We start from the raw sequence: 144,179 nt of genomic DNA, 5'->3' as shown, positions 1-144,179 counted from the left end.
GTACTACTTAGCCTCCAGGTGCCAGGGATGCTCCTAAACCTTCTATAACTCCTAGAAAAGCCTCCCTCCTCTTCCCCCATAACAAAGAATTATTGAGTCCATACGCTAAGGCTCACAAACCTTGTGGATAGACCACAGTGAAGTGTTACATTGGTCTTAGGCAACATATGTGATATCAGAAATGTTTAATGTTTATGCACAATGCTTCAATACAGATTGAAAAGTGAGACAATATGAGACAATATGTACTTTTGAAATTGATTTGGTAACTTTATTCCTGGACTTTTATTTTTTAAGTTCAATAAATGTTTTTATAAACTACTGCCTCAATTATTACCTGAATACCTATCCTTCAGTGACTCTATCACATATTCCTTTAAATTATCCATATAATGGGATACTATTTTCTATTTCTTTCCTAAGAAGGAATTAGTTTGGTTATTTTATTCACTGAGCTGTAATTGAACAAGTATGAAAAACTTCCAATTTATATTTAATGCTATAGAGTAGTATTTTCGATATATATTCTCTCACTGTTAATCACTCAGTATTTTGAAAGGATAGCTAAGTTTTAATAATTTAAGTTATTTTTGATGTTTAACAACGTAGAATGATTTTTTTTTCATGTAGTTTAATGGGTAAAGTATGGAAATTGGGTATTGGGATCTGAACAATATATGAATATGTAGGAGAATGGGCATTGCTATCAGACAAAACTGATTCATAGCTGTATCTACCACTATTGGTCTGACTTTGGTTACTTTATACAGCTTTTCTGAGCATTAGTTTCTCATCTACTAAATGGCAGTAGAAATAGTATCCATTACCTAGTTTTTCCGAGAAGGCAATGGCACCCCACTCCAGTACTCTAAATAACTAATGAACATAAAACATGAGGCTTCCCAGGTGGCGCTAGTGGTAAAGAACATGCCTGCTAATGCAGGACACGTAGAAGCAGGTTCAATCCTTGGGTCTGGAAGACCCCTGGAGGAGGAAAGGGCAACCCCTTCCAGTATTCTTGCTGGAGCATCCCATGAACAGAGGAGCTTGGCTGGCTACAGTCCATAGGGGGCAAAGAGTCTGACACAACTAAGTGACTTTGCACACATGCATGCCCACATATAGAGTACTGCATTGTCTAGCACTTAATAAACTCTCAAAAATGTCATTATCTCTGTCAAACCAGCTTAATGATGTTGAAAATACCTCTAAATTCTTCAGGTCCAAATCTTTATCTGTAAAATAGAGGAGGAATATACAATTAGCCTTAAAAATTTTCAAGGTCTAAAATAGAAATTTAGCCAATGATAGACTATATATACATACACACACATACATTGTGTGTGTATGTATATATACACATTTCTGCTTTAAATTATCAATATAATAAAATGTTATTTTCTCCTTTTTTTTTTTATAAAAAGGAGCTAGTTTATTGGTTTGCTTCCCTGAACCGTGCTCTGATAGTCATTTGTTCCTTGACTACTAAATTACTAAAGATTAGTATCCTCTTCATAGAAGGCAATGACACTCCACTCCAGTACTCTCGCCTGGAGAATCCCATGGATGGAGGAGCCTGGTAGGCTGCCGTCCATGGGGTCGCTGAGAGTTGGATACAACTCAGTGACTTCTCTTTCACTTTTCACTTTCATGCATTGGAGAAGGAAATGGCAACCCACTCCAGTGTTCTTGCCTGGAGAATCCCAGGGACGGAGGAGCCTGGTGGGCTGCTGTCTATGGGGTCGCACAGAGTCAGACATGACTAAAGCGACTTAGCAGCAGCAGTATCTTCTTTTTGTCTTAAGTTTAATATCTGTTCTGTTTTTCCAGAAAACCTTAATCAAAGCATCTGCACCTATTTTTTTTTTCCATCAGATAGTGCAGTTGTTCAAAAAGCATTAGCTACCTCTATAGAACTGACTGAGGTTGGAGCTTATCCACCATTAATATTATACTTTCTATACCCACCATTAATATTATACTGTCTATTATTCAGTCATGAAACTTGGGAGTCTTACAAACCCATCTCAACTGACTAAGATCACTCTAGCCAGCCACAAGCATGGGCTAAGTATTCTAATGAATATCCTTTTCCTTATTTTACTTCAAGGTGATTAAATCTGAAAGCCATATTTTAGCAGCAAAGCAGCAACAATCCATTAAAAGGCAAACCTTTCCCCCCCAGAAAGTCATCTTAATATAGCCGTATTTCCTGATCTGTCCAAAGACTGAAGCAAAACAATGCACACAAAAGCTGTTGTAATCTGCAAAGTTCTATCCAGTTGCAAGACAGTGGTGTAATGACACAAGGGCTCATCTGGTATGCAAATATAGTTAATTGTTTTTCTAGATGTTGGAAACTCATGCTCATACTCATGCCTCATACTGAGGCATGTTATTTTTTCTTTCTTTCTTTCTTTTTTCTTGTGGATATAAAGGCTACCTATAGAACAGGTTTAGGAATTTTCTCAAAAGTGAAAACTGAAGGAACGTGATTTCTGATTAAATTCCAACTCAGCATTGTGTGATAAAGGGTTTAGAAACTCAATTTTTATTCTTTGCTACCCTTTTTGATCTACTTAGTGACTGCTGCTGCTAAGTCACTTCAGTCATGTCTGACTCTGTGCGACCCCATAGACGGCAGCCCACCAGGCTCCCCCTTCCCTGGGATTCTCCAGGCAAGAACACTGGAGTGGGTTGCCGTTTCCTTCCCCAGTGCATGCAAGTGAAAAGTGAAAGTGAAGTCGCTCAGTCTTTCTTAGAGACCCCATGGACTGCAGCCTACCAGGCTCCTCCATCCATGGGATTTACCAGGCAAGAGTACTGGAGTGGGGTGCCATTGCCTTCTCTGTTAGTGACTGCAGAGCAATTCAAATAGACAGTAAAAATGTAGCTGTATTTAGATAAATACTTCACTAACGAAACACTTAGGGAAGCAAAATAATTTGAACCTTTCTTATGTAATTTTGCTATTGGTGGCAGAATGATATGCCCCCACACCCAAAATTGTTCACATCTTCACCTATGAACCTCCTAATATGTTATGCCATGGCAAAGGAGAATTAATGTTGCAGGTATGGCACTTGGGTTGCTAATCAACTGACCTTAAAGTTCCTGGATTTGATCTAGGTGGACCCAGGGTAATCACAAGCATCCTTTAAATATGGAAGAGGGAGATGTGTCAGTAATAGAAGGAGGTAATGTGAGAAATACTCAATCAGCCATTCCTGTGTTTGCAGTAGGAAGGGGGCCACAAACCAAGAAATTAAAATAGTCCCTAGCAACTGGAAAAGGCAAGGAAATGGATTCTTTTCTAGAGCCTCCAGAAGTTCTGCCACCATCTTGATTTTAGCCCTTTGAGTATAATTTTTTTTTTAAATTTATGACTTCCAGAAATGTAAGATAACAAATTTGTGTTCTTTTAAATCACTGTTTGTGGTATTTTCTCATTAGAGCAATAGGAAGTTAATACCCTTGCCTGAGACTTTAACTTCTAACTAAACAACCTAAGTTATTTATACCTGAAACCCTGATTAAATTCATTTTCAGAGTCATTGTGGCTGATAGTTTTGTTTTTCACACCAATATAAAACACTTGCTTGTATTACAGAAAATTCTGCCCTCTACCCCGTTGGGCTTCCCTGGTGGCTCAGGGGTTAAAGCGTCTGCCCGGAATGCAGGAGGCCCGGGTTCGATCCGCTGGAGAAGGAAATGGCAACCCACTCCAGTACTCTTGCCTGGAGAATCCCATGGAGGGAGGAGTCTGGTAGGCTACAGTCCAGGGGGTCGCAAAGAGTCGGATATGACTGAGTGACTTCACTTTCTGCCCCATTAATCTTTTAAAATGAAAAGTGTATTTTGTTTTCTTCTCAATTCCTTTGAAATTTTGCAGCTGGTACTCAGGAGTTCTTATATGTTTTTCCCCTTCAGCTTTGAACAGAAAGTCTTGTGTTTGGATTGCTCTTTATTCCATCTCCTCTTTATTCTCCCATTTCTACTTAGTAAAGCTTGCACCATATTAATGAAATCCAACTAAAATATACTGCCTCCTTTAAAACTGTGATAAAATACACATAAAATTTACCATCTAACCTATTTTTAAGTGTTAACACACTTAAAACGTAGTTCATAGTGTTAACTACGTCTACATTGTTGAGAAGCTAATCTCCAGAACTGTTTCCATCTTTCGAAACTGAAATTATACCCATTTAACAACTCTCCCTTCCCTTCCCCCAACCACTGGCAGCCACCATTCTATTTTCTGTCTCTAGAGTACTGCTTCATTTTTGAAATAGTCCCTGATTATTCGATTACTCCATTTAGAAGAGACTTCTTCCTGGTGTGCAATTCCATCAGTGTGCTTAATTTCACCAGGGCCCCTATATTGCCACACAGTGGTATTTTGATATACCTTGTATTATTTTTCTACTGTTCTGTGCACCAGAGACCCTCTCCCCTCTCCACCCTTCTCTTCACACTAGGCAGCTGTCTTCTGTCTATGGGCTCCTTTGCTCCCTGGCCTCAACTGGGAGCTTGAGTAGGAGATTAGAAGAAGGGAAAATGAACGAGGTGTTGGCTTGGGAGAACCCTTGCTCAGCCACAGTGGGCTGGCTGCTTGTCTCCACCACAGCTCCTGTTGGGCAGCCTGGCACACACTGTCTTCTCTGCTCACTCTTTAGGACTGAGGTCAGTGATAACAGCTTTCTGGTGTTATCATCCCTGGAGGTACTACACCATATGTTCTGATTTCCCTATACCCTGTACCAACTTTTGTAAATAGTCCTTTATTACTCGGCTGTGGTGAGCTGTCTGTCTTTTGCTGGAATCAGGACTTTTTAAGCTTTCAGAGGACGTCTTTATGATACTTGTTTCGTTCTATCACTGCTCCTGTCCTTGGTCTACTGCCCCCATTTTGAGTTAGGAAGACTTGCCCATAAAGAAAAGAGAGTATGGAAAGAGACCAAAAAATAGATTCTTTCCTTGGGTATAATACCAAATTAGAAAGATAAACAGCTCGTAAAGAGGATTAAGTCATAGGTAATGACGCTTACTCCTTGGAAGAAAAGTTATGACCAACCTAGATAGCATATTTAAAAGCAGAGACATTACTTTGCCGACTACGGTCTGTCTAGTCAAGGCTATGGTTTTCCCTGTGGTCATGTATGGATGTGAGAATTGGACTGTGAAGAAGGCTGAGCGCTGAAGAATTGATGCTTTTAAACTGTGGTGTTGGAGAAGACTCTTGAGAGTCCCTTGGACTGCAAGGAGATCCAACCAGTCCATTCTGAAGGAGATCAACCCTGGGATTTCTTTGGAAGGAATGATGCTAAAGCTGAAACTCCAGTACTTTGGCCACCTCATGCGAAGAGTTGACTCATTGAAAAAGACTCTGATGCTGGGAGGGATTGGGGGCAAGAGAAGGGGACGACAGAGGATGAGATGGCTGGATGGCATCATGGACTCAATGGACGAAAGTCTGAGTGAACTCTGGGAGACGGTGATGGACAGGGAGGCCTGGCATGCTGAGATTCATGGGGTTGCTCAGACGCGACTGAGCGACTGAACTGAACTGAACTGAATGACATTTTGGCCCTCAAAGTCTTTAAAAGACTTTATCTATATATACAAAAAAAAATCCAAATCCTTACTTTCCCTCTTTTAAAATGACCTGTCATTATGGATCACATTTTTTGATAAAATGTATTTTCTGTTTTTTAGCCTTTTTGTCAATAGAATTTTCACATATATTTCTTCAAGTTTGCTTTTCAGAAAGGAGATTACTGCTTACATTTTTCTTTGTAAGGTGCTATAATTCTCAGAACAATGAGATTCTTAAAAATTGCACATCCATGAAATTTGGTAATACAATTTTACTTAATTAAGCATGTATTTTGGCCTTGTAAATATCCTCATTTAAAGTCTCTGTTCAAATCTTCCCATTTTAATAGAGTTGTTGCCCTAATAATTTTTATTGCATCCTTGTCTTTTTAATCTTATTAATATGAAAGAAGTATATATGTATTTTAGAAACTACCACATTTTGCTTATTTTATATAGTCTCCTTCCAGTTTCCGGCTTCTTTTTTTTAGCAGTTATTCCAGCATTGGATATTTACTTATTGGACTTGGCAGTACCAAGTCTGTGGAACAATGGATTTCCATAAAGGTTTGAGTATGTCTCTGGATTCTCAGCTGTCTTTTCCAATTAAGACAAGGCTGTCTTAATTACTAAAGCTTTATTATTAGTCTCAATGTCTAGGAAGAAAATTCATGCTATTTTTGGTCCCTTGCTCTTCCATATAAATTTTAGAATTTGTTTGTCAAGATCTAAAAAATAATAGGAATTTTAATTGGAGTTGTATTGATTCTAATAATCATTTTAGAGAAAAATAGATATTTTTATAGTTTTCTGTCTCTCAGCAATGAATTTATTTTTTCTCTATTTATTTAGGACTCCTTTAATGTCTTTCAATAAAGTTTCATAATTTTCTTCATTAAGTTATGAAGAAACAAGTTAAACATCTTCAACTATATTTATTTTCATTTTTGTATTTTTGTTACTTCTGTTAATAGGAGTCATATTTATTACATGTTAAATTTTGTAGTTTGATTTTTCATGCCTTAGGTAAAATTAGAGTAAAAATTTTTGCCATCAAATTTATTAAAAATTAGCATATTAATTAAAGTTAAGCAGTTAATGGAAACTTCCTATATGTAACATTTTCTTAAACTAAAATATCAGTAAAATAAATATTAATAACACTAAAAAGTCTTATAAAAGGATTTCTCATGATTTCATTTACAGACTTAATAAAGAAAGTATGAATTAACACAAGGAAGATTTTTGTACAATTTTTTTTCTTTAGTATGTTAAGTGTCAGAGGATGTTGGAGGTTTCAGAACTATTTAAAAGTAATTTTTTCCTACATACTCCTTTCATTCTTCTTCATACTCTTTTATGGAAATCCATATCCTTTAAAAGGTACCCAGAGAAGTTAGAATTAGCGCTTTAATCTGTGGACTAATTATTGGTTCCATTGTTTAAAATTTTTTTTCATTTACAATCAATTTCAATAACACACAGCACATTTGACAGAGTTGATTTTTTTTTTTTTGAGTTCTATATTTAGCATATTGTTAAAGCTCCGGGTTGCTATATTTCATCTTGATGTTGCCTCAGAAATCTTATCAGATATCAGTATCACTTTGCTTCTTGATTGATTCCTAACATTGTGTTTCCAGATAACTACTTAATGCATTAGTTTGCTCAAATGTTATTTTAAGCTTTCTACACTAAAATCATAGCTGTAGCCACCCTACATCTTCCTTACCTAAACCTAACTGGTTCCTAGAGATAGATAACTATTTTTTTCTGGGTGACTTCAGTCATTCCACAAGTGCTCTACAAGGCATTCATGTTTTGCTGGTTGGAAAATGCTTATCTTCTTATCTGTTATGGTTTAGGTCTTGTCTGTCACAGGAATACTATACTTTGATTATTTGATTACAATTGGGATTTTATGAAAAACTCAATACAGAATTATTTCTAAAGCCCATGCTTTTTTAGTGTTATTTATTATTAGCTCTTCCTATTACTTTCTGGTACTACACACTAGAAATGATATTAGAATTTTTTATTAAAGAGAGAAAAATCAGAAATTGCATTCTAAGTTTCTGATAATGGAATAGATATTTGTGAACACAATGAGCAAAACCAAATATTTAGGCTTTTGTATATTAAGAATTTAATAATAAAATATTTTCACTGAAGAAATTGAAGCATTCTATTTTTCTGCATAATTTAATGTGCTATCAAAATTTTCTCTGATTAGTAAATAATATTTTTAATGAGGACAGTGATATAGTTAGAAAGTGTCATGTTAAATGTTCAATGACAAAAATCAAAATAAAATATGCTGGAATGGACATTGCTCTAGAATGCAAAATATTATCAAGTTATAATATATTCTACATAGCTAGTCAAAGATAAAATAAGATGAAATAAAATTTTTATTTGTATACAAAGCTCTTTATTAGAACACATTTTGAATTTTCAAAAATACCTAAAACCTCAGGATATTAGCAAGTTTCCTAATGTTAAATTAATTTATAGCTAATATAGATAACAAGAGAGCTGTCTCTAATTAGTGCTCAGTGGTTTAGCAAAAATTGTTAGTAGGATATCCTGGAAAAGAGAATCATTTATATTTTCAGTTGGCTATAGACTAGTCTTTCACAAAAGCAGTAAAGTTTTAGTTATAAAACATTAGGCTCAGTTATAAGGATTTTGCCTATCTCATTTTATCTTACTAACCAAAGAGAAATAGAAATTGTTTACAGCTATTTGACAAATTTTTATCAACCCATGGTGTACTGGAGTCATCTTATAATGAGAGTTCATGGTGCTCATCTCTGTAATTCTGTGTTCAGTGGCATTATATTGGTAATTTGAGATCAACCATGGTGGGGGGATTTATACCCCAGAAATGGGCAAATGCTACAAATCCTGTTTTTTTTTTTTTTAAATCAACTAGAATGCTGTTTGTCAAACGTTATTAGCATACCTCTGATAATAATCCACATTTTATTAATTTAATCTTCATAATAAACTAACTTGTTATCACCATTTTATTAAAGAGAAAATTGACAGAGACTAATTTTCTGAGGATTTTATGCACAGTAGAGTCAGGATTCAAATCCAAGTGTCTCAGATCCCATGGATAGTTAATGTGTAAATATAATTATTTATTAATGAAATGAATAAATCAATTAAAAATTGCCCTATTTCCTTGTTGAGATGGATGTTTAGGTCATATTTTAATATTACTCAAGGCCTAACTTGAAGTAGTAGTAGTAGGAATAGGAGTTGTTGTTTAGTGGCTAAGTTGTGTCTGACTCTTTGCAACCCCATGGAGTTCTCCAGGCTCCTCTGTCTATGGGATTCTCTGTCCAGGCAAGAATACTGGAGTGGGTTGCCATTATTTGCAGGATGGCTTGAAGAAAAGAGGAAACTAGAAGAAGAATACAGTATGAGGTTTATTTTGGTAAATCTATATGCAGAAAAAGATGAGTGAAGAGCTGACAGAGAAAGCATAGATCATATCTCTTGATTGTTTGGAATATCCTTCTCGTTACTCTCAGCACTGGATGAATGATTTAGCAATCCAATGTAAAATAAATCAATATTAATATTGAATTATGACTAACATAAGTATCAATATTAATGCTAACATCACTATCATTGCTATTACTATGTCTACCATGTTTTGAGTGCTTACTGTGGCCCAGGCTTGTGCGAAATGTTGTTTTTTGGGGGTTTGTATTTTGGATTTTGTTTTATTTATTGAGGCAAAATTGACAGATAGCAGTGTATTGATTTCAGGTATGCTGCTGCTGCTGCTGCTAAATCGCTTCAATCGTGTCAGACTCTGTGTAACCCTATAGACGGCAGCCCACCAGGCTCCCCCGTCCCTGAGATTCTCCAGGCAAGAACACTGGAGTGGGTTGCCATTTCCTTCTCCAATGCATGAAAGTGAAAAGTGAAAGTGAAGTCGCTCAGTCGTGTCCGACTCTTCGAGACCCTCTGGACTGCAGCCTACCAGGCTCCTCCGTCAATAGGATTTTCCAGGCAAGAGTACAGGAGTGGGTTGCTATTGCCTTCTCCGGATTTCAGGTATACCACATGGTAATTCCATATTTGTATACACTGCAAAATGATCACCACAATAAGTCTACTTATCACCCATGACCTGTGGCCAAAAAAATGTTTTTCTTGTGATGAGAACTTTTAAGATCTACCCTCATAGAGCTTTCAAATGTACAATTATTATTTTTTTAATTAAAATTTTTTTCTTTTAATTGGAGGCTAATTACTTTATAATATTGTGGTGGTTTTTGCCATACATTCACATGAATCAGCCATGGGTGTACATGTGTTCCCCATCCTGAACCTCCCCCCCACCACTCTCCCCATCCCATCCCTCAGGGTCATCCCAGTGGACCAGCCCTGAACGCACTGTCTCATGCATCAAACCTGGAATAGCAATGTCTTATTTGAATCAACCATGTATTTAGCACCTGCTCTGTGTAAAGCATTGTTAAAGTCTCAAAACTTCATGAAGAGGTGTTAGGGACTGAATGTTTATATCGCCCCTACATTCTCTAAGAAAGTGAAGTCACTCAGTCATGTCCAACTCTTTGTGACCCCATGGACTGTAGCCCACCAGGCTCCTCTGTCCATGGGATTCTCCAGGCAAGAATACTGGAGTGGGTTGCCATTTCCTTCTTGAGGGGATCTTCCGGGCCCAGGGATTGAACCCAGGTCTCCTGCATTGCAGGCAGATGATTTAACCTCTGAGCCTAAGTCCAAATCCTGAGATGGTAACCCCGCAATGTGATGATATTGGGAGACGGGGCCTTTGGAAGGTGTTTAGGTCATAAGGGTTGAGCCTCATGAATGGAATTAGTGCCCCTTCAAAACTGACCAGAGCAGTCTCTCTCCCTTTCTAACAGGTGAGGACACAGTCAGGATGGCTGTCTATGAGTCAGGAACTGTGAGAAACAAATATTTGTTGTTAAGCTACCTAGTTTATGGTATTTTTGTTATAAGAGTCCTAAATGACTAAAACAGCATGTATTATTGTACTGTTGTAAAATGGGACTCTAGTTTGTAAGTGAGAAAAACAAGCTTTAGAGAAGCTTCCCAATTTGTTTACTATTGAATGGTCTAGACTCTCTCTCTCTCTCTTTTTTTTGTGTGTGTTATAATTACTTTTTTTTACATTTATTATATATATATATTTAAATTTATTTATTTTAATTGGAGGCTAATTACTTTATAATATTGTAGTGGTTTTTGCCATACATTGACATGAATCAGCCATGGGTATACATGTGTTCCCCATCTTGAATCTTCCCTCCCACCTCCCTCCCCATCCCATCCCTCTAGACTCTCTCTTAACCTTATCTTGATAATGTGTGATTTACTAAACTGCTAGAATTCCCTTGCAGTTTTCTCTAAGACAATGCAATTGTGCATGACTAATACGACATATTGACCCGATAAGTCTTGAAATGATACGGGGAGTACCATCCTGCCCACTTAACTTCTGAGAGGAGGATTTATAAATCTATACCAAAGGGTTACATATTATAATGCAAAACCTTCTCCTTTGGCTATATGAAGCCAAGATGTAAATAAAAATTCACCTTGACAAAATCCATAGCTTTTTACTCTCTGTTTCTACAAAGAATGAAAGGGATCACAAGGAGAAGATGACAAGGGGTTCAACACACAGGAAACGATTTAACAGCTACTGAACAGTTCTAATTGTTCTAAGAGCTGCAGTGGAAATCAATATTTAAAACACTAAGAAGTACAGTAGGCATTTTCATTTCTAATTTTGATGGGATTCTGAATTGGAGTTTTGACTTCAATCCTTAAATTTTCTTTGTCTGGCCCTATAGAAAATGCATTTCATTCAATGAAATTACACAAGATATAAGATTTTTATTATTTTTCTTTTGGTTTCTCATAATAAAAATGTCATATTTATTTCAAAACATGTGTTACTTCAGCCAATACATACTAAATGTAAGGTTTTTGAGCAATATGGTGATGAGAAACCAGGCAATTTAGTGGTCTCATGATTCAGACTTGAAGCAGCCCAGAGTGAATGCTACATAACACCACATCCTCAAACTATGGAAGACCATGATTAAATTGTCAATTCTAGGTTGATTTTCTTTCTCTCGGTATATGTCTCAAAATATAATTGCAGTTTTGACTTTCAGAGGAGTTTTGATTGCTCTGTATCTATTGGAAAGCATGCAATTCTTCATCGTTTCACAGCTCCATTAGAGATAAAGGGGAGAATGCAAGGCAATGATTTGAGAACAACATACAAGATTGGGATGGAGCTGGTGGCGTGATGTACTTACGCTTTATAATACAAAAGGCATTGCAGAGATCATTGTCCTTCTTTTGAAGCTCTGCATAATACTTATAAAATAACTTCAAAAACAAGCTAGAATAAACTAAAAGAAAACCAGAAAATGATTATTTTAAAGTTTCCTTTTTTGTTATTAATCAAAAATATTAGGGCACATAAAACCAAAAATATGTCTTGAGTGCTTTTGAGTTTTAAAGTGTTATTTCTATTAATCGTTAGTTATGACAATTAGTATGTGTTAAATCATCATTACTTGTCAGATGCTGTTTTAAGTAGTCTATGTAGATTTTCTTGCTTGAAATTTCTGTTGTTATTAGCAGAAGCTTCCATACTTATTTCTGTAAGAATATTATCATGAAACAGATAACATCTGAACTGTCTCACAAAATAGATATTTTTTCAACAAATGTTTAGTGAATGTTAGCTATATAGGATATCCTATTTAAATTCTAGGTAATAAGAGAGACTAAACTTCTGTCCTTATGTACCATATATTCTAGAAAGTAAGACAGAAAATAAATAAGTACATAATATTATAAATCAGTTCAGTTCAGTTCAGTTGCTCAGTCGTGTACCACTCTTTGCGACCCCATTAATCGCAGCACGCCAGGCCTCCCTGTCCATCACCATCTCCCGGAGTAGCAAGACATAAATAAAATAGAATGGAGTGATGGGATAGTGAGTGATATGGTTGCTATTTCAGGTAAATTAATGAGGGACTTTTTCCCCTGAGGGGGTTCCTTTTGAGTAGAGGTGTACATGAATATTTAGGGTGAGAGTAAATAGGTGCAGCAAGTCCGAAGACTCAAGAAATTTGAATGGACAATGAAGCTGGATGGCTGGAAGGGAATGGGCAGGGAGAAAGTGGGAGGAAATTAGGTCAGAGAGGCAGCCAGGAGTCAGTTGATCAAACACTTTGCAGGTCAGGATCACACAGACACATGCACTTTTAACTGCCTGGTCTCTCTTTTGTTTCTTTGTAATTGTTTGGAAACATCACATTCTAATTAAATAAAAATGTCTGTATACTCTAAGACTGAATTATTTGAGCTGAAATTTGGAGAAAAACAAAAAAACATTATTCTGACTGATCTCATTTTCAATCCATGGTCCCCAGCTACAGGTGAATGGGATCAGAATTCTGACATGAACTTGTTAACTATGAGATGCTTACTATAAATTCAGGTGAAGGTGCAGAATTGGATAAGAAGTAAGGAGTGTAGGGTGGGAAATGTGCAGTGATGGTAAAAATTTGAGTTATTTAATGTAAATGGCAGGTGAGGGGATTAAACACGGCTAGAAAATAGTCCAAAGACTGAGTCCTCAGGGACACCAAAATTTAGAATGTAAATAGAAAATGTGCTTCCCTGGTGGTTCAGTAGTAAAGAATCCACCTGCCAATGTAGGAGACGTGGGTTCGATCCCCAGATAGGAAAGATTCCTGGAGAAAGAAATGCCTGGGAGATCCCATGGACAGAAGAGCCTGGCGGGCTACAGTCCATGGGGTGACAGAAGAGTCAGACGTGACTTAGCCTCTAAACAACAAACAGAAGACGCAGAAAGGAGGCTAACAGGGTGATGAGTTGGGTAGGAAATAACTCAGAGGTTTGTGGCATCCTCGATGCCAAGTGAAGACAGTGTTCTGAGTAAAATGAAGTGATCAACTATGTCATATACTGCGGGATAGTTGAATAAAAAGGGATTGATCATCAGAATTGGCAACATGGATGTCTCTACAGGGGCCAGTCCAATGGAAACAGGTTTGAGAGGATATGCAAAGTGGTGAAGTAGTTTGCAATTTGGGCAACACTGAAGGAATATTGTTAGAAAGGGGATTGAAAACAGAGTGGCAGCTGGAACAGCATAGAGAATTCAGGAAGGATGTTTTTTAATGGGAAATATTATAGCATATTTGTGTGATAATTGTAATAAATCAGTTCAGTTCAGTTCAGTTCAGTTGCTCAGTCATGTCCGACTCTTTGCAACCCCATGGACTGCAGCACGCCAGGCTTCCTTGTCCATCACCAACTCCCGGAGCTTGCTCAAATTCATGTCCATCAGATCAGTGATGCTATCCAATCATCTCAACCTCTGTCATCCCCTTCTCCTCCCACCTTCAGTCTTGCCCAGTGCCAGGATCTTTTCCAAGGAGTCAGTTCTTTGCATCAGATGGCCAAAGTATTGGAGTTTCAGCTTCAACATCAGTCCTTCCAATGAACATTCAGGACACATTTCCTTTAGGATGGACTGGCTGGATCTCCTTGCAGTCCAAGGGACTCTCAAAAGTCCTCTCCAAAACCACAGTTCAAAAGCATCAGTTCTCTTGCATCAACTGATTTCTAAAGCAAGCATCAGCTCTCTTGCTTTTTCAATGATCCAATAGATGTTGGCAATTTGATCTCTGGTTCCTCTGTCTTTTCTAAATAAGTCAATTCAGTTCAGTTCAGTTCAGTCCAGTCGCTCAGTCACGTCCAGCTCTTTGCGACCCCATGAATCGCAGCATGCCAGGCCTCCCTGTCCATCACCAACTCCCGGAGTTTACCCAAACTCATGTCCATTGAGTCGGTGATGCCATCCAGCCATCTTGCCCTCTGTTGCCACCTTCTCCTCCTTGCCCAATCCCTCCCAGCATCAGGGTCTTTTCCAATGAGTCAACTCTTTACACGAGGTGGCCAAAGTACTGGAGTTTCAGCTTCAGCATCAGTCCTTCCAATGAACACCCAGGACTGATCTCATTTAGAATGGACTGGTTGGATCTCCTTGCAGTCCAAGGGACTCTCAAGAGTCTTCTCCAACACCACAGTTCTAAAGCATCAATTTTTTGACGCTCAGCTTTCTTCACAGTCCAACTCTCACATCCATACATGACCACTGGAATAACCATAGCCTTGACTAGATGGACCTTTGTTGGCAAAGTAATGTCTCTGCTTTTTAATATGCTATCTAGGTTGGTCATAACTTTTCTTCCAAGGAGTAAGCATCTTTCAATTTCATGGCTGCAGTCACCATCTGCAGTGATTTTGGAGCCCAGGAAAATAAAGTCTGACACCATTTCCACTGTTTCCCCATCTATTTCCCATGAAGTGATGGGACCAGATGCCATGATCTTGGTTTTCTGAATGTTGAGCTTTAAGCCAACTTTTTCACTCTCCTCTTTCACTTTCATCAGAAGCTTTTTAGTTCCTCTTCACTTTCTGCCATAAGGGTGGTGTCATCTGCATATCTGAGGTTATTGCTATTTCTCCTGGCAATCTTGATTCCAGCTTGTGCTTCCTCCAGCCCAGCATTTCTCATGATGTACTCTGCATATAAGTTAAACAAGCAAGGTGACAATATACAGCCCTGACATACTCCTTTTCCTATTTGGAACCAGTCTGTTGTTCCATGTCCAGTTCTAACTGTTGCTTCCTGACCTGCATACAGATTTCTCAAGAGGCAGGTCAGGTGGTCTGGTATTCCCATCTCTCTCAGAATTTTCCACAGTTTATTGTGATCCACACAGTCAAAGGCTTTGGCATAGTCAACAAAGCAGAAATAGATGTTTTTCTGGAACTCTCTTGCTTTTTCGATGATCCAGTGGATGTTGGCAATTTGATCTCTGGTTCCTCTGCCCTTTCTAAAACCAGCTATAAAGAGTGTGAAAAAAGTGATGATGAGAGAGAAGGTATAATCTTAGAAGCAAGTTCTTTGAGTAGGTGAGAAGAGGTGGGATCCAGTGCCCAAGGGGAGAAGTTGGCCTTATACAGAATCCCAGAGTTTGCCTTTGTAATTGGACATTCATGATAAAGAGAATAGTGTGATCAAAGACCTTGTGTAATGGGAATGAACATGATCTGTTTGAGAAACTGAGAGGAGTTGTGTAGTAGGAAAACAGAGAGAAAGGGAGCAAATCATTGGTGCTGAACTTGGACTGGCAGGTGTGGAACAGGTTATACAGGGTCCAGGTGTCTAGGGTGAGTTTTTTGGTCTTCATTCTAATATTGGTGAAAATCACCAAAGGGGATTAACCATGCCAGCAGTCTGTGTGATGTAATTGGACTTGGCTGTTTTGTAAACAGATTGAAGGCAGAGGAGTGAATGAATGCAATGAGAAACAGTGGAGTGCTGTTGTGGTGGTTTAGGTGAGAGATTATGGTAACCTGGGAGTGTGGTCAGACTGGAGATGGTGAGAAGTGGAATACTCCAGCTGTATTTAGGAGGTAAAAATCAAGACCTATTGATGAACTGGATTTGGAAAATGTCAGAGAAGAAGGAAAATTCCTTCTTCCTTATAGATCAAATTGCTTCTTACCTATTAAAACTCAGTTCAAATATCTCCATTCATATTAGCATTTTCTGACTATCCCAGTAGCATTAAAAACAGGCTCATGTCCTTTAAGTTCTTTTGGGACAATATTTACTCTTTATGGCACATAAAGTGATTTCTCTGCTGAAGTAACTGTATCTTCAGTCAATAGCGAGCTGTGTGGGGGAAGTACAGGGTAAGATGGATTGAGACAGTAGCGTTGACTTATATAGCATGTTTAAAATGACAGCTGGTGGGAAGCTGCTCTACACCACAGAGAGCCCAGCCTGGCGCTCTGTTACAGCCTAGAGGGGTGGGATGGGAGAGGGAAGGGAGGCTCAAAAGGGAGGGGTTATATAAAGAATTATGGCTGAATCATGTTGTTGTATGGCAGAAACCAACATAACATTGTAAAACAACTATCCAATTAAAAAATAAAAATATAGGATAGGATTGGGAACATGTGTACACCTGTGGTGGATTCACGTTGATGTATGGCAAAACCAATATTGTAAAGCAAAGAAAAAATAGTAATAATAAATAAATGATAAATGGTTTACACTGCATAAAAAATAATAATAAAATTAATAGTGACAACTTAAAAAGTGACTTCTTAAAAGCAGTGACCACACTGCTTTCTTTGTATTCCAACATGTGACATCATATCTTTCAAATAATACATGTTTATTGAAATTTCTATTGACTAGATGATAGAATAAATTAAAATGTCATAGATAAATAAAGCTGAAATTCATTAAGTAAGCACATATATATTTAATAACAAATAAAGATTTTTTTTTGTAGACATATCTACAAAGATGGCTTAATCCACTAAAGGAAGATCTTTAAATCTGAATTCTTAGAAAAAAAATTTAGTAGTGTACATTTGCTATAATTATAGAAGACAGAAAATTCATAATTTTCAGTTTTCATTCATTATCCTATATCTTTTCCAGTTCATTTCAAATAATTTTTTTGGTTAACTGCACAAACAGTTTATTAATAGATATACTAAGGCAATTGTTTTAGAAATATATTAATAGTATTTATTCCACTGAAAAGTGATGTATTTAAAAATTTTAGTAGAAATATATCTTGAAAATGCTTTGGGAATTCTATTAAAACTATGAAAAATGAAATATATGAATGGATATTTTTGTAATGATACTTAATTTTTCCAATATTCATATTCCACTTAATTGTTTTTCATGTAAATTAATTGTATCTCCTTTAAATATTAATTTTTTATACTCATAATTTTGTGAGAAATTATTATGTAATTTTATCTAGCTTTCCATGTTGTGTAAAATACAAGTTATTGGATATATTATGCTAGATATTTTCTTATTATTTGATATTTATTAGTTTGAATTTTATTCCCCCAAATTTATTGAGTGCTTGTTGTGTACAAGGTACTATTTAGGTGCTGCTGCTGCTGCTGCTGCGTCGCTTCAGTTGTGTCTAACTCTGTGCGACCCCATAGATGGCAGCCCACCAGGCTCCTTTGTCCCTGGGATCCTCCAGGCAAGAACATTGGAGTGGGTTGCCATTTCCTTCTCCAATGCATGAAAGTGAAAAGTGAAAGTGAAGTTGCTCAGTCGTGTCCGACTCTTTGAGACCCCATGGAATGCGGCCCACCAGGATCCTCTGTCCATGGGACTTTCCAGGCAAGAGTACTGGAGTGGGCTGCCATTGCCTTCTCCGATTTAGGTGCTAGAAGTTCCAAAGCTTGGAGTCTCCAGGGCCAGGAAAGAGAGCCTCCCCAGTCACAGGTCAGATGTTAGAGCAAAGCATAAAGGAAGTGCTGTAGGAACACATGGGAGGGGCTGGCTGACTTGTTCTCGCTAGAGAAACCAGAGCAGCTGTCTCAAAGAGGTAGCTCTTGAAATGTCATGAAGGAAGAGAGGTCTAGGAAGGAACACATACAGAAGCCGCAGCATGGTCAAAGGCCTGGGTCACGAACTGTGTGTGCTCAAGTACTTAGGAAATGCTAAGTATGACAAGAACAAAATGTTCATTTGGCTTAGTGTCAGACAGTGAGGCTGGGTATTCTTTTGGGCTTCCCAATAAAATCAGCAACGCACAAAAATATTCATTGTTTATGAAATGGGATTTGTCCTTATCATTCAAAGAATTAATAGTAACAACAGAGATCGTCTCAACTCCAAATCATTGACCATCTGCTGAACGCTGTGAAAATAATTAAGATGTTATAGATAGAATATGCCAACATCATTAAATATGCACTCATTTTTAGAATTAGTGAATATGGATCTATATGAAAGGAGACACTAAAGAGGATTCATAACTTCTTAGATCCCAAGTATGGTGATGTCTCTAAGAGGAAGTGCTTCAGTTCTGAAAGATTTCTTTAATACTTCTTTTCCTAGTTTGGATCAACAAGATCTAAAGCATAAAAAGGGCTCTGAAAACCTGGTAATGTCTCTAAAGAGACTTAGCTCTACACCACAGAAACCACAACAACATTGCTGGGGATGTAAAAGGGAGGGACCATGTCCCCAGCACACCATTGGTGTCATCTTTAACAGAGCCTGCACTGAAGGAAGATAAGCAGCATCACGACATTGAATGTGAGGAGACTGTCATGTGAGGAACTTCCCTGAAGCTGACCCCCTAAATTCTGAAAGTCAAGGTAAGTTCTACTCCCAGGAAGAAGATGAAAGAAGTGTGGCAGTACTAGGTCATTCCTGACTGCAGAACTACAGAAGAGAAATGCAGCTGTGAACCTTTCCAGGCAACAATTCACCCTTCCTGCCTAATCCCACATTTGTGCTGCTGCTGCTAAGTCACTTCAGTCGTGTCCGACTCTGTGCAACCCCAAAGACGGCAGCCCACCAGGCTCCCCCATCCCTGGGATTCTCCAGGCAAGAACACTGGAGTGGGTTGCCATTGCCTTCTCCAATGCGTGAAAGTGAAGTCGCTCAGTCGTGTCCAACTCTTAGCGACCCCATGGACTGCAGCCTACCAGGCTCCTCTGCCCATGGGATTTTCCAGGCAAGAGGACTGGAGTAGGGTACCATTGCCTTCTCCAAATCCCACATTTGTAGAAATGGGCAAACAGATGTCTAGATGGAACAGGCCTTATTCAAAGAAAAAAAGATGAAAAATAGGATTGCATGTACACCCGTGGTGGATTCATGTCAATGTATGGCAAAACCAATATAGTACTGTAAAGTAAAATAAAGTAAAAATAAAAATTAAAAAAAAAAGAAAGAAAAGTACTCCCATAGAATCTATAAAAGTAAAAGAGAAAGTAAAATGAAGGTACATAAGCAGAAGGAACATTGAAATTTAAAGGTAATGATTTTGTTGTCTAGGTTTTAAAAAGTGATAATACTATAAGCAGATCTCATTAACAGTGTTTGAGTATTAAGATTAGACTTTAGGGTAGGGTACAATTTTTGCTACTTGTTCTCAGCTATTAAATATAGTCCATTTTTATATATTAAAACAAGTCCTATCTAAATTGAAACCTCAGTCTCCCATTTCAAACCCCTACTGTGCCCCCAACTCAGCTCAGGCCAGACTGTGTAGTCTAGCAGAGAAAGAGGATGTGGTCTGGCCATTCCCCTTTTCACCTGTTCTCCCTCATCACTGCTGCTTTCACCTCCAGCATTGGGACAGGGAGGGGCCCAAGAGGAAATGGTACTGTCGTTGTTTGTCTTTAGACCTGTCTGCCAGATGCACTAAAGTTAGCCTTCTGTGGGTTCTTGGAGAACTCTATCCACCCAGCTTGGACCTCTCATACTCTACTTTCTGGTGCAGTGACTTCTACCAGCTTCTCGTTGCTCTAGCTCAACAGCTGTTGGGTGGCATAAGCTATGCCGCTTCCTTCTGCAGGTTGTTATCCACAGCAGATTATTACCCTAGAAGGGCATCCTTTGAAAACCAATCAAGCCTGGCTAAATTCTAGAGTATCTGTTTTGATTTGTGGAAGTTATTCATTTTTCATGCTCCTCTACCAAGCCCTGGAAGTTCAAGCCTCTTCTCTATGTAAGAGAATGTTTGTTGCAGAGGATATTATTAGGTTTGGGACTTTCTATTATATTTTCATAATTATGCCCTTTTTTATGATTTGAGAAACATTTTCTCTGGGTTTGTGAGAGGTACGATTAGCCCACACAAAGCATCCACTGCAGAAAGTAAATAACGTCAGATGAGGCCAATACTAAGAAACAGTCTTTTTTTCACACGCTTGGGAGAAGAGAATGCAATTTGGGAAGTCTGCAATTCTTATTAAAACTAAGTTTCAATATGTACTAAACTGCAGAGCAGAGGATATAAAAAGCAGAGTAGGAAAACATTTTCTGTCAATGTATTTAGCAAAATTTAAGGAGAAAGAGCTTGGTGAACAAAGAAGAAAATTTATTGCTCTATAGGAGTGTCTATTGGGTCACATGTATTAATTATCAAACCAACAGATATGTAAATAAGTGGCAGTTCCCAATTTATGATCAACTTAGGAGCAATTAATGATAAAAAGAGAGAATTAATTGAACTACTATTTCTGTAATTACAGACAATTCACTGTTGTGTAAGTGCTTGCACCAGGCTTTGCATATTTTGGCAGGCAACTGAAGGGTGTCAGAAAGACATCTCCAAATATCTCTACCACCCAGATCATATATTGCCAGGAATTTCACTATGTGTAGTTTCTTCTTTTGGACTGAAGTCTAGCTTTCTCCAGGGAGAGAATAGAACTCTTCACTTTGCTGACTTCTTTCACTGGAAATAAGAATAGCCAATGATACTGTGAATTCACAAGGGAAAAACTCTGCAAGGGGAGATAACATAACAAGAAAAGTTGGAAATTACTAAGAACTCCGCCTTTTTTCTTATAAGTGGGAGGGACATGCCCTGCTCTCCTAGCCATTCAAATTTTCTCATCATGCAAGACTGACAGCCATGAAGACTCCAAAGAGTATAGAATCTAACAGTCTCCATGTTCTTTCTTAAAGCTATAAAACTCCTGGAATATGGGGCATTGTACTGGACTGAAGAGTATATCCAAATACTGGCTGAAACAAATAGGAAATAAGACTAGAGGTGGAGAATTTATAACATGACATTTTCCCGCTATTTTAAGTATGAATGCATGTAGACCAGGATAAGACCATAATATGGAAAAAGAAAGATATTAAGATAAAGCCAATAATTTTACTTTTCAAAAACAGTGTTTTTAAACAATAAAGCAAGTAAAAATATCCGAGGGATGCATAAGAAAAACTGAAATTCTCAAAAAACTCAGTTTCAGAGCAAAAAACCATCCATATTGAATTCAGTTGTATAAAGCAAAAGGCAGAAGGTCAATTAAAAACTTCTCAATAAAATTTGATTCTTATTTTTTCTGAACTATAAGAGCATAAATATGAAAAATAAAAAAGACTGTTTCACTGTATTCATGATTTATTATAGAAACCACTTAGAAGAATAAATATTTTGTACTATCTGCTGCTGGAGTTCAGTTTCAGTTTGTCGTAGTGAGCATCTTTTCATATGTATGTTTGTTGTGCATGTATCTTCTTTGCTGAGGTGTCTGCTCAGATCTTTTGCCTATTTTTAAATGTGGGTGTTTCTGTATTGTTGAGTTTTAAGAGTTTATTTTTTTATTTTGGGTACAAGAGTTCTTTTCAACTTTGGGTATAAGTCCTTTATTAGATATGTGTTTCGCAACATTTCCTCTCAGCCTGTGACTTATATTCGTATTCTCTTCACAGTGTCTTTGCAGGGCAGACTTTTATTTATTTATTCAATACAAGTAAATACATGAATAATTGACTGTGCTATGTCTTTATCGTGGTGAACAAGCTCTTCATTGCGGGGCACAGGCTCTCTAATTGTGGTGTGTGGGCTGCTCTAGTTGAAGCGGGTGGGTTTCGTTGTTTTGTAGCATGTGGGATCTTAGTTCCTCGACCAGGGATCAAACCGGCATCCCCTGCATTGGAAGATGAATTCTTAACCACTGGACTGCCAGGAAAGTCCCCAGACTTTTAAACTTGATAAAATCTAATGTCGATTTCTTCTTTCATGGATTATATTTTTGGTAGTTGCAAAACTCATCACCAAACTCAGGGTCATGTAGATATTCTTCAATGTTTTCTTCTAGAAATTTTATAATTGCGCACTGAACATTTAAATCTAAGATTGACTTGAGGTTAACTTTTGCATACAGTGTAAACTCGTAAGTTTTTTACTTGAGCAACTAAGTATATAATGGTAGGATTTACTAAGATGGGAAGACTGAGAGAAAAGTCGGTTTGGGAGTTGGAGATCAGAATCAAGAAGTTCAGGTAGCAGTTCAGTTTAGTTCAGTTCAGTCGCTCAGTCGTGTCTGACTCTTTGTGACCCCATGAATCACAGCCTGCCAGGCCTCCCTGTCCATCACCAGCTCCCGGAGTTCACTCAGACTCACTTCCATCGGGTCAGTGATGCCATCCAGCCATTTCATCCTCTGTCATCCCCTTCTCCTCCTGCCCCCAATCCCTCCCAGCATCAGAGTCTTTTCCAATGAGTCAACTCTTTGCATGAGGTGGCCAAAGTACTGGAGTTTCAGCTTTAGCATCATTCCTGCCAAAGAAATCCCAGGGTTGATCTCCTTCAGAATGGATTGGTTGGATCTCCTTGCAGTCCAAGGGACTCTCAAGAGTCTTTTCCAACATCACAGTTCAAAAGCATCAATTCTTTGGCACTCAGCCTTCTTCACAGTCCAACTCTCACATCCATACATGACCACAGGAAAAACCATAGCCTTGACTAGACGGACCTTAGTCGGCAAAGTAATGTCTCTGCTTTTGAATATGCTATCTAGGTTGGTCATAACTTTTCTTCCAAGGAGTAAGCCTCTTTTAATTTCATGGCTGCAATCACCATCTGCAGTGATTTTGGAGCCCCCCAAAATAAAGTCTGACACTGTTTCCACTGTTTCCCCATCTTTTTCCCATGAAGTGACAGGACCGGATGCCATGATCTTCATTTTCTGAATGTTGAGCTTTAAGCCAACTTTTTCATTCTCCACTTTCACTTTCCTCAAGAGGCTTTTTAGCTCCTCTTCACTTTCTGCCATAAGGGTGATGTCATCTATCACCCTGTTTGACAAACATGCAATTATGTCAAGTAGGAAGTTGAACAGAGAAGAGTCTAATTCTCAGATGCCCATCCTTAATATTAGGAAGTTCAAAAATCTGGTTTATACCTTAACCAGGACCTTGAACTCCATTCCTTCCCATCTCTTCTCCTTCCTGAAGTATATTGAGACAAAGTACCAACATTCTTCTTTCAAACATTTTGTTGCTTATATGAAGTATGAAATAGGGCTCCCATCCAAGCCCTATTTTGGTGCTTAGTATGTGATAGCATGCTTACCTGCCTCCTGCAAAACTTGTATGCAGGTTAAGAAACAACATGGAACAATGGACTGGTTCCAAATTGGGAAAGGAGTACATCAAGGCTGTATATTGTCACCTGTTTATTTAACTTATATGCAGAGTACATCATGCAAAATACCAAGCTGGATGAATCACAAGCTGGAATGAAGATTTCTGGGACAAATATCAATAACCTCAGATATGCAGATGACACCACCCTTATGGCAGAAAGTGAAGAGGAACTAAAGAGCCTCTTGATGAAAGTGAAAGAGAAGAGTGAAAAAGTTGGCTTAAAACTCAACATTCAGAAAACTAAGATCATGGCATCTGGTCCCATCACTTCATGGCAATTAGATGAGGAGACAGTGGAAACAGTGTCAGACTATTTTGGGGGGCTCCAAAATCATTTCAGATGGTGACTGCAGCCATGAAATTAAAAGAAGGTTGCTCTTTCCAAGAAAAGTTACGACAAACCTAGACAGCATATTAAAAGGCAGAGACATTACTTTGCCAACAAAGGTCTGTCTAGTCAAAGCTATGATTTTTCCTGTGGTCATGTATGCATGTGAGATTTGGATGATAAAGAAAGCTGAGCACCAAAGAATTGATACTTTTTAACTGTGGTGTTGGAGAGGACTCTTGAGAGACCCTTGGACTGCAAGGAGATCCAACCAGTCAATCCTAAAGGAAACCAGTCCTGAATATTCATTGGGAGGACTAATGCTGAAGCTGAAACTCCAATACTTTGGCCACTTGATGCGAAGAACTGACTCACTGGAAAAGACTCTGATGCTGGGAAAGATTGAAGGTAGGAGGAGAAGGTAACAACAGAGGATGAGATGGTTGGATGGCATCACTGACTCAATGGACTTGAATTTGAGTAAACTCTGGGAGTTGACGATGGACAGGGAGGCCTGGTGTGCTGCAGTCCATGGGGTCACAAAAGGCAGACGTGACTGAGTGACTGAACTGAGCTGAACTGTATGGAAATCAATCCTGAATATGCACTGAAGGGAGTGATGCTGAGGCTGAAGCTCCAATACTTTGGTCACCTGATGGGAAGTGCCGACTCATTGGAAAAGACCCTGTTGCTGGGAAAGGTTGAAGGCAAGAGGAGAAGGGGTGGTTGACCCAGAGACGAGATGGTTGAATGGTATCACTGATTCAATGGACATGAGTTTGAGCAAGCTCTGGGAGATTGTGGAGGACAGGGAATCCTGGCGTGTTGCAGTCCATGTGGTTGCCGAGTCAGACATGACTGAGCAACTGCACAACATGTGATAGGGAAGCACTGGCTCATTGGTGAAATTTTACCTTGGTGAGATCTATTCAAACTATGGGACAAGAGGAAAACTTTCAGATACTGGAACATATTTAACCCAGAGGCATACATCTTTGAAATTTTGCTGTTATACCTGCTGGCAAAGGGAGAAAAGTAGAGGGATACCGAGTCAAATGGGCTTTTGAATTGCAATTCCTTCAACCTTTGAAAAGGGGTAGGGGTGAAAAACCCACCTGCCAACACGGGAGACACAAGAGATGTGGGTTCAATACTTGGGTTGGGAAAATCCCCTGGAAGAGGGCACGGCAACCTACTCCAGTATTCTTGCTTGGAGGATCCAATGGGCAGGGGAGCCTGGCGGGCTGCACTCCATTGGGTCTCAAAGAGTCGGACATGACTGAAGCAACTTAGCATGCATACATGGAAGTGGGACACCAATAGAAAGATTATAGCTACATACCAGACTTCATTCCAAGGGAGGTTGGGAAATGTCATGCAGTTGGTCATTCATATATCCAGAAACCATGGGGGAAAAGTGAAGAAGAGCTTTCACTGCAGTTACAGCTCCATTTATTCTTTCCTTCTCCATTCTCTGTATTCCGGAGACATTGAGTTTGAGTTGCTATATTGCTCTTTCCTGTGGGTCTTGCCATTCTTTCTGCTTCATAAGCCTTTCATCCTCTTCTTCACAAGCTAAAAATTATTCAGAATTAAGAATATTTTATGTACCTGCAGAAAGTTGTTGTTTCCTATGTGACACTAGGAGAACTTTAATAATGCATTCATAGACTGCCGTGCTGGAATGTAAGATTCAGGGGTAAAACTCTGTCTTGTTCTCCACTAAATCCCCAGTATCTGGCAGATAGCAGTTGCTTGGCAAGTATTTCTTGAATGCATACATGGATGAATGAATAGGTGAATGGGTCAGTACAAACATAGGTAAGTTTAGGGATAATGGGAAATAAGCAGAGGCAACTCCAATATGACATCTTTGTTTTTTGCCTATGAATGATAACTTCAAAAGCAAAGTAGGTAGTTGCTGGAAGAAAAATTGAGAAGATTGGTGAAATTTGTGTAGTTACAAAGAGAAATGATGAAGGAAGGCTAATGAGTACAAGAAAAAAAGATCCAATAATGTTAAATGTTTAATTGTGGTTGAAAACCACAATACATACCCGACTTCATTCCAAGGGAAGTTGGGAAACGTAATGTACATTGGTAATGCAATGTACTGTAATGTACTGTAATGTACTGTAATGTACTGTAATGTACATTGGTAGCTAACCATTATGATTTTCTCCAGTGTTGTATAGTTTCAGAGATAAGGCATTTTGACGATGATAATGCTTAATAATGGCTACAATTTATTTATACAAGAATGAGTTTAGCACTTTATATGTAATGATTCATGTAATATTTTCAGCATTTTCCTTATTTATAGATGAGGACACTTAGGATTAGGAAATATAAGGCCTGAGCACATGTAATTATCTATTAGAGAAGCTCTTTGATTGCACTCACATCTGCCATACCTCCAGGACAGAGATTTACAAAGCAGGCTGGCAGAGGTGTGACTGTCACAGGAAAGCAACAACAGTGCTGTGAGGATGCCCTGGAAGTGCTGGTTCCTAGGGTCAGTTTGAGTTAAGAAGACATAAGGCCTCAGGGATGCTTAGTGGGAACAGGCAGTGGTAAATGTAGGTATGTAAATTATATTTTCACATTTTAGATCAGAAGATGAATTTGGGAAAATGACAAGACTGGAAATATAGTCCTTAATAATATTTTGTCAGAGGGGAATGGGAGTGAAGATTGTTAAATGGCTGTCCACATGGGCTTTGTCTTTCAGAATAATAACAGGAGCTGGTGGAATAAAAGACTATAATTAGGAGACTAAAGTGGCATAAGAAAATGGAGAGGACAGTTAATGCCTGTGATGAAAATGAGAAGCACAGGGTTTAGTTGAATCTTTAGGGGTTCAAACAAGGAGGGATTTGGGGTTGAACATCAAATGTAATGAGAATGAAATTGCAGTGGATAAACAGGAGAAAGAGGAATGTATCTTCTCACTATAAAATATTGTACAAGGAGAATTAACAACTTTTGTGCAGGACCTTTATATCATTAGAGGAGAGCTGGGGTATAGTTAGGGGCAAGAGGTGAAGGGAATTGTTAGGATATTGTGCATTATAGAGAAGTTCTTTGAAACAGAATGGGATTCAATGTGGTTCCAGTCAGCAAGATAATGATAGCTCTGGGAGGGAGAAGAGATAAATTAGATGGAGGGCTTTGCAATGTGGATTATAGATCAAGGGCACTAGAAAGGCAAGGAATACAGAGGAAGATGGGATATACTTGAAAGTAACTAACTAGCCTCAGGGTTCCAGCTGGGGCTTTGATGGTAAGTTGTTTTGTTGTCGCTGTAATTTCAGATCCAAGCATTCTGGGGGAGCTAAAGAACAAGAGGTGAATTGCAAAATAATATTAAGGGCTACTAGAGTGAGAAGAAGCTAGGATAAAAATAGAGAACAAAGTTGATCTAGGTGGAATACATTTTAAAAGGATATGGCAATTTGAGGGAAAAACAAGAAAAATAACACAGTTTCTTTATTTAAAAATTTACCTTTTGTGTTGCTCATTTACTTTTTAGTGGCCGAGGTGGTCCGAGTGTTCTCCTCAGCTTGACCAAGTTTTAGATGGTTTCTTTCTGCTTACGCGTGGCTCAGTGGTAAAGAATCTGCCTGCAATGGCAGGAGACTCTGGTTCGATTCCTGGGTTGGGAAGATCTGCTGGAGAAGAGATAGGCTACCCACTCCAATATCCTTGTGGCTCACCTGGTAAAGAATCCACCTGCAATGTGGGAGACCTGGGTTCGAACCCTGTGTTGGGAAGATTCCCCTGGAGAAAGAAAAGGCTACCCACTCCAGTATTCTGACCTGGAGACCCCCTTTGGAGGGTTGCAAAGAGTCGGACACGACTGAGTGACTTTCACTTCACTTCCTGCCCATAAGCCTCTCTCTCTCTCATCTCTCCCTATTAGGGAATCCACATGGCCTGACTCCCCAGGTCCCTCCCCTTCGTTTCCCTAGAGCATTTAATTTAGATAAACACGTGTAATTGTACATTCTTTTTCTGCTCTATTTAGATGTAAATCTTTAAAAATTCCTCTGGCCAGTTTTGACAGTTTCTGGTACTATCTTTTTCAAGGACCTGGGAGCTATGTCTATGAAATATAATCATCACAAAAGATAGTGGTCCCACCTCCCTGTTTCTCTGAGAGGGTAGGAGCCTAATTTCAGTTGCCCCAAGTTGTAGAACTATCTCCTGTCATAAACATAGGAGAAAGTTTGCTTTTTCTCTGGATGAGGTCAATCAGCAAACACAAGTGGCTCACGTTCTCCTCTCACCCCAGTGATGAAAACGTCTTACCCTTTGTTGCTGGGAGTTGAGCGTAGTTGACTTCTGGTCGCTTTTTCCTATTGCAGTAGACTTGAGTGAAGACTTACACTGTTTAACTTTGCTCCAACTTTTGCTTTGACAGTAGCTTGAGAGTATTTTCTGTCATTTTCTTAAAGACAGACTTTTCAGAAGTAGACTGTTTCCTAACCAAGGGCAGGGAAATAACAACTTGAAATAGCTTAGGAGATTTGACCACTCACAAAAAATTTCCAAGCCTGCACAAATTTCTGGAGACAATTTTCACAGAAAACCTCGGGAAGTGTATATTATTCTTCTTTTCCTGGGATAGAAGAATGACACAGAATATTTTCAAAGTTAAGAGGAATAGAAGTTTGCCTTTGCATTACTAGTATTGACCTCTAATCTGGGCTTTCAATGAGTCTTGCAATGGGATGATTAAACCTTCTGCCAAGTGGGTCTCTGAGAACTTCAGTTGTATTTTCCAAAAGGCACCACTGACCATACATTATTTCCTCCACAAATCACCCTCTCATTTTATGCTTTGTCATCAACGGCATGCTGATGTGCCACGGTCCATAAGGTCCGTGAAGTCGTAAAGAGTCGGGCATGACTTAGTCACTGAACAACAGCAACAATGAATGACAAATCAGGTGCTTAGCCAGTGCTTGATGGTGACAGTCTTTACCCTGTTTATAAAAGCAAATGTTGGGTACTATGTATTAGAAAACTTACTACTAGTATGCTTAGTGAGACTTGAGGTGGTGATTAGGAAGCGTCTCCTTGAAATTCTTGTCTTGGAACACATGCTTAAAGGTGTGGTTTAGATATTTTAGACCATAACTGCTACTAATACAATCTTTATCAATAGATATTAATTCCTTTTCCAAATATTTTTTCTTCTATTGAAAGAATATATATACGTACTGGGTGTTAGTTTGAAAAAATAATATAAGAATCAAATATCTGTGAACATGTGAATAGATACTATTATACTTACATGAACCCTCCTTAAAGAAACAATAACAACAGCAACAACAGCAATAATACTTATAGAAAAATAACTATGCATTATCTGTCGCAAAGAGTCAGACACGACTAAGCGACTAAACAGCAATAATTTTTTGCTAAGAGTTTTGCACATATTATTTAATTTGTACAACAACCAGATATTTAAATTATGTACATAATATGCATGCATGCTCAGTCACTCAGTCATGTCCAACTCTTTGTGACCCTTTGGACTGTAGCCCACCAGGATCCTCTGTCCTTTTAGGATTTTTCAGGCAAGAATACTGGAGTGGGTTGCCATTTCCTCCTCCAGGGGATCTTCCCAACCCAGGGACTGAACCTGTGTTTCCTGCATCCCCTGCATTGCATGTGGATTCCATGGTGGTTGTAAATTCTGTTTCTTTTCCCTTTTCCAGCTCAGCTTGAGGGAGAAGGCTAAACACCCCTTCCACTCTCTCTCAGGAGAGGAACAATCACAGTGGTCTCTATATGGATTTCCTTCATTTTTATCTAGTTTGAATTTGTCAAAGGATTCATTTTGATAGCTCTTATTAAGTTCAATGTGTTTCTCATAATGTATCACCCATTTCTTCCAGCTTTGAAGTATTAGGTAAAATTTTGAGACAACAGAAAAAGTTCTATTCTCTTTTCTCAATAGCAAATTTGATTATAAATTTGTTCCTCCTTATCTTCTGAATATACAAACATGCTTAATTTTCATTTCAGTGTAAGTAACTCACAAAGGGAAAAATCAGAAAAGATAAAAGGGAGATTAGAAGACAAACACATGAAAACAAAACAAAAACAAATTTAAGTCTACTGCTCTGCTTGAATAAAACGTCATGGAACTGGATAAATGTCCAAGAATCAAGGATTAGGTTATATAATCTCCAAAAGGCATTCAGGTATTATTTTAATTGTCTTTAAATCCTTTCTATCTTTATTTCATAAGGGTTGAGTTTCATAGAATTCTCCTACAAATCAGAGATTAATGTACTCAGAGAGGCTAAAAAAATCAAACTGTGGGTGTCATCTCCTCAGGAAATCATTTGGAGAAAATTAATGATCTATTCTGTCCTAACCGAGAGTTTGTTTTGCAGGGAAACACTTCACTAGGTCAATTTCTGAAGCAAATCTTATTTAAAATCTATCTGGGGACATTAGCTGCTTTTTGAGTCTCCTAAGAAGCAACTAGAAAAGCCACATTTATTTTCTTTCACTGCCAATGAATTTATGACATGTCTATTCTAGTGTTTCCAGTGTTCTATGAGCTAGATTACACTGGGAAATGGACCCAAGTTAGGACTTCTTGAAACCAATTTCTGCTTAGAATCGGATTTTGATGTATGTATGTGTGTGTGTGTGTGTGTGTGTGTGTGTGTGTGTATGTGTATAAACGTGTTTATTTCTCTTGCATAAATAGTCAAAAGTGGGATTTTTGAGCCATACAGTAAGTGTGTTTTAACTTTATGAGAACCTGCCAACTGTTTTCCAGAGTGAGTATGCCTCATGCATATTCTCCTTTATTTGGATTTTTTTCTCTATACCAATTGTACACTGATAACAAGGACTTCCTTTGTGGCTCAGCTGGTAAAGAATCCGCCTGCAATGCGGGAAACCTGGGTTCGATCCCTCGGTTGGGAAGATCCTCTGGAGAAGGGAAGGATACCCACTCCAGTATTCTGGCCTGGAGAATTCCGGTCGCAAAGAGTCAGACACAACTGAGCGACTTTCACTTTCAGAAGAATAAAAGAATTATGACAATGGGAATTATGCTATCTGTAGGATAGAATTAGAAGGGAAAACAGCTTTCTAGAGGTGGATCCCTTAAGTTGCAAATAGTATAGCAATGGAAAATATATGCTCCTGATTTTCAGATCAGTTCAGACTTCAAGCATGAACATAGGTCCTGGTTTTGGCATTCAAAAGGACTCTGCTAAATTTTCTTTCATAATAAAAGTAGTACAAGAATTATAAAGTTATGTACATTTAACTTTTTCTGTGGAAGACTATTTTATTTTCCAACTTAATGTCTTGAGGTCTGGTTCAAGATCCTGCAATATACATTTATTTAGCCATAGTGATGGTTTGTCTTGGGACTTATTAACTCAAAGTACTCAACATGTGGTTATATAAGTATGCTTCATCTACACTAGAGTTCCATTGCATGGAGCTCCTTTAACTTGATTTAATGAACATTCATATAATGCTTAACAGTTTTACCCCTCATAATAGTCATTTTGTTATTATCTCTCATAAGAAAGTAAAATTTTGGCTCAAGGTAGCTTCTGCTTGGAAGTCTTTAGCTGCAGGATCTAAGGAGGTCCAAAAGGAGGCCCTGACAAATGAGAACTAAGGTATCATTTGTTCACATTGTGCTCTCATTTCTTTGACCTTTAAGGGAAAAAGGACAATTGCTGATTTCTGTTAGATTCAACCAAGGTCATCCATTTAAGACATCAGATTAAGGACTAAGGCACAAAATCAAGCCATTCCCAAGCTTAAACCCTTTACTCAAAGAAAACAAGTTTTTATTGCAATTTTCTTCAAATTCTCCATTTTCATTTGAGTTTTCAAATCATCTTATTTTTGCTGTGGTGCTGCCTTTCCCTTCTCTCTGGCTAATTCCTTATTTGAAGGCAGAATCCAAGCTAAGGTTCATGGTGAAGCCGTAACTCCTCTGCAGATTGACTATATGCTGATTCATCTTGTGATCTAACTTTGATTTCCAGTTGGTGAGATTAAGATTCCATGTAGTATTGAGCACATTAAAGCCAGCCACTACCTATATGTAGAATTCATGAAAAAGTACCACCCCCAAGACAGTCTTCAGCTCTCCCTCCTTTGCTGAATAGCAGCAACTTCAAGTTGTAAGAAAACAAACAAACACAACAAGAACAAAAGGAAAGGTTGGGCAGTAGGATCAATGTCATTCCTACTTTCAAGCATTGATGAAAGATATGGGTATTTAGTTTTAAACAGCTTTCTATAATTAGACTCATTATATTTCATAAATACCTTTATTGTATCCGTGAATATCTATGGTTAGTCTGGAAAAGCTGCTGACTAGAAATGAGATAGTATTTAAATCTTTATTGCAAATTCAGGTTTACCATGGGTACCTTGGCTGCCTGGCTTTTATCTCTCCTAAAGGCTGTTGGTAAACTACAGCTTTCCTTCAATCTCTTTATTTACACTGCGTTAAAAATGACAAAATGCTCTTTTCCCTAGCAATTATCTTCTTATCTCAAAATTACAAATTTTACAGAATGAAATTATCTAAGGAAGCAATTGTAATGTGTATCAGCTCAGATCAGTATGGAAGCTTATTAGCAACTTTACTAAAAGTTTTAATTTCCTAAAGTACAACTTTTAAATTTCTGTGAAGAAATTAATTATTGAGATAAGTTGGTTAAATGCAAAGAAATAGTTGTGTCTGCAGTTACTAAAATTTTAATTTTGAAATGTTAATCTCCATGTAGTGAAACTATTATTGACTGGATCTGCTTAAAAGGCTGTCATATAATTATTTTTGATAGAAATTGCTTTAGTATAACTTTAGTATAATACTGGTCAGAGATAAATGCAATAAATTAGCCTGCAAAGATTATAAAACCTTAATTCAGTTTGGGGGTATCCTCAGTTAGATGACTTTGTTTAATTAGTATCAGTTCATTGGAGATAGGAGCTCTGGAATTTAATGCTTTGAATTTTACATGCCAATAATTTTGTGATTTTTGAAATATCTATTTTCTTTGAAGCTACTTACTCTTTTATTTTAGATGTTTTTCTGGAGGATAAATTAATAGATATGTTTATAACCTTTGAAAATTATTTTCTCCAATAAGTGGTTCCTCTGCACTAAAACTGAGACTGATATTATCATTTTTTCCTATTTTAGACATAGATATCTATCAGAGTTTTCAAAATTTAATGCCCAAATCTCTCAGAAAAGAAAACCAGTCATGGTTGTATGTAAGTCAGTTATGATGCATTTAGCATAAGGATCATTTTAAGTCTGTTTAATCAGAAGCTCATACCTAGATGGTCCTGAGGTTGGTTCACAGGTGTATTTGTCTTTCTCAGTCAGACTTATTATCCCTAAACATAATACCTACTGGGCTTCCCACATGGCGCTAGTGGTAAAGAACCCTCCTGCCAATGCAGGAGACATAAGAGACATGAGTTCAGTCCCTGGGTTGGGAAGATCTCCTGGAGGAGGACATGGTAACTCACTCCAGTACTCCTGCCTGGAGAATCCCTTTGACAGAGAAGCCTGGTGGGCTACAGTCCATGGGGTGGCAAAGAGTCAGACATAACTGAAATGACTTAGCACGCATGCATAATACCCTCTAGGTCCATCCACATTGTTACAAAAAGCAGAATTTCATTCTTTTTTAATGACTAATAATTCATTGTATGCATATACACCACATCTTCTTTATATACTTATCTGCTGATAGGCATTTAGGTTGCTTCCATGTCTTGGCCACTGTAAATAGTGCTGCTGTGAATATTTGGGCACATATATCTTTCTGAATAAGTATTTTCTTTTTCTTTGGATGTATTTCCAGCAGTGGAATTACTGGATCATATGTAGTTCTATTTTTAGTTTTTGAAGAGCCTTCATACTATTTTCTGTAACAGCTGTACCACTTTATAGCTGCACCAACAGTGTAGGAGGGTTCCCTTTTCTCTACATTTGTTATTTGTGTTTTTCTTGATGATAGCCATTCTAATAGGTAATCACAATCTCACTGTGATTTTGATTTGCATTTCTCTGATAATCAGTGAAGCTGAGCATCTTTTCATGTGCCTGTTGTCCATCTGTAAGTCTTTTTCAAAAAATGTCTGTTCAGGTCTTCTGACCATTTTTAAAACAATTTGTTTTTTGATATTGAGGTGTATGAGTTTTTTACATATTTTGGAATATTAACTCCTTATCAGTCATATTATTTGTGAGATTTTCTCCCATTCTGGTTTTTTTTTTTTCATATTGTCCATGGTTTCCTTTGCTATGCAACCTTTTAAGTTTAATTAAGTTTCACCTGTTTAGTTTTGCTTTCATTTCCTTTGTCTCAGGTTGTTGTTGTTCACTAGCTAAGTCATGTCCGACTCTTTTCGACCCCATGGACTACAGCATGCCAGGTGTTCCTGTCCTCGGCTATCTCCTGGAGTTTGCTCAGATTCATATCCATTGAGTCGTGATGCCATCCAACCATCTCATCCTCTGTTGCCCTCTTCTCCTGTCTTCAATCTTTCCCAGCATCAGGGTCTTTTCCAATGAGTTAGCTCTTTGCATCAGGTGGCCAAATTATTGGAGCTGCAGCTTCAGTCTCAGTTCTTCCAATGAATATTCAGGGTTGATTTCCTTTAGAGCTGACTGGTTTGATCTTCTTACTGTCCAGTGGACTCTCAGGAATCTTTTCCAGCACCACAATGTGAAAGCATCAATTATTCGGCTCTCAGCCTTCTTTATTGTTCACCTCTAACATCTGTACATGACTACTGGAAAAACCATAGCTTTGACTATATGGACCTTTGTCAGCAGTGATAGCTCTGCTTTTTAATACACTGTCTATGTTTGTCATAACTTTTCTTCCAAGGAGCAAGCATCTTTTAATTTCATAGCTGCAATCACCATCTGCAGTAATTTTGGAGCCCAAGAAAAAAAAAATGTGTCACTGCTTCCACTTTCTCCCCTTCTATTTGCCATGAAGTAATGGGACCAAGATCTGTCTTAGGTGGTGGTGTTTTGGTCGCTAAGTTCTGTCCAACTCTTGCAACCCCATGGACTGTAACCTGCCAGACTCCTCTGTCCATGAGATTTCCTAGGAAGGAATACTGGAGTAGGTTGCCATTTACTTCTCCAGGGGATTTTTCAAACCCAGGGATCAAACCTGGATCTCCTGCATTACAGTTGGATTCTTTACTGATTGAGCTACAAGGGAAGTCCCTCTGTCTTAGGAGACAGATGCAAAAACAAACAAACAAACAAACAAACTGTGGTGATTTATGTGTGTCCTGCCTGTGTTTTCCTCTATAGGTTTTGAGCAAAAGACTCAAGCCAGCACTTACAAGAATAATAGATCTATACAACCAATATGTTTTTAAAAGGGTACTCAGCTTCATTGTGTGGTAGTCTGAGCATTCTTTGGCATTGCCTTTCTTTGGGATTGGAATGAAAACTGACCTTTTCCAGTCCTGTGACCACTGCTGAGTTTTCCAAATTTGCTGGCATATTGAGTGCAGCACTTTCACAGCATCATCTTTCAGGATTTGAAATAGTTCAACTGGAATTCCATCACCTCCACTAGCTTTGTTCATAGTGATGCTTTCTAAGGCCCACTTGACTTCACATTCCAGTATGTCTGGCTCTAGATGAGTGATCAAATTGCCAACATCCCCTGGATCATGGAAAAAGCAAGAGAGTTCCAGAAAAACATCTACTTCTGCTTTATTGACTATGCTAAAGCCTTTGACTGTGTGGATCACAGTAAACTGTGGAAAACTGTGAAAGAGATGGGAATACCAGACCACCTGACCTGCCTCTTTAGAAATCTGTATGCAGGTCAGGAAGCAACAGTTAGAACTGGACATGGAACAACAGACTGGTTCCAAATAGGAAAAGGAGTACGTCAGGGCTGTATATTGTCACCCTGCTTGTTTAACTTATATGCAGAGTACATCATGAGAAACTCTGGGCTGGAAGAAACACAAGCTGGAATCAAGATTGCCGGGAGAAATATCAATAACCTCAGATATGCAGATGACACCACCCTTATGGCAGAAAGTGAAGAGGAACTAAAAAGCCTCTTGATGAAAGTGAAAGAGGAGAGTGAAAAAGTTGGCTTAAAGCTCAACATTCAGAAAACGAAGATCATGGCATCTGGTCCCATCACTTCATGGGAAATAGATGGGGAAACAGTGGAAACAGTGTCAGACTTTATTTTGGGGGGCTCCAAAATCACTGCAGATGGTGATTGCAGCCATGAAATTAAAAGAGGCTTACTCCTTGGAAGAAAAGTTATGACCAATCTAGATAGCATATTCAAAAGCAGAGACATTACTTTGCCAACTAAGTTCCGTCTAGTCAAGGCTATGGTTTTTCCTGTGGTCATGTATGGATGTGAGAGTTGGACTGTGAAGAAAGCTGAGCACTGAAGAATTGGTGCTTTTGAACTGTGGTGTTGGAGAAGACTCTTGAGAGTCCCTTGGACTGCAAGGAGATCCAACCAGTCCATTCTGAAGGAGATCAGCCCTGGGATTTCTTTGGAAGGAATGATGCTAAAGCTGAAACTCCAGTACTTTGTCCACCTCATGCGAAGGGTTGACTCATTGGAAAAGAGTCTGATGCTGGGAGGGATTGGAGGCAGGAGGAGAAGGGGATGACAGAGGATGAGATGGCTGGATGGCATCACTGACTTGATGGACTTGAGTCTGAGTGAACTCCAGGAGTTGGTGATGGACAGGGAGGCCTGGCGTGCTGCGATTCATGGGGTCGCAAAGAGTTGGACACGACTGAGCAACTGAACTGAACTGAACAGCTTCATTGGTCATCACTGAAACACAAATTAAAACAATAAAGGATAGGACAGCTAACGTGAGAAACAGTCTCAAAGTGGTTGAAGACATGCAGTAAATGGAACATTTGCAGACTGCCCATGAGAGTATCAATTACTGCAACCACTTTTGACAGTACCTACTAAAACTGAAGTTGCATATGCCCTAAAACTTATGACAAAGGCACCTAGAGACAAATATAAGAATGTTTCATAGCATCACTCTTTGTAATTTCCCAACACTGGAAATATCCAGTGTTCAAACATAGAACAAGGGAGTACTATACAGAATTAACAAATTTCAAATCCCATGCAGTCAAAGAAGGTCAGTAGTTGCTTTCAAATGTTACTTAAATCTTTAGTTCACTGTTGGATTTTATTTTTGGTAGTGACCTATTGGATTTGACATAGCCCTGTAACCTAAAATAGAACTAAAATAGAACTTCCTATCATCAAATAGTACATTATATGTTATATGTTGGAGATGGTGTGAAGCAGAATAATTTTGGGGAAAATGCTCAACATCTCTTTCTAATAAATGTTCAGTGTTAGTATTACACATAAATCAGTAAAGAAAATCATGTTTCATGATAAAATTGATTTCTTCTTGTTAACAAATTTTGTTAAATACATATTCTGAACCATTGCTCAATACTGTAAAATATATAGTATTCATAGTTCAAAAGAGTGAGGCAAGTTAAACTGTGTTTCAGCTTTTTAAAACTGCATATTTAATTTGTTTCAGTCTTGTGATCACAAGCATCTATATAAATTTTCAGTGTGGTGCTACAGCACTATAACTTTTGTACATTTCTATACAATTGTACTGAGGCTTAACCAGAGTTTGGGAGACATGACTTAAAAATAAACAAGATTAGAACTCAGTCTAATAATGTACAAAGGGCAAACTGTCTCTCTTACATGTTTATTTACAGCTTATTTTGCTATAATTTTAAGAACGGATTTTGACTAGATGCTCACAAGGAAGTTATATGAGTTCTATTCAATCCTCTTTAAAACTGTCTAACAGTTGAGAAATCTGAGTAAATTAGAATTTCATAATTCCAATTTTACTTCCTTCTGTGTGCTGTCTCAAAAGTTATTAGAGGCTGGCTGCAGTTGACCTTGTCTGTTTAACAACGGTTTTTATTATTATGTAGGTACTGCATTTTAGAAATTGTTTAGAAACATGAAACTCGTGATATGAGTTTCACAGGAAATCCCTGTGAAACAGTTATTTTCCCCATTCTACAGAAGAAACTTAAGATTCAGAAAGATCACAAAGCCAGCGGGATTGGAACAATGGCCTGTATTAATCCAAACTTTATGCTTTAACAGCTGCATTCCTTTGCTTCATTTATTAATCCAAACTTTATGCTTTAATAGCTGCATTCCTTTGCTTCATTCATTTGTTCTTTTAACCATTTTATATTAATTTTCCTTATATGTCAGACATGGCCCTGGATACTGAGATTCTCTTGGTACATAAGCCAGTCAAGGTACAGCTCCCAGTCTGATATGGGAGATAGTTATCAAGTAAATAAGTAAATAAATAAACAAGAAAGGTATCAGATCAAAAAGTGTATGAGGTGATAAGGTGGAGACTGAGAGATCAGGAAACATATCTAAGAAGAAATATTTTAACTGAGATCTGATTTACAGTAATTAACCAGCCATGACAAGATCAGAAGGAAGGTATTGCTTGGCAGAAAGAAGCTAATTTAAAAGCCCAAAGGCAAGAATTCTAGGGAGAGAAGAAGAATTTAGTTCTGTTGTTGAAACAGAGTGGATGATGTGAAGCCAGATGAATCAAGGAGGCAAGCAGAATCAAATCATGTAAGACTTTGTAAGTCGGGAGAAGAATTTATATTTTGTTTTACGTAGGATGGAAAACTACTAGAATTTTTAAACTGGCTATTGCGTGAATAATGAATTTTTCATAGGAAGAGTTAAGGCTAAGAGTCCAGATAGGGGATCACTGTGTTGATATAGGTGAGAGATGCTGTGCTGTGCTGTGCTTAGTTGCTCACAGTTGACAGATGAGAGCAACATCTTAGTTGTTCAGTCATGTCTGGCTCTTTATGACTCCATGGACTGTAGCCCACCAGGCTCCTTGGTCCATAGGGATTCTCCCAGTAAGAATACTGGAGTGGATTGCCACGCCCTCCTGCAGGGGATCTTCCTAGCCCAGGGACTGAACCCAGGTCTCCTTCACTGCAGGTGGATTCTTTACCATTTGAACCACCAAGGAAGCCCTAGGTGAGAGATGACACTAGCTAAATATGAGAGGCAATGCAGGTGGAAAGAAACAGATAGTTTTGGATTACATTTCTGAGGCAAAGTTGATAGGACTTGCAAACAGATTAAATGTAAGAGGGAAAGAAGATTGTAGAAGATAGCTTATTGACTTAAGCAACTTGTTGGTTGGATGGCAGCACTATATATTAAAATGCAGATCAGAAGGAATTCATTTTGGGGATGTTATGATCATGTCCTATTCATTCCATGGCTGAAGGAGAGCTCCTATGTCCCAAATCATAGAAGATGGTCAAATAACAACACCTGACACTAGACAGATGAGATCAACAACTTATTAGTCATGTACAACAACTTATTAGTCATGTATTCTCATAGCCCAGGGGAAGAGGATACCATGTGCCATGCCAGGTCTAACAGGTGTTGCACTCTGGGCCACAGTGAACCAGAAGGGGCCGTGGAAGTTGGTCATATAGTAACAAGAGGGTGAGTTGCCTGTGGTTCCTGCCCTCTGGTTCCTGCAGTAGGATATGATTAGCTTGCTTAAATAATTTCATAAGTTGGTAGGCAGGTGATTTTGTTAGCTTGAGGACCAGGTGGGGGCAGCTGGTTCAGCTGATAGGGAACTAGTAAGATGGGAAACATTTTCTATTGGGTAGGAGCATTTCTGGCAAGAGCAGGGAACTCACAGCTAGAACGTTGGGACCCTGTGAAGCCCAAAGATGTCATGGCATCACTTGAAATATTAGATCTTATAATACAGCAGGAAAATCAAGTTCTCTTTGGTCATATTATGTTTGAGATGCTTGTGTGAAGATTCTATTCAAGTAGAGCTGTCCAACGGGAAGCAATGATTTAGGAGATAGGAATATTTAAAATGATGAATCTGGATGGGAGAATATATTGATAGGGAAGAGAAAGGGGCCTAGGACTTAGCTTTGGATGCATTTTCAAAGGTATCAAAATGTACACTGAGAGAAGGAGTGTCAAGCAGACTAGGAAGTGTAGATGGTGAGATTGGAAGGAAACCAAATGGCTGAAGTTTCTTGATCCAAAAGAAGCATTCCAAGAAGGAAGGGATCATATATGACAAATGCTCCTGAGTTGTCTTGTAAGATAAGTAGTCATTAGAATTAAAACACGATAACCACAACGAGAGTCTCTGTGGAGTTGTGGGAAATGGAGAGGATATTGGAGATGCTTTGTTGATCCTCATTTAGAGTTCATCTCTCTTTCAGAGACTGATGTAAGAATTTGTGAGTTGGGTTTTGTAGGGTAAGTACTTATCACCCGAGAAGTCACAAAGGCAGAGGTAGGGCAGCCAGCTCATGGTGCTGCCTTCCTCTCATGTCATACTCCCTCAGTATTTACCTCTGGAGCCTTGATAACCTTCTTTTAGTTTCACAAGCTAGACAAACTCCTGATTCAGAGCATTTGTATACACTTTTTTTCTCTGCCTGGAAAAAGAAACTCCCATTTTCTCAAGGATAATCTAAATCGGGATCAGCTTAGGTTTCTGTTTAAATGTCTCTTTTCAGGGATCCTCCCCTTGCTTTCAAATGAGGTTATGTTTCTCCAATTGCATTCTCACTGTGAATTCTTCCTTCACAACTCTTCCACGGTAATCATTAAATGCATATCCATGTAATTATTTGAGTATTGTCCTCTTCACTTGACTATAAGTTCTATGATGCCTCAGACTCTATTTTGTTCTTAATGGTATTTCATGTGCTCAACACAAGTGCTGGTATAATGAGAATGAACAATAAATATTTCGAGTATTGCCTTTCCAGTCATAAGTGAAAATGGAAGAGCTTCATTCAATAGGAAGGATAAGGACAGAACCCATTTTTAAATTTTTTTTATTTTTTATCTTATGTTTAGGATAGCTTTTTTAAAAACTGAAGTATAGTTAGTTTACAGTGATGTGTTAGTTTCAAGTATACAGCAAAGCAATTCAGATATACATATATATCTGTTCTTTTCAGATTCTCTTCTAGTTATTACAAGATATTGAATATAGTTCTGTGTGCCATAAGAAGGTCCTTGTTGTTTATCTTTTTTATAAGTGTGTATATGTTAATTCCAAACTCCTAATTTTAGGATAGCTTATTGGAATAATTTTATTGAAAATATTAGTATGCGGTGTGGAATTTCCATGCTGAACTTCATCCTTTAAAAATCTATTCAAAGTTTTAACTGTAATATTGAATTAAAAAATAATTCCAAGGAAGACTACCCTAGTTAATATAGTTATTTTATCTATCTTTATAGCTACTTTTATATTGCATATATCTGTTAAATATTAGTAAATGACAAATATGGGAAAATTTTGTTGGTGTTGGAATAGTGCCTTGGAATTATTATTATTTTTTGTTATCTCATGGACATAAGTATTAGTAATCTACTCAGGAGCAGTAGAAAAGGCTCTGAGGAAGGGCACTCTGACATGGATTCATTCCCTTTACTTCATAGGGTGGTCTTCACCTCATTCTGAACTTGATGTCATTACATTCTTGATCTCCGTATCTTTCTTCCCCCCTCCACCTTAAGTCCTTGATCTCTTTACTCATACCTGACTCTCATCTCTTCCTTCATTTCATCCCTAATCTTAAGAAATTAGTCTCAGACATGCAGTAAGTTCATCTGTTTTACATTAAAGTCTTCCTGAAGCAAAAATGAATTTATTAATGTTGCTAGGTTAAAATAAAATGTTATGTATCCAGTAGCTCCAATAGCTTGTACAGATAGTGTAAAATAATTAAAAAATCTTTTTTGGACCTTAGTGAGGCCTTGCAGGGCAGGCAGGCCTAGCCAGCGTGCAGCCACAGCTGGGGAGACTGAAGCTGGGGCATCGTACACGCAGGCGCTACCCGGCTGGGCTGTGAGCTGGCCGCAGCATTGGCAGCGAGGCCTCCAGAATGCCAGTTGGAGCTCTGCAGGGCAAAGCAGAGGCTGTGCCCTGGTCGCAGGCAGGGGTAGAAGGCCAGCGGGTCCGCTCTGCCACGCACAGTGGATGCGGATGCAGCAGCGGCGATGGATGCCCTAGAGGCAGAGAGCTTCGCTCTGTCCTTCTCTGACGCCTCTGATGCAGAATTTGATGCTATGGTTGGATATTTAGAGGACATTATCATGGATGATGAGTTCCAGTTATTACAGAGGGATTTCATGGACAAGTACTACCAGGAGTTTGAAGGCATAGAAGAAAATAAGCTAACCTACATGCCTTTTAAAAATAAATATATTTCTTTGGTAGAAAAGTATATAGAAGAACAGCTGTAGGAGTGGATTCCTGGATTTAACATGCCGGCTTTCACTACAACTTTACAGCGCCATAAAGATGAAGTGGCTGGTGACCTTTGCAATATGCTGCTCACATTTACGGATTTCCTGGCATTTAAAGAAATGTTTCTGGACTACTGAGGAGAAAAAGAGGGCCGGGCCCTGGACTTGAACAGCGGTTTAGTGGTGACTTCACTATGCAAATCATCTTCTGTGCCAGCCTCCCAGAACAATCTGCAGCCCTAGGCCCCACATCTAGGTGGTGGGCTCTTCCTGGATGTCGGGAGTGGGAGAGGCTTTGGCTAATGATGTCAGAAGAATACATACTAACTCTGTTCTGCAGCTCATTAATGTTAAGTATTGATGGGTCAGAAGAAAATTACTTGACCTTCCTGGGACAAGACGTTCTTGCTTTTGGTAACCCTAGTACTCCTCCTTGAGTAGACCCCTCTCTCCGACTTCGGAGTCTGGCTCCTGCAGCAAACCCAAGTCCAACATTCCACCTAGGATTCCTGCCCCCAGGATTCATGTCGGGGTGTCTGTGTTGGGAAAATCCACCATCACCAACTCTCTTGGCCCAGCTGGCCTTACATATCCACTCAGGCTTTTCGTGTACTCTCAGCTCTTTATATGGATCACAGCCCTGCAGCCTCAGTGGGCGTTTTGACTGGGAGTAATTACCTAGGGGTTAACTCAAGTTAGCTGCCGATCTCAAGATTTCTGAAAATCCTACCATCACAGCTAGTAGGAATCAACTTACAGAGATTTCCTTTACCTAAAAGCTAATGTGAAAATGAATTCCTAGTCTTTCATGTGCAGTCTTTGTATCACTGTCTTCTACAGGTCCAGATGTTGTCCCATTATTTCTATAACCCTCATTTACGTGTTTTTGAAAAAATATTTTTGTAGGTGAATACTCAGGCTAACCTAGTGGATACAGTCTTGGAACTTCTGATTATCCACTTCAAGATCAAAGTATTATATACTGTGTGTTTTTTAGCTGTTAGTGTTGTGAAAGCTAAACAGTCTTGGAACTTCCATGATTACCCACTTCAAGATCCAAGTATTATATGCTGTGTGCTTTTTAGCTGTTATCCATTTTAATGGGTGCCAGTGAATGTATGCTGGAAGTAGTCTAAAAGATATCATTTTCTTAGACCATGTTCGTGTTTGTGCAGGTTTGCTTAATACCCTTTCTATGTAAATCAGCTCCTTAGGGTTTGGGTAGGGGCTCTGTGCTTCCTTCTTGGCTGTCAAAATAATCCCACCAAGATAGTGTTCCATGGTCTAGCTTAGCATGAGTAGGAGATAGCAAACAGCTTTACTGGTCATCTGCTTAGATTCAGTACATTGTCTTATTACAGTGTTTGATAAAATGTTACTGGCCAGAAAACATGGATGAAAGAAAAAATATAGTAGTTCAATTCCCAATGTATATTTTTTTGTTTTTATTTTTCAAGTGAAATTAGAATCTCTAAAAAAATTTCTTTTTAGTTGCCTTTACTGACTTAGGAAACACACTGGACTCTGAGTTTGATCTGAAAGTGACAGAGGAGAAAGGCCTTGATCATTTGTAATCAGATTATTATCTGTTCTTATGATGTTGATGCATGGTTGGAAGAACCTAAGGAGAATGTGAAGAGGGCATTTTGTGTGAATCTAAATTGATGTTATAAAAGGTAACTGGCTCTGCCTAGTGGAAGTGATTTATTATTTGGCATAGTCAAGCCTCAAGATAATTTTAGGGTTGCCTAATGATGTACTGTTAGCTTTCTTTACTTTTAACTTTAAAAGTAATTTAAAAGTTAGTGAAAAAACAGCCTTCTGAATGGGAGAAAATAATAGCAAATGAAGCAACTGACAAACAACTAATCTCAAAAATATACAAGCAACTTCTGCAGCTCAATTCCAGAAAAATAAACGACCCAATCAAAAAATGGGCCAAAGAACTAAATAGACATTTCTCCAAAGAAGACATATGGATGGCTAACACACACATGAAAAGATGCTCAATATCACTCATTATTAGAGAAATGCAAATCAAAACCACAATGAGGTACCACTTCACACCAGTCAGAATGGCTGCAATCCAAAAACCTGCAAGCAATAAATGCTGGAGAGGGTGTGGAGAAAAGGGAACCCTCCTACGCTGTTGGTGGGAATGCAAACTAGTACAGCCACTATGGAGAACAGTGTGGAGATTCCTTAAAAAATTGCAAATAGAACTACCGTATGACCCAGCAATCCCACTGCTGGGCATACACATCAAGGAAACCAGAATTGAAAGAGACACATGTACCCCAATGTTCATCGCAGCACTGTTTATAATAGCCAGGACATGGAAACAACCTAGATGTCCATCAGCAGATGAATGGATAAGAAAGGAGTGGTACATATACACAATGGAGTATTACTCAGCCGTTAAAAAGAATTCATTTGAATCAGTTCTGATGAGATGGATGAAACTGGAGCCGATTATACAGAGTGAAGTAAGCCAGAAAGAAAAACACCAATACAGTATACTAACACATATATATGGAATTTAGAAAGATGGCAATGACGACTCTGTATGCAAAACAGCAAAAGAGACACAGATGTGTATAACGGACTTTTGGACTCAGAGGGAGAGGGAGAGGGTGGGATGATTTGGGAGAATGGCATTGTAACATGTATACTATCATGTAAGAATTGAATCGCCAGTCTATGTCTGATGCAGGATACAGCATGCTTGGGGCTGGTGCATGGGGATGACCCACAGAGATGTTATGGGGAGGGAGGTGGGAGGGGGTATCATGTTTGGGAATGCATGTAAGAATTAAAGATTTTAAAATTAAAAAAATAAAAAACTAAAAAACTAAAAAAATTAAAAAAAAAAGTTAGTGGGGGAAAATGTAGATTATTTAGGCCTCCTTGGCCCTGTACACTCTATTTTCTGTGCTTCAATTTTTCTTTTCCTTGGAGAAGAGATTTATCCTTGAGGATTCAGCTCAAGAATCACCTCTCCTGTGAAAATTTTTCTCTATACATCTCCTTTTTTTCTTCTCAATTTTCCCACGCAGACAGAGGTGCTCTTTCAAGGCACCTTATAAATATATTCTTTAATCCTTTGCTATATTGTATTGAAATTATTTGTTGAGAAATGAAACTAGGACATAGCATTTTGAGGATTCAACAAGAGAGATTCAAAAGAACAGATGTTATATTTGTCAACAGTGTGTTAGTCATAGTTAAAGAATTGTCCAAGGAAAAACATACAGAGAAAACTCATAAAAGAAAATGACTATAACTCTTGTTCTGATTCCATTCTCAATAAATTTCCTGAATAATTGTTTTTCCATGTAGGAAGCTAATATGCTAGTTAGCTAGTATTCTGATATCTTCTCCAGTTGCTTGTGAGATTTGCTAATATTACTTAACTACTGAATTTGGAGTTAACTCTGGGATGCTGCAGGCTTAGACTAAGAACCAGGACTGACATTTATTTACTGGGTAACCAGACCTCATAAGATGTTTCAGCATCTAACTGGTCAGAATCTTCTCTGAAAATTCTATGTGTTTTGAAATGTTTGATGGTAGCAGTTCCTCTACTTCAAAACCACCAAATGCAATATATACTATCCATTCTTTAAAGATTACAATATCAGAATGTGTCAGGATTCTTTGCTTCCTAAGATTATTAGCAGAGTCAGAGACAGACATATATAACTTTTATTTCATTTTATGTAGCTGGACCTCACAAGTTACTAGCCAAAGGTATAGGTAGCTTCTGGAGTCAAATACTCTGGATTCAGAGCTTTATTTTCACCAAAAGCAAGCTGCATAATTTGGGCAAGATGCTTAAAATATTTGTGTTTTCATTTATTTACTAAATTAGTAATTATAATTTACTAAATTATAATATTTTACCTTATAAAGCTGTATAAAAATTAATGAGCTATACATGATTTAAAAATATAGTCTAAGTGCTTCAACTGGTAATAAAGAGAGTGAAGCTGATTGAAGATGAATTTTATTTACTGAAATAAATATGTGAACTTTAAAAATGTTTTACTAAATTGGGCATGATTTTCTCTTGCCTTCACATAAGTGTTTTTTGTTGAAAACAGACAAAATAAACTGAGCAATCTCCACATCGACATGGCAAGAAATCCTTATGTCCTTGGCATAATATTATGGATTATTGTGAATGTTCTGTGCCTCATAGTCTGTATATATGTTTCTGAGGATGAGCATAATGATACATTTAAAAATTACGGTTGTCTCAACCCTGTACTGAACAATGAAATTTTGTTGGATCATTGAGGAATATTAGTACCAAAGCAATTATACAACGTTTAGATAATGTTTAGCTGCTCTCACCTTTATCCATACATGGCTATCCTTAATAGTCCACTCTTCTATTACTGTGTGAGGTAAGTAGACTACATTTTAAACTTGACCCTGAGTTCATGGACTCTGATGGGAAAAAAAAGGGATGATTGATTCATGCCCTTTGATTCCTGAGAGAAATTAGGAGGTGAAATCTAAGAGAAGTTAAGCCATCGGGAGGAGGCAACCATCTCTTTGAACTTGAGATAGTTGGCATGATAGGTTTTTCAGCTCGAGGAAAACAGCTAGCTAGCATGAGTACTGTAACTATCATATCAGGGTCGAAAGAACTTTCAAAGCAGTTGCTTAATTTTTGTTTACGATGAATTTGGAGCTCCAAGTCTGAAAGAAGGTTTCCAATAATCCAAGAACAAAAAGGAAAACTGCCTAAAAAATTCCTTCCTATATTCATCCTTATAAAACCGAAAAACACAATTTTCTGAAATATTTAAATCTTCTATATTAAAAGTTTTATTTTCAACACCTAGGTAGAATTTGAAAATATACGTTAATAACCTAAGAAGATACAGTACCTTTCAGTATGTTAACATAAGCAATTGAATGGCCAAGCAGAAAATAAGTATAATTATTTATTTTGTATGCTTATAATCTTAAGAGGTATTTTTACTTATCTCATGTCTTAACGGCCCACTCCAGTGTTCTTGCTTGGAGAATCCCAGGGACAGGGGAGCCTGGTGGGCTGCCGTCTATGAGGTTGCACAGAGTCGGACACGACTGAAGTGATTTAGCAGCAGTAGTATGTCTTAACGACCATAGTCAATAGTAAAGGGAGCTGATAACATCTCATTTTTACATTTGATTCTATACATGTATTTGTGAAGCATGTATTTTTGGATATGACAATCATTAAAATCAGCTACTAAAATACTCCACTGCCAGGTAGACACAATACTTTTCCTCTAGAATTTTATCATTGCTAAAACCAGTGCCTGCTGTTTACTTCTATTTTTTCCCTTTTTTGAATTTAAGTTTGTAGTTATATTTGTGCTGTTCCTTTCCCGCCACTGTACATTGGATGTGGGGTGGGACAGATGCTTGTCTTTTAGACTAGATTGCTGGGCCAGGAGTAACTCCAATCAGGTAGATGGAGAGGGCTGCACACAACCTGGATATCCTAATCTTTGTACTGGATGAAGTAACTGGGTGTCACTTTGTGATGTCGACAATGGGGTGTGTGGGGAGTCTATTCTGTTTTGAGCACAAATGGTGCTCATAGACATTTAGTGGTCAGATGGATCATCTGTGGCAGAGGCTAAATTTCCATGAAAGAGTTATGCCGTCCTCCCAGAGTGCAAAGTTGTTGCTGGGGAGTGGCTGCCTAGCCAAGGTCGATAGTTCTTTGGCCTCCTTGCATTTAGCTGGTGCCATGTAGATTAGGAATCAGACATACCTAAACTCATTTCCTTCATGTTTTAATTCAAGATAATATACTCACTTTGGAAGCTGGCTTTTGAAAATACTGATGCTGTGGAGAAGGCAATGGCACCCCACTTCAGTACTCTTGCCTGGAAAACCCCATGGACGGAGGGCCTGATGGGCTGCAGTCCATGGGGTTGTGAAGAGTCAGACACGACTGAGCAACTTCACTTTCACTTTTTACTTTCATGCATTGGAGAAGGAAATGGCAACCCACTCCAGTGTTCTTGCCTGGAGAATCCCAGGGACGGGGGAGCCTGGTGGGCTGCCGTCTATCGGGTCGCACAGAGTTGGACACGACTGAAGTGACTTAGCAGCAGCAGCAGCAGCAGAGGAAAAGAGCTCAGTTCGTTCACTCAGCTTGGAGGAGAACCACATCTTCCTTCTCAACGACAGAAATTCTATCTTTGAACTTTGTGTGAAAAATAAACTGTTTAATATATTTAATGATTATTTTATAATATGCATTTTTTTGTTTCATGCACTTAATTGATCGTTACTTGTACTAATGCCGATATGTGTTTGATGTTCAGAAGTCAAATTCTTCAAATAATACAATGTCTCGTGACTTTAAATTGGCTGTGTTTGTGAGGACTATTTTTAGTTTTTGTCTCTCAAGGAATGCACATCTGATTTCTGAAACTATTGTTCATTTTTAATTTGAGGTGGTTAAGCTATCAACTTTAATAAATGCATCACAGGTCTGTGTTTTCCATAATATCACCTTGTTCTTTACATTTTAGAGGACTAACAGTCTTCTAAAGTTTTTGAGTTTGCAGACAGCTATCTCTTCGCTATTTCCACTATTGGTATTGCAAACCCAACCTTGGGATAATGTAAAGGTAGGATAAAAGCAGAGCACTGACTTGCCCAGTGGTGGTACAGGATGGCTGGGTTGAGGAGATGCAACATAAAAGGATAAGGTAAGATGAAATGGAATTCTTGTGTAGCAGCAGGGTCTTTGGTGAGTTGGGAGGTAAATTGCACAAGTGTTTTGAGCATATTAGCCTGGATGACTATTCTTGAGTAAATAAACTGTTATTCTGTACCTGTACTTGCAAGGCTTTGAAATGAAAAGGTAAAGAATATTGGCCAGAGATATATGTTCTTCTTTTCATACCTTTATTGTGTATGCAGAAAAAGTTTAATTTCAGTCAGATCCCTCATTCTTTAGTAATTAGACATATTTGTCAAGATTTGTATTTTAGCATTAATTCTTTGACTATATAAACTATTTTTAAGCATGCAACATTGTCTTTGAGATGCCTGTATTCCTTACCTTTGTGTGTGTTAGTCATTCAGTCATGTTTGACTCTTTGTGACCCCATGGACTGTAGCCTGCCAGGCTCCTCTGTCCATAGGATTCTCTAAGCAAGAATACTGAAGTGGGTTGCCATTCCCTTCTTCATGGGATCTTCCTGACCCAGGTATCAAACCCACGTCTTCTACATTTCAGGCAGATGCTTTACCATCTGAGCCACCAAGGAAGCCCTGTTTCTTTTACTTAAAACCCTCATACAGCTCTTCACTGATCCAAGGTCCCCAGTGGACTCCCCTTGATCTGTTGCATTCGGTTCCAACTTGCCTAATTCAGGTTCTCGGTGGCTTCTTGAGTGCTAAGAATTTGTTGCTATCATCAGTGCATATTAATCAGTTCATTCATCCATGCATCTTGCAAACTCTCTCTACCCACTATACTTGCGTATTTAAGTATTAATGGTGCTCTGCCAAATGAAGAGTCTTGTACTTTGAAGCTCTGCCTAAATTTTAGGAACACAAAGCTGAGGCTTTACATGTTTTAGTGCTTCTTTAGTCTAGTGCATAAACATATGTTCAGTGGTTAAATTCATTTAAAATTCATTTATCCTCTCAGGCTAACTAGGACTTCCCACCCAAACTGACTCAGGGTATTTGGAGGTTGGAGGAAGATGGATTCTAACAATTCTAACAATATCTATAACCTCTGGTATAGATAATGATTCTGATTTAGAATGTAGGACAAAATTCTGATGCCTTTTATTTTATTTTTTTCAAAATGTTTTGTTTTATTTTTTAAATATAAATTTATTTATTTTAATTGGACGCTAATTACTTTACAATATTGTATTGGTTTTGCCATACATCAACATGAATCCTCCACGGGTGTACACATGTTCCCCAAATTGGAGTTAGTTGCTTTACAATGTTATGCTAGTTTCTGCTGTAAAATGAAGTCATTCAGCTATTTGTATTCATATATCCCTTTCTTCTTGGACTTCGCTCCCACCCCTCCCACATCCTTCCCACCCCTCTAGGTCATCAAAGGGCCCTGAGCTGGACTCCCTGTGCTATACAGCAGGTTCCCACTGGCTATCTGTTTTGCACATGATAGTGTATACACGTCAATCCCAATCTCCCAATTCATCCCACTCTTCCTTCCCCCTGCTCCATGCATCCATACATCTGTTCTCTATATCTATATCTCTATTCCTGCCCTGCAAATAGCTTCATCTATAGGATTTTTCTAGATTCCACATACATGGGTTAATATACAATAATTTGTTTTCCTCTTTCTGACTTACTTCACTCTGTGTGATGCCTTTGTGATTCATACACTAGAATCCTTTTCTACATCCTTTCCAATGCATTTTAGAATGGGCTGTGGGCATCTTGTTATAAACCGAAAAGAAATGTTTCATTGCTAATACAATGTAAAGTTAATTAAAAGAAGTCTTCATATCATCCTCCTGAAATCTCAGACCAGGCAGAAGTTCAAGTTCTTTAGGAGGAGATTGAGCCATTCATCACTGCTTGTTTGGCTTGTCAGAGTCACAGGACTTCCTTTCTAATTTATACCATTTCTTTATGAATGTGACATTATATTTAGAGAGTAATTATGTTAATTTCCCCTAATCGTGATATCATCTGCCTATCAATAGCCAAATATTCTGACCTTTAAAAACCTGTAGCAATTGTTTTTCAAGTTTGCAAGGCATGGTAACCTTGAAAAAATAGAGAGATTTCCTGTGAATTCCATTTAAATAGTTTTACTCTTCTCCTCAGAATAATACTCTTAAGATTTTTATTACTTGTGCTGCTGCTGCTGCTGCTGCTGCTGCTAAGTCACTTCAGTCGTGTCCGATTCTGTGCGACCCCATAGACGGCAGCCCACCAGGCTCCCCCATCCCTGGGATTCTCCAGGCAAGAATACTGAAGTGGGTTGCCATTTCCTTCTCCAATGCATGAAAGTGAAAAGTGAAAGTGAAGTTGCTCATTAGTGCTGAACTCTTAGTGACCCCATGGACTGTAGCCCACCAGGCTCCTCCGTCCATGGGACTTTCCAGGCAAGAGTACAACATATGCTTATTAAGGAAAATATGATTAACAGAGAACAAAGAAAAATTGTAAACTGTGTCTTCAGATGAGGGAATGTGGTATAGTTGATATCTGATTGTTAAAGGGGTGTAGCAAGGTTTTTACTGTTATCTTGGTGGCTGCATGGAAAGCTTGTGCTGGAGTTGTTGAAAGATGGTAGCAGTAGGTGTCAACTGTTTGCTGCTGCTAGAACGCCGCTGACCAGAATCTTTCCCCTTCTACATTCTGAGTTCCTTCTACTGACTCCCATTACAGACCCTAACAAATTCAGGCAATAAGAGAATGTATAATTTTACAAAATATTAGTCTTGGTTTCACAGTGAACAGTATACAGAAAAGGGGGCTTGGTGGTGAGAGACAGCTGGAAAATGTCATCTGACATACTCTTACTAGAGAAATGATGGCTATATGAAGAAATGATGGCTTCAATCCCCACTATACTTTGTATCAAAGCTTTTATATTCACTCATTAATTTAATAATTATTTAGTGAATCCATTCTTCGGTAGAGTTTATATTGATCTATTTGGGGGTAGGTAATAAATATAATGAATAAGTAAATTGCATGGTATTCTAGAAAATTATGAATGCAGGCTAATGTTAGCTCAGCTGGTAAAGAACCCACCTGCAATGTAGGAGACCCCGGTTCAATTCCTGGGTCGGGAAGATCCCCTGGAGAAGAAGGGATAGGCTACCTACTCCTGTATTCTTGGGCTTCCCTGGTGGCTCAGCTGGTAAAGAATCTCCCTGCAATGTGGGAGACCTGAGTTCGATCCCTGATTTGGGAAGATCCCCTGGAGAAGGGAATGGCTACTCACTCCAATATTCTTGCCTGGAGAAGTCCATGGACTATGGAATCTCATAGTCCATTCTCATAGTCAATAAGGTTGCAAAGAGTCAGACACGACTGAGCAACTTTCACTTCACCTCTGTGAAAAAATAAAGAGCAAGGTGGAGAATTGGGAGGAAGTGGAGTAGGGGTGAGGATCTGTTGTTTTAAATGAGGTGATCGGGATTAACTTCACTGGACAAAGATTTATAGAAAACGATGGAGTTTGTCATGCAGTTATCTTGGTGGAAAACATACTGGACAAAGCAATATTCTGAGCAGAAAGCAGGAGCAGATTAACTGGAACATAGACTCAAAAGCCAGTTCCAGAGTCCTGAGGTTGTAGCATGCTTGACACATTCCAGGAAAGCAATTGATGTAGATGGCTCAGTGGATCCCATGGAATATGGGAGAGAAAAGCAGAAAAACTAAGAAGGGTCATATCATGAAGGGCCTTCTAGGCCATTGTGAGGATTTTGGCTTTTATTCTGAGTGGAATGGGAAGACATGAGAGGATTTTAAGCAGAGATGTGAGATGATGTGATGCAGTTTTAAAAGAATCACTCAGGTCGCTTTCTTGAGAATAAACTTTAAGGAGGGCATGGGATGGAGACTGTTGTGATAATCCAGGCAGGAGGTAATGGCGACATGGATCGGGTTCGAAGTGGTTGATGTAGTGTGACTCTATAGAATGTTGGATATCTTTTATCAGCTTTCCTGATGCTTTAGATATGTGGTGGCTGGTGAACATATCTTTCTTTTTTCTCTCCTTCCCTCTTCATGATAAATTGTTGGGATAGGTAGCGATTGCTTGTATCTAAATGAGGTTGAGAGATTGAATCAAATAAGATGTCCTTGCAGCTGGTGGAAATGGAGAGTCAGTGTGGGTCATTGCTGCCCCCTGACCTGAAATTGTCCCAAAGCACTCTTCCTTGGAGCAGTCAGTGATGCTTCCAAGGAAACTGGAAAAGAAAAATTTCTGCTTTTCCTCCCTCATCTCTTATCTTCTGAAGTTTAACATTTTTATTATTCAACCTAAAAGGGTTGTACCATTTCTAAGAAGTGAGTTTAGTTCCATGTGTCTGAAGCTATTCCTTCTATTAATTGACCATTCCTAACCTTTCACCTGTATAGCTTTCCATACTCAGGGTCCGCAGCCAGATGGCTAATTTCTAGAACACTCAGGTAATCTCTGAGATTTTGTGCAGACTCTGGAAACAGCCCAGAGCTCAGAGATAGGAGACTATAGGCTACTTATGCCCCTCAAGGATCTTTGGATGAGGGCAGAATGATACAGGCAACAAGGGTTTATTTAATCCCTCCATAAACAATGACACCAATGATGTTTTGAACATTTATTTAATGTTTGACTGCCTTATTCATGCACTAGCTCATTCAACCCTCACATTAGCACTTTGAAGAAATTACTGTTTTCTTTTTTCACTCAGGAGAAGGCGATGGCACCCCACTCCAGTACTCTTGCCTGGAAAATCCCATGGACGGAGGAGCCTGGTGGGCTGCAGTCCGTGGGGTCGCTGAGGGTCGGACACGATTGAGCGACTTCACTTTCACTTTTCACTTTCATGCATTGGAGAAGGAAATGGCAACCCACTCCCGTGTTCTTGCCTAGAGAATCCCAGGGACGGTGGAGCCTGGTGGGCTGCTGTCTCTGGGGTCACACAGAGTTGGACACGACTGAAGCGACTTAGCAGCAGTAGCAGCAGAACAGACAATGACTTGCCCCAGGGCCCCTAGCTAGCAGATGGTGGGGCTTAGGTATAAACTCGAGTCTGTCGCTCGTTACAGCTCTGATGCCAGGCTCTAAGATGCTCTGCTCCATACTCAGCTACATGCACTTGTTTTATTGGAGTTGAATTGCTTTACAATGTTGGGTTAGTTTCTGCTGTACAACATCATGAATCACCCGTATGTATACATATATCCCCTCCCTCTTGAGCTTTCCTCCCTGCACCCTTGCATCGTACCCCTGTGGGTCATCACAGAGCACTAAGCTGAGCTCCCTGTAGAATAGCTTCCCACCAGCTATTGTTTCGCACGTGGTAGTGTATCTAGGTCAGTGTTACTCTCTCAGGTCAGGCCACCTCTCTTTCCCCGCTGTGTCTACAAGTGCACTGTCTGTGTCTGCGCCTCTATTCCTGCCCTCTAGCTATATGCACTTTTCAGTCTATGATCCAGTTAATCTGCTCCTGCTTTCTGCTCAGAATATTATTCTACGGTTTAATATCTTTGCTCCCCATAGACGCTTTTTCTGAACCAAAGTAATTGAGGAGAACTAGACCTTTATGGGTTTTCCTAGCTGGCACTAACGGTCAAAAACTTGCCTGCCAATGCAGGAAACACAGGAGACATGGGTTCAGTCCCTGGGTTGGGAAGATCCCCTGAAGCAGGAAATGGCAACCCATTCCAGTATTCTTGCCTAAAAAATTCCATGGACAAAGGAGCCTGGCTAGCTACAGTCCATGGGCTCACACAGAATCAGACACAAGTGAAGCAACTTAGCAGTAGCACTGGACATTCTATGAGTAAAAATAAGGGAGGAAGCGCAAAATAGTGTTGAGGGATGGTTAGGTATGTTTAGATAAGATAGAACTTTCCATAACATATGTTTTGCTAACCAGTAGGAAAATATTGACTGCTTTTATTTTTAATATTATTTTTAATGATTTTAAAGAAAAATAAAAATAAATTAAATCTGTTACATATACCACACATACAAGGGTAATGAATGTATTAAATCTGTTAATGTTCAGTATAATTATAGCAACTTGAAAATACTTTATTCACTAGCTACAAACCTTATATACATTTATTTCTTATGTACACAGAATTTTTGCCAAGCTATTTACAATACACAGTTACTATTGGACATTATTCTTCATTCATGCTTGGCCCAAAGGAAAATCTCACAACCTGGCCAATGTCATGCTTGAATTTTCTTAACTTTTGGCACACTGTCAACAGTAAGTGGTATCTCAGATTGTTACTTTTAAAAGTGTGAGAAATCTCTATAATTCTCCTGCCTTTATATTTGATGGAATAATTTGCCAGACACTAATCAGACGTTTTCTGATGGAATTCTGCATTGACAAAAATCAGATTCTGAGCTAGCTAGCATTGATTTTTCACATTTATTTTTGCTTCTGAAGTTTGATACTAAGCTTCTTGGCATTCTTCTGTGTGCTTTGTAAGGATGGAGCTCACTTTGAAGTACCTAAGATCTCTGTTTATGAGATTGGTCAGATCTGGAAAAGAATATGAATTTGGCTGCTGGGTCAGGAATGTCATCATCATGAATTTGGAAGACAGAATAATACAGCAGCATACTGAGCTTGCTAAAAAAAATGAAAGCTGTTAGGTTGTATTCTGTAGTAATAACATTTGCTTTATTTTGTTCCCATGCAGGTAATTTAAAAAACATTTTGTCCAGATGCAAAATAATGAAAAGGCAATGTTAGTTATTTTTGTCTTTAAGAAGAATGTTTTAATTGACTCTTTTTTTGAGAACTTTTAGAGCGCTCTCAAAATAGTTTGTATTTTTCTGATGCTGATCTAGGTACCAAAAAATCTAGAATGTTTTGACCATCTGCTGGTATTTCCAGTCAGTGTTTGCTGACAAACAATGAAAAAGATTCACAGTGAACTTGAACATCAGAGAGTAGAGTGAACTTTGGAAGCCAATTCTTCCAAACCCTGACAAATATGAAAACGCTGGCACAACTTTATTTAAAATGACACCTACTAAAGCTGGTTTCCATGTGTTATTCTACAGTTCTCAGTGTGAAGCTTCAGACAAAAGGACTAAAATCTTCTCTCTTTCATTCTTTCATATTGTACTCATTTATTTTATTATTATTACTTTTCAAATTTTTGAACTCACAATATTCTGCTTTATAAGGTCTCAGTTTAAGAGTCATGGGCATTGAGTTAATGATATCAGTTTTCTGTAAAAAGTATTAAGGATACTGTCTGGACCTCAGGTACTTCCATCATGCCAGAAGGATGATCCTTGGCAAGCAAAGCAACAACAACAAGAAAACATATAAAACAGCTGATTGGAGCAATATTTTCCCTTAGATGTTCCATGAAATTATGTTGAGTTTCTATAATATGTGAAGGCAGGAGTTATGTTTTTCAGATGTATTAATGTGCGTTGGTAATGGCTGATTACACTGAATTTGAGGGCCAGATTTCACATTGTAATCTCCAGCTGAATATGGTCCCATGCATCTAAATCACTAATGCTGGTCTCACAATCATTTATAAGTTTAAGAAGAAGAAATGTTTGCTTTAAAATGTTAGGCTTTTTCTTGACACTTCCACGTGGTATGATAAGCTTTTACATGTTTTGGAATGAACACTTAAACACAATATTCAATGACTAGGGACTAAATAATAACACATTTGTTTATCTAAAGCATGCATTCAAGCTTCACAGACTTTATTAAGCTGTTTGTGGCAACTCTGTAATGGCCGCTTACTATTTCAGCATTCAATTTTGAATTTAATTCTTTGAAGTTTTTGCATACATTAAACCGATTGCATGTGTCTGCACACTTGCATATTTATGTATATATGTGTATCTGTTTGTTTATTAGTGTAATTAAAATAAATTTGCTTAAACACTTATGATAGAGGTGTTTAGACATTTAACGCTTTGTAACAGTTAGATACTTCTGATGCTGGATCCAAAACAGGGGAGGAAGATTGGAAAATTTAACATTGTGCCAGTAAACACCATGTATTCTCTTAAAATAATTGTTTTTTATCTTATTCTTAAGAAAAATGGTCCTATATTTATGGAAGCATAACAATCCAGTAAAGTGTCACAGGTAATTGTAGTTGGATAGCTTTAAAAATCTAACTGAATATTTTGAAGGAGAAGTTTGTACTACACATCCGCATTCTCAGAAGGTTACTGCTTTCTTGAGCCGGATTGATGATATCTCTAATTCAAGAAAAGATGGCTTTTGAGCACTGAGGTCTGGAAGATAAATTCCACACTTAATGGTATGCCTTGATTTGTTATAGCTCTCAGAAATGTGTCAGTATATTTTTTTCTTATAGTAAAACAGATTCTTCTTTAGGACCATTAGCTCATTTCTTTCTGGGGGAATTTCTGAATTATCTAAGCAGATAAAGGAAGATTCTTTCTGTAGAAATATGTATATTATACTCCTGTTTGTCCAGTATTAGTTCACGTGTATCCACATTTTGTCCAGCTTTTTATTCTAACAGTTGATTCCGTTTTCTACATCTTACTTGGTTTACCTATATGTATACTAGTGCATCCCATGGAGGAGGGCATGGCAACCCACTCGAGTATTCTTGCCTGGAGAATCCCATGGACAGAGGGGCATGGCAGGCTATAGTCCTTAGGATCACAAAGAGTCAGACATGACTGAAACAATTTAGCATGCACTCAAACAAGTACATATAAGTAGTACATAGATTTTTGTCCTAAGGCTTTGCATTTAAATATATTTTCTGATACCTTCTCCTAGTCCTTACTCTCTCTCTTTTTTTTTTTTTCCCCCAGTGGGGGAAAGGGAGAGAATAAAGGCACTATACAGTTGTTAATACTCACCTTAAACTTTTTCTTCGGGTTATGGAGGAAAAATACATTTTCCTTTGGAGTTAATAGATGCTCTTGTCTGCTATCATAACTATGAATTAGTATCTTTAATTCTTGCCTAAAAATTGGTAGCCAGGTTCAGAGACAAATGAGATTCTTCCCTTCTTCATTAGAAAGCTTCTTTACTATTATGTAATCTATTTTTTTCTTAAACCTACAAATATTTGTGAAAAATAAAACAAGGAGGATCATCAGGATTTGCTTTGTCATTTTAAAGTTCTATCTTTGACTATTTCTTAGTTTGGCTCTTTAAAATATGTAATAGTCAAAAACTAAATGATTATGTTTTTCTTTTGAAGCAACTTTCCCAGAAAAATAAAGAGAATAATGTGTGCAGCTACCTAATAATTTGATCAGGTTTCTTTTTCAATTATATTTCATGGTGAACATCTTTAAATCTCAAAAAAATTTTATCCTACAGAGTTAATTCTCTTTAGCTAAAATTTTCATTAATTTTTACTCTTAAAGGTTAATTTCCCATCATTTTAGTCATAAAATAAGTCATATAACTTTTTTTCTTTAATAGCTATAGATGAAAAAGTTTCATTTTATACAGATTTTATTTTTATTCATCACATCATTATATTTTTATGGTTCTTTAATCTTTTGAGGAAATCATATGTCACTTTAGTGTCACAAATATATATTGTAATTTTTCAATGAGAAAAATGAAACTCTTTACAAATACTTTTCACAAATATTTTTCTGTTACATACAATCATTAAATTTTTCAAAGAATAAATTTAAAGCCCATTTTGTTTTTGAGGGGGCAAATACCTTAATAGTGTCTTTGTTAAACTCAAATGCTACCTTTCTGAGTTGAAACACAGTTGCCTAAAAATTGCCCTTCTTTTTACAGAGACTATGTAAGACAGGGCTGATAATCAGGAGAGCGTGGACACTAGGGTGACACCATGATGGCCTCACTCTACTCTTTCCGCTCAGGAAATGGATTTAAGAATATTCATCCACAGAAGTATAGGCTGAGCTTATGAAACTTGAAGTGGTGGAGCCAGATTTGGAATTCTGGCGGGAGCAGCCATTGAAGCTTGGGTCTCTTGGAGGCACTCTCTTCTTCCGACTGGATCTGGTGTTATCTGCATCACTAGGGTCAAACACCACCGTCATGGACTCCATCCTGGTCACAGTGTACAGGCTGCTTTGCCGAGTCGGGTGAAACCTGGTAGTCTTGAGCTCCAGCTCATCATAGCTAGAAACTTCAATGAAAGGACACCAGCGGAATGCTCTCTTGAAGCCTGCCCGAAATCTGAGGAGAAGCAGGCCACAAGAAGAAAAAGTCATATTTTCAAGTGGAAATTTCCTTCAGCTTCTACAGAAAGCTCTGCTTAATGCAATCAAGCCAACTCATTTTTTGAATTTAATTTTCTAGTCTAAATTTTAGCATTTATGCTACAGTATTGGTACTAGTTTTCTAAGTCCTTTTTGTTTGAATTGAATCTTAATTTCCCATTGATTAAAAGCAAGTTGTCAAAGAGTAAAAGTGCAGTATCAATAGTCAATATGCCAAAGAAGCAGTGTAGGTTTCTTCAATAATTTTATACATTTGCATAAGTGATTTAAGCTTTCTGGGTATGGCCCTGAAAAATGACATAGTTTGAAACAGATTCTTATGGTAATAATTACACATTTATAAATTAGACTCATTTAATATTAAAATTAATTGCTCAGCTGGATGTTTTTATCTACTTGCATAAGAAAGTGCAAAATCCTTGGCTTTGTAAGCCATTAAATGAAGTTGATTAAAAACATATGCTCTGCTTTTGGGGTTATTTAAATTGATATATGGTTTGTGCAATTAGTGAAAAAAAAGTAAGAATTAAATAATATTTTTAAGAAACTTAAGGAATGGTGTGGTAGGGGTCTAATAGAGCTGAGAATTTAGGTTGAGTAGCTACTTACACTAAGTCCCATTTCTACTTGTCTACCATATTGGTTTATTGAGGAAATTTTTCACCTTATAAAATTTAACACTACCCCCTCCATGTGCTAACCTTACAACTAAGGTGTTTTTAATCTGGAAACCAAAGTTTACCGTTTTTTCCCAGTCTTAAATTTAATTGTGAATATTTCTCCTTTTCTTTCCAAGTTCACTTTAAAACTAGCTTCCCCTCTTCCAGAGGTTGCACCCTGACTTACTCACTGACTTCATCATACTGGAGGGAGGTTTGGGATTCTTCTCCTTAGTATTGCTTCTGTTACTCTTATGACACCTTCTATTTTGAAGTCTATTTACAAAACACCCTTCTTAATAGAGTCCACTCACATATGCCATCATCTCTCCATCTGTGCATTTTTACAAAGTGTCTTCATTTCTTTGAGGACTTGAGCACACCTTCACCTCACCTCCTTTAATGATAGGACATTTCTTTTTCTTTGACAAGTAATTCTGAAGGATTTGGAGAGAGAATTTGGCCTATACAGAAATCAGCCGTTTAGAACCCCCAAGAGCATTGTTTTGAGGGGGTAATTGTTAAGGTGAGATAGTTCATTAAATAGGGAGGAGTTGGGTTTCCCTGGTGTCTCAGCTGGTAAATAATCTGCCAGCAATGCAGGACCTTGAGTTCGATCCCTGGGTTGGAAAGATCCCATGGAAAAGGGAATGGCTACCCACTCCAGTATTCTGGCCTGGAGAATTCCACAGACTGTGTAGTCCATGGGTTCGCAGAGTCAGATATGACTGAGTGACTTCCACTTTCACTTTTTCACTAGAAAAATACCTAGCTCTGTGCTCCTCTCAGTGAATTTTTCAAGTTTCCATTCCTTTTGAAATTTAACTGTGTACCAAGAAGCTTAAACAATATTATATGCTTTCAGTGAAGCCAGAAGTGACAAGGAACTTGCGTTTGGTAATCTTAGTTTTACCTCTTATTCAGACAGCAGTAGATGATGGGGTTGTACATGGTTGAGCTCATTGCCAGCCAAAAGCTAGCCAGATAGACCTGCTGAATATATTTCCACCTGTTTAGTTGTTGATAGATTGCAGTGAGGATGAAATAAATATGATAAGGCAGCCAGCAGATAGCAAATGTCACCACAACAATAATCATCATTTTTACAACCTGGAAAGAAAGAAAGAGGTCATTTTTGGCAAATATGGAAGTCATTATATTAGTTCTAATAGCTTACTGCAAATCATATTTTGCTACCGATACAATTAAATATATGGCTTGCCTAAGAAATAGTCAATAAGTCAAAAAATGGCAAGGCAATATCGGGAGAGTTACCTAAGTTTCAAGAAAGCATTCTTCTGTCACCTGGTGAATGGGTGGCACTCACTTAAATATAAATATACTTTAATTGGCTTGAAGAAAATAAGTGTTTATAAAAACAACAAAGAGCCTGGGAGCAGAAAGGAGAAAGAGCTAGGATTTGGCTGTGCTAGCCTGCACTATAAAAGAGTGAAGACATTCTATCTAGAGAAACTGACTGTTGAGTGACAGTGGGGGTATATCAGACTGTAGGGGTTGAGCAAGTTCCTCCGTATTTATTATTGCCTGAATATGACTATTCAGATTTCTTTACTTTAATGCCATGCTCACTGGGAAACCTTCAGAATGTTAATTTGGTTTCTTTTGTAGTCGGATATTGGGAAATGTTTCTTTCGACAGTGATAAAGGATATTCACGTTAGTATGAGAAAATATCACTAACTTTAAATTTGTAAGTAGGCAGTTGGCTTATACACCTGGTCTACATATCAACTTCTGTGATTTTGGCAAGCATGGATTATTTCCTCTCTTTCCACACTTTTGAACTACAATATGTTTGAAAGCTCCTGTCAAAGTAGAATGCAATCTCTCCTCCACTGGTCTTTAAATGCCTAAAAAGCATAGAGAATTCTTAATTATCTTAATATTCCCAGCATCTAGCACAGTGTCTAGTGTATTGCTAGAGATAGATAATTAGATATAAGATGAACTGAATAAGGAATGAGTGTACAATTTGTAACAGGAAGTTGAGTGGGAGGAGGTTTTGTATGTCTCTAAATAGGATAAAATAGGATAAAATTTGCTAGACTCAAAGTCATCAACACAGTGATTACTGTGATCACAGTGATCGATACAGTGATTAAAGTGCATAGAAAACCAAGTGGCTTGGCTTGGCTTTCTAAGTGAAAGGGAAAAAATCAGTAACAACATTCTAGAATAACCTCATTTAATATTCCTCATTTACTCAACCAATCTGTTGAGTAAATTTGTTCATACATTTTTTGGGAATTTGGAAAAAGTTTAAAATAATGCACATAAACAAAATAATTTTGAGGTTTACCCATAGTCATATTAGAACACAAAACAGAGAAAGTCCTGATGTAAATGACCTATGTAGCATCTTGAAACTATGAAATACATTATTTAAGTACTGGGTTCATCGTTTGATTGCAAGTGGAGATTCAGATGAAAGTTGACAGGGTTAAAAATCATGAGAGACATGATTCTAGAAATAGACAAAGCATGAAATGGATCAGAGTGGAAGGCAAAGCTTTCCCAAGGGTCTAATCATGGTAACATCTAGGTATCTAGTAATAGGTGATACAAATTGGCCATTAGAGCTGAAAATCCAGAACAGTTCAGTTCAGTTCAGCCGCTCAGTCGTGTCTGACTCTTTACAACCCCATGAACCACAGCACACCAAACCTCCCTGTCCATCACCAACTCCTGGAGTCCACCCAAACCCATGTCCATCGAGTTGGTGATGCCATCCAGCCATCTCATCCTCCCTTCATTCCGTTCTCCTCCTGCCCTCAATCTTTCCTAACATCAGGGTCTTTTCAAATGAGTCAGCTCTTTGCATCAGGTGGCCAAAGTATTGGAGTTTCAGCTTCAACATCAGTCCTTCCAATGAACATCCAGGACTGATCTTTAGGATGGACTGGTGGGATCTCCTTGAAGTCCAAGGGACTCTCAAGAGTCTTCTCCAACACCACAGTTCAAAAGCATCCATTCTTTGGCACACAGCTTTCTTTATAGTCCAACTCTCACATCCATACATGACCACAGGAAAAACCATAGCCTTTATTAGATGGACCTTTGTTGGCAAAGTAATGTCTCTGCTTTTCAATATGCTATCTAGGTTGGTCATAACTTTCCTTCCAAGGAGTAAGCATCTTTCAATTTCATGGCTGCAATCACCATCTGCAGTGATTTTGGAGCCCCCCAAAATAAAGTCTGACACTGTTTCTACTGTTTCCCCATCTATTTCCCATGAAGTGATGGGACCAGATGCCATGATCTTCGTTTTCTGAATGTTGAGCTTTAAGCCAACTTTTTCACTCTCCTCTTTCACTTTCATCAAGAGGCTTTTTGGTTCCTTTTCACTTTCTGCCATAAGGGTGGTGTCATCTGCATATTTGAAGTTATTGATATTTCTCCCAGCAATCTTGATTCCAGCTTGTGCTTCTTCCAGTCCAGCATTTCTCATGACGTACTCTGCATAGCAGTTAAATAAGCAGGGTGACAATATACAGGCTTGACGTACTCCTTTTCCTATTTGGAACCAGTCTGTTGTTCCATGTCCAGTTCTAACTGTTGCTTCCTGACCTGCATACAGGTTTCTCAAGAGGCAGGTCAGGTGGTCTGGTATTCCCATCTCTTTCAGAATTTTCCACAGTTTATTGTGATCCACACAGTCCAAGGCTTTGGCATAGTCAATAAAGCAGAAGTAGATGTTTTTCTGGAACTCTCTTGCTTTTTCCATGATCCAGCGGATGTTGGCAATTTGATCTCTGGTTCCTCTGCCTTTTCTAAAACCAGCTTGAACATCTGGAATTTCGTGGTTCATGTACTGCTGAAGCCTGGCTTGGAGAATTTTGAGCATTAACTTACTAGCATGTGAATGAGTACAATTGTGTGGTAGTTTGAGCATTCTTTGGGATTGGAATGAAAACTGACCTTTTCTAGTCCTGTGGCCACTGCTGTGTTTTCCAAATTTGCTGGCATATCGAGTGCAGCACTTTCACAGCATCATCTTTCAGGATTTGAAATAGCTCAACTGGAATTCCATCATCTCCACTAGCTTTGTTTGTAGTGATGGTTCCTAAGGCCCACTTGACTTCACATTCCAAGATGTCAGGCTCTAGGTGAGTGATCACACCGTTGTGATTATCTGTGTCGTGAAGATCTTTTTTGTACAGTTTTTCTGTGTATTTTTGCCACCTCTTCCTAATATCTTCTGTTTCTGTTAGGTCCATACCATTTCTGTCCTTTATCGAGCCCATCTTTGCATGAAATGTTCCCTGGTATCTCTAATTTTCTTGGAGAGATCTTTGGTGTTTCCCATACTATTGCTTTCCTCTATTTCTTTGCATTGATTGCTGAGGAAGGCTTTCTTATCTCTCCTTGCTATTCTTTGGAACTCTGCATTCAAATGGGTATATATTTCCTTTTCTCCTTTGCTTTTCGCTTCCCTTCTTTCACACTGATTTGTAAGGCCTCCTGAGACAGCCATTTTGCTTTTCCAGATCAGTAGCTCACAAAATGTCATCATTAGCTACATCATGTAAAATGTTTTGATTTTTTTCCATGTTTTTCAATTTCATTTTTTTCTGAATAACTGTGTTCAGAATTCTGCATTTTATCTCTCTCATTTTAATGTATATATTTGTAGAATACAACTTAAGGGGCATATTTAAATATAATTTACATTTATACAATGCTTCACACATCTAACAACTTACTGATTGATTTTCAGTTGGACTTTAGGAAGCTAAGGCAAAGACCAAAAGACTTTACCACAGTGATTCATGAACTCTAAGTTAAATTTTTTAAAACCCAGACTCTTAAGTCTGTTTTTTCTGCTTACAATTAATAACACTTATTGAACGTCTATTGGGTCTAAAAACATAATAGAGAAAGATAATAGGTAGAGAATGAATTCCTTATCCTGAAAAAGATTATGATATAATGAAAAATATTGAAATATAAATTAAAGTACATAGAAATCTGAATATAAACATGTAAATAAAGTAAAAATTAATATTTATGAGACCTTGAAAGTGAAAGTTGCTCAGTCCTGTCGGATTCTTTGCGCCCTCATGGACTATACAGTCCATGGAATTCTTCAGGCCAGAAAATTGGAGTGGGTAGCTTTTTGTTCTCCAGGGGATATTCAATCCAGGGATTGAACCCAGGTCTCCCATATTGCAGGTGGCTTCTTTATCAGCTGAGCCACAAGGGAAGCCCAAGAATACTGGAGTGGGTAGCCTATCCCTTCTCCAGCAGATCTTCCCAACTCAGGAATTGAACTGGGGCCTCCTGCATTGCAGGCAGATACTTTACCAACTGAAAATGGGGAAAGCCCATTTACTCGTTTATTATAAACAGGAATGACTCAATGCACGTTACCTGTAAATCAGGGAAGATCAGGCTGAGTGATATGGGTTTGGTTGATTTTTTTTCATTCTTGAGTATGCGAACATCATACTATTCTTCCAACATGGTACACAGAAGTTCCTGTCCAAGATTATTCTCCCTAGCTCCTCCCCTCCCTCTTGTCCCAGTTATTCTCATTGACTAACAACCTCTTCTCCCACAAACTTTTGCACAATTATCACTTTTTCTATGACCAGCCTATTCAAAATTGCAATCTGTCCTTCCAGCACTCCCTAAACCCCTTAGCCTGTTCTTTATTTTCAGTTTATGTGTCCTGTGTAATTTTTACTTTGTGTCTCCTTATGCTAGAATACTAAAAATAAAAGCAAGAATTTTCTGCTTGTCTTATTTACTTACATATTTCAGTCACGTAGACTAGATTTCACATAAAATTTGTGTTCAGAGTTTTGAAAAAATAAGTTAATTAAAGTGAATAAAAAAAGAAACTAAAAGACACGTAATTGATTAGGTGATGCTCATGATTTTACTCCATCATGAATTACTCGTATCATTTTTCCTCCAACTTTAGATGAGCATATGTAATATACAATGAGTTATTTCCTTTTCCAGGCAAACAAATTCAAGTAATGTGTATGAGTGCACAAGTAGTATTATCAATATATTATTTTGGATGCAGGAATGCATTGCATTTCATTCTGAATAAATGTTAAGAGCAAGAAAAAATATTTATGACAGTGTGAACATGGTTCAAGCTACTATGTTAAATACAGTATCAGCAAATATACATAAAATTGCTTTTACACAGACTAACCGCAAACTCCCTTTGCATGAAATTGTTTTCCAACAATAGCTGAAGAGCTGCAAAGGCTATCAGAATCTTTTAATGTAACTGCCAACCATCAATGTAGAAGTCCAAAAAGAAGGAAAATTAAAGTGCATGTGTAGAAACAGTATCAGATAACTTATAATTCACATACATGTGGCCTTAAGGATTCTGTTGCAAGACATTTAGAAGCTTAGTTGAAGATTCCTAGGAAAAATCTAAAAGAATCTGAGAGAATGGATCTTTTACAGTGAAGCAACTGCTATAGTTTATTTATTGCTATATAATGTTTTAATCATTACTGTGGGTCTCTGCTCATAAAATTTTGTGAAATTATTTCAGATATCAAACTCTCAGGCCCCCAGGTTTGATGTAAATGCAAAAGTAGTCTCTCGGGTGGACAGAATTATTTTGCTTTATGAAATACTGAAATCATGAAATTGTAATCATCTTCCTCATAAAAAGGTGAGGGAAAGAGCACTTTGACACAAACCTTGAGCAATGATAGATGTGTAACTGCTCAGTTCCCCCATGTCTCATGCTTGGATAATGGCACTAGCTCAGATAGGCTCTAAATGCTATTCAGGAAAGTCGGTAGACTTGGATATGTTTTAGGCAAGATAAGAGACTGGGATGAGGATTATTCAAATCTCTCACCATGTCTTAACAAATTTTATTGTGACTTGATACAAAGATGGATTGGCGTTGGGTATTTCTTGAAGCTGAAAGACATATCCAGCTTCTGAGGCAATGGGATTTATTTTCCATGGTGACATGGACTCTTGTGGCTACCCTGCCCTTGGTACAGGCACTTACTAGCAGAAGAAAAAGGGAGATGGGACAAGTGAAGTAGCTCTTGTAACAACACTGCCCCTCTTTAATAGTTTAGAATCCACTTGACTCACATAGGCAGGATTGAATGCATATCAAAAGTTAGTGAGAATAAGCTTTGGGCACCTTTTATTCATATAACTAAGGGAAAAATATTCTTTGATTTTCATATCTTGTGCAGGTTAGACTGGAATGCCTATAGCTGTTCTTATCTATCATATTGAATTAATGCAGGATAGATGATTTTGAGGTTTTTAGTTGTAAAAGAAAAATGGATCAGGCTGCTGCTGCTAAGTCGCTTCAGTCGTGTCCGACTCTGTGTGACCCCATAGACGGCAGCCCACCAGGCTCCCCTGTCGCTGGGATTCTCCAAGCAAGAACACTGGAGTGGGTTGCCATTTCCTTTTCCAGTGCATGAAAGTGAAAAGTGAAAGTGAAGTCACTCAGTCGTGTCCGACTCTTAGCGACCCCATGGACTGCAGCCCACCAGGCTCCCCTGTCCCTGGGATTCTTCAGGCAAGAGTACTGGAGTGGGGTGCCATTGCCTTCTCTTAGGAAATTAAATGAAATATTGCCAACCTTAAAAAAATCTGGGAATTATACTCTTCAAGGCAGAATTTATTCTTTGTAAATGTCTGGATTGGAAATGGTCAACCTATAGTGAGAAGAAACATCCTGTTTTGATTAAAATCTCAGAGCATGTTTTAAAGAACCATCCCATGGGCCTACTACTTCTCTGTAACTTTTGTCTACACAAATGTTCTTAAATGACAAATATATCTCTTTAGGTCAAAATTACATGCCTGCTTTATTCTAGCTTCATATTAGCAAATTATAATATTCTCAAGAATAATATATGGAAAAAATTAATGACAAACATCAAAATATAAAGTAGTGCATCTTAGATTATTTAGGTGGGCTTTTTTGTTGCTTTAGTTTCAAAGAACACATTTTAAAATGTCAATCCCAAGTGAGAAAATAAAACTAAGTAGTAACACTTGTGAAAAAAGTTGAGGGTAGTCCAGAAGATGAGTTGAATTTTCTCAATAATTTCAGAATTAAATGTGAATATTGTGTTAGTGTCATCCAAGAAATTTGACACTGTTGCCAAATCCAGCTAATGTGACTATCCAGTTAACATTAGCTTAGAGCAATGATTGTATGGAATTATGTTAAGGCCAAACAAAAAACCATACATGTATATGCATGGAAATGTGTAAAATGCTTCTGTGTGTGTATGTGTGTGTGTATGTGTGGTATTGTGTTTAGATTCCACTTCTTTACATTTCATTGGTTGTTTCACTTTTAATGTAATTTTAGTTTTCCAATGGAAACAGCCTTTTAAAGTATTATTAATTTCAGGTTTATGATGTTCTGAAGCCAAAACAAAAGGGATGTCACATAAAGGAAGGCAAGAAGACATCAAAAAAGAAAGTACATTAAGGCAAGAGGAATAAAGACTGATGTTATGGGATCATGGCTAGAGATAGAACTTATAGAGGCTTGCTATGGACTGCATTATGTCCCCACCTCCACATTTTTAAAGTTTACTTATCCTTTAATTTATCAAATTTTTTCTAGCTTTATTGAGATATAATTAGCTCATAACATTTTGCAAATTAAAGTGTACAGAGTGATGATTTGATACATGTACATATTGTGAGATGATTATTAACACCTTCATCACCTCACGCAGTTACTTGTGTGTATGTGTGTGTATGTGTGCTTGTTGAGAACATTTAATATCTACTCTGGTGTAACATCTATGAGGCATCCCCAGTGGCTTGTGAACTGGCTTCCTGATGGGATCCATGATGGGTTGGTAGGATCTGAATGCCTTTGCATGTTCAGTTTGGAGCCCTGCCTACTGCTCTCCCAGCTCTCTCCATCCCCTAGTTGTGCAGACCTCCACAGTCCTCTGGATAGAGGGAGACAGAAATGGGCTCTTTGGCAGGGCTCCGCACATCTGAGGAAGCTGAGAACTCATCCGTCATATCCATTACCACCACCACCCTATCCCTCAGGGAGAAATCACAGCTGAGAAGACCCTTTTGGTACCGAGTTGCATCGCCATGGGAAGGACATGATGTGTACAAAGTCAGTTAGTTCCTCTTACTCTTTGCAGGGCATCCAATCTCAGATTATTTTTTAAATTTTGTACTGCAATTTCTCTATTGGAATCCCAGACTTCCACAAAGGTTCTCTGATCCATGGGTGACCATCTAAGTCAGTTTTTTCAAGGGACTCCTGGTTCACAGCTAAGGGCCACTCCAGGGTTTATGGAGTGAACAGAGTTTGAGGTCTATATGTTTATTATCTGACTCCCAGTGGGCAAGACTTGCCAGGTATGGTGCTGGTGACAGAACCAAAGCCAGATGGGGATGTGGCCAAGTCCTCTGAGGTGTGGAGTTGTTTCTGGGTCTATAGCTGGGACCATGGTAGGTAAGCCATCCTCCAGGGTGCAAGTCTATCTTCTCAAAGTGATTCTCATTCTTGTACTGCATGGTGGTTTTAGTCTTCTACCTGGATCCCCCAGCTACCAGAAAGGCACTATTGTTTATGGATAGATTTCCAATTGTTGTTGTTGAAGGGGTATGATGAGGGACATCTTATCTGGCCATCTTGCGGATGTCACTCCCCCAAATTTATATGTTGAAGTCCTAACCTCAGTACCTCAGCGTGTGATGGTATGTGGAGACAGGTCTTCTTTAAAGAGATAATTAAGTTAAAATAAGATCATTAGGGTGGGACCTAAACCAATATAACTGGTGTTCTAAAAGGAAAAGACAATTAGAATACAGACACACAGAAGGAAGACCACGTGAAGACAGAGGGTTGCAGCCATCTGCAAACATGGCTGAAAGACCACTCTTGATGACACTTGAACTTATACTTCTAGCCTCCTGAATTGTGAGAAAATATTTCTGTTGTTTAAAGAGCAGTCTATGTTATTTTGTTATGGCAACCTGAGCAGATTAATACTATGTTTGAAATGCTGAGGACAGTTTAATATGTATGGCTTCATTCCAGCAAAGTAGGAGGCAAAATATTATACATTTTCCTAGTGAAAATAGAGATTTCCAGAGAGATTCTGATTGCCTGAGAATTGCTTTCAGGAAAGTAAAGGACAGACCAGGATCTTTATTTCCATCAGTTGAGCCTCTCTTAGGTTATATATGGCCTTCCTCACAAGCGCTGTTTTCCATGATAATTCCTTTGCAACAGAAATGACAAGCACACAGAAAGCTTACTTGCTGGGCAAGGTGATAGGTTTTTCGTGGTTGTTATACAAATCAAAAATCCAATTGAATCTGTCACTTGAGCTTAGACTGAAGAGTGGTTCCTTTGTTTAAGGCAAAAGGCTTCTTTGTTATACACTTAGATATTCTCTCCTGAAGGAGCAGATCTGGCTTGCTAGTATTTAGAGGAAAATAATTAAAATAGAAAATAGCCTTAAAAATTATATGGTTTATAGAACAATAGAAGTAAATATATTTGCCAATATTTCAGCTATTCAATTAAACAAGACCAATTTCAACAGGGATTAACAAAAAACAAATTGTCATTTATTATGAATATTGGGGCCAAGTCATGTTTTTGAGACTTCTTTCATGGTAGAATAGGGAAGAATGTTGAAATATGGTTTAAAATGTGGTTTACTTTAAAGGCATACATCTAGCAAATAACACAAAAATGTAATGAAATTAAAAGTGTGTGTGTGCTCAGTCATGTCCAACTCTTTGAGGCCCCGTGGACTGTAGACTGCGATGCTTCTCTGTCCATAGAATTTCCCAAGAATACTGCAGTGGGTTGCCATTTTCTACTCCAGTTAAGGTTTAGGATCTTTTGACATACAGAAGGGGAGAGACTCAAGAAAATTTCTGCCTCGATTACCCTTCTACAGAAGAGGGTTTAGGAGAGGAAAGAACTGAAATCAAATGCCAGGTCACCTCATCTTTCTATGTTCTAGAAGTTGCAAAGAGAGATCTGTTTTCTTGAGAATGGGCCTGGCCAGAAAAAGGACTAGGCTGATATCATTTGCAAAATAACAGAGTTCATGTCTTGTTATGTGTTGACATAGCTTGTCCTTTAAAATATATTATTAATATGTTGTTATTAATATATTGTGGTCCAAAATGTTGAGCCAGCCAGTGTCTTTTGCTGTTGACTTTTTATCTTGAAGGTGTGCATCCTTTGTTTTTTTGAAACGGCATAAATCTGGAATATTTGAGATTACTCTTTTCTGTATTTCTGTAGAAAATAAGATCAGTCACTGAAAATTAATTTTTTCTCTACAGTATATGACACACTAAAAAACATGATTTGTAAATGATGCTGTCCTTATTTGTAGTTACCTTGAAATAAATCTGCATGATTTGTACATGCTCACCCTTGGAAAGTCCCAATCCAGTTTCTTTCCCTGTAAAAATTTCTACCTAAGCTTTGGGAGAGTACCTCAAGCTCACTCTTGGAGTAGCTTCCCTCATATTTCTTCATGCAGGTAGGGTTAGATACTTCCTAATTAGACCTAGTGGGCTTCCCAGGTGGCACTAATGGTAAAGAACCCAGCTGCCAGTGCAGGAGGTGTAAGAGAGGCAGGTTCGATCCCTGGGTCAGGAAGATCCATTGAGGAGGACATGGCAGCCCACTCCAATATTCTTATCTGGAGAATCCCAGGGACAGAGGAGCCTGGTGGGTCCTGGTCCATAGGGACCTGGTCCATAGGGATGCAAAGAGCTGGACACGACTGAAGCGACTTAGCACACATACACACAGTTAATCCTGGCATATTATAACACAGATACATATTATTGTCAAGCCTGTTTCTATTTTCTTCTCTCTGGATATGGGAGAGAAGGAAATATAACATGCATTATTAATCTTTGTGTCTCCAAAACTTAACATAGTTCTTGACATTCAATAAATACCTTTTGATTGAGGATATCTTAACTTTACAGTCGATGTTATGAAAATTTTGATTGCAAGAAATATCAGTTATCTTTTTCTTACCAGTGTTTTGCCCTATCATGCACATAATAAGAATTCAAAAACAGTATTTAAGTAAACTTAAAAGCAAAAATTATTTCAAATGTTTTAAACCTAATTAAAATCATTATTATTGCTCTTGGTCTTTATATTTAGCCAGCTATTTAGAAAGAAGGGGCTTCCCTGGTGGCTCAGAGGTTAAAGCGTCTGCCTCCAATGCGCGAGACCCGGGTTCAATCCCTGGGTCGGGAAGATCCCCTGGAGAAGGAAATGGTAACCCACTCCAGTATTCTTGCCTGGAGAATCCCATGGACGGAGAAGGCTGGTAGGCTACAGTCCATGGGGTCGCAAAGAGTCGGACATGACTGAGCAACTTCACCTCACCTCACCTCACCTTGGAAAGAACAGTTAAATGAACCATGTAAAGGTATAACCTTAAGAAAGAAGTTCAGTTATCTTTGTTTACTTAATAAATTATATCCTTAAATTACAATTGTTCTACAATAATGCCACTTTTCTAGAGAAACCAAAGCCCTATGCTCTACAGTGCTGAATTAAAAAGAAAATCTATTTTCTGTTTTCACAACACTTACATTATACTAAGTTCAGTTCAGTCGCTCAGTCGTGTCCGTCTCTTTGCGACCCCGTGAATCGCAGCACGACAGGCCTCCCTGTCCATCACCAACTCCCAGAGTTTACCCAAACTCATGTCCATCGAGTTGGTGATGCCCTCCAGCCATCTCACCCTCTGTTGTCCCCTTCTCCTCCTGCCCCCAATCCCTTCCAGCATCAGGGTCTTTTCCAATGAGTCAACTCTTCACATGAGGTGGCCAAAGTATTGGAGTTTCAGCTCCAGCATCAGTCCATCCAATGAACACACAGGACTGATCTCATTTAGGATGGACTGGTTGGATCTCCTTGCAGTCTAAGGGACTCTCAAGAATCTTCTCCAACACCACACTTCAAAAGCATCAATTCTTCGGCACTCAGCTTTCTTCACAGTCCAACTCTCACATCCATACATGACCACTGGAAAAACCATAGCCTTGACCAAATGGGCCTTTGTTGGCAAAGTAATGTCTCTGCTTTTGAATATGCTATCTAGGTTGGTCATAACTTTCCTTCCAAGGAGCAAGCATCTTTTAACTTCATGGCTGCAATCACCATCTGCAGTGATTTTGGAGCCCCCCCAAAATAAAGTCTGACACCATTTCCACTATTTCCCCATCTATTTACCAAAGCCATGAAGTGGTGGGACCAGATGCCATGATCTTCGATTTCTGAACGTTGAGCTTTAAGCCAACTTTTTCACTCTTCTCTTTCACTTTCGTCAAGAAGCTTTTTAGTTCATCTTCACTTTTGGGATTGGAATGAAAACTGACCTTTTCCAGTCCTGTGGCCATAAGAGAGATATTTGTCTGCATCGCTCATTGCATTCTATTTCAGTGGTGGCCAGAGAAACTATTTCCATACACAAACTTACTTTTATAACATGTGTGATTGTGTCAGTGAAGATTTATTTATACCCTAGGGGAAATATAAGTCAAAAATACATATTCTAGAAGCTTGTACTTTCTTCTCTTAATAGAAGCAATGGTAAAAAAGAAAGAACTTGCTTTTTAATTTTTTAATTTTTGCAATGTTGTGTTGGTTTCTGATTGCAAATCAAAACTACAGTGAGGTATCAGCTCACAGCAGTCAGAATGGCTATCATCAAAAAATCTACAAACAATAGATGCTGGAGAGGATGTGGAGAAAAGGGAACCCTGCTGCACAGTTGGCGGGAATGTAAACTGCTACAGCCAATCTGCAGAGAAGATTATGGAAATTCCTCAAAAAACTAGAACTTGCTTTTTATTGAAAGGAGTAACTCAGAAAATAATAACAATATGTAGGTACATTTATTTTTATAAGACTATTTAAAAAACAGGATGATAGATAAATAAATGATAAATAAAACTTCAAAAAGTAAAAGTAAGGGACAAACACTTGCTTCCTGAAGCAGAAGGGAAACTAAGACTTGTTGAGGCCCTTTTATGTGCCAGGTACTCTGCTTCCACTGTATGCATTATATGCTCATTTTAATTAATGCTATTGGTATATATTAGCAGTGCCTAGCTAGCCATGTTTTAATTGTGAAATGTCTAGTGGGCACAAATTTATTTTCTAATAGAGAGTTGCAGAGGTTGATTCTGGAGGTAAAGGTAAATAGAACATTTTTCTGCACATGAAATTCTATTCAAGTGAGTGACTCCACATTGCTAAGCTAGACCTCTCTTCTAACCTGTTATTTTTTGCCTTGTGATGCTTAGATACTTTGCAAATCTGTTTGTGTTTTGATGTATTTCTTCACTTTTCCATGGTAACGTCTTTCAACAACTGGAATTTTAAATTTAAAAATGATACATGTAATCTCCTTATTTTCATGCCATAATTAAGAGATCTTATCTTTTCTGTTTTAGTCCATGAAGTAAACTTAATCTAGGTACTCTGGTTCTTTGTCTTGTTTCTAGCAGGTAGATTTCTCAAGGTTTGGTTTTAATTTCCTTTTTGTAAGTCCAGGCTCTATCACTCTTTGCCTGTAAAGATAAACTGAAAGTGTTCTTAAATCTGGGCATCATAGAAGGAGCACAGGCTTCTCTCCTGTTGGACAGCTATGTGTCCTCAGAAGACGGAGCAATCTGCCCCATGTGTCCCTGCTGCTGCTGCTGCTAAGTCACTTCAGTCGTGTCCGACTCTGTGCGACCCCATAGATGGCAGCCCAGCAGGCTCCCCCGTCCCTGGGATTCTGCAGGCAAGAACACTGGAGTGGGTTCCCCTTTCCTATTCCGCATGCATCCCTAGTGGGTGCATTAGCCCTCTCACAGTCTCAGAAATAATGAGGTTGTTGTATAAAACCCTCTACTTTTCTCCCCTTGATTGCAGAACCCACTTGGCTTTACACACTCCTCTGAGCTCTGCCCACTGTCCTATCACAGTTTCTGTTTCACTCAGGAGATTTAGTAAGTGGCAGACGAGAAGGTAGAATTCAGGCCACCATCTTCCCCAACAGATAATCTGTCTGAATATCTCAAAGACATCAAAGTTTTATGTATTAAAGATATCAAAGATTTCTGTATTAGAAAAGCTCCCTTCATTCTCCTCTCCCCCTCCACCCCACCTCCAAAGCTGTTCTTTCTGTGAACTTCCCTATCTTAGTAAATGGTCCCACCACCCATCTAGAGAGTTAGAAGTCATGCTTGTTTCTTTGCATCTGCTCATTTTCACTGCCCCTTTTAATACCTAGGCAAATCCTGTAGGCCATGTCACCAAGATATCTTAGCCTTTTTGTCTTAGCTCTATTACAATAACCTCTGACAAAGATCATTATCTTTCTCCTGGACAAATGCAATAACCACCAAATTGGATTTTACTGAAAGCGTGAACTTTCGCTTCAATTTGAAGCAGACTTTGAAGTCTGCGTTGCACAGTGGTGTACAGCAGTGTCAAGAGCACTGGACTCAAATACTTTGATTTAAATCTAGGCCCTGATTGTAAATAGCTATGTAAAATTGGGTAAATGACTTAAATCTTTCTGAACATCAATAATCTTGTTAGTAAAGAAGAGATAAGAACACTCATCACACAGGGGATTGTGAGGATTAAGTGGAAATGAGACTGCCAGGCTCATAAAATACTCAGGGCATGCTGAGGTATTCATTTTTACTTCATTCCCAAGAACTGACTAACTTATAAGCATATTTCAAAGTCATTGGTACTATGGCCTAAAATGATTATGAATTTTGTAAAGGCAAAGGAGCGCTCTGGTGGTGGGCTGGGGGATAAGAGGTAAAGTGAAGATTGGGTACTGAAGAACTCAGGTTTTCTGTTAAATTTTGTGATAAAAGTTATACAGACAATAGGAGTTTTAAAAACAGCTCTTTTTAAGAATCATAATTCCTGCTCTCTGTGTTTATATGATTGTGACTAGAAGTAGAGATATATGGAGATGGCATCAAATCCATGTTTTAAGCCCAGTCATTTTATAGTTAAACAACGACTTTGTCACTTCAATACAGCATATTTCTATAAAAGCGCAAGATAACATATTCCTTGAAAAGCTTTTCTATAAGAAAAATGATTAAAATTTTTACAAGAGGAGGAAAAAGAAAAATAAATATTCTCTTCCTGATATATATTTGTTTTATACTAGATAATTAGAAAATTGAAATTTATTTAATGAAACATTAATTTAACAACAAAAAGACCATAAATATTTTTAAAAGGTAAAAATACTTAGACTCACCTGGCCATTTATTTATTATCTATAATATTTACAGCATAAAATTAATCCAAAGCATATAATCTCAGTATCTTTTTATTGGTATTTAAGATTTCAATTTGTTTGCAAAGTTTATCTGACAAAAATAAAAATTAATCTGTCTATATATTTATTCTTTTATATACATAATAATTTCAGGAAAAGAGAAATGTCCTATATTCTAACAATTCCAGAAGTATGTTTTGAAACATCAAATTTAAGTCTTCAGGATATGACAGGAAAATTGGGGAGAAGGAAATGGCAACCCACGTCAGTACTCTTGCCTAGAAAATCCCATGGATGGAGGAGCCTGGTGTCCATAGGGTTGCAAAGAGTTGGACACGACTGAGTGACTTCACTTTCCAGAAAATTAGCTTCTTAATCCTTGACTGCTCCTGCAAAGTGCAGGACAAAACTATGAGCAGTTAATTAGGCGAAAAACAGTTGAAACCTTTGAAGAGTGGAGATATTTTAGCAGCTACCCCTCATAAGGGAGATAGAATTCAGAGTTTGAGTCTCATCAGACTAGAGTCTCAGGAAACAACTTGGGTTTTCCTAGAAGTTCTGGGCCTTAGGAATAAATACTGTGCCAACGATTAAGAGATTAACCTTAACACCAAGGGCAAAAGTAAAATTGATTCATCCTTAAAAAGTATCAAACCTCTGCAGATTTGAATGATGAACTGGCAATTTAACTGCCTGCTAAGAGCAAGCACTGCATTTTTCAGATGAACAGCAGTCTGTGTATTATCATGTCTCATAGTATTCAGTATACCCCCTCAGATGGGCATACATGCAAAGGAATTAAAAATGTGATCATAATCAGGAAAAAACAAATCAGGTTTTGCAATTAATAGGTAAAGCCTTTAAATAACTATGATAAATATGTTAAGTGAAGTACTTACAGGAACAGATGGTTATAGTGAATTAAAAAGTGGAGAATTTCAGGAGATAAGTGAAAACTGTAAACTAAAAAATTCATGTAAAAATATTAGAACAATATCTGAAGTCATCTAATAAAGTCCTAGATGTTTCATTTCAATTCTGATTATGTAAATATTGGATAATACATACTAGATAATGCTTGATTCATTTTGTCAGTATCTCTTATCACTTTCCAAGATTGTACTCCCAGCAAAAGACATTTATTTTGTTTCCACTACTACTAGAAGAGAAAACACTTTTTTAGGATCACTGAAGTGCTAAATTCACATTAATTGTTTCTCTTTCTGGCCAGTGTCTATTCTTGCTGCTGCTGCTGCTGCTAAGTCCCTTCAGTCATGTCCGATTCTGTGCGACACCATAGATGGCAGCCCATTAGGCTCCCCCATTCCTGGGACTCTACAGGCAAGAACACTGGAGTGGGTTGCCATTTCCTTCTTCAATGCATGAAAGTGAAAAGGGAAAGTGAAGTCGCTCAGTCATGTCCAACTCTTAGCGACCCCATGGACTGCAGCCTACCAGGCTCGTCCATCCAGGGGATTTTCCTGGCAAGAGTACTGGAGTGGGGTGCCATTGCCTTCTCTTCTAGCAAGTCATAAAACTTGGTACATTAATTGTACCAAGAATTGGTACATTAATCAAAAATGATTGCTTCTTCTCAGGAAAGCTATGACAAACCTAGACAGCGTATAAAAAGCAAAGACATCACTTTGCCAACAAAGGTCTGTATAGTGAAGGCATTGGTATTTCCAGGGCCTGCAGTTGGATTGCTCCCATTTGGAGAAGTGCAGAGTGACTGCCCAGTTGGGTGGGAACAAAGCTCAAGTGATCGTGGCCGCAGTAGAACCGTGCCTGCAGGTTCATCTCATGGCCTTGGACACTAAGGCAGAGTGCCAAAGAATTGATGCTTTTGAACTATGGTACTGGAGAAGACTCTTGAGAGTCCCTTGGACTGCAAGTAGATCAAACCAGTCAATAGCTCCAATACTTTGACCACCTGATACAAAGAGCAGACTCACTGGAAAAGACCCAGATTCTGGGAGAGATTGAAGGCAGGAGGAGAAGGGGATGATGGTTGGATGGCATCACTGATTCAATGGACATGAACTTGGGCAAACTCTGGGAGATGGGGAAGGACAGGGAAGCCTGGTGTGCTGTAGCCCATGGGGTTGCAAAGAGTTGGACACGACTTGGCGACTGAACACTAACAAAAATGAAAACCAGATTTGGAGAGTCAAAATGAGGCATGATCTTTTAATATTTTGAGTCATAGATGTTAGAAGATCATGAATCATTTGAGTTGTGGTTTAAGACAAGCAAACAAAGAAACTTAGAAAACTTTCATTCATTTTGAAATATTTCATCCTTCATAATAAGCATGACCTTTCACATGCAATAATAATTCTTTTTAAAGTAATGATTCACTTGAGCTCTTAAGCTTTGTAAAATTTGTTGGAAGAGCTAGTTCAGCAAATTGATGTTTCCTGTATAATGTAAATTGCATGCTAGAGTTTGCCATGTGATATAATAGGAGCACATGGACAAGCACTGAATGCAGATTGGGGGTGGAAGTTTGAAAGAGGCTTTCTAAAGGAGGAAGTGCCTGTGATACAGTTTTAAAGACCTATAGGAAATAGCCAGGTGAGAGAAGCAGGAAAGGAGTGGGAGCGAGGGGAGAAGAGTGCCCTAGTCACCGAAATAAAATATGCAAAGCTCAGGCCTGCCTATAGCACTCAAACAGTTTGACGGTGATTTAGTGCATAATATTATTATGAGATATGCTGATGGAGAAAGTGAGAGAGAGAGAGATAGAAGTTAGATTAGGGAGGACTAGAGAAGCTACTAAAGGACTTTTAAGGAGAGTATTAATAAATTTGGGGCTTCCTGGTAGCTCAGATGGTAAAGAATCTACCTGCAACAAAGGAGATCCTGGTTCGATCCCTGGGTTGAGAATATCCCCTGGAGAAGGGAACGGCAACCCACTCCAGTATTCTTGCTTGGAGAATCCAATGGACAGAGGAGCCTGGTATTCTACAGTCCATGGGGTTGCAAAGAGTCTGACACGACTGAGAGACTAAACACACATGCATATTAATAAATTCAGATTTCATAAAGATTACTTTGAAGACAGTGTAATATCAGTTTTATTTGAATCAGATCTAATGGATGCAGGAAGATCTTTAGTTGACAAGCATATTAATCTAGGCAAGAAGCTGTGGGTGTATGCACAGTTGTGTCTGATACTTTGCAACCCTATAGACTGTAGCCCACCAGGCTCCTCTGCCTATGGAATTTTTCAGGCAAGAATATTGTAGTGGGTTATCGTTTCCTACTCCAAGGGATCTTCCTGATCTAGGGACTGAACCCATATCTCTTGTGTCTCCTCCATTGACAGGCAGATTATTTACCACTAGCGCCACCTGGGAAGGCCACTTTACTAGGCAAGAAACTATGTAGGTCTAAACATAAGTGAAGCAGGAGCTTAGGCAAGAAAAATATATATTTGAGTGCTTTCAGAGTTAATTTAAAGGACTTTGTAATTAACTGGATTTCAGCTGAGGAAAGAGAGATGTTACAGATCATTTCCAGTTTCTTTCGTCTTTGGCTACTCTATGGAGTATTACTCACAGTAATATTCCTCACAGTAATATTTTGTGAAATGTGAAGAGTTTCAAAGAATTGATGAAAATGATTATTTCATTTTGACAAGCTTATTTTGAAGTGTCTGTTATCCATAGCCCTGGTGTGAGAGATGGTTAATAGGACTTAAAGCTGGAGCTCAGAGCCTGAATCTTAGAGGTCTAGATATGAACAGAATCTTAATGTCAATTTGGAAGTATTTTTCCAAAGGTGTTAATGTCCTGGGAGTGGATGAATTTATCCAAATAAGACTGTATTTGAAAGCTATAAAAATGTGAAGAATTGGCTTCTGCGGTAAAGAACAGCATTTACGTGGTAGAGGAAGGAAAGTGAGCAAAGGATACTAAAGAGGCGTGGCCTGAGGGGAGAAAGGAGGTAAATAACATGGGAGGAGAGACTTCTGAAGTGGAGAGGGATCAAAAGGTTTCTGTAGTGTCAGTCTGGTCAAGGACTGAATATATCCAGTGAAGTTAGCAACAAAGAAGGCAAAGCTAACTTTGCAAGACTGGTTTCAGCAGAATGGTATGTTGTAAGTCACAAGGCATTAACCAGAGGAGTAAAAGATTGGTAAACAGGAGAGAGCAAATGTGAGCAAAACAAGATGGAAGAGCTGTGCTTACATTTTGAAAGGGAAGTAACATGAAAGAGGTCATGGTTCAGAAAAGAAATGGTTCAATTGAGGGATGACTGCTCTTGAGAAGGAGGTGCTAAGGATCTGGAACACAGCTAATGCATGGATGAAGAAGAGAAGACAGTGACGGAGGACGAAGGCAGCCACTTGACGAGGTTGCGGACAGTGAGCCTCGCCAGCAGTCCATGACCACTTGAACCCCCATCCCCACACTGAAGGGAATCCAGATATGATACTGCGGAAGAGCTATGTTGTGAAGATGTGGAGCTTAGTTGCAAGGAGCGATCATACCCAGAAGAGACCAGTGTCAAGGTAACAGGGTAAGGGTATTCATTAGCTGTAAGGATCACACTTCCAAAAATAAAATGAAGCACATAGTTTTATCCAAAATGAACTGTAAGGAAAAATGATCAACGGGAATGTTGTGAATTCATTTGCTCTATCTACCTGCTCTCAAACAAATACCTACAACTCTCAGGATAAAGGATTCAAACTGAATAGATTAATTGTTTCCTAATACTTAGAGCTAATATAAATTCAGCTATCAATATAAGCTTTTTCCTACTCAACTAGTATAACCTGGTACTTTAGTTTGGATGAAAAAAATGATTGTGTGTGAAGCCATCCATTTCAGAGAAGTGAGAATCTGATAAGTGCTGTTAAATCGCCCAAAGACACAGACTCTGTGACTTTCCTCTAAAACTTTAAAATGTTATTAACAAATTCATGTGTGGAAAATAGTTCCTTTTGTGTATGATTTTTTTTTTTGCTTTATTATCACAGAATATAATAGAGCAGCCATTGCTATACCTTATATGTATTCAGAAATGAAATCATGTAGTAAAACTCCTAAACTATGCTTCTTATCTCAGGCTATGAGACTTGCTGCTGCTGCTGCTAAGTCGCTTCAGCCGTGTCTGACTCTGTGCAACCCTATAGATGGAAGCCCACCAGGCTCCCCCGTCCCTGGGATTCTCCAGGGAAGAACACTGGAGTGGGTTGCCATTTCCTTCTCCAATGCATGAAAGTGGAAAGTGAAAGTGAAGTTGCTCAGTTGTGTCCAACTCAGCGACCCCGTGGACTGCAGCCCACCAGGCTTCTCCGTCCATGGAATTTTCCAGACGAGAGTACTGGGTTGGGTTGCCATTGCCTTCTCCAATGAGACTTGAAGAAGGTATAGGGTGAACACCTTTTCCTTTGAATCATTTGCTCAAAACTGCCTAAATTCTCAGATATAGAAAACAGATAAAAAAGCAAAAGAAATGGAATTGTGAGGTATAGGGTCTCTCATTCATTGTATTATAGGTGATCCTTAAGCGAATGTAAGTTCTCTTTTATTTATTTATTAACTCAAAGCACCAGAGTTTGTGCTCATTGTACTTAATACTTCCTAGTGAAAATATGCGGTCTGGTAATGAGATGTTCCAGGAGATGCCTCATGAAATCTTATGTCTAAGAAGATAGACTGTGATGTTCCAGGTTATTGTAATGATGGAGATCTGGTTTGTATTTTCAGTCAAGTAAAGGATCTTCTTCTGCTGCTGCTGCTAAGTCGCTTTAGTCGTGTCCGACTCTGTGCGACCCCATAGACGGCAGCCCACGAGGCTCCCCTGTCCCTGAGATTCTCTAGGCAAGAACACTGGAGTGGGTTGCCATTTCCTTCTCCAATGCATGAAAGTGAAAAGTGAAAGTGAAGTTGCTCAGTCGTGTCTGACTCTTAGCGACTCCATGGACTGTAGCCCACCAGGCTCCTCTGTCCATGGGATTTTCCAGGCAAGAGTGCTGGAGTGGGGTGCCACTGCCTTCTCTGAAAGGATCTTCTAGTTCTCCATAAAGCCTTGTCTAAAATAAAATACTCTCCCTTGTTCAAGCTGGATTAACTGTGGCATACAAACTAATGGTCACCAATCATTAGTTTTCAATTTCCAAATGATGCACTGTGTATGTAGGGAATTATTATCACTTGATTTTCTGCTTTTTAACCAGCATGGGTGGCATTTGAAGGATGTTTATGCTAATGAATACTGGGGTTCCTATTCCCTTTGGTATGCAACTACTATTCTGTCCATTGTTTTCAGTTCTTTTCAGATGCTGTTTTCCTTTACAAATTTAATATGTGAAACATATTCCTTTAAGGTATCAGTGAAAATCCTTGTTTTCATCTGAGCTTAGATGGCTGTGGCAAAAAGGCTTTAGAAATCCTTATTTCAGAAGCTTATATAATTTGTATGATTCATATTTCAGAGCATGTTGGAGGATGATGAAATAATGAGGGCAATACCTGAGAATCCAAAGTTAAGAAGGATCCATAATATATTATTTCACCAGTTCTAAATATTTCCAAATAGAAACAGATTAAAGAAAAGTTTGGGAGAAGTACAAAAGTACAAATTTGAAAATCTGTAAGTTTGGAAATATACTGAGCGAAGCATACAGAAGTACAGAGAATCATAGTCCTTTGGGGATCTACGGCTTACACAAAGTACTAGAAGACAGTCTCTATGAAATCTTTTCACAAGTGAAATGAAAATTGAAAACAGTAGAAGAAAAACCTACGGAAAGACTTGGAGCAAGTAATTAGAATTACATCCATAAAGGGTTCACGTGCTACCTGGTATGACAGAAACAGTAACAACAACAGCAACGCCAGCATTAGTTTTCTATTTATAGTCCTCTCCTGACTTGAAGGAGAGTGAAAGTGGGTCTATGAAGATTATTTTGTCTGCTGAGAAGGGTAGTGGATATAAATGGGGATTGTAAGTTTGGAATCCTTTGAATCATAGGATCTGTACTACAGTTTGAATTGTAGGAACTGTGCTGGATTTGTTTGGAAAAATTATGGGTGAATGATCTTTCTGAGACAGAGAAATAGAAATAGATCAAGGAGAGACTACAAGAAGGAAGTGTAAAGAGGGAGAAGGAAAGTGGGAAGGAGAAGAAGAGGGAAAGAGAGACATGTACATATTAATATAGTCACCCTCCCTGGTGGTGCAGAGGTTAAAGCGCCTGCCTGCAATGTGGGAGACCAGGATTCCCAGAGGTTAAAGCGTCTGCCTGCAATGTGGGAGACCAGGGTTCGATCCCTGGGTCAGGAAGATCCCCTGGAGAAGGAAATGGCAACCCACTCCAGTATTCTTGCCTGGAGAATCCCATGGACAGAGGAGCTTGGTGGGCTACAGTCCACGGGTCGCAAAGAGTCGGACACGACTGAGCGACTTCACTTTCACTTTCAGGAGCTGACTAGAGATGAAATGCCAGAGGAGTTTTGTGTTCTGAGGGGCAAATTCTTTGGACTAACATACAAAATCCTCAGTAAAATTTGCATCTCTCATTCAGGTTACTTGAAAATGAAAAAAGAAAAAGTGATAGACATGAAGTTAGTTAAAATTTGGGTCATATAAACAATGGTAAGTGAAAATAGGTTATTGGGAACTAGCTATCCTACAAAATTAAGGGTAAGAATCACATAGAGCACTACGTGGAGGTAGACAGGTGTGAGTCTAGACTCTTCTAAAGATTGCACTGTCCCCTGATGCAAAAAATAAGTAAAGATGGAAAGGTAAAATAATTTCAAAAAGAACTGTCTCTTCCAAGGCAGGAATGAAGAAGGAGGGGTCAAGGAGAAAGAGGAAATAGAAGCATTCTCAAAAGTAAATTGCCCACTGGCAATGAGATAAAGGAGTAAAACGTTCAAGTCAAACAAACAGAAAGGCAGTTTCATCAGTTTTCTTTCTGCTCAAGGATACGCTGTTAGAATGAAGTGGAGAGGGGTGATACACTGGTCTCTCGTTAAAGAGTGCTTGCACAGGCCAAGGATCATGTACCTTCATCAGAGAGCAGAACTCCTCCGTGGTGCCCAGAAGCCCTTGACTCTATCAACCTGTGTGTCCTTGCTGTCAACCAGGGGGACACTAAGAAAGAAATGTACTCACGTATTCTTTACATTTTAGAAAGGAGTTTTATTTTCAGGAAAATTATTTATACCCGATGTTACCAGCTAAGGGGCTGGAGTAGAATGGGAGGCTTGTGGAAATATTTGCTAGGCTACTAAAACTGTTTTGGAGATACTCACCACTTAAGAGCGAGAGTATAACCCCTGCAATCCATCATTCTGTTAACTGAACCTCTCAATTATTTTCTCAACTAGGCAATTTATATTTGATGTTGATAAAGTTAGTCTCGCAGAATTCTGAAGTGTTTTTTCCCTCTAAGACAGAGGCAATTTTTTTTTTTTCTCCAACGTAGTTTGATGTTAAGGGAATTCGGAATTTTACAATGACAGGTATATGCATGGCATAAATTCTTTTTACTAACTTAAATTTTCAGTTTACTGGAATACTATATCAAAATTGTATACAATGGGGGAGATCCTATATATTTTACTTGTGGCAGGCCTAAGAAATGTTTTCATTTAATGAAATATAGAAAACTTTCAAGAACAGTTTAATTTATTCAGCAGTAGATGAGTAAACCGCATTTTTAGTTCTGAGGGTATTAATATAATCCTGAAGACATGCATTTTGTCCAGAAGAGTCAGACCAAAATCTTTCCTCTGTGTGCTGGGTCTAGGGGTAGAGCATCAGGTTGGAACTCAGGAGAGTTAGTTCTCCTCCTAATAATTTTTGACCTTTAGCAAATCACATTACATGCCTACATTTTCTCATGTATAAAATGAGAAAGTAGCTGATTCACAAAACTTCATTCTTTCATTATTTATTAATTCACTATCCATCCATCCATCCAGAAAGCATTATGTTAGGCACCAAGGAGATAATGGTGAGTGTAGCACATCTCTTGATTAGTAGTCTACACCAGATCTGAGAATTTACCTGTAATAAAATGCCCCACATTTCTTAGAGGTATTACTAAGCATCATTTTAATTTAACCTAATTTTAAAGTACCTTATTCTTTCCTCCTCTATATTTTTTGTATACTGGAACAGTACTTGAACTTACTTGAAAATGAGGTTTAATTATAAACTGAAAAAGTGTTGATGGTTATTAGATGATATATTATTGTTGACATAGTGAAATTTCAATCATTCACACATAATCTAGTTAAGACTATTTAAATTTACTTTAAGAACTACTCAAGCAAGGTAAAATAGGAGAATATGATTAACACTTGGCAATGGGAATTAGTTTTAGGAGCAGGGAAAAGACAGCATATTCAAGGAGATTTACCTTTATCAGATTAGAAGTGGAAAACATTGAAATGCATTTTGTCAGGAAGAGACTCAGAAGACCTTCACATTGCTGGGTTTCAAGGAAGAATTTTCAGATGGACATTTTTAAGGTCCTGGCGGGCATCCTACATCTGGCAATGTACAGATTGAAGCAGTGGGCAAAGAGAGATGGGTGATTGGCGTAAGATATGTGACCTAAGTCAAGAATCTTGTCAACCGAAAACCTGCACTAAAAGCTGGATGAAAGGATATGAATAATAGCCAGTTCATGGAAGCAACCTAGATGTCTATCAGCAGACCAATGGGTAAGAAAGCTGTGGTACATATACACAATGGAGTATTACTCAGCCATTAAAAAGAATATATTTGAATCAGTTCTAATGAGGTGGATGAAACTGGAGCCGATTATACAGAGTGAAGTAAGCCAGAAAGAAAAACACCAATACAGTATACTAATGCATATATATGGAATTTAGAAAGATGGTAACCATAACCCTGTATGTGAGACAGCAAAAGAGACACAGATGTATAGAACAGTTTTTTGGACTCTGTGGGAGAGGGCGAGGGTGGGATGATTTGGGAGAAAGGCATTGAAACATGTATAATATCATATGTGAAATGAATCACCAGTCCAGGTTTGATGCATGATACAGGATGCTCGGTGCTAGTGCACTGGGATGACCCAGAGGGATGGTATGGGGAGGGAGGTGGGAGGGGGATTCAGGATGGGGAACACGTTTGCACCCGTGGCAGATTCATGTTGATGTATGGCAAAACCAATACAATATTGTAAAGTAATTAGCCTCCAATTAAAATAAATACATTTATATTAAAAAAAAGAAAGGACATGAACAAAGAAAACCATACATTAAAGTACAAAGACCAATCTATTCCCATATAAGAGAAAGGCAGAAGAGAGTTTTAGCCTTAAGTACAAATCTAACAACTGGGCTTCCCAGGTGGTGCTAGTGGTAAAGACTCTGCCTCTTTCCACCTTGCTAGATTCTCCTCAAGTAAATGTATCTTCTTCATCCAAAACTGCTATATTTTCTCACAGGCTTCATACTTCTTGTCAAAAATGCCCTAATTTTCACAGTGATTGAGTCTTTAAAGAGAATTTGTCAATTTCCTCTCCCTCAGTCTTCTGATCAAACATGATTATTTTAAAAGTTTTTTTTTTCCCCCACATAGTTTTTCAGTTGCTAAGTTGTGTCCTACTCTTTGACACCCCATAGACTGCAGCATGCCAGGCTTCCCCATCCTTCATTATTTCCCGGAATTTGCTCAAATTCATGTCTACTAAGTTGGTGATGCTATCCAACCATGTCATCCTCTGCCACCTCCTTCCCCTTTTGCTTTCAGTCTTTCCCAGCATCAGGGTCTTCCAATGAGTGGGTTCTTCACATCAGGTGGCCAAAGTATTGGAGATTCAGCTTCAGCATCAGTCCTTCCAATAAATATTCAGGGTTTTCCAGACTGATCCCTTCTATTTTGCCATGACTTTTTCTAGGTTCAACATTTCTGCTCATCTTTCTTTAAAATAAAATATTTTCCATCTATTCCAGAATATTATCATGAGGTAAAGTTTAAAAAATGTGTATAGATTGCATTCTATAAAAATAGAATTGGCAAAAAAAGGAAAAAAAATTGGAAAGAATTTTCTTCACAGATTCTGAGCTAGTTTTGGACTCCATGATTGCTCTCTTGCTTTGCCATCTAGGGCACATATATTTATCATGTGCACTTTACATGCATTCATATATACATATTTATAGAAGTAATGGATAGAGAACTACTACATGTAAACAACATGACATTGCACTATAAATTGATGCTCTATGTATTAATATTTCCTGTGATTTTCCTTCCTGTTTCTGTCCCACTAGTGTGCCTATGAAACACCTACCTAAGCATAGGTCAAAGCATGTATTTTTTTCTTTCCTCAAACTAGATAGGGCTAGAGGTAGGAGAAGAAGGATGTGGAGGGGTGGCTGAGACCAGAGAGAAAAAGTATAAGAACTGAAGTCCAACAAAGTAGAAGGAGAGCAAATTTTATTTTTGAGTGGGGGATGCTTCATGCTGAACTGACCCTAAGTGTTGATCTTCCCATTCCAATCTGCACAGTATCCTTGCAAACAACAGTATAATATGAGTGACTGGTTACTTCAGTCAGTTCAGTTTGGTCGCTCAGTCATGTCTGACTCTTTGCAACCCCATGAAACGCAGCATGCCAGGCCTCCCTGTCCATCACCAACTCCTGGAGTCCACCCAAACCCATGTCCATTGAGTCGGTGATGCCATCCAACCATCTGATCCTCTGTTGTTCCCTTCTCTGCCTGCCATCAATCTTTCCCAGCATCAGGGTCTTTTCCACTGAGTCAGCTCTTTGCATCAGGTGGCTAAAGTATTGGAGTTTCAGCTTCAACATCAGCCCTTCCAATGAACACTCAGGACTGGTCTCCTTTAGAATGGACTGATTGGATCTTCTTGCAGTCCAAGGGACTCTCAAGAGTCTTCTCCATCACCACAGTTCAAAAGCATCAATTCTCCGATGCTCAGCTTCCTTCACAGTCCAACTCTCACATCCATACATGACCACTGGAAAAACCATAGCCTTGACTAGATGGACCTTTGTTGGCAAAGTAATGTCTCTGCTTTTTAATATGCTATCTAGGTTGGTCATAACTTTCCTTCCAAGGAGTAAGTGTTTTTTAATTTCATGGCTGCAATCACCATCTGCAGTGATTTTGGAGGCCAGAAAAATAAAAGTCAGCCACTGTTTCCACTGTTTCCCCATCTATTTGCCACGAAGTGCTGGGACTGGATGCCATGACCTTAGTTTTCTGAATGTTGAGCTTTAAGCCAACTTTTTCTTTCTTTCTTTCTTTTACTTTCATCAAGAGGTTTTTTCGTTCTTCTTCACTTTCTGCCATAAGAGTGGTGTCATCTGCATATCTGAAGTTATTGATATTTCTCCCAGCAATCTTGATTCCAGCTTGTGCTTCATCCAGCCCAGTGTTTCTCATGATGTACTCTGCATAGAAGTTAAATAAGCAGGGTGACAATATACAGCCTTGACATACTCTTTTTCCTATTTGGAACCAGTCTGTTGTTCCATGTCCAGTTCTAACTGTTGCTTTCTGACCTGCATACAGGTTTCTTAAACTTATGTGGGGTCAAAGGTTTGAAGGGAAAATTTTGCCTCCAACTAAAATCAGCTACACAGAACTCATTAGAAAATTTTCTATAAGCTTTGCTCACTAATGTTTATGACCTGAAATATATCCTCTTTTATAGGATTTTACAAAGTTTAAATAAAATCACTTGTGCACAATGCCTGGTCCACATTATATGTTAAATAAATTTTTGATGATCTCAATCATGGGTATGTATAGCTGGAAGAGAACTTGAAAATGATCTGCTTCAATCTCCTCGTTTTATAAATATGACAATGAGCCCAGAGAAAAGTGATGACTCAAACAAAGTAAGTCTGAAATAAAACACCATGTCTGGAACTCAGCTGTCCAGAGTCCCAGTTCTTCCACAGTAGTATCTCTTATATCTCTTTTGTTTTGTATCATATCTATCACTCTCTTTCCTGCTATGTCTCTCTCTCTGTCTCTCAGGCACATACAAGACATTGTGCTCATTTGGCTTTACAAACCTGAATTTTCTCCAGATATGAGAAACAATTACGTCCATATATGTCTATTTATATTTGGCAGTGGCGATGTAATTATTGTGGAATGTTTTTAGTTGCAGCAAACCCATTAATATCATTATGTGTTAGCGTGCTATATTAACTGAGGAGAATTTGTTAAGGGAGCTTGTGTATTGTTTTTATTCAGCATATGTTAGAGGAGCTTTAAAGTGTTTAAAAAACTCATTTGAACTAAAAACAAAAAAAGTACTCAGTTAAGCTGATTTATAATTTTTAACAATCAAAACCAGGTTTTAGTGTATATTTTTGCAGGTAAAATAGATGCCTCCTCTCTTTGGTAATTGCATGAAGTTCCAGTGTACAGATAAACCGTTTTTTTAAAATGTAATTTTTGTTGATTGCTGGTACTGGAAACAAGTGTTAAGTTGACTGGTGGTACTGGAAGATAATTTTTTCTTAAAAACAACATTATGTATTTTAGTCAGTTTAACCTAAAGAGCTTTTAAACTCAGAATGTATCAATAAATAATATAATAATGTATTCAACTGTACTCCTGGTAATTAAACAACTAGAAAGATAAGAAACTAATTACTTTATCTTATTTATCACCACCACACAGCGAAGTACAGAAATGATCATTAAAATACAGAAATTATGATCGTGTTTTCTAGAATTAGACTTTCTGGGTTTATATCCTGACTCTGTCATTCAATAGACTAGGCAGTTACCCCAGCTTATGACTGTTTCTTCATCTGCCAACTGAAAATAACAATACTGCTTCCCTTATGTGGTTGTCAGAATTCAATTGGCTAAACTATTTAAAGCACCTAAATCAAGTGTCTGGGACATAACAAGCACAGTAAATGCTTGTTGCTTATATAGAGCTATCACAAGCATTGTACTTTATATTAGTGATAATAATTAGGTTTATTTTTGTCTCATAAATAGATGAAGATACATGCAGATTGGAAGTACATGTTTATGACATTAAGTACCAGACACATTAATACATACATTATCTTTATTAGCCCTCATCAAAAACCTTTTTTTAATTAATTGTACCTGTATTTATTTATTTATTTTTATCATGTCATTTTTTAAAAATTTTTATTTTTACTTTATTTTACTTTACAATACTGTATTGGTTTTGCCATACATTGACATGAATCCACCACGGGTGTACATGCTTTCCCAAACATGAAACCCCCTCCCACCTCCCTCCCCATAACATCTCTTTTGTTCAAGAAAAGGAACAATACTTTCATATCCTGTGAATGAGAAGATGGACAGGAGACTGGCTCAAGGTAGCTGCCAACTCTTTCCACAGGACTGAAAGGGCTTACTTATACTATTACCAGCTGTATGAATTTGGGTCCCATTCACCTTTCCAGACCTTCAGTTTCCTGATTTGTTAAAAATGGAAGAAAGTAATTTCCAGTATGCCTACCTCCTACGATCCACTGGATCATAGAAAAAGCAAGAGAGTTCCAGAAAAACATCTACTTCTGCTTTATTGATTATGCCAAAGCCTTTGACTGTGTGGATCACAACAAACTGTGGAAAATTCTTCAAGATATGGGAATACCAGACCACCTTCCCTGCCTCTTGAGAAATCTTTATGCAGGTCAAGAAGCAATGGTTAGAACTGGACATGGAACAACAGACTGATTCCAAATTGGGAAAGGAGTATGTCAGGGCTGTATATTGTCACCCTGTTTATTGAACTTATATCCAGAGTACATCATGTGAAATGCCGGGCTGGATGAAGCACAAGCTGGAATCAAGATTGCCATGAGAAATATCACTAACCTCAGATATGCAGATGACACCACCCTTATGGCAGAAAGTAAAAAGGAACTAAAAAGCCTCTTGAGGAAAGTGAAAGAGGAGAGTGAAAAAGCTGGCTTAAAACTCAACATTCAAAAAACGAAGATCATGGCATTTGGTCCCATTCATGGAAAATAGATGAGGAAACAATGGAAACAGTGACAGATTTTATTTTCTTGGGCTCCAAAATTACTGTAGATGGTGATTGCAGCCATGAAATTAAAAGATTCTTGCTTCTTGGAGGAAAAGCCATGACCAATCTGGACAGCATATTAAAAAGCAGAGACATTTGCTGACATAGGTCCGTCTAGTCAAAGCTATGGTTTTTCCAGTAGTCATGTATAGATGTGAGAGTTGGACCATTAAGAAAGCTGAGCACCGAAGAATTGATGCTTTTGAAGTGTGGTGCTGGAGAAGACCCTTGGGAGTCCCTTGGACTGCAAGGAGATCCAACCAGTCTATCCTAAAGGAAATCAGTCCTGAATATTCATTGGAAGGACTGCTGCCAAAGCTGAAGCTCCACTACTTTGGCCACCTGATGTGAAGAAATGGCTCATTGGAAAAGACGCTGATGCTGGGAAATATTGAAGAAGGCGGGAAGAGAAGGGGGTGACAGAGGATGAGATGGTTGAATGGCATTACCGACTTAATGGACATAAGCTTGAGCAAGCTCCAGGAGTTGGTGATGGACAGGGAAGCCTGGTGTGCTGCAGTCCATGGAGTCACAAATAGTCTGACATGACTGAGTGACTGAACTTATTTACTTACTTACCTAGGCCTACCTCTTGGGACTACTGTGAGATTAGTACAGTCTATGTATGAGAATGCACTTCATGTAATATAAGTAGTACTCAGACATAAAGTATCATTCTGAAACCTATTCCTTTGAGATAGCTCTCTGAAAGAACTCAACTCTAAAAATTTTGTTTAGGATTCAAGTCCAAGTTCTGCCACTTATAATTTTGTGAATTTGGGGCTCAATTTCATTTTTCTGTAAAACAGGAAAAATTCACATAGATAATGTGAGAATTAAATAATATTCATGTGAAAGTTATTTATAAACTGTGACTCATGTTAAAATGTAGGTCAATATTATGTTTAAATAGATAAATGACCAGTTTTATACCTCTTTACTTTTCTACCACATGATGCTTTCTGATCTTCATAATAAAGTGCTTTATATATTCAAAGTAAAGTGCCTATATAATAAAGTGTACATATATACAAAGTGCCTTAAGTAACAGGTACCATTTACTGAGAACAGTTCTATGTGCCAGGAAATTTTTGAAGTGTCACTGGTATTATTTTCAAAGTATGCATGTTGTTAGGCAGGACAAATGTAAAGGTTGAGTGGGGGTGGTTAATCCTCATTTTCCTGACAGCTTCACGTTAGTTTAACTTTTAGACATATTAGGTTCTATATAGCTTAGACATGGAATTTATTTCCACTCACTGTTCATAGAATTTAATCTACAGGACTCAAAACTGAATATAGTTCCTGAAAACCTTAAGAAAAAGAGAAATGGCAGCAATGTTTCTTAGTAGTTGCAAAGATCTTTTCAGTATTCTGACTAAAATTTCTTAAACTTTTTTTTTTATTCTTATTCATGTGTCTGGGGAGCTCAATCAGTAACTGCTGTTTTGTTTTTATTAATAGTACATTGACTCAGAGTTGTTTATAGAGTTGTTTTTTCCAAGCAGTCATGATGAATTTGCTCTCTTGTAACCAACACTCTCTTATTTCTCAAGTCCAATCTGTAGTATCAAAGATGCAATCTCTAGGAGACAACATATGATTAAATGGCCCATCCAGGGTAAAATTCATATCTTTTACATAAACAGTCATACTGATATAAGAAAAGAGCATAATTACTAGAAATAACAGTATTCCAAACTATACTAAGTAAGTGAAGTGAAGTCGCTCAGTTGTGTCTGACTCTTTGCGACCCCGTGGACTGTAGCCTACCAGGCTTCTCCGTCCATGAGATTTTCCAGGCAAGAATACTGGAGTGGGTTACCATTAGACAATATAGTTGGTGATGGACAAGGAGGCCTGGTGTGCTGCGATTCATGGGGTCGCAAAGAGTTGGACACGACTGAGCAACTGAACTAACTAAATTTTAAATAAAAAAAATTAAGAGAAGAGCTATTTTTATTTTGAAACTTTAAATTTTGTGGCAAAATAAGTGTTACTTTCACAATACTAATAATGGTCATATCAGTAAGTGACTGTGAAAGAAACCTAAGGACAAGGTGATTTATTATGAGAAGCCCTTGTCATAGATGTCATTTTATATTATTTCAGCCAAGATCACAACCTGAGAAATAGAAATATGGAGTAGAACTTTCATATGTCTTAATTTTTGAAATATTCTAAAAGAATCAATCTCTCAGTTTGAATTGATATTTATACTTTGAAATTGCAGAGTAATGCAGTAAAAATGAAATATGTATGCCATATTCTCATCTGCTATAGAGGGGCAAATGCAAAAATATTCCTTCTTTCTTTTGTTCCTTCTGGGATTCAACTCAAAAATAAAAAGGAACACTCAGATTAAATTTTTATCTCTTCCTAGAAAAATATTACGTCAATATTAAGGAAAAGGAGCTATAATCTATAATTACTGAACTTATTTTAAGTTGTGTAGAATTAAACAGGGGAAAAGTGTTTTCAAAATGCTTAAACTAATAGGAAAGAAATAAAAGACAAGAAAGTAAGCAGGAAGTACAAAGACAAGTGATTCTGAAATATAGTACGTAGAATATGGGACTTCCCTGGTGGCTCAGTGGTAAAGAATTCTCCTGCCAATGCAGGAGATGCAGGAGTCATGGGTTTGATCCCTGGGTCAGAAAGATCCCTTGGAGAAGAAAATGGCAGACAACTCCAGTATTCTTGCCTGGGCAATCCCATGGACAGAGGAGCCTGGTGGGCTACAGTCCCTGGGGTCGAAAAGAGTCAGACAGGACTTAGCAACTGAACAACAACAGCAATGTAGACTATCACATCAGTTATTTAATGTGATTATGCCTAAAACATAGCTGTTTAGAAAATACGCCCCCTGCAAAGAGTATCTTGCAGCATGATCAAGATGTTAGAAAGTGAGAATCAAAAAAAGGAGAAGGAGAAACTGTTCACTTAAGATGATTATGTTACTGAAGTTCTGCTAGTTCTACGATTCTTTTATTTTTTTTAATGTGGTAAAGACATAGTTTGGTTGTTTGTGCACTTTATTTTTAAATTTTATTGAAGTATAGTTGATTTACAAGTTTTGTTAATTTCTGTTGTACAACAAAGTGATTCAGTTATATATATATATACATTCCTTTTCATTAGGTTTTATCACAGCCTATTGAATATAGTTCCCTGTGCTATACAGTAGGATCTTGTTGTTTATCCATTCTAAATGGAGTCGTTTGCATCTACTAACCCCAAACTTCCAGGCAATCCTCTCTCCCTCCCCCACTTTTCCTTGGGAACCACAATCTGCTCTCTACGTCTGTGAGTCCATTTTTGTTTTGTGTGTGGTTGCGTGCATTCTAAGTCACTTCAGTCATGTCCGACTCTATGCAGCCCTGTGGACTGTAGCCCACCAGGCTCCTCTGTCCATAAGATTCTCCAGGCAGGAATACTGGAGCGGGTTGCCATGCCCTCCTTAGATAAGTTCATTCATATTTTGGATTCTACCCATAAGCGATGTCCTATGATATTTGCCTTTCTCTCTCTGACTTACTTCACTTAGTATCATCATTTCTAGGTCCATCCATATTACTGCAGAGGGCATTGTTACTTTCTCTTTGTGACTTAGTAGTATTCCATTATACATATGTACCACATTCTCTTTATCCATTTGTCTGTAAATGGAAAATTAAGTTCTCTCCATGTCTTGGCTATTGTAAATAGTGTTGGAGGGAACACTAGGGTGCCTGTTTTTTTTTTTTTTTTGAATTATAGTTTTCTCTGATATATATGCTCAGCAGTGGGATTGTGTACTTCATTTTTTAGTTTTCTTTTCCCCAAAGAGAAATAAAATGAAATTTTATATACTATAGGCTGAAATAACTAAATTGATGTGAAAAAATATTTGCTTTCAAATACTCAACCTAACAATAAAATGCTAACCAAACATAAAATCTTGTCTGTCAACAGAGAAAAAACTTATTAATGTTAAAATAGAATCTATTTTCTATACTAGGTTTTAAAAACCTGATTGATTGTTGTTAAGTGAGTGTCGGTAAGTAATAGTTCCACATAAATAAATGAATCATACATGGAATAATAATAATTGACATAATCGGTGTGTCTCACTTATCCTTGGAAAAACCTCTGTGATTTGCACTAGGTACTCATCACTTGGAGAGAGAAAGATCGAATAGAGATTCTAAGATTCCTTTTAACTATGCAAATTTATTATAAAAAAATCTCACTCACTGAGTTACATAGTAGTAGTCAGAAAAGGAAACAATGAAAAAATAATCCTATTAAAATGTCACTATGATAATTCTTATAGGTTTTCTTGCTTAATGTGAATTGTTCAGAAATAATTTTTATCATGTCACCCAGTAAGCTGTACAACAGCATTAACGTAACTTCATCTGTTAATCAGATGGCTGTGTAGAAGCCAGATAAAGGATAGGGGTGGAATGTGGGGAGGTGTAGGGAAGAGAAGAAGAATGAGATACATAAATGGATATTATAGCTTTATAGCACATACTAAGAGAGATGCCTTTCCTGGGATAAATAGAACTTCTGAAAGATTATATAGTACATCAGAGGCATTTTGTTTAATAAAAGACTAAGATAACTAGAGCTGCAGAAATACAACCAACTGTGACTCCTACAGTGAAATTTCAGAAGTTTCTAGTGGTATAATTAAGAATATTCTGCAAAAGGTAATAGTTTTTCTGTAAGGAAATGACTACTTTTATCATAAACTGCTATTGTACATGACTAGTGTCTTATAGAAGATAAAAAAAAGCAAAATTTAAAAAGAAGAAAGAAGGGGGAAAAATAAAAGTAGAAGTAAAGCATCAAATTATATATTAAAATGCCATACTAGATTTTTTTTTTCCCTTCTCTGATGCACCACAATTTACACAAATGCTGGGAAAGTTATACGGAACAGTACCTTTCTTTTAGCCTTTAGCTGCTCATGATACTTGTCACAGGTGTCCCCTGGGATCTCTCCTCCCCAGAGGGTGATTCCAACGATGGTGTATGTGATGCCCATGACAAGCAATGGGAAACAGTACACCAGGATAATAACAATAATATGGTAACTGCAAGAAATAAGAAAAGTACATGCTGAAGAGCATATTGGAGTAAAATAATGAGACTTTGAATTCATCCCATTTTAAGTCATAATTGAAAATGCCAATGACTAGCCCACATTTTCTCTTCTAAGTCCTCATTTTATAATTTCACCAAAACACCTAGCTACTGTCACCTGTACTGTGTGCTGTGCTCAGTCGCTTCAGTTGTGTCCAACTCTTTGCAACCCCGTGGATTGTAGCCCACCAGGCTTCTCTGTCCATGTGATTCTCCAGGCAAGAATACTGGAGTGGGTTGTCATGCCCTCCTCCAGGGATCTTCCCGACCCAGGGATTGAACTCATGGCTTCTGCATGTCCCACATTGGAGGTGGATTCTTTACCACTGAGCCACCAAGGGAAGTACCAGCTATTGTCATCTATAATCATAGACATACTACCAGTTTAAATTTGTCAATTTTTACTTCACATATGAAAACTATAGCATTCATACAGAGCTCGTTTAAACTGCACGTTTCCCCTTGCCTAGAGGCTTCAAGATGAGTATTTTCCATTGCTTGGTAATCACTAGGCTAACCTAATTAAACAGATAATCAGAGGAAAAGAGATGGCACAGAGTAAACTGATCAACTGATACATTTTCTTCTGTGTAAATCTATTACATACATCTTGCAACATCAGTCATATTTGAAATAAATCATTCTTCCTCTAAAGGAAAAAAAATGTAACTAGATGTTCTGAGTCATATTAGAGTTTTATCAAAGTCTTGGCACATTTTGATTATATCATTAAATTTGGTAAATAACATATGGAGGTATTAGTCATGTCAAAGTCATTATACTAGAAATTATCAAACTAAATTTTGGGATTTCATAGCTTTCAATAAAAATTATAAAAATATTACTATGGTGGACTAAGACAGGAGCCAATAATATAATAGCCAAATTAGAATTTGTATAAACTTTTGAGTGACTTCCACTGTCTTAGGAAGGCTTTAAAGTAATTAAAATTTTGCTATACTAATCTCAATATCTGTGTTTATTTGGTAAAGCTGTCTTTCTGATAGCTTATTAAGTGTTAAAGTCAGTGGTGAATTGATTCAGTCAACAAATAATTTGATTTTATTATTATGAATAATTTTGTTTTGCTATCATACAAATAAGATATATTAGTATTACATAATGGAAAGAATGCAGTCCTCAGTTTAATAACTGCTGCCTGCTTTTCCTTTAATAAACACTCCTCAATCTTTTTCTTTAAAAATCTGGACTCTGAGTAGAGCAGAGTTTGATAAAATATCTGCTTTAAAAGATGATCATTGTATTTGCATTATTTGTTAGTTTTTAAAGGAAAAAAACAGATCACTAAATAATAATTTTATTTGAAATAAAATTTAAATGGTCAGAATAAAAAACAAAATGGAAACAATTGTTTTGTTAATTTGCTTTTTTAAAGGTGTGTCCAAAATATGAAATACCAAAGTCTAACATGTAGCATTCTTATCTCCTTTCTGACCTAAGTGTTTAAGTTTTTAATGCTAAAACAAAGAAAGGAACACAACCAGGAACATACCAAGACTCCCTTTCCTTTCAGCCAGGCTTCTTACAAGAGCAATCCACACCTTGGGTTTCAGTTCCACCCTTCTCACTCATTCCATAATCCAGAACAACCTGGTTTTCCTTTGCGCTTTCATCTCCAGTTATCTTATCATCTTCTCTGGAAACTCTCCAGAGCTACCCCATATTTTCATCACATTTTTCCCATTAGAAATCACTGTAACTTATACAAACTAATTGATCATATCAGACTGTACTATATACAGATAGTATAGTATTTTCATGTGTTTTTTTTCCGAAGTAATGTTTGAGCCCTTAAAGGAACTGTCTATGCCTTATCTGCTTAACTGTTGCTCCGAACCTATAGTTCCTTAAGTGCTCAATGCATTTAGTTGAAGATTATAATAGGTAATTAACTTACGTGAAATGTTGCTTGGGGCCTTCTGGCCATTGCACGTAGCAAAGAGTACGGCCTGGCATGACTTTGGTTTTGGAATAAAGACACTGAGGGAATGCAAGTAGAAATGCTAGAATCCAAATGCCTCCAATGACAATCTTGGTTGCGGTGGCAGACAGTCTGGGCTTCAAGGGGTCAATGATGGCCATATACCTGTATAAAAACAAACAAAATCATTTTGTTGGGTCTCTTGTTAGCAGAGTTTAAAGTGAGTTTCAAAGGACTTTCAAGGGCCATGGTTATCTCTTTTCTAGCAAACAAATTAATAAAAATTTCGCTTGCATAGAGACAGCATAGAGTAATTATGGCATAGTCTTATCAATCAGGCAGATCAAGGTTCAAATCCTATCCTGTCACTTATTTAACTTTTTTGAATTTCAACTTTATTTTTTTTTAAATAGAAATAAGAACACCCCCTCTTAATGGTGAAGTCAAGATCAACAGAAATAATACAAGTGAAAGGTATCAATTATTTGGTGCTGTGCCTAGCACATTATCAGAACTCTGCCGAACGGAATCAGAAATGTATGCATTAAGTGCTTAAAAAATATGAGTTCTGTACCCTAAGACCTCCATTTTTCTTGTGTATGTTTAACTTTATAAAAAGAAAATTCTAGAGAACTAATAGATAATGTCTACATGATTGACAAAGATGAGGAATCCCTAGGAAAGATATTGTCAACATATCCATTGAAAAGCATCCAGAGACATGGTTCAGGATTTAGATAAGGACGAATAAACCAAGTTTGACTAAGGTTATGCTGTTACCTCCAAAACAGTTCATACTATATCATACAAATCTACATAGTGTCTACGTAACTATATATAAAATAATTGTTATAGGAACATATATTTAAGGCTCTAAGAAACATCAGTTCAGTTCAGTTCAGTTTAGTTCATTCGCTCAGTTATGTCCGACTCTTTGTGACCCCATGAATCGCAGCACACCAGGCCTCCCTGTCCATCACCAACTCCCGGAGTTCACTCAGACTCACATCCATCAAGTCCGTGATGCCATCCAGCCATCTCATCCTCTGTCGTCCCCTTTTCCTCCTGCTCCCAATCCCTCCCAGCATCAGAGTCTTTTCCAATGAGTCAACTCTTCGCATGAGGTGGCCAAAGTACTGGAGTTTCAGCTTTAGCATCATTCCTTCCAAAGAACACCCAGGGCTGATCTCCTTCAGAATGGACTGGTTGGATCTCCTTAGAATCCAAGGGACTCAAGAGTCTTCTCCAACACCACAGTTCAAAAACAGTTCAAAAGCATCAATTCTTCGGTGCTCAGCCTTCTTCACAGTCCAACTCTAACATCCATACATGACTACTGGAAAAACCACAGCCTTTACTAGATGGACCTTAAGCACATATTATTTTTAGAGTGCAATGTTTTGGGAAATTAGAAACTGTTTGAATATGGTAACAAAAGTCAAGCTTTATTCACTTGGTAAAACAGTAACACTATGTCTGGGAGAATCAAATTCTAGTTTTAAATTGGATAATATGGCTCATTGCCAACTTATGGCCAATAGTCAGAGTAGAAAATAATGTATGCTAAATTAATTATATCTTGGCATTTCTCTCAATAAAGCATATTATTTAATCATACTACTTTTACTGTTTACCATTTTGTGTTTTTCAAAGGCAACGGTTTTATCAAAGAATGAATATTACTTAAACCAAAAACATTTACTTTTATGAATAAGTATTTCAACATGAGTAATTCATTAATTTGCTTATTGCTATTTGCTTTGCAACTATTAGGTAGAACTAGATCTTCAGTGATATATTGGTACTTATATACTATTCATAATATTAGCTTTAGTTGTAATTTACTTAAAGAAAATATTAATTTATTATATATGACAGCTAATGTGTCTGACTCTTTAGGACCCTATGGACTGTAGCCCACCAGGCTCCTCTCTCCATGGGATTCTCCAGGCAGGAATACTGGAGTGGGTTGCCATTTCCTTCTCCAATGACAGCTACTAGGCAAAAGTGAATGTTAGATATGACAAAAGTAACAGTAAAACAGTACCTTGGTTTAAGCAAATACACTGCCTAAAAAAGAAAATAAAATGCATACGTTTGAATTTGAAAACTGTTTAACATTCACCTCTCATGCTTATGTTGGTAAAAATTAATTCTAGCAATGTGTATTGATTGCTAAGCATAACCAGGCAACTTATTACATACCCACACAGACAGACACACTGTATATATATGTATATACATATATATATTTAACAATCAGAAAAGTTCAATAAATCAAATAATACTATCTCTATTTTACAGAAAAGAAGACTTGAGGCTTAAAGTTTAAGTACATTGTTTAAAAATGTCCAAGATGGTAAGAATTCGAATTCTAAGCCAGTTCTGCCAATCCTTGAAGTCTATATAGGTACAGATTATAGCTTTGAATAAAACTATTCATATGAGGAATTATGGAAGAGAAAGAGAAATATATAAGGTATATGTCTTCCAAAGAATCAGAAGTCACATTTTGTCTGTAAATTCACACATTTATGTGTAACATTAAAGACAAATGTCAAATATATAAAAGCAATAATTTTGGTTGGTTATTTCTGTTCCCCCTGCTGTGGACTGTAGCTCACCATGCCATTTCTCTCATTATACTGAAGTTTTGCATTATGGTGTTTACAGAGTCAGACATAGAACTTATCAATAAATGTTTTACTGAACTGAATATTCCTCAATCCTATCATAATCTTTGCTTTTTTTGCTTGTACTGGAAATTTATGAATCCAGTTTGAATGTTTAGACAGTTGCTATTTTGAGACTAAAATGAGAAGTTGAGTGACATGAGTAGGTTTAAAGTCCTGTACAGCCACTTCAGCATGGACAATTCAAAATAAACTGCAAAGTTTTCAGTGATCTTTTTTAAAACAATCTATTAGTTTAGTGTTAGAGGAATTATTTCCTACAGGTAGAATACTGTTTCACTTAAACTGTATGGAAGCAAGCAATCAATTTATGTTCTCACCAACATTTAAGTGAAAGTAGAAATTTTGAAACTTCAAGCTGACATTTTTGTCATTTTTGGTTTGATCTATTATTCATTCATTCAACCAAATATTTATTGGATGCCTGCTGTAACATTCCAGACACTGTAGTAATACAACAGTGAGAAAAAATGACCTTTGCAGAACTCACAGTTGAGTGAAGTAGGTAGATATTAATCAAATAATCTCATTAATAAGTTTTAAAATTACAAATATAATAAATGTTACAAAGGCAATGTTTATGGCTGTTTTAGTGCATTTAGCGGAAAAAAACATTTAGATGATCAATCAGTTCTCCCTAAGAAAAGAGTTCTGGGTTGAAACCTGAAAAGGTGACTAGGCAAGGTAGCAGAAGGGTGAAGGTTGTAAAAAAGATTTCTGAGAGAACAAACAACACATGGAAAATTCCTGTGCAAATGGTGGGGTTTTCAGTTCAGTTCAGTTCAATTGCTCAGTCATGTCCTACTCTTTCTGACCCTATGGACCACAGCACGCCAGGCCTCCCTGTCCATCACCAACTCCCGGAGTTTACCCAAACTCATGTACATTGAGTTGGTGATGGCATCCAACCATCTCATCCTCTGTCATCCCCTTCTCCTCCTGCCCCCAATACCTCCCAGCATCAGGGTCTTTTCCAATGAGTTAGCTCTTCTGATCAGGTGGCCAAAGTATTGGAGTTTCAGCTTCAACATCAGTCCCTCCAATGAACACTCAGGACTGATGTCCTTTAGGATGGACTGGCTGGATCTCCTTGAAGTCTAAGGGACTCTCAAGAGTCTTCTCCAACACCACAGTTCAAAAGTATCAATTCTTTGGTGCTCAGCTTTCTTTCTTTTTTTTTTTTTTTCAACTCTCACATTCATACATGACTACTGGAAAAACCATAGCCTTGACTAGATGGACCTTTGTTGGCAAAGTAATGTCTCTGCTTTTTAATATGCTGTCTAGGTTGGTCATAACTTTCCTTCCAAGGAGTAAGCATCTTGTAATTTCATGGCTGCAGTCACCATCTGCAGTGATTTTATGGGTCAAATTATGTCCCCCTAATGAAAGTGGAGAGTGAAAAAGTTGGCTTAAAGCTCAATGTTCAGAAAATGAAGATCATGGCATCCGGTCCCATCACTTCATGGGAAATAGATGGGGAAACAGTGGAAACAGTGTCAGACTTTATATTTTGGGGCTCCAAAATCACTGCAGATGGTGACTGCAACCATGAAATTAAAAGACGCTTACTCCTTGGAAGAAAAGTTATGACCAACCTAGATAGTATATTCAAAAGCAGAGACATTACTTTGCCGACTAAGGTCCATCTAGTCAAGGCTATGGTTTTTCCTGTGGTCATGTATGGATGGATGTGAGAGCTGGACTGTGAAGAAGGCTGAGTGCCAAAGAATTGATGCTTTTGAACTGTGCTGTTGGAGAAGACTCTTGAGAGTCTCTTGGGCTGCAAGGAGATCCAACCAGTCCATTCTGAAGGAGATCAATCCTGGGATTTCTTTGGAAGGAATGACGCTAAAGCTGAAACTCCAGTACTTTGGCCACCTCATGCGAAGAGTTGACTCACTGGAAAAGACTTTGATGCTGGGAGGGATTGGGGGCAGGAGGAGAAGGGGATGACAGAGGATGAGATAGCTGGATGGCATCACTGACTCAATGGACGTGAGTCTGAGTGAACTCCGGGAGTTGGTGATGGACAGGGAGGCCTGGCGCGCTGTGACTCATGGAGTCGCAAAGAGTTGGACACGACTGAGCGACTGAACTGAACTGATCTGAATAAAAGATACATTCAAGTCCTAATACCCAGTATCATAGGAGATGACCTTGTGAGGAAATAGTTTTATATAGGTAATCAAATTAAAATAAGGTCATCAGGATGGGCCCTAATTCAATATAAGGCATAAAGGAGAATTCTGGAAACAGAAACACAGAAAGAATGCCACAGGAAGATGGAGGATTGAGTGATGTGTCTACAAGTCAAGGAATGCCAAAGACCCCAGCAATCCACCAGAAGCTAGGAAGGGCAGGCAGAATTTCCTCATAGGCTTCAGAGGAGCATGACCCTTGCCAACCCCTTGATTTAAGACTTCTATCTTCCAGAAATGTGAGAAATAAATTTCTGTTAAGTCACCCAGTTTGTTCTGGCTTGTTACAATTTGATAGGTAAGGGTGGGAGAACCATGTGCACTTGAGGACCTGAAGGCTAAAGTAATTGAAATGCTGAAAGTGAAGGGGGAAAGTGATTTGAGATGAAGTTGTAGTGTAGGTCATGGAATTTTGTCCTCTCGAAAGTAATTGAAGTGATTCAATCAGGAAGGGAGAGTAATCAGATTTTAGCCCGGAGAATGGATTGAAAGAGGGAAAGAATGGAAGCAGGGAAGTAAGTTACCTCATTACTGTTTTTGTTTGGGTGAGAGATGATTGCTGCTTGGGACAGAGTATCACCACTGGAGACTGAATTACATTAATGACTGAGGAAGACAAAGAAATGTTGAAATATTGCAGAAAGGGAGAGCCAGTTGGCCAAAGAAATAGGTGGAAGTGCCAGGTACTGCTGAAGAAATTGGTGATTGAAATTGGTGATTAGAAATTCACTGCGGCATCGATATTTCCTATTCTGCAACTCTCTCTAGGAATAATAATTCGTTCAACAGTAACATGAAGAAAATGGATCCTTAGGGTCTGCAAATAAAGACCCTTTGGACCTTGAGGAGAAATGATCAAATCCAGGATATAATTTTACTCAAATGATTGTCAGTACTTTATGACTCCTTTAAATAAATATACATCTTTGATATGATCACATTCGACTTTTCTAGGTGTTTGTTTGAGCTCACTACCATTCTTCCCTCACCAAACAGATTCTCAGATATATTAGAGCCCCCTTAGCATGACTTGTTTCCCCAAAAATAGCTATGATTGGATTCTTCATTCTTCTGCTTAGCATATCACCTGAGGAAGTTTTAAAGTCACTTTTTTAAAAAGATATTTTTCTGATGTGGATGATTTTTAAAGTATTTATTGAATTTGTTACAATATTGCTTCTGTTTTATGCTTTGGGTTTTTTTGGCTGAAAGGCATGTGGGAACTTAGTTTCCTGACCAGGGATTGAACCCCCTGTGTTGGAAGGCAAAGTCTGAATCATTGGACCACTAGGGAAGTCCCTATATCCATCAGAAGCTCACATTTAATGCCATCTTTTATTAGTTTTCCTTTTCATTGCAATACTAGATCACTTCCCTTTATCATTTACTTCTTTTTCTGATATGATTCAAGGGTTTTTTTTCATCAGAAAGATGTCTTTTACAAAATAGAATTCTTTGACATAACTGCTTACTCTCAGTAAGTAAGCTTTTCCATTTTGTAACTGTTCTTGGTATATGGTATAATTCTTCCTTTCACTAGCCTTTTTAATAAGCTCTGTTTCTGGATCTTTAAATGCTTATACACACTTAAAATTTTGGGTATAAAGACACTGCAGCCTTCAAATGTTTGCTTGCTTATATTAAATATTATTTACCTGAAATAATACAGATTTTACTATTTTCCACTTTGCTTCTGGCCAGAGTAGACACTGTTTTAGTACATAAATTCAGGACCCTCTAACCTGAAGTGAAGAGATGAAGCCTTAGGAAGAAGTACTTGGTAAGAAATATGTGTACAGCTGGAGACTTAGACAATTTGTAGCAAAACTGAAAGGCAAGAGTGGTACATATATCTCAGAAGTTATCTTCTTCCTGCCACGCCCTCCAGGGGTCTACATTATGTAAAGCCAAGAAGAGGCCAGAGAACAAGAGACGCTATTGATATAGTGAGTCTATAGAAGAGGTCAGCCTGGTGGGCAGGGTCAGAAAAAAGAGTGGAATAGACAGTGAGTAGATCTGAATTGAAAAATGGAAATTATCCAGCTCAGATATAATTTCAGGTTTTTTCACATGCTGGTTTCCTTGCTGAAGTGATTTTCTCTTGCTTATACATTATTCTAAAGTTCTGTGGCTGGAAAACTTCCATCCATCCTTTAATTTCCACTCAGATTACAGAATGACACTGTAGATTCTCTTCCTCTCTCTATCCAGAGTTTGTTTTTATGTCTTCAGTGCTGCAACAGAATTATGCTCATACTTTGATTTTAGCTCATTGGAGATGTGATTTATTCTTCAGTGTTCTCTAGCACCTAAAAAATTATCCATAGTAGTCAGCTTGACTGTTGAATAGTGACTGCAAATAGTTGTTAAATATTTGGACAGATAGATAAGTGAATGCTGCTACTACTGCTAAGTCACTTCAGTTGTGTCCGACTCTGTGTGACTCCATAGACGGCAGCCCACCAGGCTCCCCCATCCCTGGGATTCTCCAAGCAAGAACACTGGAGTGGGTTGCCATTTCCTTCTCCAATGCATGAAAGTGAAAAGTGAAAGTGAAGTCGCTCAGTCGTGTCCGACTCTTAGCGACCCCATGGACTGAAGCTACCAGGCTCCTCTGTCCATGGGATTCCCCAGGCAAGAGTACTGGAGTGGGATCTGAGATAAGTGAATAATTGTTTATAAATGAAAACTTCAGAGTGTACACAATTTTAGAAAGGAAGAAAGAAGAAAACAAGGGAGGAGAAGACAAACTAAAAATGATTCAGGAATATTAACAAATGGTTGAGACTGAGCCAATATGTTGTGACAATCTGGATGTACTGGACACATCATTCGAGCAGCTAACACTGGTGAGTCCAAGGTTTTCTATTATAAAATGAAAGGGGACTACCACAGGTGTCAGGCTGAATTTGCCACAGGAAATGACAGGAAGGAGGCTGCAGAGAACAGCCTAGTGGCTTATAAAGCTGCTAGTGATACTGGAGAAGGCAAAGGCACCCCACTCCAGTATTCTTGCCTGGAAAATCCCATGGACGGGAAGGCTGCAGTCCATAGGGCCGCTGAGGGTTGGACACGACTAAGTGACTTCACTTTCACTTTCATGCATTGGAGAAGGAAATGGCAACCCACTCCAGTACTCTTGTCTGGAGAATCCCAGGGACAGGGGAGCCTGGTGGGCTGCCGTCTATGGGGTCGCACAGAGTCAGACATGACTGAGGTGACATAGCAGCAGCAGCGATATTGCAATGACAGAATGTTCATCAAAACATCCCATTCGCTTAGGTCTTGCTCTCAATTTTTCTGTATTCTACTATGAAATTTTTAATTCCCCTGACTGTGCCTGCAGGTTGGCAAAAGCAGCTTTTGATGATGCAATGGCAGAACTGGACATGCTGAGTGAAGAAAGCTGTACAAACTCTACACTTATCATGCAGTTATTACGTGATAATCTGACACTGGACTTCAGAATAAGGAAGCACTGCAGGATGTGGAAGACGAAAATCTGTGAGACATAAAAGTCAACACGAGAAACTATCTCTGACCACCCTGGACCTTCCCATCCCACCCTTCTTGGAAATTCCCTCATTGTCACTGAGAAACACCAAATCTGACTCTTACATTTGGTCTCAGAATTTAGGTTCCTGTCCTGTTGGTTTTCTTTTTTTTTTTTTACACAGTTTTCAAAAGTTCTTAAAGGCAAGAGTGAATTTCTGTGGATTTTTCTAGTCCCAGCTTTTAGGTGAAGAACACTAACAGGACTGCATAGAGGCTTTTTCAGCATTACTGTATTATCTCCTGCCAGAGGCGGCAAGATCACCATTAGAATGGAAATTCCATTCATTCAAAAGCCATTAGAATTTTACATGATGCAAGCATCTAAGAGAAAGGTTAATCACACCATAGAGGTGTATGTGGTATCATTTCCCCTTTTTCTAATTGTTTAATTGAATTTTATACCAGTGTTTAAAATTAATTGGATGTCAACTTGCGGTGGTAGAAGGTTGTTTGGGGAGTTTATTGTAATGGTTTTGCTGTAAGTATTTCAAACTCTGCTGAAATGTTGCTGAAAAGCACGGTGCTGGTAACAGTTCAACAATCCACAGCTGTTCATTCTTGCCTACTTTTACTCTTCCTCTGATGCAGGTTAGTGTTGAAGGTGGTATGGAAAACCTGCATGCATGTTCAATTCTTTGTTTCTTTTCTTTCCCTCTCCTCCTGGGCCCCGCACCTCCCCTCCCCTCCTTGCTTGCTCAACATCTGTCTTTTGTTCAATATGTGTAACTTGAAGCTAATTTGTACTGCTGGATATCTGACTGGAGTCACAGATACAGAATCTGTATCATACTGAAACACAACATGGATTAACATTACACAAATAAAACAAACCAAAATTAAAAAGGAATAGCTTTCTGTTCAGTCATTAAGTCACTTAGGTTTCTTTACTTTGCTAAATGGGAATAATAAACATAATGTAGAGTATAATTATGTGGTAAAAATGACATTAAATTACATAGTGTATACAAGGAGACTTAGATAATATCAGGCACAGTAGACCCTCAAATCACTCTAAAACTATGTTGAGTACAATTAAATTAACACTTGAAACTTAAAAACCAAGCTGCTGTGGTAAGCTTGAGATGAAACCAAGCAAAGATAACTCATCTAATGTAGTTCTTAGCTAGTTGTGAATAGAGTGGAAAGAAAAATAAGTTCATGCCAAAATTCTGACCTAAGGATTAAAAAAATTTCTTTTGATATTATCGTAGCTCCTCACAGAAACTATTTAATCAAGGTAGTGTATTATAGGTCATTTCTCTTTCAAATCTCTCCTTTAGACAGTTTCCTGTATGGAGAGTAGTAAGGTCTTTGCACCCTCAATCAGGGCAACTAGTGCTCAATGGTTCAATGATTAAATAGAAATGTTCAGTGTTATACTTGGAGACTCCGTAAGTTCTTTGGGTGCAATGGGAATTAATTTCCCTCAATTTTGTTTAATATGGATCTATACCATCTTAAACTCCTTTTTGAAGTGGCCTGTGGCAATTCCACTCTGTTATCTTTAACATTAGAGAGATGGTGTTGTCAATCAAGCATAAGGACTTCTACATCTTCAGGTAATTTAAGTTGTGATGATGTAAGTGCTTACTTCACTGTGCAAATAGAAGAAAAGAGGAATAGATAACCATTGCAAAGAGTCGGACACAACTGAGCGACTGAACTGAACTGAAACTAGAAGAATAATATAGTCTTGGATATCATGCTCATGCTCAGTCGCTACAGTCATGTCCGACTCCTTGCAACCCTGTGGACAATAGCCCACCAGGATCTTCTGTCCATAGGATTCTCCAGGCAGGATTTCTGGAGTGGCTTCCCATGCCCTCCTCCAGGGGATCTTCCTTACCCAGAAGTCGAACCCAAGTCTCCTGTGTTGACTGCATTGCAGGCAGATTCTTTACCTCTGAGCCACTGGAGAAGCCCATTCTTGGATATATACTTAGATTATAAATATATTCATAACATCTGGGATAATACTGCACATATTTGGCACCCATAACATATTTATTGGGGCTTCCCTGGTGGCTCAGTGGTCAAACACTCACCTGCCAATGCAGAATATGTAGATTTGATCCCTGGATCGGGAAATCCCTGGAGCAGGAAATGGAAACCCACTCCAGTATTCTTGCCTGGGAAGTCCCATGGACAGAATAAGCCTAGTGGGCCACAGTCCATTGGGTCACAAGAGTCCAACACAATTTAGCAATTAAACAACATGTTTATTATATGACTAAATTAATGAATGAATGGAGGTAGTTTAAAAAATTGTTTTTATATCATTGAAAAATCTGTACTCAACTTAATAAGGTATCATGAATATATAATTAAAAAGAAAAATCAGCTATGAAAATAATAGCAAACAATAGCAACAATAACAGCTTCAAAGAAAGAAAGAAAAGACATCCAGATTCAACAGGAATACTGTATTTATTACTGACGGGAGTAATACTGGCAGAAATAATACTGTTTTTCTTAGCAGATGAAATGATCTTCCATATTTCCATTGCCTACCCCAATTGAAAATCCTCAGGAATCCGCAAAACTCAACGCTTATTAAAATTAATACATAAAATCAGCATGGTCACAGGATACAGGTTCAATCAACTGTATGTCTATATACTAGTTATGTCTTGCCCCCACTAGTGGTAGATATGGGCAAGACATAACTAGTATATAGAAACACAATTACATCTATTACTGTGGGCAAGAATCCCTTAGAAGAAATGGGGTAGCCCTCATAGTCAACAAAAGAGTCCTAAATGCAGTACTTGGGTGCAGTCTCAAAAATGACAGAATGATCTGTGTTCATTTCCAAGGCAAGCCATTCAGTAACACAGTAATCTAAGTTTGTGCCCCAACCACTAATCCTGAAGAAACTGAAGTTGAACAGTTCTATGATGACCTACAAACCTCCTAGAACTAACATCAAACAAAGATATCCTTTCCATCATAGGGGACTGGAATGCAAAAGTAGGAAGTCAAGAGATACCTGGATAACAAGCAAGTTTGGCCTTGGAGTACAAAATGAAGTGGGGCAAAGACTAATAGAGTTTTGCAAGAGAATGCACTGGTCATAGCAAACACCCTCTTCCAACAACACAAAAGATAACTCTACACATGGATATCACTAGATGGTCAACACCAAAATCAGACTGATTATATTCTTTGCAGCCAAAGATGGAGAAGCTCTATGCAGTCAGCAAAAACAAGACCAGGAGCTGACTGGCTCAGATCATGAACTCCTTATTTTCAAATGCAGACTTAAATGGAAGAAAGTAGTGAAAGCCACAGGCCCATTCAGGTATGACTTAAATTAAATCACTACAACTATACAGTGGAAGTGAGAAATAGAGTCAAGGGATTAGATCTGATAGACCAGGTGCCTGAAGAACTTAGGAGAGAGGCTCATGACATTGTACGGGAGGCAGTGATCAAGACCATCGCAAGAAAAAGAAATGCAAAAAGGCAAAATGGTTGTCTGAGGAGCCTCACAAGTAGCTGAAAAAAGAAGAGAAGCTAAAAAGAGACAAAGGAGAAAAGGAAAGACATATCCATCTGAATGCAGAGTTCCAAAGAATAGCAAGGAGAAACAAGAAAGCCTTCTTCAGCGATCAATGCAAAGAAAGAGAGGAAAACAACAGAATGGGAAAGACTAGAGATCTCGTCAAGAAAATTAAGGATACCAAGGGAATATTTCAGGCAAAGATGGGCACAATAAAGGACAGAAATGGTATGGACCTAACAGAAGCAGAAGATATAAAGAAAAGGAGGCAAGAAAACACAGAAGAACCATACAAAAAAAAAAAAAAAAAAAAGTTCTCCAAGACCCAGATAACCATGATGGTGTGATCACTCACCTAGAGCCAGAATCCTGGAGTCTGAAGTCAAGTGGGCCTTAGGAAGCATCACTATGAGCAAAGTTAGTGGAGGTGATGGAATTCCAGCTGAGCTATTTCAAATCCTAAAAGATGATGCTGTGAAAGTGCTGCACTCAATATGCCAGCAAATGTGGAAAACTCAGCAGTGGCCACAGGACTGGAAAAGGTCAGTTTTCATGGCAATGCCAAAGAATGCTCAAACTACTGCACAATTTCACGGATCTCACACACTAGCAAAAGTGAAGTCACTCAGTCATGTCTAACTCTTTGCGACCTCATGGATTGCAGCCTACCAGGCTCCTCTCTCCATGGGATTTTCCAGGCAAGAGTACTGGAGTGGGTTGCCATTTCCTTCTCCAGGGGATCTTCCTGACCCAGGGACTGAACCCGGCTCTCCTGCATTGCAGGCAGACACTAATCTCTGAGCCACCAGGGAAGCCCAAAATTCTCCAAGCCAGGTTTCAACAGTACATGAACCGAGAACTTTCAGATGTTCAAGCTGGATTTAGAAAAGGCAGCAAAACCAGAGATCAAATTGCCAACATCTGCTGGATCATGGAAAAAGCAAGAGAGTTCCAGAAAAAACATCTATTTCTGCTTTATTGACTATGCCAAAGCCTTTGACTATGTGGATCACAACAAACTGGAAAGTCTTTCAAGAGATGGGAATACCAAACCACCTTCCTGTCTCATGAGAAATCTGTATGCAGGTCAAGAAGCAACAGTTAGAACTGGACATGGAACAATGGACTGGTTCAAAATTGGGAAAGGAATATGTCAGAGCTGTATATTTCCACCCTGCTTATTTAACTTCTACGCAGAGTACATCATGCAAAATGCCAGGCTGGATGAAGCACAGGCTGGAATCAAGATTGCTGGGAGAAATATCAATAACCTCAGATATGCAGATGACACCACCCTTGTGGCAGAAACTGAAGAGGAACTAAAGAGCCTTTTGATGAAAGTGAAAGAGGAGAGTGTAAAAGCTGGCTTAAAACTCAATATGCAAAAAACTAAGATCATGGCATCTGGTCCCATCTCTTCATGGTATAAGATGGGGAAACTGGAAACAGTGACAGACTTTATCTTCTTGGGCTCCAAAATCACTTCAGATGGTGACTGCAGCCATGAAATTAAAAGACGCTTGCTCCTTAGAAGGAAAGTTATGACAAACCAAGATAGCATATTAAAAAGCAGAGACATTGCTTTGCCAACATAGGTCTGTCTAGTCAAAGCCATGATTTTTCTAGTAGTCATGAATGGGTGTTAGAGTTGGACTATAAAGAAAGCTGAATGCCAAAGAATTGATGCTTTTGAACTGTGGTGTTGGAGAAGACTCTTGAGAGTCCGTTGGACTGCAAGGAGTTCCAACCAGTCCATCCTAAAGGAAATCAGTCCTGAATATTCATTGGAAGGACTGATGCTGGAGCTGAAGCTCCAATACTTTAGCCACCTAATGCGAAGAACTGACTTATTTGAAGAGATCCTGATTCTGGGAAAGATTGAAGGCAGGAGGAGAAGGGGGTGACATAGGATGAGATGGTTGGATGGCATCACTGACTCGATTGACATGTGTTTGAGCAAGCTCCAGGAGTTGGTGACAGACAGGGAAGTCTGGTGTGGTACAGTCCATTGGGTCGCAAAGAGTCAGACATGACTGAGCGACTGAACTAAACTGATACTAGTTATGAACAATCTGAAAATGAACTTCAAAAAATTGTATTCAATATCACAAAAAAGTAACACTTAGTGAAATTTAATAAATATAGGAAGAAATGTAAAAAAATAACTGATACTTGTACATTGAAAACTATAAATCATTGTTGAAAGAAATTAAAGAAGACCTCAATAAGCAGAAGTCTGTGTCCATGGATTGGAAGACTCAATATTGTTGAACTGACAATGCTTTCCAAATTCATCGAAAGGCTTAAGACAATCCTCATAAAAATTCTTACTCTAATTCTAGAATTTTAAAAACTTACCCTAAAAGTAATTTGGAAGTGCAGTTCTTTTAGAATAGTCAAAAAATATTGAAAAATAAAAAGTTGAAGAACTTATACTTTCTGTACTTCAAAACTTACTACAGGGCTACGGTAATCAAGATAGTGTAGTATTGGCATAAAATAGTCATGTAGATCAATAAATCAAAAATATCAAGTGTCTAGAAATAAACACATTTGTGTTCAATTGACTTTTGGCACATATACATCCAAGGCAATTTAATGAGGTAAAAAGTTTTTTTTTCAATAAATAGTGCAAGGACACTAGCTATCAAGAAAATGTACTAGGCATGCCAAAAGACACACAGAAAAATTGAAGAGATCAAGCAATCTTCAGAACCAGTCATAGAAGGGATGTTGGAATTATCATACTGGGAATTTAAAACAACTGGATTAATGTTCTAAGGGCTCTAATAATAAAGTAGATAGCATGTAAGAATTGCTGGGCAATGCAAGTGGAGAGACAGAAATCCTAAGAAAGAAAGAAACAAAATTGGTAGGCTGAGCATGGCTGAAGAAAGAATCTCTGTGCTAACTTACATATAAGGTTCCGAAAACCTTAACAGACACCTCACCAAAGAAGATATACAGGTGGCAAATAAGCATACAAAAATATGCTCCACATCATACACCATCAGGTAATACAAATTAGATACCAGTACACATCAGTTAGAATGGTGAAAACCCACACCACCAGATGCTGGAAAGGATGTGAAGCAACAGAAACTCTCATACATTGCTAGTGGGAATGCAAAATGGTGCAGCCATCTTGGAAGATAGTTTGGCTTCTTAAAAAACCAAACATACTCTTACCATAAAATCCAACACTTGTGCTCCTTGATATTTACCAAATGGAGTTGAAGACTTATGCCCCCCAACAGCTCCCCCCACAGCAGTCCCTCCCTCACAAAAAACCCTGCACATGGATGTTTATCACAGTTTCATTCATAACTGCCAAAAACTTGGAAGCACTGAAGATGTCCTTCATTAGATGAATGAATAAATAAACTACGGTTCATCAGATAAGGAAATATTGTTCACTGCTAAAAAGAATTTGATATCAAGCCATGAAAAAGCATTAACAACATTAAATCCATAATTGATAAGTGAAAGATGCAATCTGAAAGAGGCTACACACTGATTCCAACTATATGATTACGGAAAAGATGAAACTATGGACACAATAAGATGATCAGTATTTGCTAGGGATTCAAGGGAATAGGGTGAATAGGCAAAACACAGAGAATTTTCAGGGCCGTGAAAATACTCTGGAGGAGACCATAATGGTAGATACATATCATTATACATTTGCCTGCATTCATTGAATGTATAATACCAAAAGTGAAGCCTAATGTAAATGACAGGCTTTGGGTGATTATGATGAGTCAGTATAGGTTCATCAGTGCTAACAAGTGTACCAGTCCAGTGGGAGATGTTGATAACAGGGAGGCTGTGCATAAGGGGGATGGGCAGAGGATATATAGGAAATCTCTGTACCTTCTCCTCAATTTTGCTGTTAACCAAAACTTTCTCTAAAATAAACTCTTTAGGAAAAAAAAAGTCCTGAATTTGAATATTGTTTACCTTATTCTTTCATATAACATATACAGAGCCAATATATTTTTTTATACCTTTGTGAGTTTGAATTGACTTCAACATTTTATTCTTGAACTTCGAAAGTGTTGAAATATCTCTGAGAGGTTTGGTTTTGTTTTTTAATATGACGACGTTTGCCAGTGTCTCTTTCTCTCAGACATCTTCCTCATTTGTCAGTATCATTTTCCTCATTTATGTTGATAAATTCACCTTTACTAATTTCCCCTGGCTGCATACTTTGAGTATCTTGTTAAGTGACTGTCAACATTCACATATGCAGCTGTTCTTCTTTATCTTCACCTATATTGAGCTTGAATTTCACTTTTGGTGTTAATACTTTTTTATTTCTTCACGACACCCTCTTCTTTGTTGGCAAGTCTTTCTTTTGATTAGCCATTTTTCTAAGATGTCATTTGAGTTTATCACTGAAAGACAATGCGGCAGTGCAGCTGTGTGCTTTGCTGTGTGTGCATGCACCAACTAACAGATTAGCAGTGACCAGTAAGTAACAGATTTTGAAAAGTGGGAATATGATTGACCACTGATTATGAAGTGCGTATGTTATTTGTGGAACAAGTCATGGACTGAAGAGCTAACGGCTTTTCTTTATGCAGGTACAGTTAATATGACATGGTAACAAAAACTTGAGCTTGCTCTTGAGGGGCACAGTATTATTTTATATATATATATATATATATATACACATATAACTATTATGCATGTTATATTACTATATTACAAATAAATGTATAAATATATAACTAAATAATCTTGGTTAATTGAAATTTGTGCAAAGCAAGGAGTTCACATATAGAATTGTGGATGCATAGAATCTGTTGCATATGTGTGTGTGTTTGGCATATGTGTTCTATTTTTGAGCTGCTAAAACTTTAAAATGGTATCCTTTTATATGTTTCTAAGGAGACCCATTTCATTCATTTTCATTAAAGATAGTCTCTGCAATGGTTTTCTGACTAGTCAGTGGGGATTTTTGTCGGTAATTTCTTATATAGAAAAACTTTGTAAGCTATTATTTTAAAAATATTATTATACAGTTTTGTTTCAGAAATATCAGAGCCCTCAACATGAAATTTAGATTATGTTAATTTTTGTTGAAGAGATATTGACAATATTTATATTTTTGGGGTAAAACATTTTAAGTTAATGAAACAAGAAGGATGTTTAAGAATTTTGAATTTATTTTATGCCATGTAGTTAACTTAATGGAGAAAATAGCCTTCATATATCCATTTAGTTTGAAGGTTTAAAACTATGGTACTGTGACATATGGTACTGTGACGTCTTTTAAATTCAGTTAAGTTTATTCATCTAAGAATTCTGAATTGTGATTAAGAGTACTTATGCAGCATAAACATTCCATTTGTATTTTAATTTCTTCAGAATTGTTCCCTTTGCTCATTTGAAAATCTAATCTTTTTCTTTATAGATAATTCAGTTTAATATGATCGTTACGTATTAAGCTGTATAGTTATTTTAAGTGTTTCATTTTTATTTAAAAAGTAACTACTCATAGCAAATTTACTAGCAGAAATTTTCTATACTTTTGTAAAATAACTTTAAAAATGTTTCTAGATATATTCCCAGTAGTGGGATTGCTGGGCCATGTGACAGTTCTATTTTTATTTTTTTGAGGAACCTCCATACTGTTCTTCACAGTGACAGTATCAATTTACATCCCCACCACCAGTGCAAGAAGGTTTCATTTTCTCCACACCCTCTCCAGCATTTATTGTTTGTAGATTTTTTGATGATGGCCAGGACGGGGTTGGGGCGGAAGGAAAGAACAAGAAGTAGCCAATGTATGTATGCATATAGCTAATTCACTATGTTGTACAACATTGTAAAGCAACTATATCCCAATTTAAAAAAAATCAGCGTTTCCCAAATAAAGGTGATCACCATGTGAAAAAAAATGCTTCTACATTTCTGTGTTTTTCTGCCCTAACACTATAAAAGTGCTTTCCCCTGCTATGTGTTCTCATAGTTACCATAGACGCTATTATTTTTTACTCCATAGAGATGAGCTGATTATATAGTATTTTAGAAGGAGATACAGATACATGTGGCAAAGAAAAATTTAAGGCAATTAAAACAACAGGGTGCTCAAGGTCCAGAGTAGTACAGGTGGTTGTCTGGAGGAAGAGTGTTTCGCACAGAGTGTAAGATCCTGAGGCTGAAACATGTTTAGTATATTGATGTAACAGAGGAGTCTAGAGATGAGCTGTGACATGGTGAGTAGTAGGAGATAAGATCAGAGAGTAACAAAGGACCGGTTATCATAAAATCTTATAGACCATTGTAAGAACTTTGATTTCTACCCTGAGAGAACCGAGGAGCCATTGGAGGATTTGCAGAGGGGATAAATGATCTGACTCATTACAGGATCACTTTGATAGTTGCATTGAGAAAGGGAAACAAGAGCAGGGGTAGAGAAAACTGTTCAGTTTGGTTCAGTCGCTCAGTCGTGTCCAACTCTTTGCGACCCTGTGGACTGCAGCAGGCCAGGCTTCCCTGTTCATCACCAATTCCCAGAGCTTGCTCAAACTCATGTCTATCAAGTTGGTGATGCCATCCAACCATCTCATCCTCTGAGAAAACTCTTAGGTGAGAAACAAGATTGACTTGGAGTAGGGAGGCAATAGTAGACATCTTAAGGAGTGATTAGATTCCATATATATTTTGAAAGTAAAAGCGATTAGATTTGCTAATTGATTAGACACAGAGTATGAAAGAAGAGATGAGCTGAGAATACTTCCAAGAGTTCTGACCTCAAGACTGTAGGGCGAGTAAGCTTTGGAGGAATGTAGGGAACTCAGTTTGAAGCATGTGAATTCTGAGATGACTATTAAACATTCAAATGATGAAGTCCAATAGATTGTTCGATTTAGGACTATGGAATACAGCCAAGGGGTTCAAGTGGAGATATTAATTAGTTTCATTAGAGTAGGGGGCATGTCCATCTTGTTTATCCCAGTGTGCCCTCTTTCTATACAGCATTAATACTTGCAAGGTACTTAAGAAATACTTTCTGAGTGAGTGACTACAAGTATAGTGATTTGTGTGCTGGAAAGCTGAGCACCGAAGAACTGATGCTTTTGAACTGTGGTGTTGGAGAAGACTCTTGAGAGTCCCTTGGACTGCAAGGAGACCCAACAAGTCCACTCTAAAGGAGATCAGCCTTGGGTGTTCTTTGGAAGGAATGATGCTAAAGCTGAAACTCCAGTACTTTGGCCACCTCATGCAAAGAGTTGACTCATTGGAAAAGACCCTGATGCTGGGAGGGATTGGGGACAGGAGGAGAAGGGGACGACAGAGGATGAAATTGCTGGATGGTATCACCAGCTCGATGGACATGAGTTTGGGTGAACTCTGGGAGTTGGTGATGGACAGGGAGGCCTGGCGTGCTGTGATTCATGGGGTCGCAAAGAGTCGGACACGACTGAGTGACTGAACTGAACTGAACTGAACTGAAATGTTTAACCACAGTCTCTCTAAAGAAAAAATAAACAGAACAAAGCAAAATTCATGATTTCTAGCATTTGCAGATTTCTGTGGTGCAAATATTCCTACTATGATTTCAGGCTACCGAAGTAACATCACTGACAGAAGTTGAGAAGAAATATGCACAGTTGATTCCCTCTAACAAGTAATAAAGCAGCTCCAGAACAAAACTGAGCCCTTTGTTGCTCAGTGATACAATCAGATACATATTTTCCTTACTTACAGGTATGGAAAATATAAGTAATCTTTGACACTTGGGCAGATTTGAAGGTAAAGAAATTCATAGATGATAATACATACGAGCTCAAAATCAAGGACTTGAGCAAATATCTAAAAACCTTTGTCATATACCAGACTGAATAATAGAAATAGTGAGCTAACTTATCCCTGTACCTTTAGGCTGTCTTCTAAATTACTCCACACAGATGGGATATCTTTACATAATTCCTGAGAAAAAAATTTCAATTTATAAATTAATCCATTGTAATATTAACAGTACACTCTTGCAAGAGTGTCTTCATGATTTCTAAGTTAGCCTAGAAAGTATGTGAAAAATGTTGCCATAAAACATTTATCAATAAAATATCTATACAAAGTTTAATCAAATCACTATCTTCTTGAGTCCAAACTCTTTGGCTTGACTTTTTCAGAGTCATTAGGTTTTTAAACATTGTTTACTTATTTAATATTTAAAAAATTGTATAGTGGTCAAATATACCAAACATAAAATTTATTGATACATTCACATTGTTGTGCAACCATCAGCAACATACATCTCCAGGACTTTAATTAACACTGTATTTTGTTTCATTAAAAGGAGCAGATTTTGTTGTAGGTAATCAGAAAAGGAAAAGTATAAAAGATAATAAAATTACCCAAAGTCTCACCATTCAGAGCAAATCAAATCTACATCTACCTTATTGTACACACAGCATTATATCAGACTGTTAAATCCATTGTCTAACAATTCCTCAGATCCTGTTAAGTCTAAAATGGCTTTCAGATTCTGACTGTATGATGAAGTGGTGGGGCTGCAAATCCCAGTCGTATGTTTTGCAGCATTTGGTTAATGTACCAGTGAGCAAGCCTTAATTAGAATGGTTTATTCTCAGAGCAATGAAGCATAGTGAAGTAGAACAATCCCTCATCCTGAATGTGTGGTTCAGAGCTGAGCCCCGGGGAGACAGATTTGCAAGTAGATGAAGGAACACTGGTCATTAAGAAATTGTTAATGGAGCGAAGCTTAGGGATAAGATAATTTCTCTGAATTCTATATGGGACACAAATAGACATCATAAAAATATCAGGCAGAGGGAAGTTTGTAACTTAAGACTTTTGCAGGTTTGGCTGCAATATGCCCGAAACAGCCACTGGGAAAGGGCATGGCTTATTCCAGACACACTATTATGCTCTGTACCAAAGTGTTGACATTGCTTTTTCTTTTCTCTCTCTCTCTCTCTGGCCAGGGCGGAGTAGGGAGAATTAAAATGTTAAAGAAGACTACTGATAAACTGTTATCAGACCTTTCTAGGGATTCTTTGAAATAACTGGAGACTAGTTGTCTTTGAAATAACTAGCAAGAAATGGTTTATAAGTAAAGGTTATGGGCTAAAAAGTGTTGGGTATGTTAATGTTAGCACATTTATATATATGTGCCTAGAGACTTGATTGGGATTCCCCGGTGGCTCAGACGGTAAAGCATCTACCCACAACGTTGGAGACCTGGATTCGATCCCTGAGTCAGGAAGATCCCCTGGAGAAGGAAATGGCAACCTACTCCAGTAGAGAAAATTCCTACTCTAGAAAATTCCATGGATGGAGGAGCCTGGTGGGCTACAGTACATGGGGTCGCAAAGAGTCAGACATGACTGCGCGACTTCACTTCACTTCAGAGACTTGATAAAATTGATGTTATATTGAAATGTAATTTCTAATTTGCTAGCTAAAATTTGATTTTTAAATACTTCAACATTTATTTGCTCATTTATTTTCTTGAGGGTTTTAGCTGCTTTCAGTTCTTTGAATTTCGATTTGAAAAATATTTTTGAACTTGTTGGAAAATTGCACCCCTGCAATTTGACAATACAATCATATAAAATAATGACATTTTAAGCTATAAAAATTGGCAGTTAGTTACATATAGTTCAATCTAAAATCATGTGTAAAAATGTCATATTTACAACAAGATAGCAATATCTGTAGATTTTAATGGAAAAAGGTTGTATCTCATTACTTTAATTTTTATTTGATTACTTTTATGATTATTTTATTCAGTAGTCTGGATTGTGTGCTTACCATGTGCCAGCTAGTATGATAGACATAAGGATACAATAAGGGCTAAGCACAGAATAAATATATTTTAATAACCCTGTAATGGTAAATTTAAAAGGACACAATAATGTGATGCAATTTTAGCAAGTTTGAAGAAGTGAAGTGAAATGAAGTCGTTCAGTCATGTCCAACTCTCTGCGAACCCGTGGACTGTAGCCCATCAAGCTCCTCCATGGGATTCTCCAGGCAAGAATACTGGAGTGGGTTGCCATTTCGCTCTCCAGGGGACCTTCCTGACCCAGGGATCAAACCCAGATCTCCCGCATTGCAGGCAGACGCTTTAACCTCTGAGTCAATTAAAAATGTATCTTTATTTATGCATATGTATAATGTACTATGCAAGAGTTGTATATATATATATATATATATATATAATACATACATGTGAGATAAATATGTCACAAAAAGTGAGAGTTAAAATGTGAACATCAAGATCATAGATTGGCTATATTTGGGGTGTAGGACAATTATGGATAAATTTAACTTTCTAATATATATGTTTAATTTTTTCACTACGCCTGTATACTCGTTATAATTAATCAGGGGAAAATACATTTAAATAAAAGATTGGTATAGCAGATGGATCAGGATCAGAGATTGGGGACTGGAATGAGAATGATTTACAGAGCTTTTGCCATATGTTACAACTTTGAATTATTTGATTCTTAAGCTATATCCAAAATTCAGGTAAAAAGATACTTTTGGAGGAAATGCATTTTATCCTTTCTGGCAGTTTTTTCAATTCCACAAATCAGACCATCTGGAAATTGTGATCAGATAGAGTTTTTACAGCTTCATTCACTGAGTTTGCTCTGGGATATGCCTGGGCTTCCCAGGTGGATCAGTGGTACAGAATGGTAAAGAATCCACCTGCCAGTGCAGGAGATGCAGGAGATGTGGGTTCAGTCCCTGGGTCGGGAGGATAACCTGAAGGAGGAAGGGGCAGCCCACTCCAACATTCTTGCCTGGAGAGTCCTGTGGACAGAGGAGCCTGGAGGGCTACAATCCATAGGATCGCAGAGTCGAACACGACTGAACTACTGAGCACGACACCAGGTAGAGAAGAATGAAGAGATTGGTCAGGTACTAGAATTAAAGACTGATAAAGGCATTTAAAAAAATTTACTGAAGTATTTATAGCCATAATATTTAAAGCAATGGCACCCCACTCCAGTACTCTTGCCTGGAAAATCCCATGGATGGAGGAGCCTGGTGGGCTGCAGTCCATGCGGTCGCACAGAGCTGGACACAACTAAAGCGACTTAGCAGCAGCAGCAGCAGCAGCATATTTAAAGCAATGGTAAAATTTACTGCAGTACATTTAGATAATTTGTTATCAGATTGAGGCCTCATGATTTATGATTATATATTTTCATCTGTCCCTAATAAATTTCAAAAGAAATCAAGGTTCTATGACAGTTTGCATAACAGCTCCATGAAAAGCAAATTTTAAAAAGTATGGTATACAAGGTAAATTTTTAATTTATTTGGATAAAAAGAAATTATCTCAGTTAGATTAAATATTTATTTTAATAATTATTTATGTCAGGTGTTCCTGGGTTTGAAGAATATAAAGAATTTTTTGCTGTGTTTATTAAGGCTTTTGGACTACTAAATAAAACACATTAAATTACTTCCTTAAGGTTTCCAGGTGAAAAAACAGTGACTGTCACTTAAAAAATCTTTAAATATTTTAATTAATACTGGACTCTATGCTTTGAAATTGTCCTTTCAGTTCAGTTCAGTCACTCAGTTGTGTCCTACTCTTTGTGATCCCATGAATCACAGCACGCCAGGCCTCCCTGTCCATCACCAACTCCCGGAGTTCACTCAGACTCACGTCCATCGAGTCGGTGATGCCAACCAGCCATCTCATCCTCTGTCGTCCCCTTCTCCTCCTGCCCCCAGTCCCTCCCAGCATCAGAGTCTTTTCCAATGAGTCAACTCTTCGCATGAGGTGGCCAAAGTACTGGAGTTTCAGCTTTAGCATCATTCCTTCCAAAGAACACCCAGGGCTGATCTTCCTAGAATGGACTGGTTAGATCTCCTTGCAGTCCAAGGGACTCTCAGGAGTCTTCTCCAACACCACAGTTCAAAAGCATCAATTCTTTGGCGCTCAGCTTTCTTCACAGTCCAACTCTCACATCCATACATGACCACTGGAAAAACCATAGCCTTGACTAGACGGACCTTAGCTGTCCTTTACTGTATATTAATAAGGGCTTCCCTCATAACTCAGTTGGTAAAGAATCTGCCTGCAAAGCAGGAGACCCGGGTTCAATCCCTGGGTCAGGAAGATGCCCTGGAGAAGGAAGTGGCAACCCACTCCAGTATTCCTGCCTGGAGAATCCCATGGACAGAGAAGCCTAGCAAGCTACAGTCTATGGGGTCACAAGAATCGGACACGACTTAGGGACTAAACCACATATACGGATACACTTTCCTAGAGTTTCTAACTTAACTTAAAAATGTGCTTAGAAAATGGAAGAAAATATTTTCTAATATCCCTATTTATCAAGTGGTATATACCATATACTTTAAAAGATAATATTTCTATTATATTAACTGTTCTATTAATAATTTTCTAACATCTCAGTTAAAATTCTAGCATTCTCAGTTAGAACTTAGGTAAATATATGTGAGATATTTTATATAGACATGTAAAATATATAGCATAGACAAGTGCTAAATTTTAATATTAACCTATAGTTATCACAACTAGTTAGGAGTCGTAAGAAAGTGTAGAAGTTAAGAACAGTAGGGTCCTGGAGTGGACTGCAGTGGTTTGAAGCACTACTGCGTGATCCTGTGAGAGCCGAACATCTTTCAGATAAAAGTTGTGTTCAAATGTTACGTTTCAAAATGGCAAATTTCAGAAGGATAGTGGAGACACACAGTGACTCTTCGTTGGCACTAATTCCACTGTGTGTGTGTGTGTGTGTGTGTGTGTGTGTGTAAGGATGGTGAAGTAGCCTTATAGGCAAGAAGGAACTGTGTAGAACTTAAAGATGATGTTTTGGTCTATAGAACATATATAAGATTTGCAAGAATTTCTAACAAAGCAAATGGATAGGATGTTTCAGGATAAGATCAGAACCTGTGAACTCGCATTCAAATCTTTAGTAGAATTATTAATTACATTAAAAATGTAAAGTTAGAAGTCAAGCAATTCTTTCAGTGCAGAATGAGTGAAAAACACTTAAAGGAAAACACAGAGTTTTTATTCAAAATGTGTTTGAGGTTTTCCATGTGTAAAATACAAATGTTCATTAGGGAGGATCTGCAATCCTTTTCCGGTCTAAGATTTCTGAGGTCAGAGGAGGTTGTAAGCATTTTGCTACAGCTGAAGCAAAGCCATAAGTGCCTGGGTCAAAGCTGAAGTAGTTTTAAACCTCAGAAGATCTTTTTGATTTTAGGCAGACGGACACAAGGGCTCTAGTTGTGAAGCACCCATCTGCCAGTGCAGGAGACACAGAGATGCAAGGTCGGGAAGATTCCTTGGAGGAGGAAAGGGAAGCCCACTTCCGTATTCCTGCCTGGAAAATCCCATGGACAGAGAGGCTTTCAGGCTACAGTCCATGGGGTCACAAAGAGTCGGACACTACTGAGCACACACACGGAGAGGGATACAGTGAGTTCAATACATTTTTTATTTAGGCTGGGAAGACACAATTCAGTTTATGTTAAATGGGAATAGAGGGGCTTCCCAGGTAGCACTAGTGGTAAAGAACCCATCTGTCAATGCAGGAGACATAAGAGACATGGGTTCAATCCCCAGGTTGGGAAGATCCCCTGGAGGAGAGCATGGCAACCCACTCCAGTTTTCTTGCCTGGAGAATCCCATGGACAGAGGAGCCTGGTGGGCTACAGTCCATAGGTTCACAAAGAGTCCAACATGACTGAAGCAAATTAGCACAAGACAGCACATGGGAAATTATACTCAATATCCTGTAATAACCTATAATGGAATATAATCTAAAAAAAATGGGACTAGAAAACACTCACAATTCAATAAAAGCCAAGTGTTACTATCACAGTCTAAACGATGTAATCCTTTACCAATTAAGATCTAATTAGGGCTTATGTAATTTTATGGTTATTTCAATAAAGTTTTAATTATATTGGGAACTAAAATTTCTTCAAGCATATTGCACTGAATATCCCTCAGATTTTATTGCAAATTGTATGATCCTAAATTTTGAGTAGTTTTGGTAATTGAATAATGTTTTCTAGTAAGGAAATAGTAAAGTATAAGTAGTAAAACATTCATTGATTTCAAACTAGTGAATGTGATGAAATAGCATTACATTATCAATTAGAATAACTCCAATGTTATTTCAGATTTTATATAAATATTGGCAGAAAGTAACTGGGAAAATGACCTTTTTTTCCCCTCACAAATTTGAAACACTAAATGTTTTTCCCCTCACAGCCTTCACACACTAAATTTTCATCAAATTTCATAATGTATCATTAACATTTTAAGGACATTGTGAGAATCTTATAATCTGATATGCTAATGCATATCTCCTCCAGATTAGAGCAAAGAATAAATCAAACCATAACAAAACTAAAGACAGATGCTCAAACCAAAGAAACACTCCTTTCTAGATCAGTGGAACAAGATTAGAGGTGGTTTTACTTGTTTTCTAACTTGGAACTGACTTTGTTTCTTCTTCGTACTCACCTTTGTGCCTACAAAAATGAAGGAGTGAGATACTTGAAAATTAGAGATAGAGGGGAAAAGAAGACTGGCAGTTTCAGAGGCTTTAAAAAATTCGGTTTTGTGCTTACATATCCTAGTCAGTGGTGACTAACCACTGCTCCTTAGATTTAAACCCATGGGCCTGGCATTTGAAAATTGTTTCTAAAGCTTTATGCCTTCAATACCTTCAATTTCAAAACAATAAACACAGAGGATGGACTGATGGAAAAAAGTCATTTTTTTCTTATTTTTTTCCATAATGGTGACTTAATGTAGTAAGAATTAATATTAAGCTCCATTTTATTTTCAAACACGTTTGTTAATATAGAAAAAAGTATTCTTTCCTTTTCATGGATGAAAACATTGATACTTGAATTTAAAGTCACTTCACCTCCCCCACCCCCATCATCCCCATGCAAACTGCCAATCACAAAATGGAGACTAAAAGCTACTGGTGTGGTTCATTTTTAGCATAATATTGAATTAAAGTATAAACATCAGTAACAGGGCTTCCCTGATAGCTCAGTTGGTAAAGAATCTGCTTGCAACGCAGGAGACTCCGGTTCAGTTCCTGGATGGGGAAGATCCACTGGAGAGGGGATAGGCTACCCACTCCAGTATTCTTGGGCTTCCCTTGTGACTCAGCTGGTAAAGAATCTGCCTGCAATGTGGGAGACCTGGATTCAATCCCTGGGTTAGGAAGATCCCCTGGAGAAGGGAAAGGCTACCCACTCCAGTATTCTGGCCTGGAGAATTCCATAGACTGTATAGTCCATGGGGTCTCTAAGAGTCCAACCTGATCAAGTGACTTTCACTTTCACTAGTAACAGGTAGATATTTACCATTGTCTTAACACAGTCTGCATTGTCCATAATATTCAATATGAGGAAGCAAACACACACTGAAATTTCATAAACTGGATTATGAGAACAAATATTGGATGTCTCTCCAGCTTCTTATAATTGCTTAAGAATCTCAGGATTCCCAAAGTAGATGGGGGAACATTCTAAAAGATGTTCTTTAAACAGTTATCAAGTGGTATGCCTCATTTCCTAACCACTTAGTCTTTGGGCTTTTTCTTGCCTATCATCTGAATCAGTCAGATACCATCTTCCAGGCGCGGGGTTTGCCTAGCTCATGGTCTCCACAGATTACTGGAAGTGAAAGCCAGCCTGAAGAACTGGAGAAACTGCTGGCTGATAGCAATCATTTGGAGGGAGCTTATTGCCTCTGTTGGATCCTCCATAACTGGGAGACCAAACTGGTGCTGGCCTTGGGGTAAGGATTGGGTACAGGATGGCTGGCACTAAGAATCAGCAAACCAGAGAGAGGAGGCGGGTAGCATTCATTTTTCTGACAGAACAGTGACTGACAGAGAGGAGGAAGCCCCCAAAGTACAAGTTAAAGGTCACATAATTTTTGTGGCAATTGTTTGAAGCCATTTGAAAAAATGTACTAGTGTTAAGTGTTTTTAGTTGAGTTTGTCCTACTTGGAAAGACAGGTTTTCCCATCTCTTTCATTCACCCTCTTCATTCCCTCTAGATGACCTCAATGGGGATTAGGGGTTTAGGGTAGGAGTGGGGAGGCCATAGAAACAGAACAAGTTCAGCCATTGATGGACCCATTTGTAAATGGGTTCAGCATCATCAGTGTTAGTCACTCAATTGTGACCGACTCTGTGACCCCAAGGACTGTAGCCCTCCAGGCTCCTCTGTCCATGGAATTTTCCAGGCAAGAATATTGAAATGGGTTCCCATTTCCTTCTCCTGGGGATCTTCCCAACCCAGGAATCGAACCTGGGTCTCCTGCATTGCAGGCAGATGGTTTATTTCCTGAGCCACCAAGGTTAGTGACCTCCTTTGAGAACTTTCACCTAGTCCCTTTCCTTTCATCAGATCCATTTTGTCACCATTTCCTTTTAACCTTATCCCACTGCCCAGCTTCTCTGAATGCCTTCTCTTCCTCCTCCTCCCTTCCTCCCAGTGTTCTCCTCACCTGTCCACTGAAATGGCTGTCATAGAGTAGATGCTGGCGAACACCGCTGTGATAGGAAAGAAGTTCTGGAAGCGACAGTAGTTGGCGCCGAAGTACCACTCGCTGTGCAGCGCATAGATGAAGTTGACCAAGGTGTTGAAGGCGGCCATGGAGGCGTCGGAGAAAGCCAAGTTCACGAGGAAGTAGTTGGTGACGGTCCTCATGCGCTTGTGGGCCAGGATGATCCAGATGACGATGAGATTCCCGAAGACGGCCACGGCCACCACCACGCCGTAGGCGAGGGACCAGAGCGCGATGCGCCAGGACGGCTGCACAAACTGGTTGGTGATGTTAGACCGGGACTGCGAAGGCGCGGGGGAGGCCGCCGCCAGACCCAGCGGGGAGAAGGAAGCGGAAAGATTGCCGGCTTGGACGAGCAGTTGCAGCCACTCAGTCTCAGCCTCTCCCGCGGCTGCCCCAGTCTCGAGCGCGGCACTCGGGTTCCCGGTGTCCGCGCCGGCCATTCCTCTGTCCGTCCAGTTCGCGGCTACGGGGAGCGAGGCCATAGCGATGGGTGTGCAACCCGAGTCCCCTCGCTCACCCACCGTCAGCCCGGCCCGTCTCCCGCGAAGTTCTTCTCTGCCTCCCTGTCGCTTCGCCGCTGAGCGGACCTCAGCCCCGCCCCGAATCGAGATGGAGAAGGTACCACAGCCCTTGCTGGTTGAGGGATGCTTTGACCCTGCAGGTGATGGGAGAAAGGAGGCGCTTTCTCCAAAAGCGACTTAGAGCATCTATCGGGCAGGAAGGATGAGACAGTCTGAAAAAAGTGATGTTAGGGACTGGCGCCAGCGGAGACCCTCCGGGAATCACTCCTGTTGGAGTTCCCCGGGCACCAGCTGAAGCGCTGAGGCTCAGGAGCCGCTGCGAGCTTTATAGTTTCTCACAGGGCTCTGCTTCGGTGACGTTGTGGGGGCCGCGGAGCTGACAACCCCTTCTTGGAAGACGACTGCGCTCCTTTCCTCCACCCCCGCCCTCTGGGTTTCATTCATCCGCTACTCGCTGGAGCTTAGCGGGTTGACAGGCTCAAGGAAGGGCTGCACTTTCTTATATGTAATTAAAATCTTGACAAGATTGTTCTTCGTCTTTTAACTTCAAGATATTTTGCTGAGGTCCCTGCTTTCAGCTGTGTTGTGGACTTTTATTTTCTAAACCAATTAAACCGTTCACCCCTAAGGCATAGGCAAGGTCCCAGAAGATTTTCTGGCAAGATCGCCTGTGGGTGCAGTTAGCTGAGGACTGTGAGAACCACTCGCTTTGTTCCACTGGCTTTTGGAATTTCACTCGAATTTCTGCTTGTGTGTTTCTGTTCTCCCTTCTCAGATCCCGTTGCTTTTCCTGCTTCCCAAATCCATCCATTCCCTCTCTTCCTGTAATCTCAGTCACCAGAAATCTGTCCCCTCCTCTCTCCTAACCCCCAGGCAGAGAGAGACTTTGGCCCAGAGGATTCTTCTCTGGTTGGAATGCCGTAACATACTTAGGGTAAATCAGAAATATCGAGAGGTAGGTCTTCTTGAAACACAAGAACAAGACTTAAATTTCTCTGGGATGAATGTATCCTATGAACAATCTACATAAGTACACAGGGCTATAGGGTTTTGAACATTTGGAGCCTGGGCTTTTAGGGCCTGATCATGTGGATACACTGATGAGAATGAGACAAATGAGCTTTGACTGACAGCAGGTGAGCTGGAGTGTTCTGTGGAGTGTGAGCTGGAGTCTGTGCTTAGGTGGATCTCACCAGCCATTTATCAGGATGTTCCAGAGCCAAGACTCTCTTTTATCTTAGTCTCTTGTGGAAGGGATTTAGGGTTACATGTATTTTAGCAATCTTCCCAAAACGCTTGAAATCTTTTTCCTCCTATTTGAGCTTTTTTTTCCCCAACTTGAACTCCTTGTGCCTTGATTTCTTCACTTGAAAGTGAAGATTTTTTAAAAAAATCTAAATTTCAGGGTAAACAGGGGGATAACAACAGCCTTTCAACAACACCAAGTAGGAGAGAGACCTCAATAAATGTTAGTGCCCTTCTCTCTTGTTACAATATGATTACAGCCAAACATTTTCAGATAAGATGTATTGGAGAGCAAGTTTGATTTGCTTCAGGAGAACATAGCTTGTGATTTGTGAACACTATTCTTTAGTGTAAGTACCTATTCCTTAAAAACCCTAATTATTGCATATATGGACTTAGGGTGATGAATAATATTCTCTTTCTTATAGTTTTTATGACAAAAATTTAGTCTATAGAAATAAATTTGAGGCACCCTAATAATAATTCTATGGACACAACACTGCTTCAAAATAAATGCATGCTAAAAATGATAATTATTAAAGGTTATTATTTTCTATTTCTTCCCAGAAAGACCTGAGAAACGTGATAAATCATAAGTTAACAGATTCCACACTTCCTGCTAATTAATTCTAAATTAAATTGTTTTCTTTTGAAAGGCAAATTACTTCTCTCTGTCAATTTACCATCTTGAAATTACTTAAGTTAAAATGAAAGTCTTCCTTCCCTAATGAAATTAAGGAAGAATTTTTTTTAAGGTTCTTTCATATGACACACACCATTTATCAAGATTATGAAATGGACCATGTTGTGGTTTGGTAATTATAACTTTAAATATTTGGCCAAAATATGCATAAAAGTTACTTATTTGTGTAAAAATGTATTCAGTTTACACTACTGTTTTACTTATCTGTAAGTGTTAGTTGCTTTAGTCGTGTCCAACTCTTTGCAACCCCATGGACTGTAGCCTGCCAGGCTTCTCTGTCCATGGGCTTTCCCAGGCAAGAATACTGGATTGGGTTACCATTTCCTTCTCCAGTTACTTATCCATGCAGATCATCATAAGTCGGTAATTTTGTCCTCATTATACTTACACAATAGTAGAAGTGATATGACAGAAAATGATTGGCAATGGAATTAGGAGAAGATACAATAAAAGGCATTTAAAAAGTTGTTTTCTTTCAGAAGAAGAGAGGGATCCAGGTCATAGCTTTCTTTTAGATCTGCCTTATGTGGAAAGACTTTCCTTGTGTCCCAGTAGAGTAGTTATTGTTCATGCATTGCTTCAATCATTCCTTCAACGTGTATTGAGTGTACTTCTTTTCAGTTCAGTTCAGTCACTCAGTTGTGTCCGACTCTTTGTGACCCCATGAATTGCAACATGCCAGGCTTCCCTGTCCATTACCAACTCTCAGAATTCACTCAAACTCACGTTCATCGAGTCGGTGATGCCATCCAGCCATCTCATCCTCTGTCGTCCCCTTCTCCTCCTGCCCCCAATCCCTCCCAGCATCAGGGTCTTTTGCAATGAGTCAACTCTTCGCATGAGGTGGCCAAAGTACTGGAGTTTCAGCTTTAGCATCAGTCCTTCCAAAGGACACCCAGGACCGATCTCCTTTAGAATGGGCTGGTTGGATCTCCTTGAGTCTTCTCCAACGCCACAGTTCAAAAGCATCAATTGTTCGGCACTCAGCTTTCTTCACAGTCCAACTCTCACATCCATACATGACCATTGGAAAAACCATAGCCTTGACTAGACAGACCTTTGTTGGCAAAGTAATGTCTCTGCTTTTCAATATGCTATCTAGGTCGGTCATAACTTTTCTTCCAAGGAGTAAGCGTCTTTTAATTTCATGGCTGCAATCACCAACTGCAATGATTTTGGAGCTCCCCAAAATAAAGTCTGACACTGTTTCCACTGTTTCCCCATTTGTTCCCATGAAGTGATGGGACCAGATGCCATGATCTTTGGTTTCTGAACGTTGAGCTTTAAGCCAACTGTTTCACTCTCCTTTTTCACTTTCATCAGGAGGCTTTTTAGTTCCTTTTCACTTTCTGCCATAAGGGTGGTGTCGTCTGCATATCTGAGGTTATTGATATTTCTCCCAGCAATCTTGATTCTGGCTGGTGCTTCTTCCAGCCCAGTGTTTCTCATGATGTACTCTACATATAAGTTAAATAAGCAAGGTGGACAATATACAGCCTTTTCTTACTCCTTTCCCAATTTGGAACCAGTCTGTTGCTCCATGTCCAGTTCTAACTGTTGCTTCCTCACCTGAATACAGGTTTCTCAAGAGGCAGGTCAGGTGGTCTGATATTCCCATCTCTTTCAGAATTTTCCACAGTTTCTTGTGATCCACATAGTCAAAGGCTTTGGCATAGTCAATAAAGCAGAAATAGATATTTTTCTGGAACTCTCTTGGTTTTTCCATGGTCCAGAGGATGTTGGCAATTTGATCTCTGGTTCCTCTGCCTTTTCTAAAACCAGCTTGAACATCTGGAAGTTCATGGTTCACGTATTGCTGAAGCCTGTCTTGGAGAATTTTGAGCATTAATTTATTAGCGTGTGAGATGAGTGCAGTTGTATGGTAGTTTGAGAATTCTTTGGCATTGCTTTTCTTTGGGATTGGAATGAAAACTGACCTTTTCCAGTCCTGTGGCCACTGCTGAGGTTTCCAAATTTGCTGGCATATTGAGTGCAGCACTTTCACAGCATCATCTTTCAGGATTTGAAATAGCTCTACTGGAATTCCGTCACCTCCCCTAGCTTTGTTTGTAGTGATGCTTTCCAAGGCCCACTTGACTTCACATTCCAGGATGTCTGGCTCTAGGTGAGTGATCACACCATCATGATTATCTTGGTCATGAAGATTTTTTTTGTACAGTTCTTCTGTGTATTCTTGCCACCTCTTCTTAATATCTTCTGCTTCTGTTAGGTCCATACCATTTCTGTCCTTTATTGAGCCCATCTTTGCATGAAATGTTCCCTTGGTGTCTCTAATTTTCTTGAAGAGATCTCTAGTCTTTCTCATTCTGTTGTTTTCCTTTATTTCTTTGCATTGATTGCTGAGGAAGACTTTCTTATCTCTTCTTTCCATCTTTGGAACTCTGCATTCAGATGCTTATATCTTTCCTTTTCTCCTTTGCTTTTCGCTTCTCTTCTTTTCACAGCTATTTGTAAGGCCTCCCCAGACAGCCATTTTGCTTGTTTGCATTTCTTTTCCATGGGGATGGTCTTGATCCCTGTCTCCTGTACAATGTCACGAACCTCCATCCATAGTTCATCAGGCATCAGATCTAGACCCTTAAATCTATTTCTCACTTCCACTGTATAATCATAAGGGATTTGATTTAGGTCATACCTGAATGGTCTAGTGATTTTCCCTACTTTCCTTAATTTAAGTCTGAATTTGACAATAAGGAGTTCATAATCTGAGCCACAGTCAGCTCGTGGTCTTGTTTTTGCTGACTGTATAGAGCTTCTCCATTTTTGGCTGCAAAGAATATAATCAATCTGGTTTCCATGTTGATCATCTGGTGATGTCCATACGTAGAGTCTTTTCTTGTGTTGTTGGAAAAGGGTGTTTGCTATGACCAGTGTGTTCTCTTGGCTTCTTTCCAGAAGCTATACCAAATACTAGGGATATAGCAGTGAAACAACTAGATACGAACCCTGTCTTCACAGAACCTGCAGTCTAATAGTATTTTTGACTTTGAGGTGAGAATCATGAGTAATAGAATGGAAAGGCACAGAGACCAATGGAACTATGTTACCAAGGAGGTGGATGTTGTGCCCACTGGATTCTTTTAACTTTGCCTAAAACTTTTCTTTGTGAGGATAAATTGAAGTGCTAAAATAAAGATAGAGTTAGCAGAAGCTTATGCCTTGAAAAAGAGGAAGGCTTAGGGGATAATGGTTAAGGAGGAGGTTTTCCAACTAAGAGAATTTGTTGAATAATCTGGCTATCATAGCTCCAGAATCTGAATCCTGCCCTTATCTGAGCCCACTCTGCTGATTTCCTAATTCTTCCTCATCCTCTTTCCCTTACCTGAAGAACTCCAAAAGTCTTAGCCTTGAACTACCAAGGAAAGTGGCAAAGAGGCCAAGATACACCTTCTAACACACTAGAAGGTGACTTAGAGAGGTATCCAATTCTCCCACACCTAGAACCTGGAAGTATGTTTGAGTATGTGCCTAGGGAAATATCTGAGGATCCTGGGAAGTAAGCCAAGCACGGTACTGTACGAGACATTAATAGGTTTTAGATTTAGTGTGTAAATCTTGGTTTGATTGAATAAATGTAATACAAATTATGATCATTTATGTGACTACTTATAGTTTGTTCCTAATAACCAAGAAATGTTTGCCTATTTTACTGTGTATAATAGATTACATTTTTCCAAATTGTATTTACTCTCCATATTTTTATTTATAATACTTACTGGTGATGTACCCCATTAATTTGCTAACAATTTATATTAATAGAATGGATCCTGGCCATGTATTATTTTTTCCTCTCTTACAACTCAAGGAAACAATATGGCGTATTTCATGCTTATATTTTTATTTTTAACAGGCCTCCCCAAAATAAACATTTCAGGATAGAATTTCAGGTACTGTTGCTGGCTAGTGAAGGAGTTATTTTCAGAAAGGAAAGGTTGTCAAATTTCCAGATTTCTGTCTCTGGCAATAATCTTTTTGACAGTTCTCCAGCACTTTTAGTTTCAATATGTTCATTATTCCCCATTATGTTGAGATATTCTTTTTCATCAGTATCATTTCCTGATAAGCCTACTCTTTGACACTCGTTTTATTGGTTTCCCTTTATTATTTCATTGCACCTGCTTTGCAATTACACTGGGTCATTTCCACCCTCTGAGTTTTGGGCTCCTAAAATCAGACGTCTCAGTATTGCTGGCAACCCACCAATTAATCAATAGTAGATCATCTCCAGTTAATTGTGCAGACAGCTACTCAGCAATATTTGCTGTCTACCAGACACCTTTCCATGTGGGTCTCTGATCGGTTCCCAGCCATTCTTCAGTTCTCTTTCTTCTCCATATTCCTCTTTGTGTTTAATAAATTATGTTGTTTCCAAAGTATCTGACAGAAGAATTTCACATTTCTGTGCATTCCATCCATCTTTTAGGAATTTATTGTCTCTGTGAAAGTGATTTATCTTCTTTCATCTGTGCTCTGTGTTCTTTCAACAATTCCTATCCTCTCTCTCTCTTAAACACTTACTTTTCTTGAAGATTGAGGCATATTTAAGAATCTATATTAAATAGCCCTTTTCCTGATTACATTCCATTTTGGTTACCACTGTTCTCTCTATTCTTTTGTTTCTAGATGAAATTTTTAAACAAATATCTAAATTTAATATTTCCACTTCATCACTCACCATATCTATAGGTATGAAAATACTTAATACTGTTGTGCCAGTTCAGTTCAGATCAGTTGCTCAGTCGTGTCTAACTCTTTGTGAACTGCATGTTAAACAAGTTTCCACTTTCCATCCTTAACTTTCTTGATCTCTCTGCAGCATTAGCGTTTGACATTTGCATTAGCTTCTTAGGGCTGTCGTAACACATCACCACAACCAGAATGGCCTACAACAACACTTATTTTCTCACAGTTTGAGAGGTTAGAAATCTGAAATCAGGACATGAACAAGGTTGTTTTTTTCTTCCGGAAGCTCTGAGGGAGAATATGTTCTACATCTCTCTCCTAGTATCTGTTGGTTGTTGTCAACCTTCAGTGTTTCTGGGTTTGTAGATGTATTACTCCAAATCCGCCTGTCATCACATGATAAACTTGTATGTCTTTACATCACATCCCTATATGTTGTTCTGTGTCCAAATCATCCTTTTCTTAGAAAGACATTAGTCATTGGCCTAAGGGCAACCCCAAGCCATCATACCTCATCTTAACTTGCTTACATCTGCAAAGACCCTATTTCCAAACAATGTCTTCACCTGTATAAAAATATTCATTTTAACCCAACATGCCCCAAAGTTTTACCTATTCCAATGTCAAGTCCAAAATCTTATTAAATATTAACTCAAAAAGCTCCGAATTTTATCATTATCAGAAATGCATAAGATTCTGTGTATAGTCTGTCATGCAGCAAAATTCCTCTCCATTTATGGATCTTTGAAACTAGAAAGCAAGTGATCTGTTTTTAAGATACAGTGGTGGGGGCTTCCATAGTGGCTCAGTGGTAAAGAGTCTGCCTGCCAGTGAGATGGGTTTGGTCTCTGGTCTGGGAAGAATCCACAAGCTACGAATCAGCTGTCACTGTGCCACAAGTACTGAGTCTGTGCTGTAGAGCCCAAGATCGCAACTGCTGAGCCCACACGCCACAGCTGCTGAAGCCCGTGTGCCCAGAGCCTGTGCTCTGCAACCAGGGAGAAGCCACTGCAGTGAGAGAAGCCTGGGCACCGCAACTACAGACTGGTCCCTGGTTCAGCTCAGTTCAGTTCAGTTCAGTTCAGTCGCTCAGTCGCGTCCGACTCTTTGCGACCCCATGAATCGCAGCACGCCAGGCCTCCCTGTCCATCACCAACTCCCGGAGTTCACTCAGACTCATGTCCATCGAGTCCGTGATGCCATCCAGCCATCTCATCCTCGGTCGTCCCCTTCTCCTCCTGCCCCCAATCCCTCCCAGCATCAGAGTCAACTCTTCGCATGAGGTGGCCAAAGTACTGGAGTTTCAGCTTTAGCATCATTCCTTCCAAAGAAATCCCAGGGCTGATCTCCTTCAGAGTGGACTGGTTGGATCTCCTTGCAGTCCAAGGGACTCTCAAGAGTCTTATCCAACACCACAGTTCCAAAGCATCAATTCTTCGGCGCTCAGCTTTCTTCACAGTCCAACTCTCACATCCATACATGAGCACAGGAAAAACCATAGCCTTGACCAGATGGACCTTTGTTGGCAAAATAATGTCTCTGCTTTTGAATATGCTGTCTAGGTTGGTCATAACTTTTCTTCCAAGGAGTAAGTGTCTTTTAATTTCATGGCTACAGTCACCATTTGCAGTGATTTTTGAGCCCCCGAAAATAAAGTCCCTGGTTACCACACTAAAAAAAGACTCGTGCAGCAGTGAAGACCATTACAGCCCCAAATACATAATTATTTAAAAAACACAATGGTGGGGCAGGCATGAAATAGGCATTCCCCTCCGAAAAAGGAGATAATGGAAGGAATTAAGGAGTCACAGTTTTAAAGAAAATTCACAATCAACCAAGCAAAATCCATTAGATATAAGGCATGAAAGTTACTTTCTGTTGCTTGATGCTCTGTCCTCTGGGTCTGCAGATTCCATCTGTCCTTGCTTCTGGGTCAAACAAGGCCCTATTTGTTCCTGCCTTGGGCTCTTAGTGGTAGTCCTGCCATTTTAGCTCGAGGTTTTCTCATTCTGCGGGCTCAAGGAGAGGGTAGCGCTATGCTCTAGAAGTGAGGAGGTGCCATTTTGCTGACCACTCAACCAGCAGGATGGTTGAGTGATGTTTCTTTCCTTTTCTGGAAAGACAACACACATTTACAGTCTCGTATCTCTACTAGTTTATTTCTTGTTTCCTACCAACAGAATTTCAAAAGTCCAAATGCCCTTCTTCATTTCATCTTGTCTCTCTCTGCTTCAGTCCAAGATGGCCATGTTTCTGCTAAGATGATTGTTTGGATCCATCACATGCCTAATCTTCCCAGAAGTTTGTCCAGCCACATTCTTGGTGTTTTCTCCAAAGCACAGTATTCTCATTTTTTACCATATAGACAGGCTGAGAATTTTATAAAATTCTCAAGTTTTCTAGCTCCTTGTTGCTTAGCAGGGCTTTCTCCAAGTTAACACTTGCATTTTATTACAAGTAGCAAGTAGAAACCAAGCCTGAACTTCCATGCTTTTCTTGGAAATCTCCTCACATAAATATCCAAGTTTGTCGGTTACAAGTTCTATGCTCCACTCAAAAGCAAATTTCCATTCAGCCAAGTTTATAACAAACATAACAAACTGGAAACTTTCCTCCAGTTTCCAGTAACTTATTCCTTATTTTCTTCTGAGATCTCATCAGAATCGCCTTGTACAATCATATTTCTTTTCTTTCTTTCTTTCTTTTTCTTTTTCTTTTTTTTTTTTACCATTTTTGAAGTCTTTACTGAATTTGTTACAATATTGCTTCTATTTTTGTGTTTATGTTTTTTGGCCAAGAGGCATGTGGGATCTTAGCTTCCAGACCAGGGATTGAAATGCCCCCTATATTTGAAGGTGAAGCGGTAACTACTGGACCATCAAGGAAGTCTCTTCAACCATATTTCTAACAGTCTCTTCAAAGCAATCTAGGTTTTTACTACCGTGTACCTCAAAATTTCCTGAAGAAGAGAATGGCAACCCACTCCAGTATTCTTGCCTAGAGAATTCCATGGACAGAGGAGCCCAGTGGGCTATAATTCATAAAGTCGCAGACATGACTGAATGACTAACACACACACACACACACACACACACACAAACACACATACACACACATCCCTCAAAATTCTTCCAGCCTCTATCTATCACCCAATTTCAAAGCCAATTTCACATTTTAAAACATTTTTTACAGCTGCACCCCACTTTCTCACCATTTAACCTAAAGCATTATCATTAAGTTCTTCATTCTTAACTTCCTCTCCCTCTATGAGGCTGTGGAACAACTATCTGCTGCTTTCTCCTTCTTCTCTACATCCAAACAATATGTAAAGGCTTTACTTCCTCTGACTAACCATTTATTTTTGGTGTTTTCAAGGATTACTGTCCTGATCCTTTGCTTGTGTTTCTCTGTTTACTCTCCCTGGTATATGTACCTTATGCAAATACAAGTCTGTGCTGCCATTAGTCATGGTGTCTACCAAACCTATTTCCCATGCTTGTATGCTCAGCTACCTACTGGACATGTCCCTTCAGATGGTCTACAATCACTTCAGACTCTTCAGTACCCAAATTGAACTCATCTTTAAGGTCTTAATCCCATTCTTTCCATTTTTCCCATGTTGATGAGGAAATAAATCTGGCTGAATTTAATTTTTCAAAGTAGAAACCGGGAAATTATTCTAGATTTCTTTGCATTTCTCTTTCTCCCCTTATTCCACAAATTCAATCACTTACTGACTCCAGTATAATAGATTCAGCATTCTTAGGAGTTCTTACATCCATGGAATAATAGAGATTGAAAGACTGAAAGTATCCACTGGTGGATTCCTATTTTCAATCTTATTATTTCTTCTGTGGATTCTGTGACAGACTCGTAATGGATAACTCTAGTGAATGGATCACTGCTGATTTTAGTTAATACTCTCCCTGTCAACTATTTTTTACAACGGTTTAGATAGATCTTTCTAAACATAAATTAGATCAACCATTTCCCTGCTAAAAAGTCTTTCAGTGGAAAGCAACAAGACTCTTTATTATTGGGGTCTTGTTTGCTTCTTCAGCTTCAACTATCTTCAACTATCTAAAGAGAGAAAGAAAGAGAAGTTGCTCAGTCGTGTCCGACTCTTTGCCGTGACTGAATGACTTCTCTTTCTTTCTCTCTTTAGATAGTTAAAGAGAAGAGCCGTGCAAGGGAGAAGTGAAAGGTGAAGCTGAAGAAGCAAACAGGAACCCGATAATATCTTATTCTTTTACACATCATGTTTTCCCAGTCCCAGCCTCTCCCCCAAAATATTTCTTCCCTTTCTGTACTTTATCACCCATTCTTTAGATTTCATTTAGATTATTTTGAAGAGGCTTCCTGTGATGGAGGCAGTCCACCACATTACCCTTGTTTATGTCATTAGCTTGCCTTTTTTCACAGGATCCTGTAATTACTGATTTACCTGGATATCTTCCCAACTAAACTATGAAACATTCAAGAGCCAGGCATGAACTCTGTTCAGCAGGTAGCTTAGAACCTATAACAAGTGTATGTTAATGGAATAACAATGCTGAACAGGCCAGTTCTTTATATATATAATACGAAAGTAACAACCCTAAATTGGACATTGAATTATTTAAGAGCACATTTGACTTCTAAAAATGTGACCTTTCAGAAATAAAGTTTTATTTTATTGGGTTTGTTAATTATAGGTGAAATTTATTTTGCATTGAAAATGGTAATTTTAGAAGTGAATTTGTGTAGTAAATGATGTTAGGAAGAAATAATTGTTTTATTCAGGAAGATACACTGTGACATTTTACATAAGAAATGATACACTGGCCTTTTCCCCTTATCCCAGAGACCTTGAGGTTAATACTGTCTGCCATTATTACTATATTTATAGAAGATCATATTAGATTTTATTTTTATAATAAGTTCATAATTGTCTCAAGATATATATTCATGTGTGCTTAATCAAATAGCATAGTTTTATGAATTCATTCAGTTTATATGCACACACACAGGGTATTCAAATACCACATTCATTCCTTGTAACAAAATATCATATTCACAAAATTTTAGTTTTTGTCCCCTTTTCATATAAAATATATTGAAAATGAGAATTTTCTTCTATCTAAGTTCATTAGAAACATTGAAATATTTGATTATATATCAAATACTGAAATATCCTCTAATAGTGTATTAATAAAAATAAATAATATGTGACCAAAATTACTGATTTAATTTATCACTGTTATTGGTAACATCATCAATTGTTTTGTATATTTACCCTGTTAAATATCAGGCAAAGAAACGCAATACAGACATGTATAGTTTACATTTCAGGCAATAGATTTGAGAAAACTTTGGCTTTGCATATTAAGTCAACTGAGAAAGTTTTGTAAAATCTCAGTAAAGAAAAAGTATATAGTTCCACTATACTGGTTGGGAATGTAAGAAATTAAGTTTGGAAGTCCAGTTGGTTTCCCAGAATCTAGAAATGAATCACTTGTGGAAAAGAGATAGTAATAGTTTATGATACATGAATCAGAGAACTATGTTAATTTTAATAATTAACTTTCCTTGAAAATGTACTATTTTCATAAAAAAGAACCTTAATCTTTCTTATTTTGTTTATTTTTGTCATTTTGTATTATGATTCAGTTCTATGTTCATATTATGTGGAGTGAATTTCCACATAATATGAACATAATGAATGAATCATGCATTGAATTACTTCTTTTTCTGCTGCTTTTATATAAAAAGCAATGACCCATATAGCTTAGGTAAAAAGAATAGTGAGATCTTTGCAACATAAGAAAATATTTTGGAAGCATAACTCTCATCTTTGGAGTACCTATGGTTTAAAGACTGGGGCCATGGAGGGGAGCATATGGATATGAGCCATAGTGATGACTCAGAAGTGATTGATATCTTCATTAGCAATGTTTTTAACAATCCACATGCACAACATAATCACAGATTACATGAGGATTAGCTCTTACAGTTTGAAGAGAAAGTCATATTATTGAAGTCGCCCTTGAGAATCCTCTATATCACTTATAGTATAATATGTACACACACCATATTTCTTAAGGGTTAATATAGATGGACTTCAGGCTGGAATATATTGTTGCTTCTTCAGTTTAGCACATGATAAAGTATTAGATTGTGTTTAGAATCCTGCTGCTGCTGCTGCTGCTGCTGCTAAGTCGCTTCAGTTGTGTCCGACTGTGTGCGACCCCATAGATGGCAGCTCACCAGGCTCCCCCATCCCTGGGATTCTCTAGGCAAGAATACTGGAGTGGGTTTCCATTTCCTTTTCCAATGCATGAAAGTGAAAAGTCAAAGTGAAGTCGCTCAGTTGTGTCTGACTCTTCGCGACCCCATGGACTGCAGCCTACCAGGCTCCTCCGTCCATGGGATTTTCCAGGCAAGAGTGCTGGAGTGGGGTGCCATTGCCTTCTCCACATTTAGTGTCCAGATGGTATAAAATACACATTTAAACACTAAAGTCACACTTATTTGTACAAAACCTTTATACAGAGAGTTGAGAATGACTGAATAGAAGATTCATGTCTCCCGGCCCTCTTCTCCCTGGGATTATGCTAAATGAAAGAAATGAGAAATGTATTATATGAATAATGCAAATTATTTCTCTGTTTCCTTTCTTTTCTCCCTATCTCTTATTCCCATTTTTATATTCTTTATTTTCCAAGTGTATCTATTGGAGTCTTAGAAAATTAAATGCATATACAATGTAATTCCATAGAGTTATATAGTGATAATAATTTTGCCACCTGCATTTTTACTCTCAAGTAATTTGGAGACGATTTCCCAAAGAAATAAAGAACATTTTCATACAAGTGAGTTACAAAATAATTGTAGTAACATTAGAATTTGTTTATTTTTGTGTAAGGAGAGAAAGTGTTCTATCAAGTAAGTATAAGGTGATAAGTTAGACATCTGTTGATTATCTGCAGATACTGGGATTTCCCGTATTGAGTCAAGAGATACAGGTGACATAATTAAGAAAAAAATTAATCTTTCAAAACCGTTAAAGTACATATTTTTCTAAATTTAAGAACTGCTGAATTTGAGGGGGAGTAGTTAGTTGAACTTCCCTGATTGCTCAGTTAGTAAAGAATCCACCCACAATGCAGGAGACCCTGGTTCAATTCCTGGGTCAGGAAGATCCCCTGGAGAAAGGATAGGTTACCCACTCCGGTTTTCTTGGGTTTCCCTTGAGCTCAGCTGGTAAAGAATCCACTTGCAATGCGGGAGACCTGGGTTGGGAAGATCCCCTGGAGAAGGGAAAGGCTACCCACTCTAGTATTCTGGCTTGGAGAATTCCATAGACTGTATAGTCCACAGGGTCGCAAAGAGTGAGACATGACTGAGCGACTTTCGCTTTCAGTGGAATAACTCAGCTTCTTTTTAATCCTCAAAATGAGAGCTCCTTGGAGAGCTCCTATCTGGTAATTGAATCAGAGTTAATCAGTGCAATTATAGGATTTCGTGATTGGTATATAATTTCTGTGCCATGCATTCATTTACTATCATTTAAAGGGAGAATCACAAATTATTAGGTACAGGAGGTACTGATATCTTTATTCACATATGGTTGGCATAATTTTTCATTTGAAATATGATCACTGCATAAGTTCCACAAAATGGAAGTATATTAAAGAGAAAATAGGTCAAATTTACTCATAGTAGTGCATGAAATTTTCTGGATACACATTTATTCTGAAATGTTCTTAGTGGTCTAAGAAGATTTCTAAGAACATAATCTATAAACGAATCAACATTTGACATGGTTTAATCTAAACGTGGTTTAGATTAAAAATTCATATATAACATTTTCTCAGGTATAAATTATATTAAAAAAAAAAAAAACTATTTATTTTTGGCTGTGCTAGGTCTTCGTTGCTACGTGGACTTTCTCTAGTTCCAGAAGAGTGGGGGCTACTTTCTAGCTGTGGTGTGTGGGCTCCTCGTTGCAGTGGCTTCTATTGTGGAGTACAGGATCTAGGGCTCCTGGGCTTCAGTAGGCGATGTACATGGGTTCAGAGATTTTGGTTCCCAGGCTCTAGAGCACAGGCTCAACAGTTGTGGCATACAGGCTTAGCTGCTCTGCATACGGTATCTTCCCAGACGAGGGGTTGAGCCTGGGTCTCCTGCGTTGGCAGGCAGATTCTTTACCTGTGCAGCACCTGGAAAGCCTCACCTAACTGGTATGGGAATATAAATTAAATGCAAATTAATTGTAAGTAATTTAAAAACATGTTCCCCTTTATTTTCTTTTTCATTTTCTGTTAGCTTTTAATAAATATTGGTGCATATTTATTTATTTATTTTTGGTCTCACCTTATTTTCCACCCTTTGTGTGATGTAAAACTAGATTAGCCTCTTCCAGTGACTTCTCAATTAAACTGAGGCCAGAGAGTAGGTGATTAAGACTATAGATTTTCCTGTTGAAACATCTGGAATTCAATCCTGGTCCTGCTAGTTCAGTCTCAAATTACCTCTCTCACTTTTCCCACTCATAGAGATGTTAATAACAATTATGGCATTCTTAAAAGCTACATATGAAAAACCGAAATTACATTTAAAAAAACAAAGTTACATTTTAAAAAACAATGGCAAGGGGAAATACTAGTGACACCTCTTCATTTCAGTTTAGAGGTTTGATCCCTGGGTGGGAAATGGCAACCTACTCCAGTATTCTTGCCCGGAAAATTCCATGGACAGAGGAGCCTGGCAGGCTAAGGTCCATGGGGTCGCAGAGAGTCAGACACGACTGAGAGACTGAAATAGGCACATGCCGATTAGATGCTTTTAATGGAAATAAGTTCTTATCAATTTCCCACAAAAACAAAACACCTATGAGGATATTTTATTTGATAGTTTCATTATTAATCTGAAAAATCAAATTCTTGATATAATCAAGTTACTTAACTGAAAAAGATCAGGGATTTCTAGGAAACAGGCCAAATATCTAATGGTGGTAGAATCTAGGAATTATAAAGTTCTGTGGTTAGTGGCATAAAGTATTTTTTTTCTCTCTCTCTTTCTTCTTAACAGGAATACCAATCTTAATTTTATAAGTCAATTTTAAGAAAAACACACTTCCTAATCTGTGAAGTAAATTGATTTTAATTTGATACTTAAATATAGGAAAATTACATTAATTTTGAAACAACTCTCATGGTCTCATTATTTTTATGCTTTCTGTGGCAAAGCAAAATTCTCAGAATGGTTGAATCTCTAGATTCAAAATTCTCATAGGGTTTGAAAAATGTGCTAAGTTTATATGAAATAAGCCAGTATGAAAATCTGAAAATGCTAAGAAAATTAACATTTAAAAATCTCTAGGAATAGCAATATTCATAAAATGATGAAATGGGAGGCATTATTCCATCTAAATAAATATGAATGGTTCTAACTCTAGAATCTCTCTCATTTATTGTTGGTCTCCAAGGGAGGTACGTATATACTACATGCAGTACTAGAGATGATTCATTAGGAAATGAGAAGAACTATTTGAACTTTTATTATTTTATAATTGATCTTGTCCTTCAAAGGTTTTATGTTGTTAGCACATTTTAAAATTTACATATTAGTAAGTAGAACAATGATATAAATTATACATTGACAACTGTGTGTGTGGTGGAGATCTCTTATAAAAGATCTTTAAGCTGTCCTTCCCTTCCCTATCCAATTTCTCCCACTGACACCTCATTCTCCAGCCAGAGAGAAGGTGCCTTGCTTTCTGCCCCTGACAGATATCTCCATTCATTTAATGTAGCAGCACTGTGAGGATGCTGCGGTAACAGAAGACCACATCTACCCTCTTGTTTGTGCCATCTTCCTGAGTCTCAGTGGTAGTGTGAAAATTCAGTTCAGTCTCTCAGTTGTGTCCAACTTTTTGTGACCCTGTGGACTGCAGCAGGTCAGGACTCCT

At 38.2% G+C, this 144,179-nt stretch overlaps 1 protein-coding gene and 2 pseudogenes across 1 annotated transcript; 2 read left to right on the top strand and 1 right to left on the bottom strand.

Annotated features, from left to right (window-relative positions):
- Nucleotides 1-42,184: 42,184 nt before the first annotated feature.
- Nucleotides 42,185-42,676, top strand: LOC138442884 (ADP-ribosylation factor-like protein 2-binding protein pseudogene; annotated as a pseudogene).
- A 15,935-nt stretch (nt 42,677-58,611) lies between these two features.
- On the bottom strand, nt 58,612-127,671 carry TACR3 (tachykinin receptor 3). Its single transcript, XM_069593580.1, has 5 exons — nt 126,992-127,671; nt 98,491-98,679; nt 96,373-96,523; nt 60,954-61,150; nt 58,612-59,337 (listed from the first exon to the last, which is right to left on the bottom strand). Exons 1-5 carry the CDS (start codon nt 127,534-127,536, stop codon nt 59,025-59,027), a joined length of 1,395 nt encoding a protein of 464 aa, XP_069449681.1. The 5' UTR covers nt 127,537-127,671; the 3' UTR covers nt 58,612-59,024.
- LOC138442823 (14-3-3 protein epsilon pseudogene) lies at nt 103,910-106,923 on the top strand (annotated as a pseudogene).
- Nucleotides 127,672-144,179: the final 16,508 nt, after the last annotated feature.

Source organism: Ovis canadensis, chromosome 6 (genome assembly GCF_042477335.2).
Source record: "Ovis canadensis isolate MfBH-ARS-UI-01 breed Bighorn chromosome 6, ARS-UI_OviCan_v2, whole genome shotgun sequence".
Lineage (NCBI taxonomy): Eukaryota > Metazoa > Chordata > Mammalia > Artiodactyla > Bovidae > Ovis > Ovis canadensis.
This window is presented reverse-complemented; position numbering and strand designations above follow the sequence as displayed.

What these genes read in the sequence shown, in the direction of transcription:
- TACR3 (XM_069593580.1), bottom strand. Translation starts at nt 127,536, where the DNA reads ATGGCCTCGCTCCCCGTAGCCGCGAACTGGACGGACAGAGGAATGGCC. An exon ending in GGCCCCAAGCAACATTTCAC is followed by an intron (nt 96,524 to 98,490) that starts GTAAGTTAATTA and finishes TATTTCTTGCAG; the next exon opens with TTACCATATTATTGTTATTA. An exon ending in AGCTAAAGGCTAAAAGAAAG is followed by an intron (nt 61,151 to 96,372) that starts GTACTGTTCCGT and finishes CTTTCTTTCCAG; the next exon opens with GTTGTAAAAATGATGATTAT.